Source organism: Typha angustifolia, chromosome 10 (genome assembly GCF_048772165.1).
Source record: "Typha angustifolia cultivar Huaian chromosome 10, ASM4877216v1, whole genome shotgun sequence".
Taxonomy (NCBI): domain Eukaryota; kingdom Viridiplantae; phylum Streptophyta; class Magnoliopsida; order Poales; family Typhaceae; genus Typha; species Typha angustifolia.
Window position 1 is genome coordinate 9749257 of NC_133248.1, and position 135602 is coordinate 9884858.

Below are 135602 nucleotides of genomic sequence, written 5' to 3' on the forward strand. Positions count from 1 at the left end.
CACTTAAAACTATTTTTGCTATGTCAGACATTCTTCACAAGGAAATCATGATAAAATGATATTTGCAGTTTGCTGATCTGCATGCATGTCCCATACTCCTTCACTTGCCCTGTTATTCTAATTTATTCATTCCATAATGATTATTTATACTTTTTGATTATTGAATTGCAACCAAACACTAAAGATATGAATTAAAAAAAGATTTAGTTACATTCCGCCCCCTCTTAATTATCACTTCACCATCTCATGGAAAAAGTGGGCAAAGTATATTCTCCATAAATTATCTAGTTGTATCACTAAGTCTCTTTGTTAAAAATTTAAAAAATTTAATTCATTATAAATAATATTAAAACTTTGATAAAATAATTAGATGGACAAAAATATTCTTAATGACTTTTTCTTTCCCTTTTTTTTTTTTATATCCTTTCCTTATTCTCTTTTCTCTTTTCTTGTATCATCTCTTCTCTTATAGGAAAAGACAGCGGAGCAATGAGATGCGAGATAAGGTTAGAAGTGGATTTTTGAGGGAATTAGAGAGATTATTATAGAAGTCACTAACGAAGAAGATGAAAGAAGATGGAAGGTAACTTTTTAAGATTATTCCTAACATAATCTTTAACAATATATCGATGAAAAAAGCTTAGTGATACACTTAGGTAGTTAAAGGAGTAAAAATAAAACCGAGCAATAGTTGACGAGGTCAAAATATAACTAACCCTAAAAATTAGCACTCAATTACAAATAAATAAAAAATAGTGCTATCCTCCAATTCCCTTATTCTGGGTTTCCCTTTGTACTAATATTATCTATCATTTTCTCCTTTTCATCTGGAAGCTTTGACTTTGATCATAGAAAACTTGATCACTTGGCATGAAGTAATCAATCTCGGGATTTGCCCTTCAACGGACTCGGCAGTTAGGGCACGCACATGAACATGCATGATCCAAGAAATTAACTGGTCCATGATCCGAGAAAGATTAGAATTAGTACTTATCGTAACCTGAAGACTACACGTATACACTTGAAGGCAATGCATTTGAGCCAAGCATATATAAATATATATGCGTGTGTGTGTGTGTGTATGTATTAACATTTTAAGTTTATCTAACAGTTGTATCTGAGTGGTAAGGCCATTAAATTTAGGCCAACTATGGTGAGGGGTGGCAACTGATGAATTGATTAAGGTTATATTCTACGGAATAAACTTCTAAGCAATCTTAATTATATAACTTATTGGACTGTATTCAAGTATCAACGTATACCCGTAGCATTAATATTTCTAGGTGTAGTCTCCTTGTATATAAGTTTATTTTCAGGGAAATTATGAAGAACTTTCTATAACAAATGTTTCTTTTCTCAGCTTAAAAACATTACGGTGTTAGTCTACTTAATATATGATTACTATATGATGAGTTAAATTAACTATGGATGCATAATAATGACCGTAATAACTATTTGTAAATTGATTGTATAAGGAATTAGGGATAGACAGACTTTGTTGAAAGGTGTCTTTTATTATATATGTTTTTGGAGAATATATATTATGTTAGTAGCTATTAAATTAGAAGATATACCGAGTTTGGATGATAAAGATCTGAAAAAGAATCCATTTAAATCTACCAAGAAATAAGTCTTTGCATATTGGATTATCATGAAGATAACGTATTAGAAGTGGAGTTATTTGGGACTTTATTTTTTAATTGTTTGACTTCTTTTGTCTCTTGATGTTGTTGGACTAAGACCACTGCACAGTACTAATTGACAGATCTACTGGTCAATTAGCAATAGTTTACACAAATAGATTGTATTAGTGTCACTTCTCCTACTTTAATTAAACATAGATAAACGCTCAAATCGAAACTTGTCATTAAAGTATCAGCTTCCTTGCCGGCCTTGGGAAATTTAATTTTAAATGGTGGCAAAATTCTTAGCAGATGAATGAATGAGATGGCGTTCATTTTTCTATTTTTATTTTTATTTTCTTATGCCATGTTACATCGATTAGTGTGATACGTTCTTGTACGTGGTGCTCGATGCCATAAAAAATATCATGCATGCATGCGTTTACGTTTGGTTAATTTGCTTGCTCTACAACAAAACTGCTACGTTGCTGTATACGTACTTGTTATGCACTCGTTTGAATGTTAATCGTATCATATTTAATAAGCTTTTTTTTAATGTTTGACTTAGTTCTCATACACATATATTAAAATGGGGATCTATATTTGTCGCTTTAACTAGAAGACTTTGATCTAATATTTCTCAAACAAACTAGGACAAAGTAACTATGCTGGGGCTGTATCTACTTGGGCCACCAATAAATTGGATTGGGCCTTACTGTGTTTAGTACGACTACAAACCCATTTGAGGTTTTCTAGGTATATAACTATATAAGAGCGAAGAAAGATGGTATGTATGAGAGATTTATCATAGTTGTGCTTAAGAAAACTACTTTAAATTAACCCATTTTCATATAGATTATACACATCTTTATCTGTCATGGCCTATGAAAATTATTACTATTATTGCAAAATTATTTGCTATTACTGTTTCATATTTTGCTGCTAAGTTATAACAGATGGTTGTCGTTAAGATACAAATGCTATATTTAATGTTAATAGTTACATGCCAGAGCAATAAATTATAATTAAATATCCTTATTAATTTACCAATATATAAAACAGTATACAAGTGATTCATAATAGTAGAAGAAAAATAAAGTGGAAACATTATATTGAGATATATATTGGTGAATTGTAATATGAAAAATATATTATTAATACTCATATATATAGTTATCGAAACTAGACCGGACCAACTGGACCGGTAAACTAACCACTAAATTAGTTCGATTTTATTATCACACCGGAAATATAATTGCATCGGTAATGAGCTATGCCACCCAATCAGGTTACCACGAAACGACAAAATGACTCTTTTTTAATGAAATTACAAAAGTTATCCTAATATTCAATAATTATATTATTTACCCTAAATGTAATTTAGTCCTAAAATTTAAAATAATTATATTCTAAAATCGAAACTGTAATTCAATATATGATTTTGTAAAAGTCATATGATTTAATATAACTTAAACTCAAATATTAGTTTGAAAAAAAATAGATAAACATTGGAAGAAATACAATAATATTGTTTTTATAGATATTTTTTATTTTAAATTACTATAATTTTTTAAAATAATTCTAAATAAACTAACAGTCATACAGGATGACTACTAGTTGAACCGGTAACTAAATGATCTCACCTATAAACTGGTCAATATTTGGTCATATGTATTGAAAAATATTGAAAGAAAATAGCAATAGCCAACTAAAGGCGGCTAATTGTCTTCTATCACATCTGAAAAAACCCAGTGGATCAAGATTAAATAAAATATAAAATTAATTCACTATTGGACAGATAGGACCTAAGGAGGAGAAAATAATAATAAGATAGCAGTCAAAGTGGATGGGGTTATGTTGCCTTTAATTCCTCGTCAAATTCATCCATGTGCTCCTATTTATTTTTATTCTTCTCCGCTGCTCCAACGCTGCCCTAACGCATCACGCATCCCACCTTGAAGCATTAATATCCACACCACTTATATAATAATAATAATAATAATAATAATATATATATATAGAGAGAGAGAGAGAGAGAGAGAGAGAGAGACAGCTTGCTTCAGCTCAGAGAGATAAGATATGAATTAAATTATACTAGTTTGGGACTATTAAATTTTGATCTAGTAATTCATATCATCTTTTACCCTCTTAGGATTATTCTAAGCGAGTCTTGCAATCATAATCTACTCTTATTTAATTTAAACTTAAATTAAGCTTTGTTTTAAAGCTCCACCCTCATATTCAAATTAGTTTTAAACACCGAGCTCTCGGCAACGTCCGATCCAATAACGCATAGTAGTCGTGTTCATTTCGACCAAGTATGAACACTTTGAACTGAAACAGTTTAAGTTGTATTTCGTTAATCAATGTCGGCGTTGGGCGTAGTAGGTAGACGAGTCCTTGGAGTGACGGAAATCAAAACTAGAAGGTTATTTGAATTTGGAAAGGAAATGGAAGTCAGAAGGAAGAACTCCCGTTGCAAGTTTTGTTTCACAAACTTAAATTTATATGGGAAGAAGAAGTCAAACAGTAACGGTTGCACTCCGATTGAGTTGGCTTAGAAATTTGTACAACTATGTCGGCCATGCACATGGATCCTCTCACCGCCCTCGTAAAAGTCCACCTCTTCTCTTCTACCAATACTTTAAAAAATAACGTACAACTTTTGTCATTTTTTATTCGTTTTACTATCCTATAACTAGATTTCCGTTATTTATAATAACTAACGTAGGAAAATTGCTTTTCCTTTCTCATTTACATCGACTCCGAGTTCATTATTTATGTTAAGTAGTATCAATAGAAGATGTCAAAGTGTATTAAATTAAAGGTATTTTTACTAGTATCATCTTGTAGATTTACACTTAATATGCAACAAAGAATAGCCCTTTAAAAATATCTTATTCTCATAATGTTTTTAAATAGAGTTGATTAACTATTAAAATTTAGATATAAAAAGATATAAATATATTTACTCTAGTTTTGAAGTATTTTTCTTAGATAAGGATAGTTTTTTTTTCTTTATCATTTTCTTGTAAATTATTAATTTGAAAAGTAATTAAGAGATATCATATGTTTTGAAAAGTATATATGTAATATTAATTTTTAGATGGGACGTATAAATAAATAACCTCAAACAGTTGTCATCCAACTTTCAAAACGTTGGCGGTCAAAGAGAGCACTGTCTCTGTTTGCATCTCTCAATTGAAACGAGAAGGTCAAATAAAGAATAAGTTAACGGTGTAGAGCCAGCCGTCTCGGGTTTACTATTCCATGTTCTTAATTAACTTTTGTCAACCTTCTGAGCTTCCACCCCGCTCCATCTCCGACGCGAAAAAAAAAAAAGAAAAAGAAAAACAATAATTTACGCGTGGACTTCGATAAGAGTTTTGAATCTCCCCACGTATTTATAAACATCGATCTCCATAATCTTCCCCTCTCAACTCCAACACCTATTTCTTCTCTCCAAGTTCTTGTAGTTGATCGCATCAATGGAGCAAGTAGAGATCCCAACTTACTTCCTTTGCCCCATCTCTCTCCAAATCATGAAGGATCCGGTGACCCTCTCCACTGGGATTACCTACGACCGGGAAAGCATCGAGCAGTGGCTCTTTGCCGGGAAGCACGGCACGTGCCCGGTCACGCGGCAGCCCTTGCCCGATGACGCCGAGCTCACCCCGAACCACACACTCCGCCGTCTGATCCAGGCGTGGTGCACCGTCAACGCATCGGACGGCATCGAGAGGTTCCCGACGCCGAAGCCGCCGGTCAACAAGACTCAGATCGCCCTTCTACTGGACGAGGCCAAGAAGCCATTGGCGCAGATGAGTTCTCTTCGAAAACTGCGCGTGATTATATCAGAGAGCGAGAGGAATAAGAGATGCGTCGAGTCCACTTCTGGCCTAGTTGACTTCTTAGCTTCCATCGTAGTAAAGAGCAGCTCATCAAGAGGAGATGAGATTGATGGAGAGTCTACTGCTGCATGCGACGAAGCACTCAACCTTCTCCATACTCTCCAAATATCTGAACAGGGCCTTCTAAATATTATCAGCAAACACGGCAATTTTATCGAGTCGTTGACCACTATACTGCAACAATCAAGTTACCAGTCACGAGCCAATGCGATCTCACTGCTCAAGTCCTTAACCGGAGTAGTTGAAGCTTCCAAGTTGAGTAGCTTAGAGCAAGAGCTATTCGACGAGGTTGTTCAGGTGATACGTGATCAAAACTCGTGCCATGCAACTAAGGCAGCGTTGCATGTACTAGCCGTGGTATGTCCACTGGGGAGGAATCGGATCAAGGCCATCGGCGCCGGCGCCGTGCCGGTCCTCGTCGAGATGCTTCTAGAAGAATCCGAGAGGAGGGTGTGCGAATTGGCGCTCGTGGTGCTCGACCGGCTATGCGGGTGCGCCGAGGGGCGCGCGGAGCTCGTGAGGCACCCGGCTGGGATCGCAGTGGTGTCGAAGAAGATTTTCAGGGTCTCGGAGGCGGCCAGCGAGAGGGCGGTGAGGGTTCTGGCGTCGGTGTCGCGGTACGCGGCGACGGCGGGGGTTCTGCAGGAGATGTTGCAAGTCAGGGCGGTCAGCAAGCTGTGCTTGGTGGTGAGAGGGGAGTGCGGGGAGAAGACCAAGGAGAAGGCGAGAGAAATCCTTAGGTTGCATTCGAGTGTTTGGAGGAGTTCTCCTTGTTTGTCTCCTCAGTTCTTGGCTCTGTATCCTTCTAATTAAGTGATACAAAACAAGGACTTAGATTCGGATGAAACGACTAACGAGTGATCGATCATATCATATGCTGATAGGATGTTCTGATTTAAGTTATTAGTGTACATCACACTTCTTGATTCATTGGGGGTATGAAATCATGCCCTGCTTATTTATACCAAAAGAAAACCCAGCGTTCTACTTTTATAATCTAGAATAAAGGGAAACAATTTTCTTGACTTTATTTCAATGTAACTCTATACAGGGAAGGAGAACCTTATTAGAGAGGTGCTAGGGTGAAGTGGGACGAGCAAAGATTTAGCTGGCTTAATCGAGAATTGCAAGCAACTTGTGTTATTTCCAACTAATTCGACACCTTCCCTAGCTAAATTATTTGTTAAGAATATTATGCAATGATAGTTTGTAGACCAAGCAATACGGTCAGGTACTAAACCTTAAACGAATTGTAGAAAAAGAAATAGGTCCAATTAGAACAGGACTTGGATCTTTTCAAAGCTCAGCCTCAAGACTTCGGGCCAGGTACTAATCCTTAAACGGACTCAGAGTTGGCCGAGGCCAGCCCAACCCATGGGTAAGCCAGAAGTGGCTCTGGCACGATGTTTAGGCTGAGCCCAGCCTTTGCCAGCCCATTTCTTGTGGGAAATGGAGGATGGCCTTTGTACATAATGTTATTTACAGAGTTAAATAACAACAATATTGCACAATATATCAAATTACAAATCCAGCAAGTTCATAAATACCTATTATCCCAAATCTACTACCTGCCAACATATTCTACATTCTGGAAGCCAGCCAAAGACATCCTGCTACGGGGAGACTTATCAAAAAGTCGAGAAAAAACAACAGCTGTTAACTCACAAAACCAGTAGAAGCCAGAAATAGCTTCCAAAGAACACCAAACGTTCATCAGGTAGTGTACACAATTAGGATGGACAAACTAATGTACAGTCTTCAGTTTTCCTGAAGAGCTTTCCAAGGCACGCAGCTACTTCCAAGTTCAGCCAAAAAGTTAAAACAGGTCACAGGAACGCCGGTCACGGCAGGCAAAACCCAACCCGCTCACAGCATACCAGAAGAAAAAAATTAAGTTTACCACTACCTCAGCGCAAGCAGTCAGAGTAACCAGTGGCAGGAATTGAAGATGGATGGAAGGTGTTGCTTGACAAACCCACAACTTTTGGCAGCATTGAATTTCCTAATGTTGGTTCCAGAAGATGCACCAGTGAAAGAAAGATCTCCATCCTTGTCACATCCCTGTTTGCCTGTGGCATATAGCATACGTGATTTAGAACATGTTAGGCACCATATGCTAGAAAATTCATAGCCTTCAAGACCTAGGAGGTATATGCCAATGAACTCCCAAGTGCTAATCATATATTCAATAAGGAATAAAAACATGAGCATTCTCCTGAATACTTCATGAGATAATCAAGAGATGAAGGAAATGTATATATATATATATATATATATATATGCAATCAAGTGGGAATGTGTGATACATTATAACAAAATTTTATGGTTGTAGATTACCTCCACAACAAAGCGTGCCCAGACTTTATCTTTCCGGACTTCCATCACTCCCTTTAAGATCGTCAACCCCAATCCTCTAATTTGGTCAGCTATTTCTAAGAAGAGGCCCCTCTCTTCACAGAGCATCTGAGAAAACAATAATTTACTTTGAATCACTTCTGTTGAGGAAAATTAGGATGCACATACGGAAAGGAGAAGAGAGCAATTCACTACCTCCACAAGCATTTGACGTGGAGAGTTCAGGTCCTCAACTATGATAGGACAAGCCATCGACTGAGTACCAACATCAAAGGCCCAAGTCGCACCACCCTCAAAATTATCTTTCAAGAGCAAGTTTCCCTCCTTACTAATAATCTGCACATGTATGAAGCATCAACTTCAAATCTACATTGATTTGCTGAATCAAGATTTTTTATTATTATAAAATATGTTTCCATGCAGACAGCACTTATCAAATTAATTTTGATTGCCATACACAAATTAATATGAGATAGAAGTCAGCTGATAATTTAAAAATTAATTTAATGTTTCCAAATTTATAGTTGCGCAAATCTTCAGTTAGTGGGAACATAGTAACAATTTGCTCCAGTAAAAGAATTGGCAGATACTAGGTTTGCAACTGAAAGTTGTACTTGGATATAACAGCAGATTAAGCATATATTTATATGAAACCAGTAAAGGGGGGAAATGACCAACACCAACTTGGTTGACCACAGAAGATGTGCAATATAACATTTTGTGTGCATTATCAATTTAGACTCTCTATTTCATTGGCAAAAATGATTTGCAGTGTTGCACAATGGCTCAAAGAATATACAGTGTGTGGTTCTCAGCAGGCAGCAGGGGGTTTCCCCAAATCTTTGGTTTTCTTAGAAGAAACGAGGTCTAACACAAAGACCTTCCTAACTATAACATGCATTAAAACACACTATTCAGACCCCCCCCCCCCCCACAAAAAAAAAAACTAGGGATGCACCATGTACCTTTGGCTCCCCAGCTTCCTTCAATTTGTCCGCATGTTTTGTGACACTTTGCAGGAAAAGCATATGCTTGATGGTCTTCTCCAGTAAAGCATCAATGCTACACTGTTCCTCCAATATACATTTAACAGGAAAAAGGTTAGTACTCTTTAACCAAAGAAAAAAAGAGCAATTTTTTTTGCAAGTAAGCTTAAGGTTCAAGTAACAAGGACCACCTTTGCCCCATTAGGTACAATCCCACGAAGTTCCTTGACACGGTCTTGAATCATTTGCCGATCTTTGGGCCTCGGTCTGGGATTTTCTCCAGGTCTAGATCTCTTCCTATTTAATTTACCTACTTCATCAGCCCTTTTACTATGCCCAGCTGATATACTATCTGATGCGACACTCTGACAATTTTCAACCCAAAGACTGATTTCAGATCTTTTACCTGCATATTTCTGGGAGCAACCTTCAGTTTTATCCTCACTACATACAGACTTCACAGAGCTTGAAGCAGGTGTTTCTCTTTTTATAGTTATAGGAGACGCAGCCAAAGATCTGCCAACCATCTGCTTCGATGATGGTTCCCAGACATATGCAGGCAAGTTAGCATTGTCTAATGAACTACTGGTCCTTGTTGATGATGCATCACAAGATATATTATCAAACAGGTTCTGTTTGCCAGCTGAAGTTTGCTTAGAAACTATAGCGTCCAATAGTTGGTCTGGTTTACTTTCTGAAATTAACCCGCTAAAACTAATGTCTTCGTACAGCGCACCTATAAGTTGACCAATATCCTGCTGAGTTATGCAAGTAAATATGTCTGTACTCAACTCAATAGCATTTACTTTACTTGAATGTACAAATGCATCATCAAATCTACCATCACAGCTCCTGGATTTGCCTTGAAGAGCCAATGCATCAAACAGATCATTTTCTGCCACAGCTTCTGAAGTTACTGGCAACTTCCACTCATCAACATGTAAGAGCCCATATGAATCACTAACTTCAGTACTGCTCTTATTTCCTGCAGAATTACCAGTCTCTGCAACAACAGCATGATGAGAACTATTTTGCTGAATAGTATTTGTATTATTTGAGCAGCTAGTCTGCAAAGCACCACGTAGTGATTGGAAAAACAAGCTTTGCTGATCAGGTTCAGTGAGTGGGACACCTAAAGCTTGAAACAAATCGTTATCTTGTTTCAGGTTTTCTGCAATGGACATGGTCTGAAACTTTTTGTTCACAGAGGTGGCATTGTTTGGAAAATAATCTACTGAAATTGCATTACTATTTATTGATCCATCTATTCTGTTCAGTGTATGAGGCATACTTGCACTATTGGAAACAGTACATTGATTATTGAGAATTTCCATTTTGTTGCCTGGATGTGAACGGCAACCTCCAAAATCATTTGCATTGGTTGTCAACTTACTTCTGTCCAAAAGAGAAAGAACATTAGAATCTTTGAGAGAACTAGGAAATCTGTGCCCATCAGATCCCAGCTGGACAGTTGTAGTGTCATCTAGGATAAATCCATTGTGTTTAGCAGAATCTTGTTTTCCATTGCCAGACAAAGGTAAGAGATGCTTTTTCACTAACATAGATCTACTGTGACATAAATCTGAGGTAGGAATAGAGCTTGAATCATGTGGTAGATCACCGATGGTTGAGCTCATCTCTGGATTGCAGATCCTTATTTGAGATCTCAAATGTTCACCTTCCAATTCATTATTTAGAAAATTAGGCCTATGATGCGGATGGGTCATCTGTTGAACGAATCCACTCAGAAGAATAGGAGAGCTTGAGCTAGTTTGTTGGATTAGTGGCACATCTAAGGCAATTCTGCCATATGACTGTGTGACAGCAAGACAAGATAGTTGGCTTGCAGGTGATGAATTTGGAGATTCCAAGTGCTTATTACATCCATCACTTGTTAAAGACATGGACCTGTTTATTTCAGTAATCATATTTCTTGTTTGGGAAACTATATTAGGCACTCCAAGTGAATCCTGTACTGAGACCTTCTGACTCAAATCTCTCAGAACTGTACCACGAAAAGGAACACCCACCTCACAACATAACTGTTCAAACAGACACTTTACATGGTTTATAAACCTGATATCCTCCATAACCTGCACATAGTCATCAAGAGAACTTTTATTTCTGTGTATATATGAGTCCAGTATAAGTGTAGAACCAACCAACAAAAGCAGTGGAACATAAATCTTCATATGCCAAATATTATTTATAGCATCTAAAGAACTTCATCTGATGCAGATTAGCACAATATTTAACATAAAATACATGGTATAGGACTTCAAATAGCAGAGCTTAAATATTTAATGAATACCGTTGGCAGTACATTCGAATAGACTATGTAGCTTTAATTCTCAAGACTTCATATTGGTGACATGCAGAACTTACCATCTTGGTGGAACCAAGTTGTACAACACCATGTGGAAGCACAGGAATGATTGCAATCGTCTGTTATAAAAAACGACAACAACAACAGCAGCAGCAACAAATGTACTTCAGACTAGGATAAGAATGCTGAAGAGAAGACACAACTAAAACTAGAAGGTTCTTTTTAACATAGCAAATATGACAAAACTGTCTGACCTGTATGCCCGCCCAAAACTGCTGGTTCATCTCAGCCAATTCCTACATAACGGAAAAACAAGCTGAACAATTCAGCTACCAAAGTAAAATGCACAGATGCACAAGTTATCACAGGCACCCAGCAGTAAAAGCAAAAAAAGGTAGGTTGTCAGAGTTAGTGAAAATTATTAACCAAAAAAGCAAAATCAGTTGGGCGCGTCAGAGATATTTCACATTGACAGATAAATGTCATACTAAGATTACCTGGTAAATTAGCACACCTGATGATACAAATAAAACTATGATAATGCACAAGAAATTTGAAATTTATGATGAAATAACAGTAGAGAGGATAATAAGTGAAGTAGAAGTGTAGAACAACTACATTTCCCATTTTATAATAGACCTCTCCAATAATTAAGATCTATCTCAACCTACCATTCTCTCTAATGGAAAGAAGTAGAAATTTCCATCAACAAACATAAAGAGACGACAAAACCATAATAGCATACCTTGGTTACAGATTCATGGTCATGAAGAATCCACTGATGGTTCCCCATTAGAGCAGCTCGTCCAATTATCCTGCATAGTAAAATTGATAGCTGTTTTAACAAGAAATACTATGACTAGATAAGTAGACATAAGAGCCGAATAAGGCATACCCATCTCCCACAACATGGACTTGAGGTACCATTAAGTTGTTAACCAGTGTAGTCACTCTATCCTCCGCTCGGCATCCAAGCTCACCAACATGACCTTCACGAGAACCGCGAAGAGCAATCTTTTCCTTGAGAAGCAAATCCATAGCCTCAAACCCAGAGATGACTGGATCAGCAGACATTCTTTCACAATGTCCATCTCCCCATACTAATTGCCTGCCAAGTTTGCTAGCCAAATTAGGTGCCAACCTATAACCTTTGATCCACATCTAATTTGCCCAGAAATAAGTTCCATAAATGGATAAAATGTAAAAAAGGAAAGCTAATTTTATCAATAAGAGGAAAGCAACAAAGCAATTAATGTCATTAATGGCGTGGAAACAAACAAAGCGTAACTATCACCACAAATCGAGTACTGTTTCCGGAAAATTACAAGGAATAAAGGCAGATTCCTTATGGTACCCGAACTACTAACAGTTTAATTAAAGAGAAGAAAGGATCAAACAAGAATCCTCCCATAAAAATCCCAGCCCCCCCCTTTCCTCCAACATCCAAATAAAAAATTTCAACAAAAATTCAAATCGAGAAAATTTCAAATTTTGAGCTTACACTCGATTCCCGCTACGAATCGCCTTCCAGAAGACACCATACGACCATCCGATCTCTATGCAGAGCTGGCTCAACGCTTCCCTAAGCGGCGAACCCATCGATCCACTCGTCTTCTACCTCTAAACCTCGACGATACCCTAATCTAGCAGTAAAAGATTGTTTTTCTTAGACTTCTAGAGAGAGAGAAAGAGAGAAGCACAACCCTAGCTCCCACGGCAAGACGCCCTTCCCGCTTGCTGCGTCCTCAGCCCTCCGCCCCGCTTGCTCGCCGGCACCGCTCCTTCCACCGCGGCCCTCGAGTAACCCATCGACGAAACCCTGAGAGAGAGAGAAAGAGAAGGAAAAAAGGAGAAGACTTCGATTTATTTTTTCTAGAGAGGATTTTTATCAGGAAGGAGGAGGTCCTTTATTGGGACAATCTACGCCCAGCTGCGGTCGCTCTTCCCACAGAGGACCGCCAGGCGCCATCATCACTCCCTCCAACGAGGGCCAAATTAAAATAGAAGAGTGGCAGATTTCAAATAACCCCCTGTCTTTTATTCTATTTGTCGCTCACCTCCGCATATACGCAAGGGTCGAATGACTCTTAGAACTACAAATAGAGTCGCGGCTGTCAGCGTTAACATAACTCGATTGCCACCCGCTAGATAAAAAAAAGTAATCAGACCAAGTTGATCGGGTTGAATCAGGTTAGAATAATGTCAACACAAACATGACATGTTTCAAAGTTTAAACATAATTACGATCTATTTATTAAGGAAGTTAAAATTTCTAAACATAATAAAATGTATTTATTAAACAAATTACACATCTCGTAGATAAATTATAAACAGATTATTTGTTGATAAACGAGTTATGCAAGTCATAATTAGAATATCAAGTAATAAATAAATTATTATGTCATAAAAAAAATTAGCTGAGTCAATTATAAATAGATTAAAGTGGTCAAGATAATAAATACGAATATTATCGGTTTAATAATTAGCTTAGATGGATCGAATCGCATATTATTTGAATCTCATTATATTAATTTCCCCCTCCTTCATATTCATGATCAATCTCGTCAAAAATTTCCACCCTATAGGCTACAGCACCATAAGGTTAAAAGAAGATATATATATATATATTATGAAAAGAAAAGGCTCGTCTTACAAAATATAACAACCAGGGGTTGCAGTGGCGAACATAGGAAAAAAATAAAAATATAAGGTGCTTTTTGAAATTTTCCTTCGAAACGAGCGAGCGAGAGTCGAAGGTCGAAGGTCGAAAGTCGAAAGTCGAAAGTCGAAAGAGTATCCGAGCACTCACATTGCTCAAATCAACCACCAGATTTGCGATATCTACTTTTCTACCACTATTTTTGTCGTCTTCTGCCTCTGAGGAGTAAAAGGTAAGAAAGTGATGTGCGCTTCTGAGTTGTGACACTGTTTGCGGGGTATATTTACGAGGGAGCCACTGTATTTGGGTAAAAGTCAGCTTTTTAGTAGTTTATTCAATTTTCAAGCTGTTCTTTTAATGGAGGGTTTGGAATTTTTTAGCTGGTTTACAGGTAAAGCTGACAGTGCCGAGGGCTATTCTTTTTATATTATTATTATTACTACTATTATTATTATTTTTGGAGTTACCAAAATGGATGGTGTAGATCTGCAGTTTCTTTTGTCGAAGGTTGTGTTGCTTTTAATTTGTTTCCTAACCTTTTTTTTAAGCTCCATAAACCTTTAAATTGGCTCTTCAAAATAGTATTTAATAGTTATCTATCACAGTAACTTGCTGGTCCTTTCGATATTATCACGCCTCCTTTGAGTGTTTTTTATAACTACTAAGGGCTTCTGCACCAACCGAAGGAGTACTTATTAATCTCTAAGAAAAAGTCTCTCTCTCTCTCTCTCTCTCTCTCTCTCTCTCTCTCTCTCTCTCTCTATATATATATATATATAACAAGAGAATTAGCATTCCAATTTGCAATTGTTTGCATCTTATAATGTTAAAGATGAAGTAATTAACCCACGTTTTCCAAGAGGAAAAGCCTATACTTTAATGAATATTCTCAGGCCTGGCCGTTTTTATGCCATGGAGTAGGTAGGCTTCTTTTAATGGTGGCCATCCGAAGTAACACGGTTTATCAAGTGTTTTTGGGGCCCAAGAATAGTGTTCATTTTTATGCAACAGACAGCAAAAAGAGAAGGAGAAGAAGAAAACTGTAGCTTAGTTCACTATGGATAACAACGAATGGATGTAATGGAAGAGGAAGGCAGATATGTGTCCATCACCCATAGGACCATACCACTCCCTTGAATCTAATAATGGTGGATGGACTTGGGAGTGGGCTGCCCATCATGCCTCATGATGTGATATAAGGGGAGAGAGATAGAGAGCGTGATCTTTGCCACTTCAACTATATACCTAAGTTCACACCAACCATATATTTGCCCTCTCATCAATAGAAGACAAATATAAATTGTGTGAGAATCTTGACCTTGTAAGTTGTTACGTAGAGATATTATATTCTCCCTATGCGACATAAAAGTCCGTTTATTTGATGATGATGATGATATGCCATGTCATTTTCTTATTGATCTAGCGAAAGTTGATTAGTTTAGCCTATCGAATTACGTTTATGGATTTTTAGAAACTAAATTGCTTTCACTAAGATTATTGGAGAGAGAGAGAGAGAGAGAGAGAGAGGGTTATCCTCTTCGGAAAATGGTTTTAGAAAAGAGTAAGATAAGGATGAGGATGGTATAAGAAGGACAAGCCAGCGGATAAATATCTCAAGTTCTCAACCCCTCGAAACGGATATATACTAAAGCCAAACTTGGAACTCCATAACTATAGCTCTTTATTCAAAGCCATAGAAATTCCAAATTAGCCTGCGTGGGTTTTAGCAAAGCGATGCATGGTATTTTATTAGTGTTCGTACGTACGACCCCACTGGATTATTTTTTGTCCCATTTTACTGATGACCAAGAGCTAGGAGATGAGTTTACCTATTCCCGTGGGCGAACGTTGTCTCCTCCTTTTCATTCTGTTTCTCGGTTGCACCAGCACTGCACGTGAAACATTATTAGCAATACATATCATAACGAAAATAATAATAATAATAATAATACATACAATGACCAGTCTAACGTGGAAATCTAACCTGACCACAAAATATTCCACGGAGCATTTTTCCAATATTTTTTGTGACAAATAGCCAGGAAACATATATTCTTTCACTCATTTTTAAAAAAAAATGAGGAAATTAATCGTCAATATAATAGTAATCAGGAAACCACTGTTAACCTACGTTATTATGATCGCCAATAATTAATTGAAACGCGAAACACAACCCAGCCATCCTAATTTGACAAAGTCTTTTGATTAGGTGTAAAGTGCATTGGCACACCTCGTGTCCGTACGTTCACCTCCATGTGTTAGGGAAAAACAAAAGTTAATTAATGTGGGGTTTAGTTGACACAGAATAACTAAGGGTAATATTAAAATAAAACTCTACATTATTTTTACCAACACAAGAGGCTTTTTTTTTTAATTTAATAGGTAAGCTAGGGTAGGATATGGCTTAATCTTAGAATTTTTTTCAATGATGTTTTAGTAATTTAACTAATAGAGAGATTAACGGCAGTTAATCAAAGTAGTAGAATGCTACATAAAAATTATTGGAGAAAAGAAGATTGATTACAAAATCATGAAGTGTTGATTAAAATAATATAATTATATAGAGTGTTACTTAAAATATTTCTAATAATTAATTTGGGATAGGGCATCATTTTATTGACCAGTTATGAGCAACTCTTATGGTATAAAATTTTATTTTATTTTATGGATAGTAAGTCTGAATGCTAATTATACTAGATAAAAAGTTAATACTTCCTGATATATATATATATATATATATATATATATATAATATTTTTATTCTTAGTTTTTATGGATCATAAGTCTGAAATTTTACATAAACAATAAATATAGCTCACATTAATTTTCAGTTTCAGGGATGAATCAGAACCGGGGCAATGGTTTAGCTATGTTTCTATCATCAAGCCTTAAAAACAAAGATGTATGTCATTGCGTGTGCTTCAACTTTTTTCTTTTTTTAAAGGTAGCATCAAATATATTAGAATACTAAATATGAACAAAACTCAGCTTGTTAAATAAATTAAATAGATTATATGAATTATTTGAATTATAACCAAATTAGATATCTAGATCGATCATAAGCAAATTATAAATAAATTATTCGGATAATAAATGGGTTAATGATTTAGGGTAAACACATCAGTTTACTAATGGAGTTAAATGGATTAACTATTTATGACCAGAGGTTTATTATGCTAAACTTAAACCAATTTAAAGTATTCAAATTCTTATGAAATTATTGTACCATATCAAAGATTGTCAACCTAAGTGACCCTGTCCACAATGTAGTACTTCATGTTAATTTTTTTAATTTGGTATAGATCTTGAGCCCTAGGCTAATAAAGGTTGAATAAAAGAGTCAATTCTTATATAGGTCTGACAATATTCTAAAAGAAAGAAAATGAGCCTTTTGAGCATTTCCATGCATTAAACATCAACATTAACGCTTGTAGGAAATTGAATCCATATATAAGAATTATGATGGTGCCCTAATACAGTAGTGCAACTTACGGAGTGATGACCTCCTTTAGTACTGCTAGTTTACCTTGTTTCCCCTTTGCCCACCTCACCTACCAATGCATTGGTTCAATTGGCATATCCTCGTTGGCTCATTCGACTACATACGTGCAGAGGTACAAAAAAAAGTTATTCCTTCCTATTAAATGGAGAACTAAATTATAAACAATGTTTAGAGAGAGAGAGAGAGAGAGAGAGAGAGAGAGAGAGCAATACTATAATGCATGCCCAATAACCAGCTTACGAGTTGCCTATATAAAGCCTCTTGCTGATAGGCCTTTCTGCAGCCATTCTTATATATATCTCTCTCTCTCCCCCTCCTTGGAGTACTCTAATTAAGCTCTCTGAGAGCCAAATCATCCTCATTCACCCATGGATAACAGGAACAAGAAAGATAGCCCGACGCTATCCCTTAACATTAGCATTTGCAGGTTATATAAGAAACTGAATGAGTTAGCAAAAGATGACCCAAGACGAGTGATTCACTCAATAAAAGTTGGCCTGGCATTATCTCTGGCTTCCACATTCTACTTCGTTGGTCCTTTACTCGCCTGTATGTTCCACGAGCGTGCGATGTGGTCCGTGGTCACCGTCGTCCTCGTCATGGAATTCACCGTCGGTAAGCCAATTTATGCATTATATAATATATATGTCCTTCATAACTATGAACTCTCTAAATTAATTTCTTCTTCAGGTGGGACTCTGACAAAGGGATTGAATCGAGCCTTTGCCACGTTGCTTGCATCTATACTAGGAGTGGGAGCTCATCACTTATCAGTTCAATTTGTAGATAGAGTAGAGCCACTAGCTCTTGGCTTTCTCGTCTTCTTGATAGGTTGATATATAACTACACACGTGAAAATTAATGAATGCATGTCTATACTTATACTAATGCTATACTAAGCATTATGTTACATCTTTGGAAATGTACACTAATTTTGTAGCCATTATATATACACACACACACACACGCACATATATGCAACATTTGAGTGTTGTTTAATTCCTACTTGTATAATTATTCAGCGGTTTCGGCGACTTTTGCACGGTTCATACCGGAGTTGAGAACGAGATACGATTATGGCGTCATGATCTTTATCTTGACGTTTTGCATTGTGGTGTTGTCGAGCTATCAGGGCGAGAAGCTCTTAATGTTGGCCTACCAGAGGTTCTCGACGATCGCCATAGGAGTCGTCATCGCCCTCTTCACTTCAATCTTGCTGTTTCCTTTCTGGGCTGGAGAGGATCTCCATAGGATGACGGCTTACAACTTAGAAAAGTTAGCGACGTTCATGGAAGGTACTACTTAGTAGTATATTTGAAGGAATAATACTTTCCCTACACTAGTAAGTAATATTGTATTGATGCTTTCCTAAAAGATAGGTGATATGGTGTACGTTACTCAGGTGGTGGAATCCTATTAATTATAGAGGAATAATTAAAGTGCAACAATAATAAGATGAAATAGACACGACTGAGGACAATTGAATGACATTTGATGATCGAACTTGATGACTTCTTTGTGTTGATCTCTTTTCTTTTTCCTGCTTGGTTTAATCAGGAAGAGAATATAAGGTGGACCTAGTTGACATTATTTTTTGTGACTAATTTCAATGATAAGCCCTTTATTACAACTTATTTGTTCCCCCGAGATGATAAGAAGAAAAAAAAAATTATTTAATTCGTAGGGATGGCAATCGAGTACTTTGGGGACATAGGTAGAAACTGAGACTTCTGATGGCAATAGCCAATAGCACATCCTTTGAAGGCTACAAGACTGTTCTCAACTCAAAAGCCATTGAAGACTCTCTTGTAAGTACCTCCATGCATGACCTTCTAATAATTAATTTATATTAATTACAATTTCTGGTGACAAATATTAATTGTACGTACGTAGGTAAATAACGCAAGATGGGAACCGGGTCATGGTCGATTTAAGTTTGCTCATCCATGGAAGCAGTACACCAAGATAGGAGCTTTGACTCGTCGATGTGCCTATTCCATGGAGGTCCTTCATGTTTTCGTCACCAAGGCCAACTCTCAGGTGAATTAGATTTGAATTAAATAGGCGAAGGGTTTTATACGACAGATAGATTTGATAGCTAGAATTCGAAGTCGAGAGCCTCCAACAATTTATTTAAATCCTGACACCGCAGATGCCAACGGAACTCGAACTGAGATGCAGATCCGATCATTCACCATGCACGGAGCTCTGCATAGCATCCAGCAAGGTATTAAAAGGACTGGCATCATCAATTCTATCAATGACTACATGTTCTACTGCTAACTATGAACACATGGCTGTGGCCACCTTGGCTTCTGAGCAACTAAAGACGTCTCTGTTAGATACTTGTTCTCTATCAAGAGTTGTGCATGAAGCCACTGTTATTTCTCTTCTTGTCGAGATAGTTGAATGCGTAAAGCAAATCGTGGCTTCTGTTGAAGAGCTTGCAGTACTCGCCCAGTTCAAGAACTGTGAAGTGTCTCAGAGAGCAACGGTTAGCCCAGTCGTTGATGTCGAAGCTCCTCATGTTGCTATTGCTATGGATGGTCAGTAAAAGCTACGAGGTTGTTGTTGCCCAATGATTTGGTATGTTTCATGTGCATTTATTGTTTCGTATCAACAAGGAACTTGTTTACTGTCTCTGTAAACCAAGCCAAGTTGCCAAATAATTGAATGCCAAATATCTATTTGGGAGCATTGTTGCTACTTTTATCTTTGTTCTTTAAAATATTTGACATGAAATTTTTGGCCAACTCTCTTCCATTAATATTTATATATCTCCGTTGCATAAGCGTCCCTTTAAAATTAATTTGCTGCATCGGATGTAACGTGGTAGAAAACACAACTCAGACAATGAATATTGATAAAGAAATTAAATGAGTTAGACCTTACTATATTATACACGTTGTTATTATGATTTATATAAACTATATAAATTATAAATAAATTTGTTCAGAGCTACACTGATTGCTCGAATGATAAATAAGTTATCGAATCGTAAATAAATTATCACAACATGTATGTGTTATCAAGTTATAAATGAGTTGATATGTCATACATAAATCAAAGTTAAATGGACTAATGAATAGGAAAAATAAGGTGTGATATTACAGTCAGGCAGATAAATTATTTACAAATTGAACCCAATTATACAATTCTAAAGTCTTCTTATGCGTCCATTACGGATTAAAATTTGATACTTAATATTTACCTCGACAAAATATACCAGCAACATATTAAGATAGGTTATTGTTAGATTCTGAATCCAATCGGTAATGACTAAGTATATTAGATTTTTTCAATCATTTTTCTTCAACTCAAAGCCGTTCAACACTTTAGACTAGAATTAAGTTTTTATTATAACTCAGTAGTTGATTCTTATCGGCGGCTTATGACTATAGTCACATATTCTTTTCTCCAAATATATTAAAATTAATATTTAGTAAAAATTTTATTACCAACTTGTCTAGCACGTGACTTCATCGATGAGGAAAAATAAAACTTTAGACCCGAATCCAGTCCAATTGGGATCTCGTCCAAGTCAATATTGGTTGACTTGACCCGGTTAATCACAGGAACAACAAATACTCCAACTACGACTAACTAGTATTCCGAAGTCCCGACCCTCTCCAATCTCCATGGATCCGGTATCGTCCTCTCCCCCTCCGCTTCCTCCTCCTCCACCTCGCGATGTCATCGACGTGTTCTGGCATCAGGGGGTGCTCGACCACGACGCGGGCGTCGGAGTCTTTGACAGCGGATTGGACCCGGGGTTCCTGGAAGTGCTCGATAACCATCCGGAGAACGCGGATCGGATCCGAAACATCGCCTCCATCCTCCGCAAAGGACCCATCTCCCCCTTCGTCTCCTGGCATTCCGGTCGACCCGCTAACGTCGCCGAGCTCCTCTCCTTCCACACTCGCGGTAACTACCCATTTCTAGTTGGGATTTTGGTTTATTTTTTCGAAATATTAAGAAATCAATATTTGGGTTTGATAAAATCTATGTCAAGTTTATCTAGAATCACCTTCCACTAATGCGTTTGTGCTCATTCCTATGTAGAATAAACTCACTGGCTGTTCTTTTGCTGATATATTAAAAGTTATATTTATCGATGTTAGGTTCTTCTTTTGATGAGATATTTATGGGATGTGATACAACTAATAATTGTCATACAGATAAATGTACTTGAATTCCATAGAGAATATGAAAATAATTTACTCCTCTTCAGATGTCCATTATACACATCCAAATGACTTAAGGCCCGTTTGGTTGGCTGTATTTGTAGATACCGCATATGTGGAAATAACTACAATTTTAAACAACCACTAGCAAATAGTTATCAATTTTCTCACCAAATTACAATAAAAAAAAAAGTGGTATAGCTGTCAGATGTTATTTAAATTTGAATGTGAAAGCAGAATTCTGGTGTTAGCAGGATGAAAATCATGTTTCTATTGTTCTCTTTCTTGCTGAGGAAGAGATTGCCGATCAATTTTTATTTTTAGATATAAGATGTTCATTTACTCAATTACTAACTACTGTAGGCATTTCAAAGTTATCTGCGTACAAGAATTGAGTTCATTCTGGTCACTCGATAAGCTGATACTGTGACGGGTTCATGTCTCTATATGTAAATTGTAATATCTCTGCTCTTCTGAACTTAGTTTGGTTCTTTTCATGTATCGATTACAGAGTACATAGAGGAACTTGTGCAAGCTAATGCAGGTGGAAGCAAGCAATTGTGTGCTGGCACTTTTCTGAATCCTGGCTCTTGGGGTGCTGCCCTTTTGTCAGCAGGAACCACGTTGTCTGCGATGAAGCATATATTAGATGGACATGGGAATCTCGCGTATGCATTAGTCCGTCCACCCGGTCATCATGCACAGCCTAATCGAGCTGATGGCTACTGCTTTCTGAACAATGCAGGCCTCGCAGTACAGCTTGCACTTGATTCTGGTTGCAGAAAGGTTATCGTAATTGACATCGATGTCCACTATGGAAATGGTACAGCAGAAGGATTTTATTGCTCGGACAACGTACTGACTATCTCTCTTCACATGAATCATGGTTCTTGGGGTCAGTCACATCCTCAAAGTGGTACAATCAATGAAGTCGGTGAAGGCAATGGGTTTGGCTACAACTTGAATATACCTTTACCAAGTGGAAGTGGGGATGAGGGTTATGTATACGCAATGAATGAATTGGTTGTTCCTGCTGTGGAAAAATTTCAACCTGCACTTATTGTTTTGGTTGCTGGGCAAGATTCTAGTTCGGTGAGTTGAAACCTTTTCGTTCTGTCTAATTTGTGTTTTTGTCATACAGATGTCTGACATGAAGCTGTTTTGTTCCGTTTTACATCTAGAAATACTCAAAAATAAGTAACAGAAGAAATTTGCATTTTAAAAGAATATTTTTTATGTATTTATGATGCCTTGTTGTCTTAGCAATATAAATCTAAACTTAAAACAGTAATAAATCATTAACAAAATTGCATATTACTAAAGAAAAGTTATTTTCTTAGGACACTAGATTCTTTGTTGCATTTGACATATCTGAATTTGATAACAATTAGGTACTACTGTTGCAATCCAAACCCAACCTAAGTCATTAAGATCTAGTCAGGATTTGGTATATCTGCTGTATCATCATCAGATCCTAGATTTGAATCCTATACCAAGATAATCAGGTTGGATTTTAGGACTCAAACTGAGAAACAAGATCAAATTCAGAGCTGGCTAGCAGTTCAACTGCTTAGCCTTTTTGGACATAGCATTTTTAAAATTTTGAAATTTGTTAGTATCATCCATGTCCAGGCTTAGTAGATGCCTCCGTCTCTCAGTTTCCTGCAATCTAGTAAAGGAATTCTTTTCCTGAATCATAGGAAAAGCATGCTTTTATTTCTACTTTTTCCAGTAGAGACCTTTTTAATTTAAAGAGAAATATTTGTGCTTGTATTGCACTTAAATGTGAATAACAACCATCTATGATAATATGAGCAATTATAAGCTAGTGTACATGTTTATCATATCTTTTCAGCTAAATATGTCAAATGCATATTAGCTTGAGAGAAGATCTTGTATTTCTATTATCTTGCTAATGGTGTTTACCTCTCTTCAGTTTGATCCAAATGGAAGACAGTGCTTGACCATGCAAGGGTACAGGGAGATTGGAAAAGTAGTACGGAGAATGGCTGATAAGCATGCCAATGGTCGTCTTCTTATTGTGCAGGAAGGTGGGTATCACATAACATACTCGGCGTATTGTCTCCATGCAACACTAGAAGGTGTTCTAAATCTTCCGGCTCCACTACTAGAGGACCCCATTGCTTACTATCCTGAGGATGAGGCTTACACGATCAAAGTTGTCGATGCCATCAAGCAGTACTGGAAAGAATCTATTCCTTTCTTGAAAGAACTTTAGATAGGTATATACTTCTCCCATGTTCTTACTAGTTTGTTTACTTGACTGCAGAATCTATTTCCCCTGCACAGAACTTTCTTAAAACATTAAGTAGTTTCAGTCCTGTAGATTAAATTGATAACATCGTCCCATGCATCTTTGGAAGCATTAATCACCTTTAAATGGAGCATATTACATCCTATTAATATAATTATGTAGAGCATTGAGCCTTGAATAATAAGGAGAATTCGGAAGTCCTGGGTGGGAGAGAAAGGTTCGAAAATGGCCGAATTAGCAGGTGGAGGCTGCCCCACACTGAAACAAAGGTGTTGCTTGAGAATCTACAAGACCGACCAACTTAGGAAAAAGAAATATCTCATTATTTGCATGAACTATTTTAATTTCAAGAATGACTCTTCTGATGCAATCTAAGACATTGTGTATCTATATTCAGCACTACCAATCAAAGCACCGTGCCTTCTTTTATCTAATCATTTACTTCACCTTAGTATCTAAAGAATATAATTGTATTTTCTTGGCAGGGAAACTTAATGAATCCTATAGAGTGCTGTCTTTTCCAAGGTCTTCCAAGAAACCGATGTCTTACTTCTGTTTGTTCTCTGTGCAGGAAATTCTTCGATTTATCGTGTAATGCTTCTGGTGTGGAGGGCGAAGCTTTTCTGTTATCAAAGCACTTGTTGATTTTATTCCAATTGATTAAAGACCTACACAGAAATACATGCATTTCTAGTTATCTAGATGCAGAAATTTGAATTTTGATGGCTGTATTATGTAGAGGCTGTCATGGTTTGCACTATTTATTTGGTGTCATGTAATACTGGATTTGTATATGAAAATTCGTTGCATATTATTATATCTTCCCAAGGTAAAAAAAACTTTCCAGCCCATCTATTTCGCCCAGGATAACTTTTAGCCTAAAAAAGAGTTCTTTTCCTTGTGTGATCCGATAACACGTCAGTTCCACTGGAAAAGAGCCGCAATAGGACGGATGCAAATGTGACGTGCCTCTGGATATTAGTTCCTCCTACAAGGATAGATTCATCAGCAGTTAATTAGCTGTTATGGACATCTAATATGACACTAATGAGAATAAAAACTGCCCCCTTTTTTTTTAAATTTTTTTTTGTTGAAGAAAATAGGAACAGTCTCAACAATAAGTTTTTATAGAAAATAAGAAAAGTTCGGAAATAATGCACATGATTTTGTTGTAATAAACCCTAGCGTAGAGTTTTAAGGAGTGCTACTCGCTTCTTTCTTTCTTTTCTCTATTGTCGACACTCTTCTTCCTTTCCTTTCGCTTTGATTTTTCTTCTTTTACCTACTAACTCTCTTTTCTTCTACTTACTAAGCTTTATTCGTGTCTCTTCATTAATCCAACAAGGTTCGGCATGGCATACAGTTGATGGGTGGGTCCCACATCTCAATCCGTACTCGAGCCCCTTTTCTCCTTGGTTTTGGAGGGTTAGACATGGGGGGTTTGAGGGTTAAGGTGATGATTTGTTCTTCCTCGTCAAGGGGAGATTTTTGTGCCCACTCGAGCTTTTTATTACTTCTCATTCTCGGCTTGCTTCTAAACTTATTATTTATTATGGTTTACATAGTTTACTCTTTTTTTTTTGTGTGTGCTCATTTTCTCTTAGGTCTGGTTTGGTTTGAGATTAAGATTCAAACTTGATTAGTTAATCTTATTTTTTAGTTTTAATTCTTTAAAAAATAAATTTATAAAGATAATAAAAAGATGTTTAGTTATTGAACTAGTTTAGGAGTCCCTGAATCAATTTAAAATAAACAAGAACTTAGTATTTAATAAGATTACATGTGTCCGAGTTTGTAGGCGGTCTTGACAGTCCTTTGTGCGTGCATTACTGCATGAAGGCTGTGAGTCTTGTTATTCTTATATATCAGTGTACTTCTTTGTGGTATTATAGTTGTTAACCGCACCTGATCTCTCCTTTTACTGTGTATCAGTGTCAAAAGCAGTAATGAAATTAATATGTCTAGAGACTTTCATTAGAACAAAAAGTTTTGCAGTTATATTTCCTATTAGTATTAGAACGCCCTCCGATATATCAGACGCCTACGTCACCATAATATGCCTTCAAAGGCATCACAGATTCACACGTCGCCAAACGGAAACCGATTCCGTAAATAGATTTGAAGTCGGCAATCTTTATCTATTTCCATCCCTCCCTTTCTCTTTATTCCTCCTTCCCCTCCGCTCCACCGCCACCGAGATCGAGATCGAGATCAGAGAGTGATGGGGCTTCTTTCTAACAGGTTTGCCTTCTCAGTTAATTCCTTGCACATTTGATTAGAATTCGAATGATATTTTGGAGTTAAAATTTGAGAGTTGGATTATATAATTCGATATATAGGATTAAGAAGGAGAGGTTGAAGGCGGGGGATCACATCTACTCGTGGAGGACTGCGTATGTCTACGCCCATCATGGTAATTATTTGGGCTTTTATGATCTGTTCGATTGTTTTATAGTTTGGGATTTTTCGCTATTTATTTCAAATAACATTGGGATCATATCAGAATCCGATAGCTTGAAAATGTTAAAAATTAATCCCAACAGGGATATACGTGGGTGATGGTAAGGTCATCCATTTTACTAGAGGTCGAGGCCAAGAAGTTGGAACTGGGACTGCGCTTGATCTTATCCTCTTGAGCTCTGGCCCTAATCGAAGCGGAATTCCGTGCCCTAATTGCATCACCCAGATAAACGAGTCTCACGGAGTGGTCTCCTCTTGCCTCAACTGCTTCCTTGCCGGTGGCGTCCTCTACCGCTTTGAGTACGGCGTCAGCCCCGCCCTTTTCCTCGCCAAGGCTCGAGGTGGAACGTGCACTCTTGCAACCTCTGACCCAGATGAAATTGTAGTGCGGCGGGCCAATCGTTTACTCAGCAATGGCTTTAGATGTTATAATGTGTTCAAGAACAATTGCGAAGATTTCGCGATATATTGCAAGACGGGCCTTCTTGTTGCAGAGCAAGGAGTCGTCGGGCAAAGCGGGCAGGCAATATCGATCATAGGAGGGCCTCTGGCTGCTGTTTTGTCGACGCCGTTTCGCCTTGTTACGGCGAATGTGTATGGAATGGCTGCAACGGCGGTAGGAGTTTACTGTGCCAGCCGTTACGTTGCTGACATTGGCAACCGGAGAGACGTGGTGAAAGTGGAAGTGGATGATCTGGCTGCTGGGCTTGCAACAGGGAGGCTTCAGGCCGCCGACAGTGGAAATCAGTTGGCTTTTCCTGCACAATGCTAGGGATGGAAGAGAGTTGAAGTTACAGTGGGTATTGGTTGCTCATTCTGAGTGATTCTTATCAATAACATTCACTGGTACATCATTCCTGATATGCTCAGTTATTTATACTAAGATTCTATGTACCGTTCGAGATATACTTATAAAGCTATGATGCAACTTGCGAGAAGGAATTTATCTTGACAAGGTTAATTGTGCATCTTGTTATAGTCTTCTTTTCTGTTAGAGATGCTTCTTTCAATTTCACTTCCTAGTGAATACGGAAGGTTTGGCTATCATAATTAGCCTTTCATGGTACTTTGGTGTTCAAGGCAATCTTAAAGTGTTGCCTCTAAATATGGTTTATATGTTTGTTAGTGGTTTGCTCTGCTTGTTTGTCTTTCTTTGTGCCATGGAAGTATAGAATATTATTATATGAAGTTAAAGTAACAGCAGTACAAGAGGCAATGTCAATTATAACAATTCAACGATACAAAAAGGCCATCCAAATTTCAGACTCTTTCAGCACCCCAGTCCTTTGATTTGGAATAGTTGACAAAAGAGTACGAAATAATAAGATGAACAAACCTAACCCATTTTGGATGAATCCGAGTTCCGTTTGTGGTCCGACAAGTACTTGAGAAAATCCCTCACACACTGATCATTCAACTCTTCGTTTCCGAACATCTCTCTGCATTCCTCAACCTTGGTTCTAAAAGCTTCACCTTCTTCATCTACCATGACCAACCTCAGAGTTTTCGCTATCCCATCCCCATTAAACGATCCATCCTCCTCGTCTCTTGGCACCTCCATACTAATCCTCTTCTCCACCATGTGCCTCGCATTCAGCCCTTGATCAAACACCAGGGGCAGCAGCACAAGCTTCAACCCTAAACCAAGTCCTTCTATAATCGAGCTCCAACCCGCATGGGTCAAGAACCCACCAATTGCTGGGTGTGCTAAGATCTGGCTCTGAGGCACCCAACCCGTAAGCACTTCTCCTCTCCCGTCTACCCTTTTCTTGAACTCCTTTGGCAACCCGGATGAGTCTCTCAGTGCCCAAATGAATGGCAATCCGCATGACTCCAACCCAATTGCTATCTCACGCGTTTGTGCACTCGTTAGTTTTGCCTCGCTTCCAAACGCAGCAAACACAACGGACCTTTGTGTTTGCTTCTCCAGCCAGTTCATGGTGCTCTTCCATTCTTCTTCGAAGCTTGTTTCCCGCTGCAGAGGTGGTAAAAGTCCGACCGGGATCACTGGCTTCCGATAGATCTGTTCTAGTAGGTTGAACCACTCTTGTTCGAATTCACTGCAGCTGCGGACGGCGACGATCTGGCAATCTTGTATGGTCTTGCCGAAGCGATAGGTTTCCGACACACCGGAGCCGTCCCGTAGAGCCTCCTGCTCAAAGATCTCCTGGGCCTCGTAGCCCCGGTAGGCGACGGTGGTCGGAAAGTTTACCCACTCAGGCAGTTCCGCGAATTGCTCCGGAGTAGTCCGCGAATTGCTTACACCCATCAACGATGCTGGAGGGCCGATGAAGCCGAGGACAGCAGCGTTGACCACACTGAAATATGCGCACGGCACGTCAAATTCTTCCGCGATCGCAGGAACCCAATGCGCGGCGTAGTCTACTATTATCCAGTCGGGCTTCGACGGCAACGCTGTTTTTAGGAAGAGGCGTAGTTGGTGATCGAGACTGTCGTAGGCTCTGCGGAGATACGGTCGGAGACCGTCGGACGGGAGGTCTATCGTCGCCTCTACGTCCTCCGGTAGGTGTTCGACGATTGGCAAGCGGAATTCCACTAGATTGATGAGGTCTGATAATTGTGAGGGGAGCTTGGGGAATACTCTTGCAATGTTCTTAGGAGTGGAAATGAAGGAGACTCGATGGCCATATCGAGCTAGGCGTTTGGAGAGCTCGGTGAATGGTAAAAGGTGGCCAAAGGCAAGCCATGGAAACACAACGATGTGGAGATTTACATTGTCCATGCGGAGATCTAGGCTTGAAATGGCGAAGTGGAGGTGTGGAAGTCTATCGATCTATCTATCAAGTCCCTCTTATTAAGAGAGTAGGGCTGTCAGGCTTGACGAGCAGCTCGGGCTCGGCTCGGGTGAAGCTCGAGTCCGGCTCGGCTCGATCAGAACTGAGTCGAGCCCGAGCCATTATAATAAGCTCGAAATTAATATCGAGCCGAACCTGAGCTGGAGCCGGCTCGCTCAGGCTCGGCTCGATAGGCTCGATAGCCTGAGTCCCTATGACTAAGGACACGTGGCATAAGGAAATATTGCCACGTGTCCCTCACTAACTCATTCTCACCCGTAACCTACCCCAACATTCATCATCCTCACCTCACCGACCCTCACCTACCCTCACCTACCCTCACCTACCCCACCCTCATTAATTATTTCACCTTTCCCATCACATCACCTTCCCCATCATCAATTCCCCCACCCTCACCTTCACTCTCACCCTCATCCACCCGATCACCTTCACTCTTCCGTCCCCGTCGGTCTCCATTGGCAACGACGGCAAGCCACCACCACGGCGCCACACCTTCCTCTCCGTCGGCCTCCTCCAACTCCTCCTCCGTCGTTGGCCTCCTCCTCCTCCGTCGTCGGCCTCCTCCTCCATCCGTCTCCGACTCCTTCGGCAAGCCGCTGTCCATGTCGCCACCGCCCACGTCGCCACCGCCCACGTCGCCACCGCCTCATCCTCTAATCGAGCTCAGTTAGGTTCAGCTCGAGCTCGGCTCGGGTTGAGCTGAGCCGAGCCTGAGCAACATTGTGAGGCTCGAAACTAATTTCGAGCCGAGCCTGAGCCAGAGCCGGCTCGCTCAGGCTCGGCTCGTTTACACCCCTATAAGAGAGGAGAAGAGCCGAAAGATAGACTTGACGCAACTTGCAGGTGGTGGATGAAATAGAGAATTTCTGGGAGGTGTCTCTGCCAATTGAATCATCTTGATTGGTGTAATCTTATCCGTAGCGCAAAGTTTCAAGAATGTGAAACATTATCTTAAAAAAAGTTATCCCTTGTGTGTATATCTAATGTCATAAAAAAATAATATAATAAATGCAGATGATTTAATTAGATACTCAGATGTTTATAATATAAAAAATATGGAATATAAGGTAATAAATGATCAATCTCAAGCACAAGAGATATTTACTTAAAAGAATCTCAAATCCAATAAAAAACTATGAATTCAAAATATAAATCAATTACTAAAAACTATGACAGTTATAATAAATGTATAGATTATAATCTGGTTGGTTAAATTTGGATAAGAGTTGGTAGGTTTTCCATAGTGGATTAGTTGGTTGACTTGGTTCTATGGGCAAACTGCAAACAGGTGAGCAAACGTAATATTGAAAGATGCCAAGAGAAGCGAATCTCTTCGTGGTTCCGTAGTGTACTATTGTGGACTCAAGGCGTGTAAGCCCACAAGCTTCCAAGAGTTTTTTGTTTTTGTTTTTTTGTGCTGAATAACATATCTTTCAATAATCTCATATTTACTTATATATCCCTCTAAATTTAATATTTATATATGTACTATTTAAAACTTTTTATCTTTTTTTTATATATACAGTTTAGAGTTAACTAACTATTAAATTTTATATTTTTTCTTAATTAAGAGTATTTTTAATTTTCATTAAATTATTGAAACTTAACTTGAAAAATGGAGCCTTTATCATAGATGCTTGTCTCCATTTCACTTGCTAGTGAATACTGAAGATTTGGCAGTTATAATTATCCTTTCTTTGCTATTTGATGATGTTCAAGGCAATCTTAAAGTGTTGCCTCTAAATATGGTCTATATCTTTGTTGGTGATTTGCTGTGCTTGTTTGCCTTTTTTATGCCACGGATGCAATATAGAATGTTATCATATTTATGAAGTTGAAAGCAACAGCAGCACAAAAGGAAAAGGCAATGCCAATTATAACAATTGAACAATACACAAAAAGGCTTGCTGACCTTTGGTTTGGAATAGTTGACAAAAGAGTAGGGCATAAGTAATATAAACAAACCTAACCCATTTTGAATGAACCCGAGTTCCTTTTGTGGTCTGACAAGTAGTTCACAAAATCTCTCACACATCGATCATTCAACTCTTCGTTTCCGAACATCTCTCTGTATTCCTCAACCTTGGTTCTAAAAGCTTCACCTTCTTCATCTTCCATGACCAACCTCAGAGTCTTCGCTATGCCATCTCCAGTAAACGATCCATCCTCCTCGTCTCTTGGCACCTCCATACTAATCCTCTTCTCCACCATGTGCCTCGCATTCAGTCCTTGATCGAACATCAGAGGCAGCAGCACTAGCTTCAACCCTAAACCAAGTCCTTCTACAATCGAGCCCCAACCCGCATGGGTCAAGAACCCACCAATTGCTGGGTGTGCTAAGATCTGGCTCTGAGGCACCCAACCCGTAAGTACTTCTCCTCTCCCCTCAACCCTTTTCTTGAACTCCTTTGGCAATCCGGACGAGTCTCTCAGCGCCCAAATGAATGACAATCCAGATGACTCCAACCCAAGTGCTATCTCACGCACTAGTGCACTCGTTAGCTTTGCCTCGCTTCCAAACGCAGCAAACACAACGGACCTTTGTGTTTGCTTCTCCAGCCAGTTCATGGTGCTCTTCCATTCTTCTAAAAATCTTGTTTCGCGCTGCAGAGGAGGTAAAAATCCGACCGGGATCACCGGCTTCCGATAGATCTGTTCTAGTAGGTTGAACCACTCTTGTTCGAATTCACTGCAGCTGCGGACGGCGACGATCTGGCAATCTTGTATGGTCTTGCCGAAGCGATAGGCTTCCGACACACCGGAGGCGTCTGGTAGAGCACTTGGCTCGAATATCTCCCGGGCCTCGTAGCCCCGGTAGGCGACGGTGGTCGGAAAGTTTACCCACTCAGGCACTTCAGCGAACTGCTCCGGAGTAGTCCTTGTATTGCTTATACCCATCAAAGATTGAGGAGGACCCATGAAGCCGAGGGCAGCAGCGTTGAACCCGCTGAAGTATGCGGACGGCACGTCGAATTCTGAGGCGATCGCAGGAACCCAGTGCGCGGCGTAGTCTACAATTACCCAGTCGGGCTTCGCCGGCGATGCTCTTTGCAGGAAGAGGCGTAATTGATGATCGAGACCGTCGTAGGCTCTGCGAAGATACGGTCGAAGATCGTCAGACGGGAGGTCGACTGACGCCTCTGCATCTTCCGGTAGGTGTTCGACGTTTGGCAAGCGGAATTCTACTAGATTGATGAGGTGTGATAGGTGTGAAGGGATCTTGGGGAATACTCTTGCGATGTTCTTAGGAGTGGAAATGAAGGAGACTCGATGTCCATGCTGAGCTAGGCGTTTGGAGAGCTCGGTGAATGCTAAAAGGTGGCCGAAGGCAAGCCATGGGAACACAACGATGTGGAGATTGTCTGTATCCATCTGGAGATGTAGGATTGAAATGGGGAAGGGGATGTGGAAGTAGATAGATATCTATCGACTCCTTTTTATAAGTTTCAGTAAGACTGGAGAAGAGTCGAAAGTGAGGTAGACCTGACTCAACAAGCCATGGGAACACATCGAGTGAGGTAGATCTTGATTGGTGGTGTAATATTACCCCGTTAGTGCAAAGTTTCAAGAATAAAATATTAGCCGCTGGCGTGCTCTGACCAAATATTAAACACACCATCGTGACTCTTAGAGCCGTCATTAGAATCTATCCTGATTACTGATTATTTGGTCACTCTGAACTTCGAAGCCGAGCATTAATGAAACCGTGGGCTGCGTTCTGTGTCATCGAGAGTGACTCTATTTTGGTCAATGGTTCACACTTTCAGCGGTCTTGGAAAATGACTTCCCCTGTTCTGATCAATGGTTCGCGCTTGAAGTATCCAAGCTATCCGTGTTGAATAGCTGCGAGGCTTCTGTTAGTTTTTGTGATGTACAAATTTGTGAGAAAGCAACGCTCTCACGTGGTGTGAATTTTTTTGATTAGTATAAAGATTAATAGCACAATCTTTTCCTATTTGATAATTAAAATTAAAGATGTTTCAGTTTGAAGAATAGTGCTGACAAAATTCTTATTGAAATATGTTTGAACAAGTTCCGATTTCATTCGGATAAGATAAATCTAATTTTTCCGGTGCAAATGAAATTTTTTATAGAGCAATATATTTTCAATGTGAGAAAGACATTCGTACAGGCTTTTTTATTCAGATGGGCTACACTCGGAACACTCAAGCGTTTGAACGAGATTTAGTCTGTTTGAATGGAGCACAGAAGATTTATGTTTTTCAGTACAAGTTCTCTAAATTATGATTTTTTACGAGCTTATTGACTCAAGGGTTAAAGAGACGATGATTTTTAACCCTGAGGGTCACTAAGATTGGATATTAAGCACGAAAACAGTATATTAAGTAGAATTCAAGCAAATCACTTTAAAGATAGTTATGACTAGTACTAGTGTTATGAACCGGTTTGATCCAATTTATAGCGGTTCTGCACGAGATTTGGGATCTACAGGTAGAAGCACGGATTCCTAGGTATATGATGGAGATGATGATGGAGAGGATGCTGAGTAGTTGATGAAGGTGGCTCGGCAATAAATGATGGTAGTGGTAAAAACCGTACGGGAGATAAAATGATTAAGATAAAGAGACGAAGGGGGAGAAGTAGGCCTACTCTACGGGAGTAGGGTATTGGTTACCAATAAGGGAATTGGGTGCCAATGGAAGAGAGGTGGCGCTGGTTGGTAAAGCACCAAGGCAAAAGCCAATTAATCTTTCATTTCAAGCATGCCTAAGATACAAACTATAAGGCTCTATTTATAGACATTAAATCAAAAGATCTAAAACAAATTTAACTAAATGAATTTTCTTTATCTTCTCGGATTAACTCTTCGTTTTATCGTAGATAAATTCCGAATTTTGAAAAGTGGTAAATACCAAAGTTGTAGATCTGAAGGTTGGTGATCTCATTCAACTAGTTTGATATTATTTAAATATCTGTAGGATATTCTGCGAATATTTTTTCAAAATTAGACAAAACTTAATTTAACTAATTAAATAAAATCCTAACATATTAAGACTTTAACTAAACCACATAAGAATAATAAATAAAATAACTAGACTTTCTATCAAGTCCAATATCTTTCAAGATGATATGATCTAATCTGGAATCACATCAAATAGATAGTATATAAGTATTTTATAATCGATGATTATTATAGTGTTTAGTTTAATCAAAAAAAAAAAGAGAGATGTCATTTTTTTACTCTTGTCCAATAAATAATTTTTTCACATTAAAAAAAATTATGTTAGTACGTGCTCTTACGTTTCAAATATTAACTATTATTTAATAATTTAATTAGAAAAACATCATCTAGAATGATCCAGGATTCCCGCTGTTTTTAAATCCATTAATACACGGCGAGATGGCGAGATTCGCTTCTCTTGGCTGGCCTGTTTGCCTGCCCATAGAACGAACCAAACTTATCCATTGTAGAAAACCTTCCTTACCCAAATCGCACACGCCAAAACCACAACCTTCGAGTCCCTTTCTACTGCGTTGGAATAAACGAAAGAGTTAAAACTGATTGATGTATCCATATGAAAAACTTCTAGTTGTTAGGGAATTAACTGCACATTTTTTTTAGCTTGGGATCATCTGCTAGATCCATATGATCCGGCCCAATAAGTATTCTTTATTGACAAGCAGTAGCACGTGGTAATATATTTTTTTTATGTCAAGAGAGTAAACTGCAGATGTTTTAAACTAACCCCATATAATTATGCTTTAAACCAATAAAACCTGTTGTTACAGCTCGTCCGATCATAATTATAGTTTAAAGTGATACTAATAAAATCGATACCAGTTTCAACACGTGAAAAAGGGCATATTAGTCGATGGTACCAGATGAGTAAAACCGGTAAAACCGGCTGTTACAGTCAGGTCTACCTCACTCTATCGACTCTTCTCCAGTCTTACTGAAACTTATAAAACGGAGTCGATAGATATCTTTCTACTTCTACACCTCCAATTCGCCATTTCAAGCCTAGATCTCCGCATGGACACTGTAAATCTCCACATCGTTGTGTTCCCATGGCTTGCCTTTGGCCACCTTTTACCATTCACCGAGCTCTCCAAACGCCTAGCTCGATATGGCCATCGAGTCTCCTTCATTTCCACTCCTAAGAACATTGCAAGAGTATTCCCCAAGCTCCCCTCACAATTATCAGACCTCATCAATCTAGTGGAATTCCGCTTGCCAATCGTCGAACACCTACCGGAGGACGTAGAGGCGACGACAGACCTCCCGTCCGACGGTCTCCGACCGTATCTCCGCAGAGCCTACGACAGTCTCGATCACCAACAACGCCTCTTCCTAAAAACAGCGTTGCCGTCGAAGCCCGACTGGATAATAGTAGACTACGCCGCGCATTGGGTTCCTGCGATCGCGGAAGAATTTGACGTGCCGTGCGCATATTTCAGTGTGTTCAACGCTGCTGTCCTCGGCTTCATCGGCCCTCCAGCATCGTTGATGGGTGTAAGCAATTCACGGACTACTCCGGAGCAATTCGCGGAAGTGCCTGAGTGGGTAAACTTTCCGACCACCGTCGCCTACCGGGGCTACGAGGCCCAGGAGATCTTTGAGCAGGAGTCTCTACGGGACGGCTCCGGTGTGTCGGAAACCTATCGCTTCGGCAAGACCATACAAGATTGCCAGATCGTCGCCGTCCGCAGCTGCAGTGAATTCGAACAGGAGTGGTTCAACCTACTAGAACAGATCTATCGGAAGCCAGTGATCCCGGTCGGACTTTTACCACCTCTGCAGCGGGAAACAAGCTTCGAAGAAGAATGGAAGAGCACCATGAACTGGCTGGAGAAGCAAACACAAAGGTCCGTTGTGTTTGCTGCGTTTGGAAGCGAGGCAAAACTAACGAGTGCACAAACGCGTGAGATAGCAATTGGGTTGGAGTCATGCGGATTGCCATTCATTTGGGCACTGAGACTCATCCGGGTTGCCAAAGGAGTTCAAGAAAAGGGTAGACGGGAGAGGAGAAGTGCTTACGGGTTGGGTGCCTCAGAGCCAGATCTTAGCACACCCAGCAATTGGTGGGTTCTTGACCCATGCGGGTTGGAGCTCGATTATAGAAGGACTTGGTTTAGGGTTGAAGCTTGTGCTGCTGCCCCTGGTGTTTGATCAAGGGCTGAATGCGAGGCACATGGTGGAGAAGAGGATTAGTATGGAGGTGCCAAGAGACGAGGAGGATGGATCGTTTAATGGGGATGGGATAGCGAAAACTCTGAGGTTGGTCATGGTAGATGAAGAAGGCGAAGCTTTTAGAACCAAGGTTGAGGAATGCAGAGAGATGTTCGGAAACGAAGAGTTGAATGATCAGTGTGTGAGGGATTTTCTCAAGTACTTGTCGGACCACAAACGGAACTCGGATTCATCCAAAATGGGTTAGGTTTGTTTATCTTATTATTTCGTACTCTTTTGTCCACTAGTCCAAATCAAAGGACAGGTGTGCTGAAAGAGTCTGGGATTTGGATGGCCTTTTTGTATCGTTGAATTGTTATAATTGTCATTGCCTCTTGTACTGCTGTTACTTTAACTTCATATAATAATATTCTATACATCCATGGCACAAAGAAAGACAAACAAGCAGAGCAAACCACTAACAAACATATAAACCATATTTAGAGGCAACACTTTAAGATTGCCTTGAACACCAAAGTACCATGAAAGGCTAATTATGATAGCCAAACCTTCCGTATTCACTAGGAAGTGAAATTGAAAGAAGCATCTCTAACAGAAAAGAAGACTATACCAAGATGCACAATTAACCTTGCAATGGACTGCCCTTGTCAAAGATAAATTCCTTCTCGCAAGTTGCATCATAGCGTTATAAGTATATATCGAACGGTACATAGAATCTTAGTATAAATAACTGAGCATATCAGGAATGATGTACCAGTGAATGTTATTGATAAGAATCACTCAGAATGAGCAACCAATACCCACTGTAACTTCAACTCTCTTCCATCCCTAGCATTGTGCAGGCAAAGCCAACTGATTTCCACTGTCGGCGGCCTGAAGCCTCCCTGTTGCAAGCCCAGCAGCCAGATCATCCACTTCCACTTTCACCACGTCTCTCCGGTTGCCAATGTCAGCAACGTAACGGCTGGCACAGTAAACTCCTACCGCCGTTGCAGCCATTCCATACACATTCGCCGTAACAAGGCGAAACGGCGTCGACAAAACAGCAGCCAGAGGCCCTCCTATGATCGATATTGCCTGCCCGCTTTGCCCGACGACTCCTTGCTCTGCAACAAGAAGGCCCGTCTTGCAATATATCGCGAAATCTTCGCAATTGTTCTTGAACACATTATAACATCTAAAGCCATTGCTGAGTAAACGATTGGCCCGCGGCACTACAATTTCATCTGGGTCAGAGGTTGCAAGAGTGCACGTTCCACCTCGAGCCTTGGCGAGGAAAAGGGCGGGGCTGACGCCGTACTCAAAGCGGTAGAGGACGCCACCGGCAAGGAAGCAGTTGAGGCAAGAGGAGACCACTCCGTGAGACTCGTTTATCTGGGTGATGCAATTAGGGCACGGAATTCCGCTTCGATTAGGGCCAGAGCTCAAGAGGATAAGATCAAGCGCAGTCCCAGTTCCAACTTCTTGGCCTCGACCTCTAGTAAAATGGATGACCTTACCATCACCCACGTATATCCCTGTTGGGATTAATTTTTAACATTTTCAAGCTATCGGATTCTGATATGATCCCAATGTTATTTGAAATAAATAGCGAAAAATCCCAAACTATAAAACAATCGAACAGATCATAAAAGCCCAAATAATTACCATGATGGGCGTAGACATACGCAGTCCTCCACGAGTAGATGTGATCCCCCGCCTTCAACCTCTCCTTCTTAATCCTATATATCGAATTATATAATCCAACTCTCAAATTTTAACTCCAAAAACAAGTAATAGTCCAAGATACAGGCACGAACCGAAAACGGAAATAAGTAAATATCATTCGAATTCTAATCAAATGTGCAAGGAATTAACTGAGAAGGCAAACCTGTTAGAAAGAAGCCCCATCACTCTCTGATCTCGATCGCGGTGGCGGTGGACAGCAGGGGAGGAGGAATAAAGAGAAGAGAGGAGGACTTAGAAATAGTCAAAAAGATGCCCGTCCCCGTGTGATGCCTTCGCGTATTTGCCTATAAATAATTACGGCGACGTGGCCGTGTGATATATCGGACGGCTGTCGCTTTTTCTTCTGCAACCCGTTCTAATACTAATAGGAAAAATAATTGCAACTTAATAAATTATCTGCATTCTTTACGATTTCCTTTTTCATATATAAAAATTATTGTTGAGACTATCCCTATTTTTTGCAGTTAATTAACTGCTTATGATATTGTCATTGTCCGAGGAACTTATATCCAGAGACGTGTAGCATTTGACTGCCGTCCTATCGCACCGCTAAAGTTTCTAAGAAGAATTCTTTTTAGACTAAAACTATGCATTAGGCGGATTGAGATACGCTTTCTCGCATCTCTTTATATGCTTGACGATTGTTTATTTGTATCTCAATGCGACTTAATTGTCACGGATGTTGATGCGGTTTCATGGATTATCTAGATAACTTTGCTACCCACGATTCTTTTGGACTTCTAAGGTTGACGAAGATAAGACTCATAAGATTTACAAGGTTTCCACCGATGAGATTGGAAATTTATTTTTGTAAAATAGTTAGTTACAAAATGTAAGATATTTAAAAGAAAAAAAAAATTTATAAAAAAACTATTAATCTTATCTAATAACGAGACCATTATTCTTTGTGATTTTTAACCTCGTTAATTTTTAAAATTATTATTACTATCTCAGTGATTCTTGATATGAAACCTTTCATAAATCGGTAAAGATTAAATCTTAATATCTTCCGTCATCAACTCTTTCGATTTCAGTAATCTTAATCTCTCTTAACTTTAAAGTGAAGACGCAAATAACACTAGAGTAAAAACTTAGGGATAGATCTCTAAGTCATTTATATAGATACCAAAACAATCCTAAAAATAATGTAGATTGGACTTGGAAAATCCACAAACCATGCTTTCTCCCTAGGGGTAAAATTTTCACCGTGAGTTTTGATCTAAATTCATCGAAACCTATTATCAACTCTTGATATTTATGAATTTCTTTGTCATGTTCTAACCACTTTTGAATAGTTAGAACCACATTTCTTAACCTTTGTTTTTTGAGCACTTCTTTAGTACAATTAAGATAATTGTATATCAATCGATTTGATTAAAATCTAATAGTTAAGATATTTGATAATATAATAGGAATGCAACAAATTTAAAAGATATTACCGCTTCTATCATTAATTATTATTTTTAAATATATTACTTTGCATATTATTTTTTGATAATGATATTATCTTAATAATTTATCAAGTAAAAGACATATATATTCTTAACTATGAGCAATGTATATATATATCATAATAAGTCTATTTAATTATTTTTATTATTTAAATATATCTCTCGCTAGTTTAAGATTAATTTAAATTAAATTTAATAACATATAGAGATAGAGAATCATATTTAAATTGAAATCTATCTCTAAAGAATCAAATACAAATGGTTTAATATTAAATAACATCTCGTATAATTAAGATATAATCATAATTTATCACAATCATATCTAAGAGAGAAAATTTTAATAAAAAAAAAATGTGTAATTTGGAAGTTAGCACAAATTACCAAATATTCTTGACTAATATACTCTCTTTTCTATGTAATGTGGTTTTGGAACCGGTATCAAGAAATTGATATAGGATGTGAAAACTAACTTTTAAAATTATAAGTTTTAGAATGGTATCGAAGCATTTGCCTTATTTTTTACTTCAAACTTTGTACTAGCGTTCTCTGAGACAATGCTTAACAAGAAATAAATCTATACTAGTGCTAATGATCATGAGTAGAAATGATTACGAAAACTATACTTCTGTTATTACTAGAGATTATGAGGATTTAATATAGTGGTATTGGTTTTCGGTTCTTTTTTTCTTTTATTTTCTTCGATTCGTTCCTTTTTATGGTGTTGTGATCTTCAGCCATCTGGGTTTCTGAATTCGTACTGGTGTGGAAGAAACAATTATTTCTCTCCTCACTCCAGCCTCTCCGACTCCTACTCATAGTATGTATGAGATCACGAAGACATGGCAACGGTTTAGATTGCCCAACTGAATTCGAATTTGAATAGGACACGAATTGGTAACGGTTTCGACGCGGGTTAGAAACCTATATATATACCTCGCTGCCATTGCCCTTCCGCAGTTTTCCCCTCCTCAATCAGTCACTACTCCGTTCTGTTCTGTTCTAAGTTCTCTCCTTTCTTTCTGTTGACAATTCTCGTCGAGAATTCATGGCGTTGCCAACGGAAATCCACCTTGAGGTTTTGTTCGCACAGAGCTTGCCATCTATGGCGGAGGTCAGGATGGTCGTCTCGAGAGTTCATTGCTATTGGGGAGTCGAGGAGGTCACGCACGACCTCTCCTTCCGCCGACCGCCCAGGCATCTTCGTCTCCAGGAGGTCACGAAGCGCACCATCTTCTCCATGCTCGCGGGCGTCCACCATCCGGACGCCGAGGACGTCGTGTTCTGGACGGACCACATCTCTGCCTTCGCCCACGATGCGGCTGCCGCTGCCCACGAACACGGATGCGGTTCTTTCGCCGTCGTCGCCGAGATCAAGATCTTTGACGTGGAGCCACCTAGGTGGGTCTTACAGCAAGCAGCCGCGGTGGTGCCCTGGCAGTATGTTCAAGAAACGCAGGAGGTTGACCAGGTATTGCTGCTGCCGGCGGCCGAGGAACGCAGGGTGCCTCCACGGCAATCATCTCCTGTCAGGAAGCCGGAAAGAATTAGATACAAAGTGGGAGAAGAATCGACAACGAATTGCGTAATTTGCCTGGATGATTTCGTGCCGGAATCACAACTGAGAAAGACGCCGTGTTCTCACGTCTTCCACGAGAGCTGCCTCAGCCGGTGGCTGCAGGAGAGCCGCGCGTGCCCACTTTGCCGGTTCGCTTTGCCGTTTGAGACATAATCTAAAAACCAGGGCCCCCTCTTCTCGTATTTCTGATGTTCTCGTCCAATTTTTGTAAAACGTACTGTTAGACGTCAATGACAAAGTAATAGAATGAGTCCTCAGTTTTTAAAATGAATTTTCTTCTTCTATACTCTTGTCATCTTCCACTGCCATCTGGATTTCTGTACTTCTCTCGGTGTGGTAGATATATATATATATATATACACACTTTGTTTGGTTTTAGTTTTTTGGGATAAGGAGGGGTTTATCCCAAATCTCCCAGCGACCAAACGAGCCAAAACCCTCAGATGCTTTAAGATGACTTCTACAAAGATTGCAAACCATTACAGAACAGATGAATCACTTTCCAAGATCAACGAGAACCACGAGCAGAATAGAGGAGTGTCACTTTCCAAGATCGCAGATCGCAGATCGCAGCCCACAGAATTCGCCGGTTTCAAGATACGATCGACTTTAAAGTGACCAGACGAGTCCAAATGTCAATTCTAAAAGACAAGATAATGCATTTACTATGTTTAATTATACTTACAATTTTTGAACTGTGGCTTAATATCGTAGTTAACGATAAATATAAGTTATTTTTATTAATGAAAAATGCGAATTATTCTTTGATCCTTATCCACTTGACGTGATTCCGAGTTTTTATTAGATGATGATATCAAAGAGAATAAAGATACATATTTTACCCTTGGAGTGGGATGGGACATGGGAGTGTTTGTGCCCTAATCTCTTTTTATTTATTGGATTCCACTGACAAATGTTAACACAAATTCATATTTATATTATTTCTTTTCACACATCTTCGTGTAATTAGACAAATAATCAGTTAACTCAATCGCTTAAGCCTAATAACATTAGTCATTAGAAATTTAGAGCATACAACTAAATTCCAATCTCACACCCCAATAATCAAAGCTATTTACCATTGGACGCCACCAACTACAACTAACCCTAAGAAATGCTTATGATATAAATTTTTTTCTTATAGCACAAATCTTAAATTTGTTTCATATATAGCTGTGTTCTGTTGTTAGAAAATAAGTAAAGTAAGGAGATTTAAGAAAATAGAAGTTTCTGCCGGAATTACTTTTTAACATAATTTTATCACTCTCCAATGTTAGATGAAAAGCAGGTGTGATATTGAAATTGTAAGTTTTTTTTTCAAATTTTTTTTGAATACCCTAAATCAAATTAATTATTAAAATTTCATCAATAGGCCTTAAAGAACAAAATTTCAGTCACCAATCTTATTCGTCTTTTACATTATTCTCTTTGTTTTTTTTTTCTTATGTGTAGTCTGTCGATAAACTTTAATAAGCATTTTAGACTATTGAATCATAATAAAATAACAAATTTATCGGAGACTTTTTGTATATCTGAATACACTACTATCGTGCTTCACTTTTGTAATTTATTTGTGCCGTCAAATTTGAAGTTTTATTCTAATTATAGTGTTATCTAATATAAACTAAATGTGAACCTCGCAATAAAGAGTCATCGTTTTTTTTTTTCATAAATTATATCTTACATTTTATCTATTTGTGCATTCCGTATTTGAGAATTTTATAATCTAATCTCCTCATTTTCTTTATAATTATCATTTAACACCTTACCTTAATTAAGATGGTACTAAAAAATTTATAATATATAAAATAATTTATAAATATTGAAATTGTTCTTGTCTTGTTCGGCCTTTTTTTTTCATCCAAAAGAAGAATAAGAGTAGGAGGCGACGCGGGAGGAGGAGAGAAGATAATGAAAGGTAATGGCAGGTGATGGCAATGGCAACGGCAACGATGACGATGGTGACGAGAGGAGGTAGATAGGGAAGATGGTGAAAATATATAGAAAATGAGAGGAAATTATGAACATTTTAGTAACTTAGTCTAGTCAAAATAAAATCAAGGCATTAAATACAAATTATAGGAGAAAATAAGATGTCAGATTATAAAATTATTAAAGATGAAGTATAAATTATAAAATAAATAAAATATAAGGTGTGGTTTGTAAAAATATATCTCATTCTTTTTTCTTGTAAGATTGTTTTTCAAAAGATTAATTATTCTCACATAAAGGCTTTCTCTTAAAAGAAAATAATAATAATAAAAAAAAGCCTTTAGACTAACGATGGTGGGCTTCAAGAAGGCCTTTTTCACGGTGCACCACAATCTGACTAAACTCTACCAGATTAACCTGAACCAAACTCGAACGAATTGAAATTAACTAACTGGCCTAATCATGACCCATGTAAACCTAATTAAACTTAACTAAGCTCAAGTCACCATAACACCGACTTGCTAAAACGCACAAAAGACGTATATATTTCATCTGTTTCTGGATTCAAGCGTTAGGCTCGCTCCGGGTCCGGCTCTTCATTTTCCACACTTGATTTGGAGAGCCGACCTACCTCCATTAGAATATTAACACTCCAAACTGCAATTAATTACTTCCCGGCTGTAGAGCACTCACCATATATTCTCTCTCTCTCTCTCTCTCTCTCTCTCTCTCTCTCTCTCTCTCTCTCTCTCTCTCTCTTCTGACGATTCATTAAGAAATCTTAGGGTAAATAATGTAAATATTTAAATAGAAGAGGATATATCGTGCACCGCCCCACTCCTTCCTAATGATACTAGTATACACACACATCCTTTTCTTATCTTGTTCTAACGATTGTTAATCTCCAATCAGAAACAAATCAGTTACTGATTCTCCCGTAATTTGTGGTGTAAATAGAAAAAAAATAGTAAAATAGATTAACAGTTTGTAGAATTATAGGAGCATTTTGATTAAATTAGGATTCATCAACAATTTAATTATTTAAGATATATATATATATATATATATATATTGGACACGGGAAACCGTAACTCTCACCTTATTAGATGATGAGAAATAGCAGGAGATAGTCACAGTACTTTCCCATAACCCTTTAAGACAAAGCTTGTCGTAGAGGAGCACATTAAATACACATTAAATAGCAGGCAAACTTCATGCTTACGACCTAATAATAAATTAATTTAGCTCAGGACTCAGGACTCAGGACTCTGGAGTGTCTCCTAGCTCGCCCCCCCTGCCTTATTAACTCGGACGCTGGAAAGAAACCAAAGAACTTAACCCCGCTGGGATTCCCACATCCACGCAGGTGGGTTTCGCACTCGCCTCGCTTTCCACGTCGAGCCTCTATTTTTGTCATGGAAGCCAAGTGTCTGGTGCTGTGTAATTCTTTATCGTCTTCTTCTGGGGTCCAGCTATTGATAGAGACAGCAAAAGGTGAGGAGAAAAGTTCGAGGAAGCTTCTTTCGCTATGGTAGCTTATTGTAGAGAATTTGGAATAGTTTTGGTGAATTTTAATACTTTTTAAATAACTGAAAAGATATCTATATATATATATATATATATTAAAAGAGAAAGAATGTTCAACCTTAATTGAATGAAATAATATCTCAGGAAAGTTATTTTTTTAATAAGTACTCTACCAATTACTCTCTTCTTCTTCTATTTTATTCGTGAAATTGTAGAAAATTTTATTAGAAATATTAGATGGATAGTTTCTATCCAAAGTTAATCTGGGTTAACTTAACTTTTCTACAACTAAAGTATCTAAAATATTCTTTTTCAGAGAGAGAATTCTCTGTTTTTGTGTTAATAATTATATATTCAAGGATCTTTAGATTTAACTCATCTATATATATTAGAGTATTTATACGAGATTAAATGTAAAATATAGATGTGGAATCATAAATATTAATTTGGTGATTCATAACAAAGGATAGTTTTATTTATTATTAGAGGAGTGAGCTATCAAGCTATGGTATCTACTAGTGAAACATATGTGAATAGTGGGATTGAGGGAGAACTATTGAGTAGCTTCCTGCATCAAACCAAGAACAATCTATTCCACCGAATTTAATCAACCCATTGACCAGACTCCATAGCAGTGAGAAAATCATTGTAAAGCCAGGCCTGGTGAGCTCTTTGAGGCCATGCAACAGAGCCACCACCACCTTCTAACTTCGAGCATGCAGTATTAATAAATAACCCTAAATGACTAGAACATTTAATGTTAAATCCAACTCCCCTTTATCAATTCAATCTATAAATAATCGAAAATTCCGAAGCTTTATGAATTGATTGACGTGAATAGGCGACAAATGAAACGAAAAATTAACCTACATTCGCTGTAAATTTCCAATTACAAAAGGTAGTTTTAGTGGCCCAAATGGATGAAAAATAAATAAATAAAGTAGATTGCTGAGATGGGAACAGCGCCTGATTTGCAACTTTGTCATCATGCATCATGTGTGAAGGACAATGAATACAAAGGGCAGTAGGGGACTACCAGGGAATATAAATGACCCCCAAAAAGAAATTGGTGGATTGCTTATGACTTGGTCCCACTCTCCCTCATCACTCCCCGTTCTCAGCTCTCAATTACTAAACCTTTTTGGTTATAAAATTTATTTAAGATATAAAGTTGTCCTCCTATCCAAAAGGTCCAAAATTATGTGTCGGTGGACGCTGCCGTGAGACCAAAAATAATACTGTTATATATTATGTTCTAGAATGATCAATAATATAGATATATAATCTAATTATGCTAATGCCGTTAAAATAGTTTGCTTAATATTGTTTTACACCGTAGGACATTAATCACTTGGTAACAATAAGAAAATAAATAAATCAATCAAGAATTTTCTCAAGAATCGGAACTTCCCCCGCTTTTTTTTTTTTGGTATGCCAAATTCTAAGGAGGAAAAAAAAATACCCAACTGCCGCCTTGGGAAGGTAGAAGGAATTAAACGTCACCCACGAATTCTATGGTACGAGACGTCTCCTACCTCTCTGGCTCTCTCTCTCTCTCTCTCTCTCTCTCTCTCTCTCTCTCTCTCTGGTTTCCTCTTTAATGGTCATATCGTGCCCATGGTAGGTTTATAATTTCTTGGATAATTATTAGTGCCCACACAAGCGATTGGATAAATTGGAGATCTTATCGCGGGTTTTATCCCTGCAGGTGGAAGCTTCCCATGGGAAGCTTCTCAATTACGCCACAAAGTTAGCTTCTTTACCATCTTTGGCCATCTGGGTTGTTGTGAATCCACATTCACGTAGATTTACCTTTCATCTGAAAGCAAAAGGGATTGCGAAATCCAGATGGGTTCTTCTCAATCTTCTCCAAATCTTTCAATCGAGCTTTTGCTGTGCTCCCACGGTAAATTTTAGACCTTTGTGATGCTTTCTTCTTCCTCCTTCCATTTGGGCATCTGGGTCTTCCTGAATTTGGTCTCTATTACTCAGAATCGCCATGAGAGGTGGCAAAGAGCTCCTTCCTTTCCTCCTAGTCTGCTTCATCTCGGTGGCTTTGGGCACGACAGACCCGAGTGACTTCGCCGTGCTCGACGAATTGCGCAAGGGATTGGACAACCCGGAGCTATTAGATTGGCCGTCGGACAATAAGGATCCTTGTGGCCCTCCTCTATGGCCTCATGTCTATTGCTCTGGCTCTCGTGTGACCCAGATCCAAGTCCAAGGCGTCGGCTTAAGTGGTCCCTTGCCCCAAGACTTCAACAAGCTCTCCATGCTTTACAACATAGGCCTTCAGAGGAACAATTTCAACGGAAAGCTCCCATCTTTCAATGGTTTGTCCAATTTGCAGTACGCTTTTCTTGGTAGCAATAAGTTCGACGAAATCCCCTCGGATTTCTTCGTTGGTCTCACTAGTTTGCGGGTATTGTCTCTTGATGAGAACCCCTTGAATCAGAGCAGTGGTGGTTGGGTTTTGCCACAGGAGTTGGAGAACTCGGCGCAGCTGACCAATCTTACATTGGTTAATTGCGGTCTTGTCGGTCCGTTGCCGGATTTCTTGGGGAAGATGTCTTCGCTGACAGTGCTAAAGATGTCGTATAACAATCTTAGTGGAGCGATTCCCCCTAGTTTTGCTGGTTCTGCATTGCAGATTCTGTGGCTAAACAACCAGATGGGAAGTGGGTTGTCGGGATCCATCGATATCCTCGCGTCGATGACGTTCTTGAGTGATGTCTGGCTTCATGGCAATCAGTTCTCCGGCCCGATACCGAGCGCCATCGGTGCGTGCACTTCACTTTGGCGGCTCTGGCTCAACGTCAACCAGCTAGTTGGGCTAATTCCGGCGAATTTGACAAGTCTTCCGCAGCTGCAGTCATTGCAATTGGACAACAACATATTGATGGGTCCGATTCCCTTAGTAAAGTACAACTTCTCATATGACGGCAATTCGTTTTGCTCGCCGAAGCCTGGAGAGCCCTGTGCGCCGCAAGTCACAGCACTGTTGAATTTTCTTGATGGTGTGAATTATCCTTCGAAGCTTGCAGAATCATGGTACGGTAATGACCCTTGCTCTAGTAATTGGTTAGGAATATCTTGCTCCGGTAGCAAGGTATCTGTCTTAAATCTGCCCAATTTCAAATTGAGTGGTACCATTAGCCCGTCCATTGGTAGTTTGGATTCTCTGGTTGACATTAGGCTTGGAGGAAACAATCTTACTGGAACAATTCCTGCAAATTTGACACTCTTGAAATCATTGAAAATTTTGAATGTTTCTTCAAATAATTTGAAGCCTCCCGTTCCAGAATTTGGCAACAGTGTGAAACTCCTTGTGAGTGGAAATCCAGCAATAGATGGTTCTCCGGTATCTCCAACTTCACCAAGCTCTCCCAACACTCCTGGTTCTCCAGGATCTCCATCTAGTGACGACACTCCATCTAACTCTTCAGGCAGTTCTTCATCTTCAAAAGGTTCGACACGTCTCAATGTCCTACTAATTGTTGTCCCGGTTGTAGCTGCTGCTTTCATAATGTTGCTGGCTGTTATGTTTCTGTTATGGCGCCGGAAAGAGAAAAAGAAGAGCCTTACAGCACCAAGCTCTATTGTTGTCCATCCTAAAGAGCCATCTGATCCAGACAATATGATTAAGGTCGTGGTAGCAAATAATAGCAATAACAGTGTGACGGCTAGTGATCTGCAAAGTGGGAACATGAGTAGCACAAGTGATGCATATGTTCTGGAGGCAGGGAATTTGGTAATATCTGTTCAGGTTCTTCGTAATGCCACACACAATTTTGCACAGGAGAATGTGCTTGGCCGTGGTGGATTTGGGGTGGTTTATAAGGGAGAACTGTATGATGGGACGATGATAGCAGTTAAGAGAATGGAAGCTTCTGTTTTGACTAACAAAGCATTAGACGAATTTCAAGCTGAAATTGCTGTTCTTACAAAGGTTCGACATCGTAATCTGGTATCTATTTTGGGTTACTCCATAGAAGGCAGTGAGAGGCTTCTAGTTTATGAATACATGCCTCAAGGAGCTTTAAGCATGCATCTCTTCCATTGGAAGCAACTGAATTTGGAGCCCTTGTCATGGAAGAAAAGACTAAATATTGCATTGGATGTTGCTCGAGGAGTGGAGTATCTTCATAATTTAGCCCATCAGTCCTTCATCCACAGAGATCTCAAATCTTCAAATATACTGCTTGGTGATGACTATCGTGCAAAAGTCTCAGATTTCGGACTTGTTAAACTTGCACCTGATGGAAAAAATTCCGTGGCAACAAGACTTGCTGGGACATTTGGATATCTAGCTCCTGAATATGCTGGTAAAGGCTTCTTATCAAAATCTTTTTCTAGAATTAAGTGATATTAACCAGAACCGATATATATATATTTGATTATGCATCCATCATATGATCATTCCTTTTATTTTCTGAGTTACAGTTTTGAATGGCTGTTCATGGTTTCGCAATTATGAAATATCTTTTGTATATATGTTTCTATACAATTTGGTGTAAGAATAGTTTTGAGCACTGAAACAGCCTAGCCTTTCAGGATATTCTGCTCTCACGAAATCTCTGATTTTCAAATTGTCATAGACATAAGCCACTTAACATTAGATGAATGTTTAGATTTAATAAGTTTCCTGCCATGTGCTTATATAGTATAAATTTGACAATGGAAATTCTCTAATAGATTCCCCCTCTAATAAATTTAATAAGTTTCATGCCATGAGATATTGTTCTCCCTGTACTCTAATAGGTGATCGTTTTCTTTATTCTTACTAACTATAATTGTATATGCTGATATACCTATTAGCTCTCAACATTTTCAAATTGCCAAGCTTAGTCACGTAAAAGATTACGAGAACCTTGTTATATGAAAATTAAGTTCCCAAATCGATAGCTTTATCCAAGTACTTCTTTTGAATTTTGATTTCGTTATATTGAGTCTGTGATCACTTCAACTTTTGCTGTTTGATCTAATTCAGTGACTGGGAAAATCACAACAAAAGCTGATGTCTTTAGCTTCGGCGTAGTCCTAATGGAGATAGTGACTGGCTTGACTGCACTCGACGAGGACCGGTCTGAGGAAACACGCTACCTCGCATCCTGGTTTGGATACATAAAGAACAACAAAGAGAAGCTCAAGTCCGCAATTGACCCATCTCTCGATGTAACGGATGAGACCATCGAAAGCATATCCACTGTTGCAGAACTTGCAGGCCACTGCACTGCACGAGAGCCACACCAAAGACCCGACATGGGGCATGCGGTGAATGTGCTCGCCCCACTGGTGGAGAAATGGAAGCCTATGAATGATGACCAAGAAGAATATTTGGGCATCGACCTACGCCAGCCGCTTCTTCAAATGGTAAAGGGGTGGCAGGCTGCCGATGGCACCAGCGGTGTAAGCACGGTAAGCCTTGATGACAGCAAAGGAAGCATTCCAGCTAGGCCTGCTGGATTCGCGGAATCCTTCACTTCCGCAGATGGCCGGTGAATAAACTCGAGCGTTTTTATTTGATTTTTCTGTTTCTCTTTTGCACTTATAGCAAATCTGTTTTCATATGTTCAGTCCATGTATATAGAACTCTTCTGAGAGAGCTTTCCTTTTTTCATGGATGGTTGAGGCCTGTGCACGTCTTGTATGTTTCAAAAAATATTCGTGGTAAATGGAGCTGCATCAGATTTGCCCATGTCAATTGGAAAACTAGTCCCCCTTATTCTATGCTCTATTTACAAGCTACAAGCTGAGGAAGATTTATGAATTGATAACTCATTTCATAAGTGCAGAACATTTCAATGCTATTCATAAATGCAGAACAAAATGAGTCATGAATGGTTATCTTATTGTGGTTGCACACAAATTCTCCATCCAGAGGTTTCAATTGCTTGATCTCTTATGTAGATCCAGTTAATAGGGTGTAGGAATATCATATCTTCGGATCAATTGCAATCCTCGTTCAAATGAAGCATACTTGCATTCTTTTATACTTTTTAAGAATACATTCACCCATTGTATAGTATTACTAAGCCTCTGGGCTCAATTTATATCACAAAATTAATAATAAAAATATATATATTTGCCCTTGAGAGAGGATAACACTCAAATCAATTATTACTTCACTATCATACTTTTTTCTTCCTCAAATGTGACATTAAATGTACCCTCATATCTCTCGAAAGTTATATTATATTTTTTCTTGATGTGTACTGTTCTTTCTCTCCCAAAACCTCGCTTTACTGTCTATATAAGTCAACACCGCATGGCATGATAAAAGCCCGCACTACATAGTAAAAAAGTCCCCATTACATCACAAAAAGCCCACACTTCATGCTATAAAACTCACATTTCTCATTAAAAAAAAAATACACAAATAAAGATTTATTAAAATATTATTTATGTATGTATTAGTACTTCTTTCTATCCATTAAGGGGTATTGTGGTCATTTCAAATAAAAATATTAGTAATTCTCAGTATATTTCATTATTCTTTATTATTTTAATATTAATTTTGTATTATATCAAATATAATTATTATTCTTTATAGTCATATAAAACTAAATATTAAAATAATTTATACTTCTTCTTCTTCTAATATACAAAATTAGAGTAACTTTTTTTAGAATTGAACTTATTTTATAAGTAAATTTAGAATAATTTCACGACTTCTGAAAAAACTTCATTTGGCCTGAAATTTAATAAGTTATTAAGATAAAAGACCATCTTTTAAACAGTATATACATCACCGATATTCAACTGCAACTTTTGAAACATCACCTATATATTTAATATCATATTAAAAAAATATTAATAAAATTTTAACTATTAATAAAGATAGGTTTCTCTGTTCTGCCTCACATGCCACCCCATTATTTAGCTTTGAGAAGTGTAGTCAGCGAGGCTTACACGTGGTTTGGATTCGCCAAATTGGTGAAATTTAATTAATTTTATGATTCTATATGCACCAAATCTACTGTTGACAACTATTAAGTGATGAGGGTTCAATTTATTTCAAACAGTTTTGATAAAATTTAATGTATGTAATGAAATCTATAGTTTGAGATTAAATTTAGATGAAATTCATTTGCCAATTAACTTTTCTCAATCTAAAAATCCTACGGCTTAATCTATTTCACATTCTTACTAGAAAAGGTATAATTTTCTTCACTTAAAACCACATCTACCGCCCTACCATATCACCACATGAGAGTAACCCATTGGAGTTTCGCTCCTTTGCGATACTTTTAATAAATTGAAGCAAAGAAATGTAAACTCTAAATACTCCATAGATACAGAAGTACTCCGAGTTTAAAAGCTAAGAGGTCAGCTCTTGCCCATAGTTAGTTAGTGATTATTAAAGAGAGCGAGCTTGCAAATCAAACAACTTAAGAAAATTACAGAAAAGGAGGATAATTAATCTATGGAATCTAACTCCAAACAACAAATTTAAACCTGATGATGATGGAGAAACTTGTCCGGCCTAGTAGGGTGTAACCTGTAACGTTGTCTTTTGATTTCTTCTTTATTAGAAGAAACGAAAGAACTCAAATCACATGATAGCTGCAATGGTAGTAGAGCTTTGAAAGAGATATTAGCACAGCTTCCTTTTCCCCTCATCTGCTTTATTTATCTATCACACCCTCCTAATTATTGTTGGGACATATGCTTCTCTCTTTTAAGTTGTTGGGACTAATATTGACAAGGTTGAAACTTTTCCTCTTTGATGTTACAGATTTTCTTTTATCTGATAAAAATAAATAAAATAAAGTACTTCAATATATGCAAAGAAGGCTAGTACTTTTTCTAATTTATAGTTAGACTGCAAACTTATAATCTATCAAAATAAAAGAGATGGTCTGGACCTATTAGGTGTTGTTTGTACTTATTTGGTACTCTATTTGGTTTATTAGACCCATCAGGCCATTATAATTGGAATACATAACAAATAGGATGTCGATACATCACTGGTAGTATGTCACTTTCCTCCACAAATTAATTACCCATTTAAATCTATTTAAATAAAAAATCTAACCTAATAAGGATTTCGGACCAACCGACAGATCTTATTCCGTTGGTATATTATCATCTAAATCAATTAACCCGACCCTATCCTCACTTAATCATTGCCATCCCCAAAATATTTAAGATCATGTGGATACAGTGTTCCCTAACTACTTCAAAAGAAAGTCGTTGAAGAATACAATTTTGTAGAAAAGCCCTCGTCTTTTACAACATTATTTTAAAGAGATAACTACTACACCTAGATCATGAATTATTTGTCTATTTTCATATAAATCCCTCTTCTTTTCCAAATTACTTTTTTACTCCTCCCGGATTCACGTTAATCGCAAGCCTCCAATCAATGGGCCTCACGCTCTTCGTCATGTGTCTTTCATTGAGAAGCCCAGTCCTGCGAGTCCCAGAGCAACCAGCGCCCATATCTAAGATCCACGTAGAGCGTTTCCGATCTCTTATCATGTTCCAGGGGACTATCCGAGCAGGCCAACGCTTGGTTATTCTCGACTGTGCATAAACCTAGTCTTATTCTAAGTCGCAGTCATGATAAAGTTATTCCAGCGGAGCACAGTACCGCAACCACCATTAAAGCCCCACCTAGAAATTGAGAAAGAGACGCAGAACCTTCTGACGTCCCCCCTTCTCAACCATTAAAGCGATTTCTTCGTTTCGTTTTTAACCCTTCGTCGTTAAACCCAACCCTCCCTTCCTCCAACCATGGTTAGCCGTTTATTTATATCTACTCCACTGGATTTAAAAAAAAAACATCCAAAAAGAAAAAAGGAAGAAGAAGAAAGCAAACTCCCTCTGCTCTCTCCCTCCGACGCCAGAATCGACACTGCGATCGCATTGCTATGGAGATCTCCGGCGAGAACTGGCGGTAGGTAGCCGGAGATCGGCTGTGCTGTGGCCTGGATGGTGATGAGGCGACGGGAGGAGCAATGCGGGGGCGAGAGATGGTGACAGATCGTTGTGGTTTGTATTCTTGATGGCGATCTCCATCTTGATTGATCTGAATTGATCGAGTATCGATTCTTAGGCTAATTTGTGTGGATTTTGTTTTTACGACAGCGTTGGATCTCCTTGTTTGGAGTTTGGAGTGAGAAATGTAGGCTCGAGTTCTTCATTCTTAGCTAACTCTAGATGTGATTGGGAACTGAGGGAGATGATTATTTGATGCTATATCTGCGAATAGTAGAATTAGTTTTTAGTTGCGGATCGATCGATGGAGTCACGGATGGATCAATACGAGATAATGGAACAGATTGGCCGAGGAGCCTTTGGAGCAGCAATTCTTGTGAATCATAAGCTTGAGAAGAAGAAGTAAGTCAAAATCAGTTCTCGTGATGGGATTTTTACTCTTCTGTATACTCTTTAGGATACTTTCTTTTGTTGCTCAGGACTATTTGGATTTCAGGTATGTTCTAAAGAAGATCCGTCTTGCGAGACAAACTGAACGATGCAGAAAGTCTGCTCATCAAGAGGTTAGGCAAATGGATTAATTTGTCACAGCTTATTTTGACTTCTGTGAAAGATGAATGTTTCCGAAGGTTTCTTAGAAAAAAAAAAAACATTGACTGCAGATGGCTCTCATTGCCCGGCTTCAACACCCTTTCATCGTCGAGTTCAAGGAGGCTTGGGTGGAGAAGGTATCTTCACAAATAGTTAGTTAGGTATTGTTTATCTACTGCAATTCTTGCTTATTTGATTTTATGTATTTTAACGCAGGCCTGCTATGTTTGTATTGTTACGGGATACTGTGAAGGCGGAGACATGTGAGTGCTCTTCAACATTTTATTGGGTTATGTTTCTTAGTACATCACGTTTTGCCTCAGTGAGAATTTGTGGCATCTAACAGGGCTGAGTTAATGAAGAGATCAAATGGAATATACTTTCCTGAGGAGGTAATACAACTGAACTTTTTAGATATCGTTGTGCATTGAAGGAGACCTGTGCAATGACAATGTTCCAAAAATGCTCCTCAGAAATTGTTGAAGTGGTTTACTCAACTACTGTTGGCTGTTGAATACTTGCATTCCAACTTTGTTCTGCATCGAGACCTTAAGGTCTGTCAGTATATTTGACTATTAGTAACAATTGTGCATTTCTTCTACTCTTGAAAATTTATTCATATAACTTGTTTTACACATTCTTCACAGTGTTCCAACATATTTCTCACGAAGGATCAGGATATTCGCCTTGGTTAGTTGCTCAGGGCAAGCATCATTCAGAATGGGTTATTAGTCCTTTTCTGTACTATGCCTAGATTTGAGTACTTTCACTTATGCACACTTTTTTGGATTAATTTGCAGGAGATTTTGGACTTGCTAAGACTTTAAAGGCCGATGATTTGGCTTCTTCTGTATGTGCTTTCTTTACTTGTCATTTGAATGCTTCTCGATGATATTGTGTCCCAAACTGTTTTAGTCCATTTGGAAAGTTTAGAAATTGTGGCCTTAAATGGATACTAGTCATTTTTGCATGAGATTATAAACGAAAATATTATTTCTGGAATTAGAATCTTGTGCACTGTCAAGGCAACAAGGTTACTTTTACTGCTGAACTTGAAAGGTAATACGGTATAGACTCTTCCAGATACTTGCATTACTGCGTCCACATAATGAAAAGTTGATTATATCTGGATTGCTGAGATGTCGACTTTCTATAAAGGCCCTTAATTTGTCTATAACAAGATTAAATATTCACATTAAGAGCCCTTTTTTCCTATTAAACTTTTATCTGATTCCACTTGCCATTTTAAAAAGCTATCTCTGTGAAGGTATTTGTTGGTTTACTATTTGGATAGAATCGTTATTAGATAGATAGCTTATTTCCTATTTTTTTAATAAATTAGTTACTCCACTAATTGGAGTTTTATTTTGACTTATACCTATGCAACACTATCGCTAGTATTAATCATATCAAAATTTAGAATGGCAGCCTCTATAAGAAGAGCCCAGGCCATTACATGTGATACATTTCATTTTTGTAGCTTTGGTTAGTATAATTATATACTTTATACAATGCTTGCCTTCTTTCTTTTACTTGAAATTTATGGTAAGCACCACTCTTTCTTTAGGTTGTTGGAACTCCAAATTATATGTGTCCAGAGCTGCTTGCAGACATTCCCTATGGATTCAAATCAGATATCTGGTCACTTGGTAGGATGGTCTTTTGCGTTGTTTCTTAATGATGCTTAGATAGGGGACAAATGTTGATTGTTAACTCCCTAGCTTTAATTGGGATTTGATTCAACAGGGTGCTGCATGTATGAGATGGCAGCTTATCGACCTGCTTTCAAAGCTTTTGTAAGTCTGTAATTTCTTTGTAGTCACATCATTGTGGTATAGCGACAACAAATTACTTGCTACTTTGTGGTAACAGCACCTAATATGCTGAAGGTCTATAGTATGTTGCATTCTTGCTTCCTCAGAGACTAGATTAACTGGAAAACCTGTTTCCCCTAGCTATGATCCACTATATAGCTTCATGTTATGTAATATCCATGGTGTGAATTTTGTATTCAATTGAAGAAGTATACTCTGATTACTATCAGCTTTTCCAATGTCTTTCATATGCCTATTTTCTTTATAGTAGGACACACCATTTGTTAAGGGCATATGGACTTTGTTGGTCCATTACTTTTAACAGTTTAACCTTTTAGGTCAATAAGTTATTTAGCATGGTAAGGGAGTAGGGGATCCCAAGTTCCACTCCCATGATGCCTATCTATGAATTAAAATGCAAACCTCCACCCAGCTAATTCAAATCCACGTCTTTGACCTATTGAAATATCTCTAGCCCAGATAAAATTGTTAATTCTCTAATTGCTTAAGATTTTAGAGAAGATGTCGAATTAAGATGATATTTGAGCTAAGGTCACAATAATAGACCAGGTCAACTCTCTTTTAATCCTTATTTTCATTATCGGTTGTGGTGTAATGTGGAGGAAACTTGCATCCCGTTGTTTATCTGGCCATGTCCAGTGTGTAGGGATCTCAGGAGAGGGCATGTTAAAGATACAATATATCTTGTTGGTCCATAACTAATAGCATATGCTTCAGAGTTAATTGGTTATTAACACCATTAACTGTAGAGGATTAGTAGGTTTTACTTTATCTAACTTTTCTCTTCTATACCAGGCCTTTTCATTTATGTCAAAAATCCAATTGGATATGATGCTGCACTTCCATCTTTTTACTACAAGAAAAGGCAATATCAAAAGTTCTATTTAATCTTCAATTGTCTCATGTTGGCTTTCAGGATATGGCTGGATTGATAAGTAAGATAAATCGATCGTCCATTGGTCCATTGCCTACCTGCTATTCTTCTTCCTTGTAAGTACACATGTGCCCTTATCTTCATGCTATTGTGACAAGTTGATTGACTTACGCTGTCTGATAAAATTAGTTGCTTTGCATATTGTACTTCATTCAATTACTTGTGGTAAAATCAATCCTTTGCTTCTTTTGGTATTTTGCATTTTGTGGTCAGTGTTCATGTTGTGCAACATTTATCTTCTGCATCTTTTGAATTTTTCAGTATCTCTTATCCATTGGAAAGCCCAATGTTTGTTCATTGGGATTTGATATAGTATAACCAAATATAGAGTGGTTGTGGCAAATAACATTATATGCTAGTTATCATTTGAGTATGCTGGAGTGATCCTAAGATTTGAGAACACATTTTTTATCCATTTGTTGAAGGTCTAAGATCTATGTAGTAGCTTAGACAAATAATTTGTTCAAGCATTTTCTTAGGCTCAGTGGATTGGTGCCTGTCGCTTGGACATGGCTGTGGGACTATCCATAAAGTTACTGTCTGACCTCTCTAGTTCATCATACTTGGGTGTTTTCTCAAATTTCAGTTAGAATTAAAAATTTGTTGAAGTTCATTTACTCATTGAACTGATGGATACCGTGATGATATGTTATCATGCAATACAACTAGTTTGCTTCAACAACTTCTGAAGATTTTAGATTTTTCATATCTTCCATGCTGCTTGATGTAGGAAAACACTTATCAAAAGCATGTTGAGAAAGAACCCTGAGCATCGGCCTAGCGTAAGTTGCCTCCACTTTTGCAATTTGAAACTGTCCAACTCTTGTTTCCACAACTTCCATGTTCTGTTGCCTTATAGCTTTAAGTCTTAATATGCTGTGATTCACAAAATCTACACAGGCATCTGAAATTTTAAGACATCCACATCTGCAACCTTGTGTGAATCAATACCGTCCATTTCCTGACTCTTCACATGTAATCCAGTCACAAGAGAAGCCCATCTCCACCTCATGCAGTGTTCGGAGAAGCATGTCTTTAAGTCAAAGCAGCAGCATTTCCAGCAGTGATAAGGACAGTATGTACTCAAGCGAGAGAAATGCATCAGGTTTAGCGCCAAATTCTGATCATAATGCAATTGAAACAGAAGCTATTCTAACTGATGACAGAGTTCCTGCTGATGATACATCCTCTCCCCCTGAAGATGTTAGAGTTCATAAAGACATCTGTAATTTAGAACCAGAGAGACAAGTTTCATTAAAATATACACCTGTTGATCAGCAGCCAAAAAAAGATGAGACTAAGAAACCAAAAACCGTTAAGAATATATTGATGGCACTAAAAGAGGATATCAGAGTTAGAGAAAGCAGTTCTCCTGTGAGATCTAGCCGTGCAAAGATAGCTGGTACCCTGAGCAATAAAAATAGCACAGAACCATCGCCAAAGTTGCCCAAACCTACTAGTGCCACTTCTTCTAATTCCAAGTATAATGAGGTGCTGACACATGAATCAGCGAAGATCAACAGTGATTCAGCGAATCGGGTGCATGTGTCACATCCTTTAAAGCATCTGGTATGGGTTAATTCCTGTTTTTTTCTTTTGTGTTTTCCCTCAATATTTTTGCTTGTTGGTTATTCTCCCTCTGTCACTTGGCTTGTTGCAGTTCCCTATTCTTGAGTCCTCCCCAACACCTAAAGTTAGACATGATGGAGTATCACCATCTGTTCCTGTCAAAGAGATCGCCGACATTGACATCTCTGCAAAGACGAGGCAAAGGCCTCCACCTTCTGCTATTAATACTAGAAAGTGTGCTGTTTCTGTAGAGAAATCAGCTGGGCTTCGTACTCCAAGCCCTTCCTATACTGGGACTAAAAGAATTCTTGCCAAAATTACTCCTGAGCATGAGGAAAGTCCATGTTGGCCCGCCCATAGCTCTAACCAAGTCATCAGCCAGCACCGGGAGTATGAAAAGGTTTCTTTGACTACTTCAGGAGAAGCACTGACTGGGATAGACAATTCTGAATCAGAAACCATCCCTTCTCAGGAATCTCCATTAATCATGGTAAAGGAACATCATATCACGTACTCCAACTCAATAGTAGATGGTGCTGAGGAAATTCCTGAAATTTTGGTATCCACTCCAAGATGCTCGCCTTCGACACATTTGCGTTCTGGCTCTGACTTTCCTTCTGCAGAAGATCATCATTTTGAACCTACAGTGAGTTGTGAGCTTAATGCAGAGGATTTACAGAGGAGTACTGGCAGTAATGATGAAATCAGTTCAAGTTCGTATCTAGTGCCATCCTTCCCTAGCTCTGAACAAGAGTTTGTTTGTAAAGATGATTTTCCCGTCAGTAAGTCTGAGCATAACTACATTACTATACAAAATGGAGACGAGAAGTTCAGCGTCCGAGAACTGCTCTCATCCATACCTGATTTTGCTCCATTCGTTTCAGCAGCCACAAAGAACACTTCTCTGGAGAAGGGACAAATATCGAATCAGATGTTGGAGAAGCAGGCAGCTTCTCATCTAACACCAGCTTTTGACGATATCATCCATGTGATAAGACACAGCAGCTTCCGTGTTGGTAGTGAGCAACCATTGGTAGAGAATATTGAGATGGGTGTTCAGAACATGGACATGGTGGGTAAACCATTGAATATCGTAAGAGATGAAGCGGACATAAAGAGCATTTCACCTAGTCCAAAATCTCCTGTATCTCTTGACTCTGCTACCTTGACATCAGATGTTCCACAGTGCAATATCGCCAAGGAAAAGACGAACAGCTCAGAAAGAGAAGTGAGGTCAAATTCTTCAGAGGCCAACACTGGATCAAAGGAAGAGAAAACTCCAGCTAAAGAAACCTTGGATGTCAATTCCTTTAGACAGAGAGCTGAGGCCCTTGAAGGTTTATTAGAGATTTCTGCAGAATTACTGCAGCATAATAGGTTGGAAGAACTTGCAGTTGTTCTAAAGCCATTTGGGAAGGATAAGGTCTCTCCCCGAGAAACTGCAATCTGGTTGGCGAAGAGTTTCCAAGGGATGATGAGTGAGGAAGCCAACCGCACCGTGTGAAACCTCGTCACCTTTACCTCTTATCATACTTTTTATCTTCTCTTTCCAAATCATCAATTGCAAAAGCTTGTTGTAGTTTCTTTTCTTTAGTTTTCTCTTGATAGTTTTAAAATTCTTTTCTGAGTACGTTGTAAATAATCAAATCACAAATAAAATAAGACGTGGCAAATGCATGCCAGAAGAATTAATATTTCATCTTTTGAGGTGGACCAGTATTGTTATCTATGCTTCCTCTCTTCCTCTGTTTTCCTTATTTTCTTTCCCTCCCTTCTTCCTCTTCTACCTCACTTCTCTCATTTCTTCCCTTCTTCTCTTTCTTAGGGTGGAGAGTTTGGGGAATGAAATATCTGGAGTAAGATTGTAGGTAGGTATCGAAGGAATTATGAAATGGTTAGGTTGAGATTGGAGATTGGAAATTGGAAATTTGAGATTTGAGATTGCCATAGAAGTCATTAACAGAGGAGATTGAGACACGAAAGCGCAACGTTGGAGGATGAAAGATGACAGAGAGAAGAAAAGTAGTTTAGGAATTTTTGCTTTTATTTAATTAGTGCTAACCTCTCTTATTTTATCAATTATAAATGTGAGCGAATTATAATTTTTCATTCTGCTATTAATGCCTTTTTATGACAAGTAAAATTCTAGGGTGTATTTTTTCACCATTTTTTTGTTTTTGTTTTTTGAGGGGTTATATATATATATATATATATATATATTATTTTTGAGTCAGATCAAGGTTAATTAATCTCTAACAACGGCAACCAAAATGCCAGCTAGTGCGCGTAGTTTTCTTCTTCCCCACTTCCACCCTGGAAACAAGAATAGAAAAGGTCGCCCACTGGAGTATAGAGAAAAGCAAAATCCCTAAACCAAACCCCTCCACTCCTCTGGCTCTTTCTCTAGATCCATTTATAAAGAAAATAAATAAATAAAAGAGTAATCGAGTAAGAACAAGAAGAGGCGGAGGGAGGAGAAGGGGATCTTGCCCTCGACGGCGATGGAGACCCTAACGCAGAGGGCGAACCTCCTGCGCGAGTCGCTCCATCGGAGCGAGACCATAACAGATCGCATGGTTGCCATTCTTGGCTCCTTCGACCACCGCCTCTCCGCCCTCGAGTCCGCCATGCGCCCCACCCAGGTAGGTAGTTCTCAACACCTTTGATATTTTCCTTTGGCTCTTCTAGGGTTGGTGTTACAGTAGGTTCGTTATGGCTTTGTTGTGGTGTAGTTGAGGACGCATGCAATTAGGACCGCGCACGAGAACATCGACAAGACGCTGAGGTCGGCGGACGTCATACTGGGGCAATTCGATCGCACTCGAGAGGTTTGGTTTTGGGCTAATTGAGATTCAATCTAGTGGAAATGATGTTTTCCTGATCGAATTAGTTGCAGATTTTGAGATTTTATAAAAAAAAATTCTTCTTCGTTCTTTCCCTCTTTTGGGCGTAGGCGGAGCGAGAAATACTGAAAGGGCCAAGCGAGGATCTGGAAGGTTTTCTGGAGGCAGTTGATCGGTTGAGGAGTATAGTGCGGTTTTTTAGCTCGAATAAGAGCTACAAGAGCAGTGATGGGGTTCTCAACCATGCTAATACACTGCTGGCTAAGGCCATCGCGAGGATGGAGGATGAGTTCCTGAAGCAATTATCTTCACGAAGGTTTGTTTCAGCAGATCCATTAGATGTCCTATTAATTATGTGAAAACTCTAAGTGATGGTTATGATGAGTTAAGCGTGAAGATCAAAGTGGTCGTCAAGGATAACTCTCACCGAAAATTAGGGTCATTGGTTGCTAGTCTACCCTTTCATTTCACCATATATTGACTCGCTATGTTAGTCCGCACTTCTCACTTAAGATTTTTGGAGTAACTGATCGATATGTTTGGAGTCCCTTGATTTAAATGTGTTTCAGTGACAAGGAACAAATTCCAGCACTACCACGTGTAATAATAGACAAGAGCCTCTATGGGATTGTACTACCTCAGAATAGACAAGAACTTCAATGGGATTGTACTACATCAGAATATATTCCTTAAATCCCGTAAAATGCATTCTTGTAACTTCTAAGCATGGAAGTATTTCAAGGCATCCCTCTTCAGCCCACACGGTTGAACACCACAAATGCTAGTACTGTACCATATGTTGAATGCTTTCTCCTTCAGTCCTCTCTTGTTCCATCCTTCAAGGTTGAGAGGTTGAAGCTACTTGTTCAACAACCTTAATCTTGATAATACGATGTAATTAGTTTGATCATTAGATTGCTTCAGGTGCATCTGGGTTGCTAGATACCGACTATGAGTGATATAGTAGTTGTGCTGATTGAAATGTTTGTCCTGGAAACATATCATTGGCATAAAAAGTGTTTCCTGTGATGGCTAATATTTCAACTTACTATATTCAAGGGTGCAGTGGCACGCCATTCTTGAAAACGCTCTGTCCATTGACCTAGTTCTCTCTCTTGGTTTTCAGCAAACCGGTGGAGCCTGACCACCTTTTTGATTGCCTTCCAAGTGCTCTTCGACCATCATCTGAGTCACCTGGGCAGCAGGCTGATAATGGCAGACACCCATCAGCTCCCAATCAATCGGAGCATCAAGTATACACACCTCCGACACTTATTGATCCACGTTTTTTGCCTCTTCTGTGTAAGTTAGCTCAACAGTTGGTTCAAGCTGGACACCAGCAGCAATGTCTGAAAATTTACAGGTACCACTTCATCTTTTTCCTAAAGCGAGGCTTGATCCTCTTCTTTTAATCTGTCCCATGGAAAAGTTTCCTTTCTGTCCAAGAAAGACTTGCTGTAAGATCTTACAATACGGTGTTGTCAAAACAATTGCTATTGTCAAAAAGTTCACAATGTCCTTTCATTATTGCATCTCTATGCAGAAACGTTCATATGCACTAATATAAACACAAGATGCCTTTTTTTGCCATCTTAACTTCTTTAGTGATATGGTTACTATCTGCCTCAGTTTTGGTGATCTGCACCTCTTCCTTTTTGGTAATTAAATGGCTCACCTTGGTAAATCTTCTCTTCTGATTCAGAGAAGCTCGTTCTTCAGCTTTAGAGAGGAGCCTTAAGAACCTGGGAGTTGAAAAACTGAGTAGAGAGGAGGTGCAGAAAATGCAGTGGGAGAGTATAGAGGCCAAAATAGGGAACTGGATTCACTTCATGCGAATTGCTGTAAGAATTTCTAAACAAATTGCTTTTAACTGTGTTTACTGTTTGATCCCAAGTAATTTACCATTGAAACAGGTCAAATTACTTTTTGCTGGGGAACGACAATTATGTGATAAAATGTTTGAAGGCATCAATTCTCTTAAGGATCAATGTTTTGCTGAAGTAACAGGGAACAGTATGGCAGTCCTCCTCAGTTTTGGAGAGGCTATTGCTAAAAGCAAAAGGTCACCAGAGAAGTTATTTGTGCTGCTAGACATGTATGAGATAATGCGTGAACTACAACCCGAGGTAAATCTCTGAATGCATGTCACATAACTTCTGTCCTCAAAGCACAATAATGGTTTCAGCAAGAATGGTGACATATATATCAGACCCTGATACCACAGAGCACAGTGTATATTATATTCATCAGGACTTAGATGTGGACTTGCTTACTACGGCATTCTTGTGCCTAATGGTTTGACAATTTTTTGCCAAGGACCTTGCATTGTGTGTTTTATGACTTTACAGAAGCTTTGGGTTTGCATATCTGATGGCGTGTTTTCATATAACAATTTTTACATGCTTTTAGTATCTGGTCCTTTCTGATCCTCTTGCTGTCCCAAACCATTTTCACACCTTATTACCTTTTCTATTGAAGTATGTAACTTTGAGTTTTTGAACTGTTAAAGATATAACAACTAAAGTCTTTGAATGAATTAATTACCTAACATGGTATTAGAGCTTAATTTTCTAGATGTCTAAAATTTAAACCTCATTTAGCTCCATTTATTCCACATTTTCTATTATATATTTTTGTGCGGGGTGTTCTTCCTTTGTCCACGAGTGGTGCATAGGGCCACAGATGGACATCTTAAATATATGAAATGCATTGTTGGTTTGTTACTTAACAATTTAAGCCTTTGCATTAACTGGCTGTCTAACACAGACCAAACTTTTACCTGGAGACCATGTATATTTGCATCAAGTTTGTATTGATCTGTATCTTTGTAAATCGGTTTCTTAGATTGAGGCCATTTTTGAGGGCAAAGCATGTTCTGGAATGCGAGAGTCAGCACTGAGTTTGACTAAGCAGTTGGCGCAAACTGCACAAGAGACCTTTGGAGATTTTGAGGAAGCAGTTGAAAAAGATGCAACGAAAAGTACTGTTCTTGATGGAACTGTGCACCCTTTAACAAGCTATGTTATTAATTATGTGAAGTTCCTATTTGAGTAAGTCATTTCATCTGTTTTTACTTCAAAATTTTAGTCTTCCTTGCCAAGTTATATGCATCTAATGCCGATCTTGTGGTGCTGGACCTTATATTGTCATCTGTTTGAATTTGTTATTGATCTGTGATCTGTCTTTATGCTAGTAGTTGGGCCTGGCTAATATAATTTATTTATTTGAATTTGTTATTGATTTGTAATCTGTTTATGTTACTATAATGGAGTTTACTAACTCTATATTCATGCCTCATTATATATTAGAAAGTGATTTTTTTATGAGTCTTTTTGGCATATATCACAAGTTAAAAGAAATTGAATGCAATTTTTTTAATGAAGTTGAGGTTATTCCTTCTTTGCTGATTAGTCCATCTGTAGTTTGGTTTATCCAATGTCTTCAAATACACGAAGCATCTGTCTGCATGCTATCACACTTTGTTATGTACAGGTTGCATTGTACTGGTCTGCACTTTTTGAAATCTTTTTCCATCTTTCTTGCTGTCTATCTCAGTCCGATTCTCAGTTTCTGAATTTGGAAACTTCCATTAAAAAAATTAGGGTTCTTCTTTCTTGCTTGAAAATTCTTCCCGTGACGTATTCTTTAATTCCCTTTTAGATGCTCTACATGATCTTGGGATTTCATTAGTTCACCTCGGGTCACAATACACTGTGGTTTTTTTACCTTGCCACCTTGGAAGGCTGCTCCTGCTTTCATGTGTAATCCATTTGCTTTCTGTATGCAAGTTACATAGAATATACTCATTAGTCATTACCATCTATCTCATTCTTACTTTCATCATCTGTTCACTTCAATTGGGAACAAAACATTTGTTACGTCGCACCTTTCAGTTACGTACCCAGATGTAGACAATGGTTGAAGTCATCTGATATAGCATATACTATGTTTGATCTGAGAAGTTTGAAAGCAATGTTGTTAAATTTTATGATCACAATTTAATGCTGCACTTTGTGGAATCATGTCTGACAGTCGTCTGTGAAACTTGCAGCTATCAGTCAACATTAAAGCAGCTTTTTCAAGAGTTTGGAACGGGAGATGAAACAAATTCTCAACTGGCATCTGTCACTATGCGTATTATGCAGGCCCTTCAGACTAACCTGGATGCAAAATCTAAGCAATATAAGGATCCTTCTTTAGCATACCTCTTTCTTATGAACAACATCCACTATATAGTCAAATCCGTGCGCAGGTATGTCACTTATTATGTCAGATACTATAAGCAGACATTTATGGCTAAAGTTGTGGTTCCATCTATTCTCAGATCAGAAGCAAAGGATTTGTTGGGTGATGATTGGATACAGAGACACCGGAGGGTTGTGCAACAAAATGCTAATCAATACAGAAGGGTTGCTTGGGCAAAGGTTTAGTTAGATAAATTTAAAAACCAATCGAACCTCATTATGCTCGTTTGTCTGTGTAAACACATTATATACTGTTGTCTTTTACATATCTGATTAATTTTTTAAGTTTTCACTGGATTGTTCACATAATGGTAACATGGTCTTGTTATTGAGTTATGTTTCAAATGCCTTCCATTGTAAAGATTGCGTAGTTTGTATCATGCAATATATATATGATTCTAGTTGGTCCTATTTGCAAATCACATGTCAGTTTGTTCTGGTTAAGGTCCTACTAGGGCTTGTAAACAGACTTTCATTTTCTTTTCCAATTTTCAATATATCATTCGGTACCATGATATTTTTATATTATATCAGAAGTCATACATGAAGGTTCTTTTTGCTTATGTTCTACTAAAGACTTATTTCTTGACACCCATAAAACTTGTTCAAACTATATATGTACAACTAGAAAATTTTTAATAAAGCACATATGCCAAAATTCTAATTTTTCTGCTGAGACCATTTGAAGTACTTGTTAGATGTTTCTCATTAGAAAGTTTTTGGCCAAGACAGATACAACTCATCCAAACTGACCCAGTTTAGGATATTATATATTAATATCGATATTCTACTTGTGTAATTCAAGCAACTTCTATAGAAACTACTTAGTTTCAGTACAAAATGGTAAGTTTTGGTGTTCTTTCCGTGATGGTTGGCCATCGTTTGGAATCATAATTTGAATATTACCTTTATTGAGGTTAATCTAAAATTTTGTTCAACTTGGAATAATTTGGGAAAGCAAGTAGATGAACAAGGCATTCTTCAAGAATTTTTTTAAAATTACTTTTGTCTTTCTGGATTGCAAGAATAAGTAAGAATTGTGCTTTTTTTTATTTAGGCTTCAACAAATACATCAAGTGACATGAATCAATGATTCACTCACATGAATACCGTTGACACATTCTTGAGTTCTTGTACTTTTATCAAATTTTCTGGAATTTTCTGTTTGTTTCTATTTTTTCATTGTTTTGCATATTTCCAATTTGTAGGATGTTCAGTTTTTTGTTGTCTTTTCCCCTTAATTTTCAAATTTAAGCTTTCCATTGTTTCGATACTAAAATTCTTAATTGATAGCATCAAAAGTCTAGCTTCTGATACTCAATATGCTAGAATATGCATGCTGAATTAACTTTGTTCATGTGCCATTACCAGATATTGCAAAGCCTCTCTGGACAGGGCTTGACTTCATCAGGAGGTAGTGGTGTTCCGGGGAGTGATGGAGGCAATAGCAGTGGAGCCTCAAGAACAGCTGTAAAAGAGAGGTCAGGGAGACATACTAGATCTTTTTTATTGTCACTCTGGATATGTGGCATTTCCTATGATTGAGCCAGCTTTACTTCTATCAGGTTTAGGTCTTTCAATATACAGTTTGATGAGCTTCATCAGAGGCAGTGTCAATGGACTGTGCCTGATCAAGAACTCCGTGAGTCTTTGCGGCTTGCAGTTGCCGAAATTCTACTACCTGCATACAGATCTTTCATAAAGCGTTTTGGGTATGTTTCCATGCATATAATATTCCATGCCAACATTATTTACTGGACTTGTGCTTGGATATAAATATAGAAAGACAGACTCAATCTGTTACATGAGTATGTTTGATGAGAACTCTTGCTTATTGATTTTTAATGAAAATACTTGCAGTCTATCATCTTATATACTTCTATTTATGCTTAATTTGTACCTGTCATGGAAACATGATGACCTAATCGGGCAGATAATCCTCATCTTTGAGCAAATTTATCATTAATTTTGTTTGAAAGTCGGCCCACGCGGCCACCCCGAACAAGGTGGCCACATGTATATGGAATGCAGCCTGCCTATTTATCCCAGCTGCATAGGCAGGCAGCCAAGGTAGGGATGGCTCATTTGTGGTAGTTGGCAGATTGGGCGCAACTTGATGGATTGGGTTTAGGCACTAGTTTATGTTTTTTTAAGAAAAAACTCTTCCAAATCCCTCTTCTTCTTCAACTCTCTCCAAGTCATCATCCTCTTCAACTCTCGAGCGACACATGGGTGGTAGTGGCAGTTGGCGACAGGCTCAGATGGTGGCGGTGCTGGTACTCCTCCCCTCTCTCACCCTATCTGTTCCCTTACCCAACCACCACTGATATCCTCACCACTGCTGCTGACATCCTCACCAATGGTTGGATAAGAACATTGTAGATCATTATAGGTTACTGCTAATCTGCTATGCTGATTTAATCTCTTATTTTTTGAGAAATTACTGCTGTGCTAAATTGTTAATAAGTAATTAGTTGATTACTGATTACTGTGAATCTCTGATTAGTGTGAAACAGTGAAACTGTGAAAACGTGATTTGATTACTTGAACACTTGAAACAAGTTGATTATGTTGTTTGCTAGCTGTATGCGTTCTGCTAGTTTTTCATAATAACTCTTTAAGTTTTATTGTTTTTGGATTTTAGTATATGGACTAAATTTGAAACTTGTTTACTCTTTAGTTTTTCATGATTTTCTGATTCTCGTAAGGTAATCACACAGGCCTCTTATTGAGAATGGCAAGGGCCCTCAAAAGTACATAAAGTACACTCCAGAAGATCTTGAGCGAATGCTTGGTGAGTTTTTTGAGGGGAAAGCAACAGGTGAGGGAAGACGGTAGTTGCTACTGCCATTGAAGATTGTAAGTGAATGCTGTATGCCCAGCTTTACAGTTGCAAGGCATTCTTCAAGTTGTGTGATATTTCTTGCTTTGCTTTCGGCCAACTTTGTATAACATCCTCCTTGTACTTATTTTTTTGGCATGAGTCCGTTTTACTTCAGGTTGGCATGAAGATTATCCTGCATTTTGTACAAAATCTTCCAGACTTTTTTTCCTCTGAGAATATTTTTCATAAGTTTGACAGGAGATCAGCTCATATATTGTATATGTTTTTGTCGTCATTATTCTTGTAAGATTATTTTTCATAAAGTTGTCACTGAGGACTATGATATATATATATACACTTTAAACCATGGTTATACGTTTCGATTCCGGTTAGTTTCAATTTTCCAATTTGGCCTTGACCAATAAGTTTTGGTTTAAGATTTTATCAAGATTCAGCTATTACTGTTTTGTTTGGGGTAAAATTTAAAACAATGCACAGTTTAATGTCTGTTACTAGTTTCATCTCCTGATAAGACCAGACCCTCTCACCTAAGTTGTAGACTTCAAAAGTTCTGGTTGTCCATTATGTGACCTTATCGTATTGACGGAAAAATTGTGCTTGGATACTCGTGACTAGACTTAGCTTGGCAGGCTGAGGTTGAGAATGTTTCAAAGATCTGCTTATAATAAAGAGACCAAAGGGAAAAGGGCATTTCCCATTCCCATTAGAATAGGCCACGCTATAAGTTCGAAGAATCCAACGTTGTGTTAGTTTGATGTGATGGCTCGAAATTTGCTTATAAGCTGCCCTGAAGATTATATGGTACAAGCAAGTAATACGATTAAATGTTAAATAAAAAAAAGCAGGTAGAAATTGCAATAAGAATGGTAGTAAATGACTCAATTGTTGGTTAACATAATTTTTGAATTGTCAAAGGGCCAAATATTTAGCGCGTAGGAAAAGCACAAATTATACTGAAAAATAAATTTTGTTTGCACAGATAATTAAATAATGCAAACCAACAGTTTTACACAGCACTCACTCTGTAGACATCCGGTTTCTCTTATATATATAACTTTCACATCACGGCCTTTGAAACCATTGCCGGCCGTATGAGAGGCGTTCTCAGATTGCCAATTGGATGCTTATGGGGATAATTGACTTACAGCTATTGCTTTATAATAAACATAGCCCTCTAAAGAAAATAAAAAATAGTAGTACATAAAATAAAATTTACGAACAATTCCATCATTATCTGCTCCTTATACCATGAAACATTGGCGGGCCCTTCTTATTCGAAATCCAAGTGGTCCTTTGAGATGTGAATCCATCTTTGATCGATGGATCGATCGAGCTAGCTTCTTCTTATAATTAGTTGGTAATTTAATCCATCTTATGCATGGAAAAGAAACCCATGAGACGACTTGGCTCAAACGAAAGTCTTATTATAATTGACGTGCCTTCACTTCCTATATTTCTATGTACCCAAACGATCTCAAAGACCATCATCTCTCTCTCTCTCTCTCACTTCTCTTCCTCTCTGTCTCTACATCCCTCCGCTGTAGCTCCTCAACTATGCATCGAGGTCAGGCTCCTCTCCACTATTACAACCCTCTCAAAACAAACACAGACACAAACAAAAGTCCATCTACTTGCTTCCGCTCCTTCCTCAAGATTCTATGCAAAGCCTTCATAATCTGTATCGTCTTCGCCGTCGCCGCCGCCGTAATTCTCTGGCTCATCGTTTGGCCTCTCAGGATCAAAGTCACCGTTGACGCCGCCTCCCTCACCCGCTTCGCTCTCCTTCCGACCAACCCTCCGTATCTCTACTACAACCTCTCCATCGTCGTTAGCTTCCGCAACCCTACCAAGAAGCTCGGCATCTACTACGATTGGCTCGAGGCCGACTCGTTCTACGAGTCTGCACGGTTCAGCCGGGTGGCTCTGCCTACCTTCTACCTCGACGGGAAGAACTCGACGACGACGATGAGGTCGGTCATGGAGGGGAACTTCTACACATTCCTCGATAGCTCGGGCGTCGAGGAATTCAAGAACGAGAACAAGACGGGCTTCTTCGATGTCAAGGTGTGGCTCAATGGGCGTGTGAGGTACAAGCTAGGGTCTATGATCACGAATAACTACTCTTTGAGGGTGAAATGCCCATTGAGGTTGCAGTTGGTGAGGGTAGGGGTTAAGGTGAACGAGTTCAAGAGGACTAACTGTAGAGTGGCCAACTATTGATGCGTTCTGCCAAGTTTATTAATGTCGATCGAATTACTGTTGGTATATTTGGAGATGTACTTTTTTTTCTTTTCAAAAACAAGCCCACGTACTACCACCCCACCGTAGTCAAAGTGAAGCAGAAGAACTATATACCAGTCAAAAGTTGAACATGAAGATGTATGAACTACATTTTTGATAGGTTGGGAGTTATATGGCAATCTAATTCAAAGTTGCCTATATTTGATAGTTTCAAAAGCTGGCCGCCAAAACTTCTAGCAATAAACTTTGACATGTCATGCTTTTTCTTTTTCTTTTTTCTTTTTCTTTTTCTGATAGAAAAGTTTTGACATATTTATCATGCTGATCCACACCCAAGTTTTTACTTGAATTTTTATTTTGTAATCCACTTTTATAGTTCTTAATTCTAATTAATTGGGTGTCCAGTGTCCTTGAGAAGAAGGACGTGCACCGAATAAATTCGCCAAACCGCAAAAGGTGAGCCGCTAGTGGATCGTCAGACAAACAAAAGTACTCGAATAATAATTCCTCGAAACTATGGGTTGGATTTATTAACTATGAAAAATAACCACTAACATAAATAATTAGAGCTTGATTAATTTATCAGAACAGAGCTCATAAATTAATAGTGTTATGTTATGTGCGTATTATTCGAATAAATTGTGACCAGATTATAATAGATTGGCTCAGTTATTTAACTTATATATTAAAAAAATATTCTTTTATGTAACTTATATGCTCATAATTTATCACAATACAAAAAATAATATAAAATAAATTGATACCACCCTCATCTCTTTTCTTAACCTATAAATACAAAACTAATCAACTCTAGTACAGTTAGTAAGTATCTTCCTCATAATCAAAAAGGTCTTCATATGAAGTTTATGAAATTGACTTCAATCTCAAATAATTATTATAGAGAAAATTATTTAGTGGTTGGTGATGATTTTGTTCAATAAGTTAACTCATTTAATGACTCAGCGTTACGATTAGCTTAGAGAATAAGCACAATGGCTTGGAGCAATATCTCATTTTAAAGCAATAGTTCAAAGACTTACACGGTTTGACAACTTGATGGGTGTTAGTACCTTGTATCGAACTCTTTTGAACGATTGATTGATCAAACCATTAAAAAAAAACTCTCTAAGTACATAGAATATAGTTTCCCATATTACTAATACATACACAAATATTAGCCTTAATTAGACGCGCCAATATTTTATAACTAGCTTATTAATTGCGTCATCTTCCTCACCATCCTCAAAACCTCTATATATTCCAACGCGCAAATGACCGACTTAGTTCGCACTCGAGTCTTCCAAGAATTTTCGTACACTCCCGTCTCTATATATTCCTCTCTTCTCAATCCCTCCTCAAGCCCCATCATCTCTCTCTCTCTCTCTCTCTCTAAACCCAATTAGCTCCTTAATTAATTAACCATGTATCAAACTCAACAAAACCAATTACCAGGAGGGTACTACGGGCCACCCATCCCTCCCCAAGCTTACTCCCAACCAAACAATTACTACTACCAGAACCAGGAGCGCCGCACGTGCTTCGGTTGCCTCGTCAGCACCATCCTGAAAGCCTTCATCGCCTTCTGGGTGGTAGTCGGCATCCTAATCCTCATCCTCTGGCTCGTCTACCGACCCCACGAGATCAAAGTCGCCGTCGAGTCCGCCACCCTCACCAGCTTCAATCTCACCTCCGCCAACCCTCCCAACCTCTCCTTCAACCTCTCTGCATCTGTGAGCATCCGAAACCCGAACGACAGAATCGGCATCTACTACGACTGGCTCGAGGCCGACTCCTATTACCGCGGCGAGCGGTTCGATTGGCTCGCGCTGCCGACTTTTTACCAGGGCCATAAGAACACGACCACGTTGGTTGCGGCGATCGAGGGGCAGTCGTATATCGGCCTCGGGACCAAAGAAGTTGCCGACTTCGGAAACGACAACAAGACGGGTTGGTTTGACGTGGACGTGTGGCTTTACGGCCGCGTGAGGTACAAGTTTGGGTCGACGGTGACGAGGAGGTATACTTTGAAGGCGAAGTGCCCGTTGAGGGTCCAATTAGTGGGGGCTGGGGGTGGGAATAACGGGTTTGGGAGGACTAAGTGCGATATTGTTAGTTTCTGAATAGCGGGTCAAACAAGGTTGGCGGCGTTGTAAAAGGATTAGACTTCTCTTTGTCTTCTTTTATTTTATTTTATTTTATACGTTTTGGAATATACTATTCGAAGCATCCTTGCATTTGTATATATTTTTTATCCTTATGTGTTCTAAGGTAAAATATAGACCATTAACCAAATCAAGCCGTTGAGCTAAACCACTAAACCATCAAATAATTTTTTCATAATATTATTTATAGTTGGAGTTAAACTCATGACCTTCTTGGTCATAGAAAAGTACCTACCGACTATACTAGAGTTGATTGGTCTAGCCTCTATCAATTAATGAATAATAAGACGGACTAAGTAGTAAATTTAGAGATGTAAACAAGTCAGGCTTAAGTTTGAGACGTGCTATAATAGTGGGTTTGCACTTTGTATTTTGGGATGAAAAAGAATATAAGGGAGAGAGAGAGGAAATGATAAAACAAATAAAGTAGCAAAATGTCAGTGGCAGAAAATTGAGAGAGAGGGAGAAAATCTAACTCCGGCTTAACTTAAAACTCTTTATTTCCACTCAATTTAACTCAAGTTGTGTAGAGTTGGCCTGACCCGCTAGTTTATTTAACACTCTTATAATTTATTTAGTTGTAATATACATTTTCTTCTAATAGATCTATCAAGTTACCACTGTAGTCTATTAGTTATTAGTTGAGATTTATTAGCTAATGATAGAATTCATAAAGATGTTTAAGTTAGTATGACCTGTTTTTCAGGAGAATGGATATACAAGATGGCTATTATTTTTCTAACCTGTAATTATCCTGTGGATAAAATAAGTCAAAATTTGGACGTGGTCATTTGCGATGCCGATTAGTCTCATAAACATTTCGAGCTTAGTCTTCGTCTGAGCCCGATCCATCCCATGGTGTTTGGAGTCAGGCTCGGGCTGACCAACTTCCTGCAGCCCAGCCCAAGAGCAGCCGAATAATCCTCTTCCATCTCTCTCCTCCTGCTCCTTCCCCTTACTTGGGCTCGGGTAATCGAGGCTTATAAAGCATGACCTTAGCCTTATTTATTTTGAGTTTAGAAACTCCACCTAAATTAATTCAGAGGCTCCTAAACTAGTTTAGTAACTAAATATTTTTTTTATCCTTTTCATATCTAATTAAATTTAGCCTCAAACCAAGATTAGAGATCCCGGAATTTTTGATGTATTTATGTAGCCATAATTAACAGTATAGCTATATGTAATACTAATAGCTGAAATGTTTTTGCAAATTTGTAATTATACTACAACATAATAGTCTAGAATAGATATAAAGAATATAGTTAAAATCCCATGTATTTTAGTCTTATAATATTATTTTCTTAATCATGACAATTCTGAAACTAACAATTTTACATCGGATTGTCGTTTTAAACAACTTAATATGAAATGTAAACAGGTACAATTCGATCGGTTAAAATTTCCAAGGTTGAATAATATTTAGTCAAAGTAATCCATATATGTGTAATAAATAGGTTATATTCATGTCTGCCACTCCTTAATAAAAAAAGAATTGCCCTCCCGAATTCTCTTCTTACTTTATTTTCTTCCAATTAATTCTATGACTAATTAAATGACCCTTCCTTCTGTCCACCATTAGTAACCAAACAGATTAGCCAAAACGAGCCTAATAAATGTCTGATAGGATGACTCTTACGACTTTCCTTTCACCATTAATAGCCGTGCGTTTAGTTGAATAAAGATGCATAAGGATCTGTATATTATTCTAACTCGATAAATTAAACATCTAATTAGTACGCGCTTTTAAGTTCTAAGCAACTATTCGCCCCTCTCGCGGCACCAATACAAGGAAACGTCTAAGCTCATAAGTTTGCTATTGCCCGCAATTCCACCTCCTACTCCAATCAGAATGCGTTACCATCTCCTCAACGCGTTTCAATTCCTCCCTCCTTTTTCCCATCAGAAACTTCTCCTACCCTTCTTCATCGCTATTCTTCCTCCAGGCTCCTACCCTATATAAACACACTCCTCCTCATCTCATCCTTCCATCAATCAATTATAATACACACATCACAACTCTTCGCTTTTTTTTTATTCTCTTCTCCTCTCCATCTTTAATTACTCGATCCTCTCATGGCTGATACGAAGTCAAGCCACCTAAACGGAGCCTACTACGGACCTCCAGTCCCCCCTCAGCACTCATACCGCAGCATGGGCCGTCGCTCCAGCTGCTGCGGCCCATGCTGTCTCCTCTCCGCTCTCTTCAAGCTCATCTTCACCATCGTCATCGTCGCCGGAATCATCGCCCTAGTCGTCTGGCTCGTCCTCCGCCCCAAAGAGATCAAAGCCCACGTCACCTCCGCCACCCTCACCCAATTCAACCTCTCCTCCGCGAATAACCTGCAGTACGACCTCGCCCTCGACATGGACATCCGCAACCCGAACAAGAGGATCGGTATCTACTACGACTACATCGAGACGCAGGCGTTCTACGACAGCGACCGGTTTGGGTTCGGTAATCTGTCGCCGTTCTACCAAGGGCATAAGAACACCAGCACGATACATCCGGAGTTCAACGGGACGCAGCTATTGCTTGGAGACTCGGTTACGACGACGTATAATCGAGAGAAGAGTGAAGGGTATTACTATGTGGATGTGAAGGTTTACGCAAAGCTTAGGCTTAAGATTTGGATCTTTAAGATCCACCACATTAATCCTAAGATCAAGTGCAACTTGAAATTGCCGGTGCCAGGCAACACCAACTCGACTGGGTCGTTCGAGGAGACCAAGTGCCATGTCGACTACTGATGATCATAGCATAGTACTGTGGATTAGGTGCTGTGAGATGATGAGTTATTCATTGATTTTTTTTTTTACTTATCACTTGATATTATTATACACAGATGATTACATACATGTCATGTATATACTTGTATGAATAAATTATTACCTTGTGATATATATATATATATATATATATATATATATATATATATATATATATAAGGTGGTGATGTCTGTTGAGTTGATATATCTAATGTTTGACTTTGGACGCATTTTAATTACTAGATTGCTTATGTAGCAAGGTGAGCAGCAATGCCCGGATTTGACACGTAAGCTCATTTTGACACGTGGAGGCTCGACAAAGGTAACACGTTCATGTTCAGGTAGGAAAACCCGGGGCTCGAGATTATGTTGTTTGGTCAAATTCTCTGTTTGGTTGGATAGTAATTGATTTTTGACAAGCTTTTTGCAACCGCCGTGTTGAATTGAAATCCAAAGTAACGAAAGTCTAATAGAAGGTTATTATTTAACTTTTTGTCTTTTTAATTTGCAAGCTATCTAAGTTGATGCATGCCATTGTTGCAACTTGATATGTCAATATGTCATCATGACCTAATATACATTTTAAGATAAATTAATTTAAATCACCGTATTTTGGCTTTGTGATTGTACACACCCTATTATTTATACAACTATTTTTAACCGTTAAATTTTGCTTCAAAAATATCTGACTTAAGTTTAATCCATTAATGGCCGGTAAAATTAATAATATTTTTATTACTTTTTAAGAAACAATACCCTAATTGGCTTTAAAATATGGTTCTCCTTCTAATTTTTAACTTTGAAAAAATTACTTAAAAGTAGTAAGATCTATTTGCATATATAACTAACTAATTAGAAAAGTAATGCTAGATGGGTGATAAATATTTATTTAATATAATATAATGTGAATGATAACAAAGTAAAGAAAATAGGTGTTACCAATAAATTCCTATAAATTTTTACACTTTTTTTTATAAGTAAATTTTTACACTTGATGCATCAATTTGGACTTGGAGGCCGCTGTGGCCGAGACGCCGCTTTATTTGATAATTAAAATAAAATAATTATATAGACTATCACTATTTATATATATATATATATATTGTAAACTTATTTTAAGGACATCCTAGATGAAAAGTAAAAGGATTAAAAATACTATTTATTTATAATGACAGGAGGAGAATTAAGTGAGTTGGCTAATCAAATATATATATTTTTAAATTTCTTATTGCCCTCCTTGGCGGCTCAGTCATCTTCTCTACTAGCACCATGTTCTCCTGCTCCAATGTCATGTCTTCCTCTTTGTTGACGTTCTTCTCCAACGCCAATAGCACACTCGATAAAGAAGCACCCCATCATCAATGGGTACGGCCACGAGTCGGCAGATCTATCACGAGCTCTGCTTGTCGGAGTTCATTAACAACTCCTACATTGAGTGAAACCTAAGCTTGATCATTTAGATTAAATTATAATACTGTCTATTATAGACCAAGTGTAAGACTTGTGTTAAAGAATTGTTGCTTTATCTTAATTACTCTTTATGTATCAGGTTATATCGTTGTAATCCTTGAATGTTAATAAATGACCTTAACCTATGGGCTTTTTCTTAAAAAAAAAAAGAATGTTAAAACATTTTAGTTTCCCTCATCATTATCCACAACGATCTAGCACAAATTTAATAGTTTTATACTCTTTAAACAATTTTTCAACCAGCATTCAAACTTCTTTCACCAAAGGTATTTTGATTATTTCAGATGTATGATTACTTAATTTTTTTATGATAATAATACTAGGTACGCTACGATGGTAACAATTGGGAGTTTTCTAGAAAAGAAGATTCAACAGCTCTACAAATATTCTTATTCCGGATTAACTCAAGCGGCCAGCTCCAACCATTCTCCACTTGTTTCAAACGACATTTTGGATTCTTCAACTTATTTGATAACTTAACTATTACTTGTAAGCACTTACAAAGTCGTCCTATATTGTGCGTCAGTAGGACCCACCAAACTTTATAGCAGGGGGTGTTGCAGGAAATGCCCTCCCCAATAACACCTCTACTTAATGACCCTTCTGTCCACTATGATCACTTTTCTTCAAACCCCGGAACAAAGTAGAGCTGAAAAAAAATGAACCAAATAAATGTCTCATATGATGACTCTTACGACTTTCCTTTTTGCAGTAGTCGCGCGTATAGTTGAATAAAGAAGCTATTTGGGGTCTTTAATTACTGCACAGAGATCTTATAGAAGTGCAAATATCTACGCGCTTCTAACTAACTATTCTGACTCTCGCGGCCTGCACCTATATCCAAGGAAACAACTTAGCTCACAAGTTTGCTGTTCGCCCGTAACAACGTTCTCTCGTTTCCACGCCCTACTCCAATCCAAACGCGTTACCATCTCCTTAACGCGTTTCATTTCCTCCCTACTTTTCCATCAGAAACTTCTCCTACCCTTCTCCATCCCTATCCCACCTCCACCCCTATATAAACTCTATCCTCCTCTCATCATTCCAGCAATCAATTAATACACACATCATTACTATTCTTCTTTTCTCATCTCCATCTTTACTCGATCCTCTCATGGCTGACACGAAGCCAAGCCACCTAAATGGAGCCTACTACGGCCCTCCTGTGCCCCCTCAGCACTCATACCATAGCATGGGCCGCCGCTCCAGCTGCTGTGGCCCGTGCTGTCTCGTCTCCGCTCTCTTCAAGCTCATCTTCTCCATCGTCGTCTTCTTCGTCATTGTCATCGGAATTATCGTCCTCGTCGGCTGGCTCCTCCTCCGCCCCAACGAGTTCAAAGTCCACGTCACCTCCGCCACCCTCACCCAATTCAACCTCTCCTCCGCGAATAACCTGCAGTACGATCTCGCCCTCGACATGGACATCCGCAACCCGAACAAGAGGATCGGAATCTACTACGACTACATCGAGACACAGGCGTTCTACGACGGCAATCGGTTCGGGTTCGGTACTCTGTCGCCGTTCTACCAAGGGCATAAGAACACCAGCACTATACATCCGGAGTTCAACGGGACGCAGCTATTGCTCGGAGACTCGGTTACGACGACTTATAATCGAGAGAAGAGTGAAGGGTATTACTATGTGGATGTGAAGGTTTACACGAAGCTTAGGCTTAAGATTTGGATCTTTAAGATCCATCGTAATCCTAAGGCTAAGTGCAACTTGAAGTTGCCGGTGCCAGGCAACACCAACTCGACGGCGGCTTTCGAGGTGACCAAGTGCCATATCGACTACTGGTGATCATGGCATGGCATGGCATAGATTAGTTACTGTGAGATGATGAGTTATTCATTGATTTATTTACGTTTCACTAGATATTATATATAGACGTATACATACATGGCATGTATATATACTTGTACGAATAAATTGATATCTAGCGGAGCCCTGACTCCGCCTTTGGTTTGATATATCTTTATATATATATTGTGGTGATGTTAGTTGAGTATGAGTTGTCTAGTGTTTTACTTTGGACGCGTTTTTAATTAGTGTTAGCATAGGTAGTAATGCGAGATTTGACTTTGGACGCGTTTATAATTAGTAGTTAGCATAGGTAGTAATGCGAGATACAAAGTAACAAAAGTATAACAAAAAGTTAATGTCTAGGTTTTTGGTTTTTAGTTCCGAAATTTCCAAGTTGATGCATGCCACGTTGCCACTTTATTATCCTGCACATTTTATTATGTATATATATATAATTATTTTTTAACCTTTATATTTTTTTAATATCTTAAAAATACCTTGAGTTAACTTTAAGATTTTACACATTATCATTTGACTTTAAAATATGATTCCTCTTTTATTTTGACGTTAATTAAAAAAAAAATCAACTTTGTATATGTAGTTAATTTAAGTGATCTATATGATAATTAACCATTAAGAAAAGTAACACTAGATCGCCATTAAAGGTAGAGCATAAAGTAAGAATGATAAATATATATCTGGTAGAATTTGAATGATACTAAAGATAAAATGTACAGTATTTTCAATAAAGCTATCTACATTTTAACACTTTAACCCGTTAACACGTTATTCCAGACTTAGAAACTGCTACGGCCCAAGGCCCAATTCGTTGATAATTAAAAGGTATAAGTTTGCGGAAGACCAGTAGATAAAAATAACAGTCAGACGTCATTACTTTGAACAAAATATTGAGAATATATTAGCCTATGGATAGTTGGATACTGCCATATATTTGACACATAAACTACCGTAGATTTCTAAATAATAAAATAAGCTCAATCAGGTGACTGCTAATATTCACGCAATTAATAGTCTTAGCGAAGACCTAACTTCCCATACTAAATAAATTAAACCACCAAATGGACCACCCTTGGTCTTATCCAAATTAAACTAACCAAACTATCAAATATCAATGCCCAAATCTATCATTTTCCTCTAACACTTGTACTCTTCTCGCGTTGATGTTAAGATCTACAAACTTATTGTACTATGCACACACCGGAATTGATAGGTACACTCTCATTGCTGAGAAAAAGGAAAGAAAAGGCAGCTTCATCTCTCGCTCTCTGTAAGGAGACGAGGAGTGCATCTTGTCCAATAGGAGGAGTGTTCTTAACCAAACAATGGAAAGTATTCGAAAAAAGGAAAAGAGATAATAACCATACTGGACTAACGGTAGCGAACGATCTCCGCCATCGACTCCTTCCTCGAACCACTATCCACTAGATCCTCCCCACGTCTCGTGCAGGAGACGCAGTTGGCGTGTAGAACGGCGGGGACGGAGATGGCGTCGAGAACGGCGTCTCTTCCTCCTCCTCCTCCTCCGCCTTCACCGCCTCCACCGGCACCGGCCCATCGGCCTCCCCTGCACTCCTGATCCCGTTTCGGCCGCCACCTCCGCTGTTCGATTCCATATCTTCATCGATCGTATAGAGAACCCTTGAAGGCCCTCCGCTCTTCGCGCGCCACTTCTCGAGATCTACGCCTACCTCCTCCTCCTCCTCTTCGTCTGACTCCGGGGGCGGAGGCGGCGGCGGCGGTAGAGGAGGAGATGGCTTCGACGGCGGCGCCGGGGGAGCGGAGGCAGCGGAGGTGGGTTCTACTTGGGATTGGTTCCTCAAGCAGAGGAAGTAGAGGATGAGTTCTTTGGAGGGGGCATCGCCGCCAGAGACATCCCCGGGGATGGAGGCGAGCTCGGAGTCGGCGGAGGAGGCGGCGCGACGGAAGCGGCGGCGGTAGTAGAGGACGTATATGAGCTCGAGGGAGAAGCCCAGGACGAGGAAGACGAGGACGAGGATTAGAACTACACCTAGTTTGCTCACGCCACTCATCTTTTGAGAGAGAGAGAGAGAGAGAGAGAGATGGAAATGGAAATGGTAGCTTAAGTTCGAATAGTTTCTAATTAAAAGGAGACGTTTGGTGCTGCTTAGAAATTTTAAATCCAAGAAATAGAGGTTTTCCTCTAAATTAAAAGACTATTCCTTTTACCTCAACTAAGATTTATGTTAAGAAAATCATAACAAAGGTGGGAAAGACTTTTATTTTAAGAGTAGTGGGACCTTAATATTGTTAAACTCGATAAAATTATAATTCGAATCTAAAAACACTTATACAGTATTAACCATTTAACCATCTAAATGCTATTCCATCAGTCTCATCAGATGCACGCGTCATTTATGAGCATCGATCTAACAGTTATGAAAACGCATACTCTAAATCAACCAATATATATGATCGATATATTGAAGCGCTTTAACCTTCTGCTTGGAAAAATCCTAATTGAAATTACTCATTTTACATCTTTATTTGGCCATATTAAATGCCAATACGATTATTGCAAAGATAATTAGGTCCTGTTAGGTTGTAATGACTACTTAACATATAAGCTTGGTTGGTGAATTTCGGATTAGCCACTTGTTTGTTCTTCCGGCAGCTTGTTGTATTACTTAACCCCAAGCTTGATCCTAGTAATAATAATAAATATTTCCTAATAATATATTTAACATGATTTACTACTCTAATCTTAAGTTCATTGGTTTGCTCCCTTTAAAGAATAGTTAAACAACGAATACGACTAACAAGTCAAGTCAATATGCCAAGGCATCCGAAGTTTCTTGTGTCAGTTTTCCATACATATATATATATTCTTTTTTGCATGAGGAATAGATAAAGATTACACGACTAAAATATATTAGTATCCTTTTCAAAAGACGTAGAGGCTTATAGTGCAAGGTCAAAACGAAAGTGGAAATTAGAACTTTAGCAAATAAATAATTAATGGCTCGGAGTAGTAGATGTTAGGTAATCCATTCGTCGCTACTATAGTCCTCTCTGACCTCAATCATCTAATTAAAATTAATGATTTGGTTTTCATGATTGGAAGATTAATATAGCTTACATCTGCTTTAAATTGATTCGAATAGTGAGTCAACTGTTTTCGAGCAACTTTGATTGATATGTTGTAGGTCCATTATTGTGTGAATTGTTAGTACAAACCTTATAGTTTCTTAACATATATCTGCATGATACTCTCCAAAGAAAATGGCAATTAGTTAGATGACTGCTTATCATTTCAGAGCTAAGACATTTTGATAGGACAAGTTGAGTTAATTTGAATGAATTTTATATTTAACGCTTCTCCTTTGTGCACTTATATTAGAGGTCCTAGAAGGATAATAAAAAAGGGGAGGCTCTTTACTACTAAAATCTGTTAAAATATTATAACTATTATTATAATGTTTTGACTCTTTTGGAATTATCATTGTAATTAATTTTTGAAGAAATATTTATAGAATATTTCTTATAGATGGTTGATGAAGTAACAAATACATTTAAATGAAACAAATGCCATTCTTTTTTAAAATTGTGTAATATATTTATCATTAATTTTTCTCTTGTATAGTATGATATTAAGTAACAATTAAAATCATTTTAAATAATTTGTACAAGGGTAAAATAGTCATTTGCTAATCAGAGTCCAATTTTAACATTGATTAGATAGATATAACGGATGGTATGACATTTTGAAAGAGTTTAATGATTTTGGTGTCAATTATAATATTTTAAAAAATATAAGTCATTATAATATTTTAAAAATAATAATTATGTAGAAATCACTAAAAAAAATTAATATTACAGGAGACCAATTTCCATAGATGATGTACATATTTTATCAGAAAAATATAAACTAATTGCTTATTATATGATATGATGGTCCCATCAAGATGATTTGCAAGGCAGATCTTTCGTGCTTCACTGAGATTAAGAATTTCCAGGATAATCTGATGTTAATTATCCATTAGAATAATAGCTAATTAGGGAGATAGCTTTCATCAAGTAGCATCTTCAGCCCAACCCAACCCAACCCAACCCAACCCAGAGTTTGCTTAATAGAGGCCCAAATCAATGTCTAATAGGATGATTCTATAATTACTGCATAAAGATCTGTATATTAAATGTTCCGGCTCGAGAGTAAATTAAACACCTACGCGCTTCTAGCCGACAAAGACAAAATCTCCAGACTCTCGTGGCAAATGCAAAGAAACGTCTTAGCTCACAACTTTGGCATAGCCCGGAACCTTCTCTCGTTTCCACGTCCTACTTCAATCCAAACGCGTAACCATGGAGATCTCTCTCTCAACGTGTTTCAAATATTCCTCCCTCCTTCATCCCTATCCCTCCTCCAACCCTATATAAGAACACACTCCTCCTCTCATTCTTCCATCAATCAATATACACATCACAGCTCTTCTCTTCTCTTTCTTTTCTCCATCTTTTTACCCGATCCTCTCATGGCAGACACGAAGCCAAGTCACCAAAACGGAGCTTACTACCCTCAGCAGTCGTACCACAGCATGGGACGCCGCTCGAGCTGCTGCGGCCCATGCTGTATCGTCTCCACTCTCTTCAAGCTCATCTTCGCCATCGTCTTCTTCTTCGTCATCGTCATAGGAATCATCGTCCTCGTCGGCTGGCTACTCCTCCGCCCCAAAGAGATCAAAGTCAACGTCACCTCCGCCACCCTCACTCAATTCAACCTCTCCTCTGGGAACAACCTGCAGTACGACCTCGCCCTCGACATAGACATCCGCAACCCGAACAAGAGGGTCGGAATCTACTACGACTACATCGAGACGCAGGCGTTCTACGACGGCGACCGGTTTGGGTTCGGTACTCTGTCGCCGTTCTACCAAGGGCATAAGAATACGAGCACGATACATCCGGAGTTCAACGGGACGCAGCTATTGCTCGGAGACTCGGTTACGACGACTTATGATCGAGAGAAGAGTGAAGGGTATTACTATGTGGATGTGAAGGTTTACACGAAGCTTAGGCTTAAGATTTGGATCTTTAAGATCCATCGTAATCCTAAGACCAAGTGTAACTTGAAGTTGCCGGTGCCAGGCGACACCAACTCGACGGCGTCGTTCGAGGTGACCAAGTGCAATATCGACTACTGGTGATCATCTTGGCATGGCATGGACTAGTTACTGTGAGATGATGAGTAGTTATTCGTTGATTCTTTATTACGTATCACTTGATATTTTATATAGATGTATACATACATGGCATGTATATACTTTGTATGAATTAGTTGATATCTAGTGGAGTCCTTGCTCCGCCTTTGGTATGACATATATATGTATGGTGGTGATGTCAGTTGAGTCCGGCTTGTCGAATGTTTGACTTTGGATGCCGTTTAAAATTAGTAGATAGCTTATAGGTAACGACGTGAGATACAGAGTCCGGATTTCCACGTATGATGAAAGGATTTTCTATTATCTATTTCGCATTTTATATTTATTCTTAAATTACAGTCTTTTTATTTTTATTTTTTCAATTGAAATCCTATACTTTTTCTTAAATCACAAAATGTGTCCATGGGGTGTAAATTATTTATTTCCTCCTAAATAATTTAACGAAGAAAAGATGTAGAAATCGAAATAGGTACAAAATTGCAATGAACTTGAATGCATATCATGATGAATGATAATATTCCTACAGAGAGAGTTGCAATGAGTATAAAATGCCAGACTAGCCTACTTCTATGCAGGAAATTTATCAAATGAGAGCTCGAAAGAGAGGGGAAAAAGATAAGAAAGGGCAACGATTCAAGCTTCATTTTTTCCCTTTTCCCCGAAAGAGAACTGCCAAAAGCTTGAGGTGTGGAAACTTTGTCTTCATGCCTTGGAACTCTTTTTGTAGCTTCCAATGGGCTCTTAATATTTCTTTGCTGCAAGTTGGCCCAAAAGAAGCATGTCTTGGATCAAGTTGCAATGCTCTCTTTGCCATTATCTCGTAGACTAATTACATTTTCACCTCTTAGAATCACCAAGAATAAAAACATGCATTTTATCTCTTATAATGTTTAGAAGAGTTGATTTATAGTTAGACCTTATGAACTATTTTTATTTAGGCCTCTTTAGTTGGTGCATTAGATTTTTATTGAATAATTTTATACACAATCGTTAAATATGAATTACTTTATTAATATTTTATTATTTGATTATAATATAATGATTACTTTGAATAAATTTGTGCGGGAATTTGTGGTGGTTAATAAACTATAAATAAGTATGTTAAATATAATAAAATTTTAAATATAGCTTATCACTTAACGTACCTTATACAAATTTAATTAAAAATATATATAAATAGGTGTTTGATTGCATAATATATTTTAAAAAAAACTTAGCTTATAAATAAATACCTTTTATGCAAGAACTAAATGCTACCTTTGACTCCCACATTTAATTTTTTTTATTTTTTTGGACACTTTAACTATCTCAACTATCTAATATCTATTACTGCTTGATGGCATAGATAAAAAATAATTATCTTATTATTTAACTTCTCTCCTTTTTTTATTTAAATAACAATAAAAATGTTTATCAAGAGGGGAAATTTTATCATGCGCTGGTAAACTAATATTATTTAAACTAAAAAAATCAAGCGGACAAACTAACCAAAGAAGTATCTAAGAGAGGTTTCATATGGATGAGGGCAAAATCTTACAAAAAATAAATGAATGGATTATATCTTGTGTAAGGAAAGGTGAAGATTGTTACTTCTTAAATAGATTTAGGAGCATATTATGAACTCTTATGCAATTCTATTACATGATCAACCAATCAGAGTAAACTAATTGCATTCATACAACACAATTATCTAAGACACAGAGCATGGCAGGTGGTAAACAGCAAAGATAAAGGAGAAGAGGTAGCTAACAAGCAAGGTATTAGAACAGTCAAAAAGGATGTGAGCAAGAGCAGAGATCGAAGGGCATGTTAAAAGCAACACCCAACTTTTTTACTTTATTTTTTATTTTATTTTTATCTCTCTCCCATTTTTGAGCTAGCTGCTGCATGCTTCTTTTAACAAAGATCTAATGATCCATCAAAGCATTTTGTTAAGACCCATCCCCATCTCATTGGGGTTCCCCAAAATTCCCTCAAGAATCACACCACCAAAACTTTTTCCTCAGCTTTCCATCCCCAGATGTTTGTATCTTGGTGCCTTAATACCTTTGTTAACTTCACAAGATCAATCTCAAATTATAGGATTATAAATTGCCAGGTATTGGAATCTAGTTATTAATCTTTTATGGTCTAATAGTTATAAGTATGTATGCATGGCGAGGGACATATTAAGTGAGGCTTCTTCCTTTTGTGGGTTGGAAACTTGTAACAGAAGACGTAACAAAAAGTTAAAGAGAATATATTGGTTTATGAAAGAAAGGATTTGCCCTATCTTCTAGTTCACAACTTCCATCAAATATCAAAAAGAAACTTAATCTTTATTAACCAAGCAAGAACAGGACAAATCCACTGCTTACACCAATGCTTTATTCCACGTTCCTTTTTAATTAGGATTCTAAAGCAGGTCTAAAGAAAGATTCTTATCTTTATTTTGTGTTAATCTTTTCACCTCCCACTACTTCCAAAGATGAGAATGTCGGGTCATAAAATTCTAAAAGCAGGGGAAAAGGGATCCCTTCTTTCCAAAGCGCATTACTATGCATGAAAAGTAGTGCCTTTTCCCATATTTCTTTGGGGGAGATTGCACTTTTGTCTTCCAATGTGGCTTCTCCTTTGCAAACCTCTCAAGTTTTGAATAATACTTTGGTCTATCTTTTAAGGAGAGTAATGTACACCTCATGGGTAACCACTTCTTGCATCATTACTCAAAGAGATACTTCAATGAGGTATTCATGGGAAGTACACTCTGTACATCTCCCAAGCAAGCTTATGAAAAAAATTACCTAGTTTCAGCCTGACAATTAAAGGAGGTGGTGAATTATGTGATGATAATCCTTAACAAAGCAAATGATTATGGATTAATTGGCTTCAAAATTTTCAGTCAGGAGCTAACGTAGGAAATTCTCAAGAATATGATAAGACAAAAGGTAGTAGACAAGAAACCCAAAGCATCACAAATATTCAAACTTGAAATTATAAATGGTCCTATACAAAGTTCTATTCAGGAGTCTAAGAAATCATGCAGTAGCAGACTAAGAGATAGATGCTTGAAGAATATGTCCTAGAGAACAGTATATAATTGTTTGAAAAATTCACCATTTGTTAACTATAATAACTCTTGCCATGGAAATAGAGAAGCAAGTTGATATCTATATTAGAAGATGCACTCTTCCTGCGAAACAATAATTACAAAGCTTCGCTCTGAACAAAAGTTGAAGGTTACAAGCAAAATCTGTCAGCCAATCAATACAGTCTACAAGAAGAAAAGAAAGGAAGTAGTTACTATTATACACGTGTTCCCACAAACAGAAGCTAACTACGATCAGCCTCAACTCCAAGCGTTTAAACTCTCCAAACTCTGAAAAGGTAAAATGGTCACTGTGAATTGAGCATGACTGGTGAAATAAAACCAAAAGTTTCCGCGCTAACAGCACCCATGAATCACAAATCATCTGGCTATTTGAAAAGAAATGTTCTGTCCACCATGTCTACGATATCGACATCACCAGAGGACCAACCATCCTCCATATTATCAGCAGAAAGATTTAAATCAAAATGAGCAGATGATTCAGTTTCCTTCTCGCACTCCTTTTGATTTTCTTCACCGGTCTCCAAACTTCTCTTGGTAAAGCTTTCACAACTTAAGATGATTATAGCATCACTAACACCAACCTCTTCGCCAATTGAGCTCTCTAATTTACCTTTCTCTGTTGCGTTCTTGATACCCAGTAGTGAGTTATAGTCTACTTGATCTATGTCTTCCATTAAGATGACGCGGTGCGGATTTTCATGAATTGCTTCAATAAATCTCTCAAGATAGGTATGGCTCGCTTCTGATCTTGGTCTTTTATATACTCGATCATTGTCAGAGTCGGGCCTCATTGAGGAGTAGGTGCTTAGACCAATTGAAGTGAAGTTGGTGTAAGAACTGAATACAAGGTTGGCTAGCTCCTTTGCAATCTTCTCTTTTGCTTCCACATTGCAGCCGAGAAAAAGCAACCACGTTTCTTCCTTGGTTGAAGTTAATTCCACCTTCTCTTTTCTTCTTCTCATTCCAGATCTGCATCGAAGGATAGTGCTTGCAATCTCAGGGATGATGTCCTTGTGACATGGGACCTTATCCTCCAACGCGTTGCAAAAGGTTTTTAGGTTCTCAGAATTCATCTCCTTAAACTTACTATCGTACTCCAATGCAATGGAGTCCGTCGAAGAACTCGTGCTAGAAATAGCATTAGGATTGGCAGAACAGAGTGGGGACAGTCCTTGGCCCTCATTCTTTTGTAGGATCCCAAAGTTGGATTCAGGCTCTTTCACGAAGGCTTCCGATACTGAGCAATGCTGTTCTGTCCAGAAATGCTTCATATCGACCGGGAGTGCCCGAGCTCGAGGAATTTGGTCCAAGATAGAGTGATACCAATGATTCGAAGAAATTGAGAAAGACGGAGAGAAATTTAAGGACTTCGAAGGTGGCTGATGTTTGTACTGTTGTGCTTCACTGCATGCTGAGTGCCAATTCTTGTACAGATCTTTAAATTGGAGGTCATTCTACAAAATATATATCACTATTACTTATATGTATTTAAAAAGTGATGGTACAAATGTTCAGATAGATAAGAGTGGAATATACCTGATCATTTTGCATTAGATTGTCCTCTTTATATTGCTGTAGCCATGGAGGAAACCTTGAAAGGATCGAGCCATTGCCACCATTGTTAATGTTTCCAAGGCCTCGACCGTCATTTTCAAACTTAACAGAACAATCAGCAAGGCAAATAAGTTGACCATTCCCGATTCCATCTTTTGGAGAATGCCAACAGGATCCAGCATCAAGCGTCTTACTTCTCCATTGCCGTTGTAGACCACTGAAAGAATAGAAAATAAAAGATTATGACCAAAAAAACTATATAATAGTTCAGTTTCGACATGCTATTCCAATTCAATGGGACTAATATACACACTTACACAGACGACTAATTTCACACCAAGTTTCACATTATATTTTGTTGATTTAGAGGACAAATCAACCTAATAGCATGTAAGATGAGGCCATAAAAGAGAAGAAAAGAAGTGGGGGAAAAAAGAGAGTAACTGAGTTCAAATTTATATCAGTATAAATTATCCACTTTCTTAGCCTTCTCTGGAGACGGACAGAGCCTACAGAAAAGAAAAAAAAAACTAGCTCTCAACCTTACTCCACTAGAATTAGCACGAATAAGAAATAAAGAACAGAGTAAAAGATATAAGATTAATAATGTAAGTTAGTATCTGGAATGATCATAAATAAAATATACTGTATGGTTTGCTCGTTTATTAAATTATTATGGCTCAACTTATCCATAGAAAAGCCTTTACCTGTCATGACTAAGGCTCAGTTCCAAGCTTGCAGCAGGAAGAGTTATTGGTTGAAGACCCCAAAGTGTCTCAAGTGAAGGTTGACCAACCTTACATCTCATGAAGGTCTTGTATGTTGCTATTCCCATAAGCCAAATATTCCCTTGTCCATTGTCACCCTCAGTGCCATCACAGACTAAGCTTCCAAGCTCCATGATGAAATGCTCTAAAGGGCAATACATGCTTCTTCCTTTATCCCCACAACTAGCCCTATCTTCCGCTGCTAAATTGAGATCTCCCAGGTACAGAACTGCCCCCTTTCCAATACAAGAGCTTTTAACAAGGCACCTCAGCTCCCCAATCTTAGTCTCTACTTCCTCCCTTGACAATTTTTCCAAGGATGAGAGTGAGAGACTCATGAACTGCAGGCTCCTCAATGCCACAGGGACCTCTCCCTTCTTAAATCTATCCATCAGCTCTCCAACAAAACCCTCTGAGGTAGCTAAGCATTCACCTACAACAACAAGACTCCTATTCTTCCCGCTCATCAAAGTCTCCAGAACAATCTTCACATCCTCACTCTTCACTTGGTCTGATGGCCTATTTTTGCTCTCGTGGGTAGGAACACATGTCTGAGAAGAGACTACTTGCTCCACATTGCTCTTCACTTGTGTACTAGAGAAACCAGCCTCTCTCATTACTCTACTCACACTAGGATCATCCAAGATGGATATGACGAGCTGCTCCACCTCTACTTTCACTGCAAGCAATGGTTGCTGCTGGCTTTCGATCGAACCCCGACGCTGGTGGGCTTGTGCTCGCTTAAACGCTGCAACCAGGGCGTTGGAGAGGGATGGAAAGTGGTGATAGGCATGGTGAGGTCCCATTAACGAGCCTGAGGACGAAGAGGCTGGTAGGCGGTTGAGCGCCACATTGAAGCATAGCTCAAGGGCCTTGCACTGGAGGGGATGGGACCGCGACTGGAGGCAGGCAGTGCGCAAGAGTCCAGCAGAGGAGGAGAGCATGGTGTTAGCAACATGGAGAGGTGTGACTTGGGCATGGCCTCTCTGCTTAGCAAGGGCCACTGCTTGCTTTACTACACTTGCTGCTTCTGGTGTCAAGGCTTGTTGCACCATCCAACCACCAGCTCTCATCTTATATGTATCTTTCTAGTGACGGTGAGTGATTTGAATACTTACAGAAACTAGTGGAACACTGGAGCTGGTTGGACAATAAAACTGGATAGAAATACTGAGATGACAAAGTAAGAGGAGAAGAGCTGCTATGAGGAGGCAAGGAGAAGGAGGAGTTTGTTTGGGTCAGTATTGGTAGCTCGAATCTGTTGGATGTGAGTATAGAGCTGACTATGTATATGGATGTTGTTGTCTACTTTAGTTTCTCTCACTCTTTTTCTCTTTTAGGAATTTGCTTTTCTTGCTGGAGATTTGTGAAAGTATATTGAACTGTAGAACTGTGCTTTTCTTGTGAGGGAGGTAATCTGGGTCTAAAGTCGATTTTGTGGTGGAAAGTGGATTGCATGTGCTCAACAAGCAGCTCAAAAGCAACACTACTCCAGTGCTCCTATATCTATTCTCATACACAAATTACTTGCAGGAATTTTTCAGCATCCATGGTTTCCGTAAATGCCTTACGAGATGGGTGGAAGAACATAATGCACAAACATCTGAGGGGAAAATATGACACTCTCTTCCACTCTCCACTCACTATTACCTATAACGATGGACTTCCCAAGACAAGTAAAGTAAAAAAAACATTTCAGACCAGATGAATGTTGCATTCATGATGTTGCTTGGAAAATCTTATAACAAGCATAAGATCAGATTACCACAGCAAGTTGTTATCTTATAGCTGCTAATTCAACTGCGGTAACAAAAAGATACATAAATCATAAAGCACTGAAGCTCAATAAGATTGCACACTTCTACCGCTCATAAACATGCAAAGTTTGTTCTGTTATTATCATTAGGACAACTGAAATTACTTGAAAGGAAAAAAAACATACAATTAAAATTTCGCCCATATTGCAATAATCTGAGAAACTGAACATTAGACTGCTAGATTCACTATCTGTCTATCCTCTCTTATTCCGCTTTTAATCATTCCAGATAATTCAACGATCACTTTCTTTGTTTAAACCAGACGCAGTAAATTCTCCTCTCCATTTTTTGCCTTCTAGTGTTGTCAAAATTCCTGCTCAATGAAGGGGATATATCAGAAGATTTCACCTACATTTGTTGCCTCCACATGGAAAGACAAGCATCATGTATAAAAAAGAGTTTGCTGTCTCATATGGCTTCAGAAATAATAGATAATAATTTCAGCTAATTCCAATCTGAAACGTTTCCTTCTCTTCAAGAATCTTAGTTGCAGTCAAAAGTTAACGCTAACAGATAGTCTAAAGACATACAAAGAGCAGTCATATTATCGGTAAGACAAAAGCACCTAAGCATTGCTACAAAAGAAGTGAATAAAGAAAGATCTTGAAAAATGCAAGAAAAGTTAAATATCCATCCAACACTCTGATTCCTTGCAGTTATGTACCATGAACAAGTCATATAAAACCATGCAAATATTCTTATACAAAGAAGAAAACTAGTTTTTTTAAATAAATAAATAAATAAATAAAATCAGTGGCCTACTTTGTGCCTCAATCAGTTATTCATCTACCTTAAAGTACAACAAAGGCAGCAGTAGAAACAATTTGCGGCGTTATCTGCACAAAAGTGCCCCTCATTTAACAAAAATGTCCTCAAACATCCATCATGTGGCATGTGCCCAAAAAGCAAAGGCCCAATGAAAAGAAGCTCATCTAGATAGGAAGGGAAAAAACACCATGGATGTGGTGTACAGTTTGCATTCAGAAAAGAAGATCATAAAAATGAATACTGAGGCCATGGCCTTGCAGATGTAAAAGTAAAAGAAATATTTCAAAAAAAAATCATTTTGTATAGAAAATCTAGTTAAAATAATCATTGCGGATAGCAAATTTTAGCTTCCATCTTCATGCTTTGTCTTATATAATACACCAGCCCTGTCACCCTTCTACTGTCCTAGTGAAAGCTGCTTCAAACAAACGAAAGTTGGATTCCTAAATCGTTTAACTGTGGTCGCCAACAATGAATAACATAGTTCCTCAACAACCTATAATTTTTGAGTGCTTATATTTCAAATGGTATAGATAATGCTTAAATGATTCAAGATTTTTCCATAAAAATATCTCCAATATTTGATTTTTCATTAGGAAGTATAGATATTATTAAAAATTGCCAAGAGAAAGTAACATTCTAGCAAATCAGAAAGCTTGCCTTGTTGACATTATGTTATGGGAGCTCTTCGACAACAGATTAAGAATTCTATCTATTTGCTGCTGCTCTGTTGCCCATACCCTTGCCTTCAACAACTGAAGGAACGATAGAATCGTAAAAGAGAGTTCCAACAATGCCTAAAACTTCAAAACAGTGTTCTCTTGTAGAACAAAGAATGTTCGAACTTTTTATCGACTAAACTGCAAGCAAAGTTAGACATGCATAGAAAAGGACAGATACAAGGATGAACAAGAGACCATCTCCTCGATTACAAAATTACATAAAGTAAACAATGACCCGGAAGAAAATATTTCAAGTTCGAATAATGGTTGACAAAATCAGGTCTATTATTCAATTTTCCGCCACCAATAAAGTCATACCAACTAATAGGTAGCAATTCTCTGGTGCTGGAAAACCTGGCGAAGAAGATAGACGGTGAATTGTTAACTGCGGCGGGTGCGGGAAGAGCGGCGTTCGTAATATTTACGGCGGCGAGGACGAGATCGTTTTCCACGAGATGGGCCAAATCACCTGGCCCATTTGGTGAGCTATCAAGACCTAACTGGGCCAGACTGGAATCCTGGAAAAGGCCCTTCTTGGAAACTATTGGATCCAAAACGAGCCGTGAATCCAGTCTGTCGACTTTGTATCGGAATATGTGTTCGAATCTCACCGTAGATATTGAAATTAATATTTGATAAGTTTTTATACAAAGGAAAGCAGTAGGCAATAAATTTCATTACCATAAAGAGTTTGATACGCAGATGAGAGAATAGACAAATGATAAGAAGAATGACCTTTTGATAATAATCATACACTTGGCTAAATTAAGTATAACAAATAAAAACGACATATCAAGCACTGGAGCATCATATTGATAAAATATGACCCAACATAGTAAATTCACATATAAAAGTTGCCTAGAATACTAGGATTCTATGACATTTCATGGGAGAGTTGATATATATATATATATATATATACTCATGTAACCAATTACAATACTTGTACGACAAAGTTTCTTACACTAAGCTACAACACGGCACTTTCTCAATGCAAGCCCCACAGCGCAACAAATTGAGTAATGGCGCATACGAGGTAGTCGATAGACCGTCAGATAGTTAAGAGAATCTTAACGGACGGTGGATCGTCTTCCGTAACTCAAACACTATAGATTTGTTTTGTTTTTCTTTTTTAGTTTCTAATATTCCCCACACGCCTTCCCTCCATGCCTATCCGAACTATAATTTCCCTCCCTTCCCTCGTTTTCTCCATTCCGCCCCTCACTTTCCTCTACCTTCTCGCTCCCATCTCTAAATCGAAACCCTAATCCTCCCCATCCCTCTACCCCTCCGATCTCTCTTTGGATCCACTAGATCTCCCCGAAACCGTTGCTTCCATCGAGATCCGGCTTTGAAAGCCTATTAAAACGAGGGTTTTGGATCCTGATCTCGTGATCTTCGATCTCTCTCGAGATCGATCAATTTTGAGTGGATTTATAGGGCTGTAGATGTCCGGCGGCGGACGAGCGGCCAAGAAGTGCTCGGGGCAGCGGTCTGGTCAAGTCTTCCAGCCGCTGCGGCGGCATCTGCCATTTCCCTCCGGGAAACCGCCCTTCTCGCCTCAAGAAGAGTACCATCGGTTCTACTCAGATGGAAATAGTCCGGTGATGGAGCGAGGGGCTGATGGCTTCGTCGTCAAGAGTACGGTGAGTAAGATGGAGGATTGGGGGGGTTCGTGTGCTAGTAAAGGGAATGACTGGATTTGGTGATGATCTCATTCTTATCGGCATAAATTTTTTGGTCGTTCCATGGTATGGCGGAATTAATGTTTTTTGATTCTCTAATGTTCTTAATTTATAGCGGATATTAGGGAAAGTTGAATTAACGTGCGAATGTCACATATGTAGGATCCACCCTTATTCAGAAGGGGAATAATTTTGTAGATGTTTTAACAGGCATTTAGTCAATTATGCATTTGTGAAAGAATTAATGGAAGGAGGACATGTTAATGGATTGTCGACTGTAGAAAATAAGTAGCAATAGCTATGGAAGTTAGATAGAGAGTTCGATGAACGTTCTTTATAAACCACTTATTACAGTAGAGCGGTGATATCTCAGTTTATCTACTCAGTCAATATTAATGTGCAGATTTTTTATTAACGCAATTGTGCTCCCATTTGTCCTAGGACATCCACTGTTAGTTGCTTTTGAGAAAAATTGTCTTTAAGATGTAGTATTACCTAAGAGTTCTACAACATTCGTCAGCTTATGCCCGTTAGAAGTTGGTGAATCATGACACGGTTGAATGATGGACCAATCATTTTGTAGTCTTGCACTTTTTTGTGCAACCTCCCATTATTTTTGCCTTCAGTCTGGTAAATGCTCCACCCTAGCTGGTCTTCCATATTTCACTTGTAGATATGTTACTAGAAAACATATTAATGTTAGTACTTGGTAGGTTGAACAATCTTTGATAGTCAAACTGTTGAGCCAATTTGCACAGATGTTACTGTAATTTGGTATAGTTAAAGTCTCTCTTTTCATCATCTCGTTTGTCTCAAAGATTCTAAAGTATGTATGCTAGAAATGTTAGATAATAATTTTCTGAATACCCTGTATTGCTTCTCCCATGCGTTGATAGGGTAAGTTTTTATCTTGAGGAACATTAAGGTTCCTTACATCTAATGGTTGGACGTGAATGCTTATCGTAATCTTTATAGTTGCACTTATTATTGCAGTTGAAAAGGTCAGAAAAAGAAGGTACTGAACCTGCTGAATCTAGTGAATGGAGAGCCAAAACTGAATATACTGACATTGTTAGCAGTCCCCATTGTACTCCTGTCTCAGCAAAAGGAGGTAGGATCCGTGGTAAATGCAAGGTCGCAAAGAACAATAAAGCTGGGCCTCAAACTCCTATCTCTGATGCAGGTGATAAGTCCTGTTAGTTCAGTTATTTGCATCCAAGTTCTTGAATTATTTCTTACATATAATTATTTATCCACATTTATGTATGTTATGACTGGAAGCAGGACTTCTTTCTATGTACGTGATTCAGATAACTAAGTTATTCTGGAAAGCTCTTTTGTATCTGATTAATTACTCTATGGTAAGTAAATCACCATGTCTGATCCCTTTTTAATTTTCATTTTGCAGGTTCCCCTATTAATCTCAACCCAGTTGGTAGCTGTCGTTATGACAGTTCTTTAGGTGATTGACATGATTGTTTAGTCTGAATAACAAGATAAATATCATGAGTTTAGCATATATAACTATGGAAAATCTATATGGGAATATCAACTCAAGCTGATTGCAAGTATTGGCAAATTGTATTTGTTCTCAGGTCTGCTGACTAGAAAATTTATCACTCTGCTTAAGCATGCACAAAATGGCATCCTTGATTTGAATAATGCTGCTGAAACATTGGAGGTGAGAAGATGATGTTTTTGCATATATTTATTATTAATCTGATTAATAAAGATTAATCTTCGACAGTACAGGTGCAAAAGAGACGAATATATGACATTACAAATGTTCTAGAAGGAATTGGGCTAATAGAGAAAAAACTCAAGAATAGAATTCGTTGGAAGTAACCATTTACTTTTTTTCTATTCTTTATTTTTTTTAATCTTTGTGTATAAAATTGTGTGGCAGCTCACAGGAAATTCTCTTTGGCAGGGGTTTTGACGATTCAGGGCCAGCTGATGCTAATAATGTTATTTCAGTATTACAGGTATGCGTAGGTGTTGTTACTTTGTCTGCATATGCACTTCACATCTGAAGATACTATCAAGATGTTGTCTTTTGCTAACATCTGCTAACTTAAGGTTATTTAAAGCCTAGTGTTACCCTTAAGCTTTGAGGATCTTATTTTAGGGATTTCTACGTAATTGCTACTGAAGCATTCTTTAAAATATCATTATTGCCACTAAAACAATGAGCACTTTCAAAATGTCATTCCATTGGTTAAATCTAATTAGTTATAGTTAAAACTAAACTTAGATTAAGAAAATATCATTTTGTCCTTGTATAAATTGTTTAAAATAATTTGAAAGCTATCTAATATTACTTGATATCATAGTACAAAAAAATAAAATCTTATTTCCATAAGAAAAAATAGTAATAAATATTTTATAATCTAAGCATCAAGAATAAGGGTATTTTAGTTGTTTACATGTATTGCTAACCTTAACAACATTCGTTAAGAACGTTATATGAATATTTCATTAAAACTAACCATAGTGACAATTTTGAAAGGGTCTAAAAGATTTGGTGGCTATAATGATTTTAAGGCATAGTTATCAGAATTAAGCTGGACTAATAAACTGGTAAATTAAGTTGGTTCAGTTTGATTATAGGATTGGAAAAGCAATTGATTAGTTGAAAACTGGCCAGCCAGCGATTCAACTAGTGAACCGATTGGGTTGCTCATTCTTCCATTATTACTTAGTTGTCCTTAACATTTAATTATTTTTATTTATTTTTACTTTAAGGGTAATTTAGTCTTAAAATTAAAGTAGTTCTATCCTTAAAAAATAAAAAATGTTATTTAAATATGTTCTTGTCTAAGTCATATGATTTGATGTACTTAAAATGAAAGATTACTTAAAAAATAACTAAATAATTGAAGAAATACAATTATATTGCTTTTTGTAGATATTTTGTTAGGTTTTAGAATTATTTAGAACTATAATTATATTATTCTAATATTTAAAATATTTCTAGATGAATCAGTGGTTTGACTGGATGACTCATCGTTTAAATCAATAACTAACTTGCAATTATGATGTTTAAAAAGTTTTCCATGGAAATTGTATAAAAAAACCTATTTGGTAATATGATCTGATGCATTTATTTTGTTGAATCCTCTGGATTACAATCAGTACTTTTCCCATTTGCAGGCAGAAGTTGAAAGCCTTTCAATGCAAGAACGCAGCTTAGATGATCATATAAGGTTTTCTTGTGTTATATTACCTTTAGGATCTTGATATGGTCTGAAACTGAACCTGAAACTTTTGACTTTATATTGAAGCAAAATGCAAGAGCAATTGAGGGGGCTTTGTGAGGATAAAAAAAATCAGAAGTGAGTGCCTTCATTTATATGAGTTAAAACCTTTATTTGCTTCTTCTGCATAAATGAGCATCTTTTCTTGTGTTTCCCTGTTCCATCAACCCTTTTGTATGCATGCATTAGGTGGCTTTTCGTGACTGAAGATGACATCAAGGGCTTACCCTGCTTTAAGGTATGTTTGTTTGTTCATCAGGAGAACCTATATCACTAACAAAAGTTGAGGTTGCTGAAATTTTCAAAACATCACGCTAATTATGGTTTTTCTTTTCTTTTATATTTGTTTGCAGAATGAAACTTTAATAGCAATAAAAGCACCACATGGCACTACCCTGGAAGTTCCAGATCCTGATGAGGTGGAAAATGCATGGAAAGGCTTATGAAGGAAGATACATGTAAAAGATGCACTGCATATATCGCTCAGTTTGTTTTAAAGTTTCTCTTTGCATTTCAGGCTGCTGAGTATCCTCAAAGGAGATATAGAATTGTTCTGAGAAGTACCATGGGTGCCATTGATGTTTACCTTGTTAGGTAATTAATCACCCTTTTTCCATGTGCACTACTATAGCAGAGAACCTGGTGCAGAACATAATCTGAGATTCTGAGTACTCTTTTAATTATGCCCTTCAGTCAGTTCGAGGACATGAGCAGCAAGGTGGGTCCTCCAAGCCTGCCTTCTATAACCAATTCAATATCTACTGAAGAGCCAGCATCTACAATTGCTACAGATGAGATTAGAAGAAATGAGCCTGAGGCTCAAGAAACTCACAGGATGAGCGCAGACCTAACTAATTCGCAGGAACTTGCGGGTGGGATGATGAAGATTGTTCCTTCTGATGCTGATGTAAGTTCTTTGACCTTAGAGGCATGTCTATTTTTCTGTTATATCATATATGTACACTACAGTTGTGCTAGAAGACCTCTAGAAGACCTCTACACCAATCATCAGGCTTTTGAAGAACTATTGTTTGCCCTACTTGTAGAAATATCCATTTATCAACCACAATCAGGAAGCATTTCAAAAGTTGAATTTCTTCTGTGACTGATTATTGTTTAGTCTTGGGGCTTGCATTAGCCATTATTAACAACATTCTGAAATTTTTATTGGTGTATTACCAACTATTATCAGTGGGCATCAACTGAACATAAAGTATTTGTTGGTTTCACCTTTCTTTGCTCATCGTTTAGACTTGCATTAGCCAATATTAACCAATATTCTGAAATTCTTATTGGCATTATGCTACTATCTTTGGGTGTTAACTGAATGTAAAATTGTAAAGCCTCCGGTTTCATTTGGGACCGGTCAGCATAGATGATAGCAAGGATGGTTGTGCCTGTGGCACGGCCCATACCCTGGCACAATACATGAGATGCCACGGCACTAGTCGGCCGTGTCATAAGAGGAGAGAGAAGAGACAAGGAGACAACTCGTTGTCGCTCTTTGCCACTCGTCATCAAGCTTGTTGTCACACTCATTGCTTGCATGCTCTAGCTCGAGGAAGGAGATTTGCTGCTCGCATTGTGTGCCTTAGCTCAAGGAGGAAGAAGAGTAGATTTCTTTTATAGATCGTAGTCGACCCAACCTAACTCACTCTCTTTCTTTGTCCTTGTGTTGGGGCATGTGACGCGAGTGGCGAGTCTTCTTCATCCTCAAGCTAAGGCATGGCAATTGCTTCGTTGATTTCTGCTAAGAGGGGTGTTGTGCAGCACCCCTCATGCAATGTGCCTATACACCACCGGCATAGCTATTTTTAGATGATATTACCTTGGTGTATCATTCTTCTTTCTCTTTTTGAGACCTTTTCGAGAATAGAGAATTCACTCCTCCACCCTACTAAACATTTTCAGTTTTGCACAAATGACACTATATTAAGTCTTTGGTTGAAATCCTCCATCTCAGGTCTAATTTATTATACTCTCGACTTTCAGATCTTGATGTTGCACACTGAACAAATGATATATTGTCTGCTCTTTGTTATTACAAAACCATCTTGCATAAACATTTGTAATCAGTGGTAAATAAGCTGCACTGTCTATTGGGTTCCATGTTAAATTAAAGGTTCTATTTATTTGTTCCATACTTGCTGTTTCTTTATCTAGTCACGAATAAACCTACTCTCTGATCCTTGGCTATGGATATCGAAACCAGTAATGAGATTGGCTATTGAATGGGCATTCTCTTGCAGATTGATGCAGATTACTGGCTCCTATCAGATCCTAGCGTCAGCATAACTGATATGTGGGGAACAGCACGTATCCTTTACTGATTGCTTATCATCTTATTTCCTATTTTTTCCTCCATGTTGAAATCCTTGACAATAAATATAGCTGCCATCCAATGGGACGAGGAGTGTAGATTAAATACAGATGTTATAATGGAACCAAGCAACAAGCCTTAGCCCAAGACATTGCCATCTGATATTGTTGAATTTCCTGCTTCTAATACACTGGGCGAAGATTGAAGCGGTATTGGTGAAATCAAGAAACACTGGATTGCTGACGGAAATTCTCCTCTGTAAAAGCTTGCAGTGGTGATGTTGCTCTATAACAGGACATCATTCTTCTCCTCTGGGCTGCGTACTTAACAAATCAAAAGCTTTTTTAGACGGAGACGAAGTAGAATTGCACGCTCTTTCTCAGTTTTCTTCTAGGCTGCCAGACAAGACAGTCCTTACTGTATGGAAGGAATAAAAGATATCCTGATGAAGGGTTTCACGATCGATCTCTTGGGATCCGTACGTTATCCTATTGTCCAAATACACGAGCAGAGTCACCCAGGCTTCGGTCTATGTTGTTTTCATATTTGCTGATTAGCTTCATGTATATTGAGGAAAACAAAATTATTCTCAAGGTTAATCATTCACGCTCTAGGATTCGTCAATGTAAATTTTTCTAATGGAGGCAATATAAACTGCAAGTAGCAGATGGATACTAATCTCTCTCCATCTCCGTTGTAATAATTACAATTACATATACTCTTGAGAAAAGCCAAATGGCTAACTCGGGTTGACCCCCGGTACTATCCGGAGAGCCTGATTTTAGAATTACCAGACTACGGTTCCGTCATAGATAGGGAATGATAACCTGATCCTTAACAAAAGAGTTACGCTCTAGTAGGGATTCTCCCCTATCTGTTAATTTCAAATACAAATCGGACTTTTAGAGCTTATCAGTCATCACTGCCTATATAAAATAGGAATCTTATAATTATATCAAAACGGCGACAAAATCTCCCCAAACAAATCAATCTACGAATCAAAAACAAATCCTCCTCGACCGTAAATTCCTTTCCATACCTACAGATATATATATCTCAACACTTCTATAGAAACAAATCCCGAAACTTAATCCTCTCAACCAATCTCGTCACTCCCAAGATGGTGGCCTCCTCGCGGCGGCAGAGCAAGGCGGCGACACCGCCGGGTCTACAAACCCGGCCCGCCATGTCGTGGGCCGACGCAGAACTCTACGAGGACTCGGGCTACATCGGGATCCACGACCTCGTGTACTCGCGGGAGGCGGCGGAGACGTTTCTGGGCCCGCTTGTTAACCCCGACGGCACGTGCGATATACCGATAAGGAATAAGCTGGTGAAGCACGCGGCCCTCGCCTACCTCAGGCCAATGTCGGCCTCCTCCTCGAGATTCGCGCCGAGGAAGAAGCCTCCGTCTGTGCTCCGGAGGTTGTTGGATCCGTTGTGCGACGCTGTTCGCTGTTTGATGGAGGTTGTCTGTCATTGGGATGCGGATCTGGAGGAGGAAACGGAAGGCAACGCCAGAAGGCTGAGGCTGAGGCACTAGAGCCTTACAGGAAGTATTTTAACACTCTTTAGTTGACTCAGTTATCAAGTAGGTTATAGATATTGTAGTATTCTTTTGCAGTGGCAATTTTTGCATAGTTACCATCCTTTTTACCAAAAGTAAAAGGACATGAAAAAAGGAAGATTGCGTCGCTACTTTATTTCTCTTTATATCTTTAGAGCGTGATCTTAATATATATATATTTATTTTTTTCAGAGCATTGATCTCGTTAGATCTGTGTTCCCATGAATTTGACACGTTATGACTTGTTATTTGGCAGTAAACTTTACTTTCCTACTGGGATTATTGGCGCAAATTGCACATCCTTATAAAGATTAGGAAGCCTTGGAATTCCTTATCGCAATCACTTGGTGGATAATATTTATTTCTTCTTATATTTTATATCGATCAATTATAATTAATAGCTCTATCCTCATTCTCTCTCGGAAAGAACAATTTTATATATGTAGCCTATAAAGTATCTCCCAGTAAGAAGAAGCTACTGCGTTTCTCTTCTGGCATTCGGAGTCCGCGGCCTCCTCTCCCTTATTTTGCTTCGGCCGAAATAGTCGAGGCCAGGGCTGCTGCTCTCCTTGCCAGTTGCAATCACGGCCTTTTGTCATCACTATCACCGTTTGCCGCTTTTGATGTAGGTTTGATGTGGTGGATATTTGAAATATTGGTTCGAATTCAATGTTTGCTAATTTCTTCAATTTGAGCTCGATATAATGTGTTATCTAATGTACATTGTATCTAATGTGTGTTATGTTCTCAAAGTTTGGAACTTTGAAAATTCTAAATCCTTACTAGACATAAAATACTATTAACGAGACCATTTACAAACCAAAGTTAATAAGGAGGCATGCACAAACAATACATATTTAATGTAAAAACCATTTATTAACCAAGGGTGAAAAAATACATTACATGTAATCATCGTGATAGTATTTTGTTTAACTCTCTCTTAATACGTCAAGCATAAGACGGTAACTCGAGGCAATTTCAAACACTTCTTTTAATTTTAGACTAAATAAATATGGGATGACTCTAATATCTTCAAGCTTTAAGCTTAAACTTATTTTCAAATTTCTCTTTTATTATGCCCAAAAGAAAGCCTAATCAAGATTTATAAGAGTCAACACCATTCAAAAGTCTTTCCCACGTTTGATACAAAAAAATCTAACATATTTCTCATGTTGATACAATGAGCTCTTTTAAAGATTCTTCTTCGAATATCTTTCTCATATTCGAAAGTTATTTGTCTTTCTCATATTAGATAGCTATTTATCTCTAGCGGTTGGACAGAATAACTTTCTGAAAATCAATTCGGCCTCTAAAATGTGTTTTATGTTTTTACAGTTCAATTTCACAAATTATAAATCATATAATTTTTATTTTATCACAAATTTGCAGGTTACATTTACACTTGCTAACAAACTTGTCCCAATTATCTCAGCGTTTTCTCTTCATTACGAGCCTATTAATATCTTGTTTGTAATTTTTTTAAGTAAAATAAACAATATTTTGCCTATGACTTTTACTTAATACCTGTGGCGGCTTCGAATAGATCATATAACAATTCTCTTTCTCTGAAAATATAGAAAAAAAGGAGTCTGAGCACCGATATATCCGCCATAAAAGGCCCAAGCCATAACAAATGAGAAGCTATACGGCTCAATTCTAGCATAATCACTCTGATATAACTGTCTCTGAGGTACTTGAACATTTTTTAATTGTTCTGTTGTATTTACGGTATATATATATATATATATATATTCAAATTGGAACTGACAGAGATTGAGATACCAGTTTTTATATAATCTGGGAATTGGAACTTGTTATAAAAGCCAGTATGGATATTTGATTGATTGATTGATTGATTGATCCAGTACGTATACCCATCACCACTAATTAGCTATGTGACTAATTCTGACGTAATCTCAGTAACTCAAACTAACTCGACCTGAAAGTTTTCCATTAGTTTGCATCGTAGTCAAGCTGTTTCGAATGACGAATCCTGACATTAATTAAAAAATATATTTGTCACCAGCTCAAGTACAAGATCCGTGCTGTATAATTACCAACTTCTTGGTAGCTCATTTATTTTAATTAATTCTTCTGTGCACTTAAAAGAGTAAGTTTCGTCGAAGCTACTAATTTAAGAGCATAGAAAGTTCTGTCCCTGACTCCATGTACAATTAATTGCGAGGATTCCAACAGCTGTTACTATAATGTATTTTAATCAAGTATTAAAGATAACACTATAATAACCAATCCAATAAACTAATACCACCAGTGAGTGATACTATAATCAATGAAACAGCACTGCTTAACGGATCACAAGAAGAAGATTCTATGATGGACGATCAGTAGACAAAGCTTTGATGCTCGACTTTAAAAATGGTGCTATTCCAGGATAAGCTCGTGCCCCAATTCTTTATGCAGGCTGTCAAATTATTCTGGATCCATGACCACTAATATTCCCTCGATGCTCTCGTTTCAGATCAGCTTCTTCAACCACTAATGCCCATAGATTTTAAGCTTTTATTACACCAAGTTGATTACCACTCATTAATGTATATATTACATTTGTTGATAAAATAGCACTCATTGATAAGTTAATGAGTGAATATGTAATATTCTTGCTACTTATACACGCGTTTTGGGTTAGATAATGATTGGCCATCTCTAGTTATGCACACTCTAGCTTCTTCCGGTCCTTATGGAACAATAGAAACAAATTTAGTTCGTATTATTCCTTAATTATTGTTTGCTCCTAGCTTACAACTGTTAGTTAGTACTATTGCAATAGAAATGTAATCTTATTTTGAGAACAATAATAATAGTTTAGTCATTGAACTCTTTACTTATGGCAAGAAAATATATTAGCGATAATAAATCACATAAATTTAGGAAATGTTAGCTATGGATTGAGAATCGAGTGTTAGTGTAAACTATAGAGGCTTAAGTGCTTAACTTTAAAATCAGTGGTATATAACTTAAGACAAAACCAAACCAAACCAAACCACGTAGATTAAACTATAATTTGTATTTCCTTGTATCATTTAGAATAGAAGAGTGGAAATCATAACTTTTATCTTACATTAAAGACTAACCCTATAAAAAGCTGTTATTTGGCGCCACACCATTCACCCTCACTCACATGGTCATTAATATGGATAGAGTCAACTTAAAGAGCTGACTTCTAAACTCCCTTTTCCCATCAAACATAATCCCTTCTGTCACACCCATCAGTAGCTATAATATTATCCTCCAACCTGACCCAAGATCCGAACTATCCTCTATCCCCCAACCTTACACTAAATCTTCGCTTCGATCCCTCTCTTTTATTTATTTCATCATTTAAAACTCTCCTCCCTCTCACCTCTACAGTACTCCTCTAACCTCACATGCTCCCCTTTATTACCCCTCTCAAGGCCTCAACCCAATACAACTCTCCGTCTCCTCTTTCGCTCTCTCTCTCTCTCTCTCTCTCTCTCTCTCTCTCTCTCTCTAAGCACTCCATGTCTTCCTCTAGGAATAGAAGCTTCATACTGCGCAACCCTGTTGTTGTAGACATAGGATGCAACTGCAGGAGGACAAAGCTCTTCTCTCTCTTCTCCTCCTCCTCTTCCTCCTCCTCCTCATCTCATTCAAAGTCCAAATCCGCCACCTTGTCCTCCTCCACCACTACTCCCACCGCAACCGCTTATAACTCCTCTTCTTGGGACGCCTCCTTCACCACTAACTCCCTCTACGAGGAGTACTCCTCGCCGCCGCCACCGCCACCACCACCAAGTACCGTACTTAACGAAGGGAGGCTCAGGACTAATAGAGATCAGAGAAGGAAGAAGAAGAAGAAGAAGAATGCCAACGGAGGAAGAGTGGCGAGAGAGAGCGTAGCAGTGGCGGTAGAATCCAACGAGCCTTACGAAGACTTCCGTGATTCAATGGTCCAGATGATAGTTGAGAAGGATATCTACGCTTGGGATGATCTCAACGACTTGTTACATGAATTACTCTCTCTCAACTCTCCTCGCCACCATCCTCTCATCATCCATGCCTTTGCAGATCTCTGGAACGGGCTCTTCTCGCCTCCATCTCCTTGTCTCTAAAGTTGGTCGGCTCTCGGTGAGCTTACCGGGATGTGATCGGATCTCGACGACATATATATATCTATAATCTAGGATTATATTAGCTAGCTAAGTCATGTAGTATCGTAGTAGTAGCAGAAAGAGTACGGGGGTGTGATGATGAGGATATGTCACGATATGCATGGGGTTGCGTGTGGGCACTGCTCCGAGTTAAGTGTACGTGAGGGGTGGCGGTGTAATGAAATGATATGATGCGTGTAATGCTATATATATATAAAATGAGCACTGGACTAAAATTTACTGCTTTGCTTTTTAATTAATGTTGGCATCCTTCCAGCACTACAACTTAATATTATATATAATAGAATTTTTAACTATTTCAAGTGTTTCCAACTAAATAAATTTTAAACTTATTCAAGTTAGCAATTATATTTAATATAGATGAGTTGAAAGCGATTTTTTATGTGCATGTTTACCTGTCATTCACGTCGTCGCTAGATAAGTTTAGAGCTCACTTAGGTAGATATAGTATTTGATTAGCATAACTAAAATGGTCAAAAACTATATATATTAAACAAGAGTTGTTTCCTACTATCTGTTGTTGCAGTACTGTTCATGCATATAGGAAAGACAAAAAAGATTAGATGTGACGTCTCGGATTGGGAAGTCTTCTTCTTAAGTCTTGGGGATGCAGTAAGAATAATGCAAGTACAAACGTGTGGTGAATCTTTCACCATCAAAACTATTCTAGCTAGGTGTGTAAGGGTGCACGCAACGGCTGCAGCTAGCTATATATATAGTCATTCATGTATGTGTCTATCTTCGAAGTTGATGCCATGCTTTCCAAGTCGCTAAGGCATGACTTATGAGCATGAGCAGCCAACCCGTGTGAATAGTAGTCATGGCATACAAGGGTAAAAGCAACGCCATCCGATGAACACGGAGTTGAGGTATTAATATTTAATAGAGATTAACATGACATATAACCTAAGATCTAAGATGGGCTTCAGCAAAAACTCGGAACTGATTCATCCTAAATCAATCCGAGTTTGGGCCCAAACTCCAACGAAACGAACTAATCCTGAAGAGCCCACAACTTTAAAAAAAATATATATATGTGTTATTTACGTAGTTACTTTTATAATTGAAGTTTTAATAATTTCATACCAAAAGAAACAAAAATATAGTCAACTAAGAGAAATTTATGAAAATTTAGAATTATTAGCAGGTTACTAAACGTCACGGGAGAAAAAATAATAATAAAGTTTATAAACATATACACGTGAAAAAAATACGAATATTAATTTTATAGGGGTGTGTAAGTAAATAAGAGGTTATTGAAGGGTATTGTATGCACAAAAAAAAAAAGAAAAGAAAAATCTTAGAATCGGTGAGACGTCCAATCCAATTACCCCCAAGCGTCCTGTGGGGAGAAACCTGACACGTCGGCACAGAGGTGAGGAGGAATTGGCTTCCGTTTAAGACGACGCAGCGAACCCACGGGCAGCGTAGGTCAATTATGACTGGCGTAGCCAGTCACGGGCATAACATGACGATGATGATGGCGAATTTTTCTTTTAAAAAAGTAACAGTAGTAGTAGTAGTATTGGTCACAAGGAATTTATTATTAACCATTAAAGCCTACCGAGAAGACAATCACTCCTCACTAATTATCTCCACACTCACTTCAACCTTGTGACCTTCCACTATCCTCATCCGTGACTCCAGATCGGAATTAGAGGGCCTCTCCTTTTAAAGTTACTTAATGCAGCGAAAATTAAAACAAATATATATACTAACTCTCTTTATATCATTAAAACATCCCATAACCTTAATCATTCAAGCACGATTAAAATCCTCCAATGCTACGTAAATGGAGGCTCACACTTGACAACACTAGTTGTGGATGGTAAAACAAATTGGCAGTTGAGTAGAGTAGATACATGGGAGGGGTACTGTTCGTAGTAGTAAACTGGGAGGATGCTAAATAAAACTTTGCTACAGGCTCTGCCCCAGTAGATGTTGAGATTCCCCTGCAATAAATTTGGACCACTTGCGTTGTTATCTAAATTTCACCATTTGGTCCACTACTTAGAAAGAGACAATTCTGCCATCCTTATTACTGAAAGGCCGTTAAATGGAGATATGATTTTTTAAATTGATCACAAGCCATAAGCCAAAGACCTATAACAATAAAATTTAATATCGAATTTGACCCCTCTAACAAAAAAATACCAAATAACTAATTTACGTTACTTTCTTTCACTATTTTTTCTCTTCCTTTTTGTATAAAGAAAGAGTGAAACAGTTTCTAGTTACTAAATTTATCACATATAGTCCCACAATATTATTTTAAATAGAATTTTTGTTGAAGATTTTACATTGGTAAGGAAGTCAATGTATCAGTAAAAATAAACTAGGGGTATATGAAAATAAATAATAAATCAAAAAATTTAAGTATAATTATTCTTGAATTTACATATATATATATATATATATATATATATATATATATATTGGATACGAAAATAAATAAAAAGTAGATAGTGAATTTAAATATCATATCGGTTTAGTTCCTGTATGGATTACATATTAGATATATAGATATTTATTTTTTGAATTATTATTAAATGTTTATTTCTCAAAAGGAAAAAAAAACTAAAACTCAGATATGAAACTACATGAGGGTCGAATTCTTTTCTACCCATTTGCAATCCTACACATTACTAAGGATCTAATCAAATTTCTCTACCAAATTTTGCATCCCTCTCTCTTCCTAGGAAAGGGAAGAACTGAAATACAGATATGTCATATTCCATTGCCGGATAAGAACAATGCCAATATTGGACAGAGAGAAGTTGTCTATGTTTGATAAAATTTTGATTACTTCAATAAAAGTTTACCTTCCCCCCTGAAGTAGCATTCAAAACCTATTTATAAGAGGAGTACATACACAAGAGTGGGTAATCTTTATCTCAATTTGGCCTCCTTATTAAAAACCAAATAGTGACTTGCTAATCTCAGTCAGTTGCTCTAAGAACTGCTATCTCAAAAACAAGAATATATTAAGAGTTTATGTACCTTAAAGATAAAAATAAAAAGTTTGTGTACTGATCGATGCATCTTTGAAAGGTAACCTACCTACCTACCAATATACATTATAACTCTCTCTCTTATGGATTAACTAAATTAACCCAGTTAACATTATTTCACATCTCTTCCCTCTTCCACAATCTCAAAACCAAAAGAGGACGACTCCTCTTCCTCCTCCTCCTCCTCAACCTTAGACGCAAAAGAAGAACACAAGCTATTGGAAGAGCGAGACGCAAGACCAACAAGCAAATCCACAAAGGCCCCCACGATCAACCCGTGTGTCGTCTTCCCATTGGCTCTCAAATACCACCCGAGCATCTCCTCCAGCCAATCCCAGTCCTTCACCCCGTGGGCCACCACCATCTCCTCCATGGACGCCCTGAAGTCCATGTACGGGTCGTCCGAGTCGACTGCCATGGCCACGCCGCCCTCGAACCCAATCCCGTCCGGCTCGGCCGCCGCCGCCGCCCTCTCCACGATCGAGCTCGTCTTGGCTCCCGGCTCGAAGAAGAGCCGGTCCGAGCGCAGGCCGCGTATGACCGCCTCGACCGGGTCTGCCCCCGACCCCTCGGAGACCGTGGAGAAGCTCTCCGAGTCTAGCGCGGACGAGTTGGAGAAGCACGACTCGGCCGAGTCGACGTAGGCCGAGTTCATGGTCTTGTAGAGTTTGTCCTCTCCGCTGGAGTTCTCCCTAGTACTCTTATAGAAGAGAGAGGCCAACCCAAGCTTCTTAACCATTTGGATGTCTGGAAAGTGGTACGTACCTTTGCTGGTTCTCGGATGAGAGCCGGCTTTTTAAAGGAGAGGGGAGAGGTGATTATTAGGTCTGGGTTTGTGGGGTTTCTTTTTTTTTTAAAAAAAAAGAAGAAGAAGGAAGAGGTAGGAGGGAAGAAAGGGGGAGGCAAAGGGGATCATGTAGACAGTGGGGTCACAGTTGCATGTGTGGGCAATAAATACAGGTCGGATAGGGGGGGCAAGGAGAGTATTGAATAGTTGAGGGGTTGAGTGGTTGAGGTTGGAAAAAGAAAGAAAAGGATTTTGGGAGGTGGGAGGTGGGATGTGGGAGGTGGGGGATTCATAGGATTTGGAATGCTCATCTTTGTTTGCTAACAACATGCAAGGGTGCAATTTTATGAATCTGTTTGTCTGTCATGCTTCAGAAGGAGAGGGGGGTTTCGCTTGATTAATTGCTTTCTCACTTTCATGGATATTGCATGTTAGTTTGGTCTCCTCATTTTGGTCTTATATTGGTGTAGCACTTTACTAAATGGCATCATCTTATCTCTTTTTAATAATATCATCGTACTTTCTTTTTATAATTCTAGGTGCCCTCGGGTTTAATCCGATGTCCTTGTTTATGGTTTTACTTAATGTTGTTAACTATGAGATTTGCGTTAAGAAGCTGTTGCTTCTATCTTTCATCTCTCCTGCGTATCAAACTTATATTATAATCATTTGGATGCTAATAAACTATTGCTTCGCAAGGCCAATTGTTCTTAGTACATAAGAAATTTAGACCCATATTTGCTAAGATAATTAGGTTTTATAATTGGTCCACTCTCTCATAGAAATGGATTACAATTGGCTAACTCCAATATATTCGGTTGCGATCCAGTCTTATATAATTTTTCTAACATTTTGATCTATGGTATCCAATCTTTCACTTTAGAGAATATTAAATTGCAGAAAGCCAGAATTTCTAATTAAATTTAAAACGCAAGGTAAATTGTAATTTATATGCATTTATAAATTCTCCATTAACTGTTGATTCATTTACTATTTGGTCAACACAAGTCATGAATAGTTGAAGGAAACATTCAAAAAACTTGGAGAGTGCTGTGACTTGTGAGTATGCTTATGACACTATGACATTATATAGCATTGTGGAAGACCAATTAATGCATGCGTTAAGGGGAAAAAAGAGAGATCAATTCATGCATGTTTATTCGTAGAAAGTTGATGTTCAAAATATTATAAAATTCCATCCGTTTTCGTGACCCGATTCCTTAACCCAGATTGAAGCTTGTCACTTAATTATCGGAGCATTTATACACATGTGACGGGACACGAGATAGGATTTATTGCTTCACTCCCTAAGTGTTGCTCTACTTTAATATATGTATGTATATAATATACTCTCCACCTCTCCCCTATCTCATTGATGTCATCTTCTTCATTCACTGTTATGGATTGGACGTAGCATACGCAGAGCTCCTAAATTTCAAGGAATGTGCCACATTCTTCACTCATTCGTGACCTCCATTTAAGAGACATTTATTTAGGAAGAGGTTGCCAATTACGTCTTCAGAGCAAAATACAACCACGTGAACTGGACTTGCACCTCTTCTACAGTTTGTCATGAATGAGCCTTGCCACATAATGGACTTGCACTACTCATGATAAGTTTGGGCTCATTTATGTGGATTACTACCAAATACATGATGTCTTAAGATGAAACGTGCATTTGCAAGAGCTTCTTTACAAATGAACTTAGGATAAATTACCTTTTTAATAACAAAAAGGTATGCAGCTCTGGCAAATTACTGCAGATCTCTAAAATTTAAGGGCTTAAGTTTAAAATATATAAAGAAATTTGATATCGGATAAAACCATATAATGTAGACGTTATTTTGTGCTTGAAATTATATACTGAGATACATGCCACACTTTTTTTTTATATATTTTAAAATAAGAATAAAAAAAAAAAGAAACAAAAACTGTGAAGAAACTGTTTGCACATCGAAGTAGGGTCTCAAGACACACTTTTTATCAAATGATGCTTGTTCATCAAGGCCATTTTGCTCCTCACCCACATAAGACCAACCCTGGCAAACAAAAGGTCCCAAAAGAGCAACGAGGCCACCCTTGTCTTCTACCATTATATAGATCCTATCACACAGATCCATATCGCCACAGTATCCCCCTGTGATGAATGACTCTTTCTAGGGCTCACTGTTCCTGTCCATGTAGCTCCAGGGACTGTTCATATAAGCAGCAAGGAGATTGGACATCACACCAGCTAATATATTTACTCGCCTACTACTTCTTGTGTGCTTTCAGGTTCCCGGAGTTGTTAATAGTCAAGCCAAAGAACAAGAGGGAAAAGAACAAAGAGTTACCTATTTCTCTGACCAAAAGCTTAGTATACAGTATTCCAAAGGTACGGGATCTAATAATTCAAACATGTCTCAATAGTATATCTCATTATGATCTCCTGTGGACCATGTCAACTAATTGATTGTGTAAAGGTGTCTGTCATGCCTCTCATATGCACATGCACTGTTTACAACTCATGCTTGATTCCTAACCCAGCCAGTATGAGGCAAGATACTAAAACACAAATAGATTATAGTGTGAGCTCTTTGGTTAGGGGGCATGAATTTAATTTTAAAGTTTTGATGGATTGGTAGAGGTTTCCTTTTTGTGATCAAATAACATTAATGGTAGCCAAAGCAAGTGTCAGTTTCAATCCCATGTTCCTTGAGGGAAAGCTGATCAGGTTTGTTGTCTATCATTAAGATCAATTTGATTTTGATGTGACGCCTTAACCACTGACTTGCATTGGGTTGCAAAAAGTTCCATGATTATTTGATGATCTTACTTTCGTGGGGGCCTCACCTGTTTCCTTTCTGATTTCTTATTCCTAGAATCATGAATTATTTGAATCTAAGCCTTTAGATGAAGGTCTAGTTGGAATAGTCGAAGTCACTCATTCGATCCATGTCTTTGATAAAAAAAAAGAAGAAGGTATATGCATCTATCTTGTACCATGAGTAAAAGCTAGAAAAACTCCAAACTAGGTAAGGATGAATTATTCTTTACCGCACATATTATGATGATATATAGTTGTTGCCACTCTAAAGTTAGTACGTTCAAAATTATTGGGGAAAGCAAAGATCTTAGCAATTGGCTTGATGGAGCAAAAGCAAAGATTCTCAGTTAGCATTCACCATCTCTCACACTATCTATCATCCATAGAGCAGCTGAAAAGTGATAAGACACTGGTGAGAAACCTAAAAGAAAGTGAACTTTTTAGCTAAGGGAAAATTTACTTGAGATTGTGGCAGTGATTGGTTAAAGCTTGACAAGACAATCCACAGATTATAGTAACATTGGGTGAAAGATTTGCTACGCCTCAATAGATCTTTTATCTAGCTAGTCGTATATTCAATCTGCGTGCAAACAGGGCATTGATTCCAGCAATTTTGACACGATATGCCAAATGGAAATGGAATGAGACTGTAACATAATAAGATGATAGCAAGCTGTTAGAAATTGATATCTGATTGGCAACTAAGAGGAGGATAGATTACTAGCTAGCTCTCGGCGTTTTCTCGTTGTAGGAGGGTTCGTGTGGTTAAATGCCTTTGGTTGTGCTCACAAAATGTATCAGTATGTAGGAGGGAGAAAAAGAAAGATTTGGAGCAAATTCTGCTTCTATGTATCAAGGATACAAAACGAGATAAGTTAAAAGCAGTAGAATTAGCCATCAAACAACCAAACCTTTTTTTTTTTTTTTTAATCTTCTTCTTCTTTCCATTCATTAACAAACTCTATACACAGAATTCTCCAGGATAGAATTCAATCAAAGAATTAAGAAATCTTTCTTTCTTTATTTCTTTTGCTGCATTGTTAGCAAACTTCTAATCCATAGAGAACCCCGGCATGCCTCTCCCCACCATCCTTCAGGAAGAAGATCTCCTTCATCCTCTTGAAGGCCTGCCAGGTCAGTAGGCTGTCGGATCCGGCCTGATGGCATCTCCCCGCCGCCCGATCGACCTGCAGCGTGGTCGCTACCCGTTCCAATCCCCCGTACAAACCATCGCAGTAGGCGATCATGTGCTTCATGTCGAACACCCTGTCCCCGAAGAAAACCCTCACCGAGCCTAAGAATTCCCCCAGGTTCTTGGGTAATCTGCGACAAGTTAGGATTTTTACGAGATAGGCGAAGTCGTACGCGCTGTGGAAGGTAACCCAAGTCACCGACGAGCCGTTGCATACCAATCCCGAGGATATCATCAACTCGGCGAACCGGCGAGAGTTGATCCCTCTGGCTCGGTTCCTGTCGAAGTCGATGCCGGTGGACTTGAGGAGCTCGATCGAGTCCGGGGCGTGGCGGTCGCGGCGGGGGTCGAACTCGCGGAAGTTGAACTCCCAGACGTAGCAGAGGTTGCCGTCGGCGTCAGAGAGGGTGAGGCCGACCTGGATGAGCTTGAGGGCGTCGACGTTGGACTTGAGGAGGGCATACCGATCGGAAGGGGAGAGAAGGAAGGGATGCTTCTTCGGGCGAAAGATTACGCCAGGGAACTCAGTGTCCATGGCGGCGAAGGGGAAGCGGTCGATGACGGACCGGATCAGGTCGAACTCGGACTCGATATTATCGGCCCAAACGGACCGGATCTGGACCGGACAAGGCATCCTCTTTAGATTCCGACGGGTTTTCGGTTGATGACGAGGTGGGGAGGAAAAAGAGCGGCGAGGATTTATATAGTGGGAGAAGCGGAGATGCTTCGGGGAAGGAGGAGGAGAAGACGTGGTCTCCTTCAGTTGCCACGAGGCGGCTTCCGGTTTCCTTCTCCGGCACGTGGGGGCCGACGATGGCGTTCTTTAAGATTCACGCCGAGACGATCCTGACCGCTGGTGGGGTGGGGTTAGGACCAGTAACGGAAGAGATTGGGGAGTCTGCACCCACGTGTGAAGCGTGCGAGTCTTTTTATTGTGACGTCGGCTTGCCGTGTTCGAGTTGGGAAAGAGTGGGAGCGTTGGCGATGAAGTTTGACCGGTTTCGGTCTTCTTGGTAGGCTTTAACACTTTCATGCAGTACAGTGAGTCACTGACCCGGCTTCTTAGATTTTGTTTCTGTATTTTGGATCATTACACTTACACTTGCATCCCTGAATTATTCTATTTTTTCAATATAATTATTTTTTTTATAATTTTTTTGCTTATCTTTTATAATACTTCAACTCAAGCGGTTTCTAAAATATTAAATAATTATTTTATTTTAAATATAAGTAAAACAATCATCGCAATGGCTAAACATTAGTCAAAGATGCCTCCGGCTAAGGTGAGTTACGGATAGATAGTAACTGATGGTGGTGAAGATGAAAGCATTAGCGAAGACAAGGGTAGCAATAAAGAACAGAAAAGAGTGAGATGGAAAAAGACGAAAGGTAGGTGGTAGAAGAAAAAATCTTAATATTCATTAATGCACTTGATTAGGTAAACCATTTAAAATAATTCTAATTGAATTGGCGTTATCGTGTGTTTAAACGTGTCGGAAGTTCGTTCGAACTCGAACATAGTGAAAAACGATACTCTCGGCTTGCAACGTCAATCCACTGTTCGAATCCGAGCCCAATGTCCCATTAGATGATTTGATTGAGTCGGAACCACATCAATCAATTCCATGTCATGTTAGTGTAAATAAATATTTTAAGGCTCTCTAACTCTCGTGTACGCTGACTTTTTCAAACGTATAGATGTCGTTAGGGTCACATCAAGATTCCGAGAGTCCATAATTGACTAATAATTGTCCACATTGGCTGTCTTTGTGCACTAATTGAGTTGACTGGACTTAAGGGAAAGACCAAGAAAAACCTTTGTTACCTTGTGTTTTATTATACTCTTCTAGTACTCTAATCAACCCAGGCATGGAAAGTAGGAAAGAAACTTCCAGTCAAACACGCTTCGTAAGTGTTTAATTAGATGAAGATAAACTTTAAAAAAACGTCAAGACAATTACGAAGAGCTCGGTCAACATTGTAGCTTAATAATTGAATTATATCATCATATCATACGACAAAAAAGTCATACATTTAAATTTTCTAATAAATATTAGAGTTAATATTTAGTGATTTTTATCTTCGCTTTGATTTGGATAAAATAAAAAAGTAATATATTTTGGTTTGACCAGTTTATAGATATACTCTGAACTTTTTTAAACACTGTATACATATGTAAAAATTCATAATATATATATAATCTTATTATAATTTATTTTCTTAGAAGGTTGATATAATTATTTAACCTATATATATATATGAGATAATTTAACCTATAATTAGACTACGACCTTTTGATCTATAAAAAAATCCATCAAGAGCTTGATTTAGTTTTTTTTTTAAAGTCTCCAACTAGTTAAGTTACGATCACTAATAGCTGCCTCTTTTACAATCACCCCCCAATTTGAATGAACTTCTTGATTTCATTCAGTTTTTAATGCAAAAATTTGTTTGCCTTCTCCTTCAACTGTATATGCTCTGTTTTCTATGAGGGAAGAACTAGAAATTTTATTAAGGAAGAGGTTTCCAAAAGGCCTTAATGGAGCATGTTATTAGGGATATATATCATATATCCATGCATTCAAGAGGAAAAGTGAGAGAAGAAAGTGGGTATGAATTGTTGCTCATCATCTGACATGCAGCAGCACACATAGAATTAGACAACTTTTCCCTAATTAAACATGGGATTAACATTTAGCCCCAGCATCAACAAGATTATCTTTAGCTCTTCGTACTCTTGCTTCTACTAATATTCTCACGTTGGAAATCGACGAGCACAGTGCTCTTGCACTTGGGGCACTTGGGATCCTTCTCATAGAGCATCACATACATCAAACACCTTGGGCAGCCAACCAGCAGCATCGACGTCGCCTCCGGGCTTCTCGACGACTGCTTCTGTTCGTCCTCCGACGACACGCACGAGCTGGGGGGAGACGTCGTCCCCGAAATCGACGACGGCGACACGTCATTGTCGTGGGCCACGGCCCTCGCCGAAGGTCCCTCTCTTGTTGCTCTTGGTAAGTTAAGCCTCAGCTCCAACTTTGGGCCCTTTCCATTATCTCCGCTCATCTCTGCAGTTGAATACAAAACTACGCCAAGTTTAGCAACAGAGAGGTTAACTCACTGCCATTATATAACGAGGGGAGGAGATGGTTTGCTTTAATACCAGAGCAGAGCTCTTTAATTCTGGAAGAAAAAAAGAGCCCAAAATTTTTGTTAAGCTGTGGAAGAAGTTTAAAGTAGAATGACCCGCTCCACCATAATAGGATTTAATGTCTCATTGACTCAGAAGATTTTGTATCTAAGCAAATTAATGGGAATAAATGAAGCGCTGGTCATTTGTAAATTGGACATAAATGGATGCTACTTTAATGGGACTTTACTTCCGATTCAAAGAAAGATACGAGCCAGCTAGATTTTGCAGCTCATATCTCTTCCTTCAAGTACTGCGTGACATGATATGTGCAAATTAATGCCAGTTTCTTTGAGTTATTATTGAATCGTTCCCCTGCTATATTAACTAATAGAAGATCCACAGAGATGAGCAAGTACAAGAATTGCACTTACTACCCTATTTTTGGTGCACAGATTAATGTAGTTGGATGCGCGATACTATATCGACACTCATATTCGATAGTTCTAATTGCATCCATTTAAATTATATTGCTCCATCTATTTTCTAAAATTTGAGAGATTGTGTGTGTTGGCCTACAATTTAGTTGGTATTCATTACCCAGATTATCGAGATATCCAGGTACTTGCTTCTTTAGCCTTACAATCTTACATATTAAACCACTTATCAAATAAATTCTTTAGCTTTACATATTGAATCTCCAGTAAACTATACTAACATCATCATCTCCCTCCTCATTTGTACAAAAAAAGAATCCTTTAGTTGCCCAATTAGACAGTTAAATATTAAAGTTTAATACTTACAAGGATGTCCAGTTCATGCAGAAACGTTTAATAGAGTACTCCTCGTCGACCCTTCATGATTTCGTAACTGATCGCAAAGAAATTCTTCTAATAACCATATAAATAGTGTTACTTCGCCTTGTGAGAGAACTCAAACATTAGGGAAAGTAATATATAGGTTGTGGCTAGTTAACTAGTTTATCAATAAATAACAAGTAATTAGTTTGTAATTGTGTGGATCTATGTTCTGCCCTGGTAATTGATGGAGACTAAGGAAAAGATACGCAGCTTCCATTTGGAACTAAGGATAGCTTCCAAAGGCCATTCTCCTATCTCAAGCTTGGTGAGATGAAAGTGTACGTCAAGAACTAAGAGATTCAGTTTAGGATTAATGAATTGAAAGTCTACTAATGTTACTACTTTTACAACACTCCTCTGCAAATCTAGACCCAGCTTCTCTGAGCAATTTTAATGCCCATTACTTTGTAAAGTACAAAACGCTTAAGTGGATATCAAATGCTTCATCTCCCACTTGTGCCAGAATCTAACAGATCTCCCACACTGGCAAATCTAAACCAACACAGTGAAGGAGAGATTCCAGTTGCTTATTTCATTAATTGCATTTGTTTCTGCCACTGGAAAGTATATGTGAAATGGATATTTAACAATAATGAAATGACAAGCAGCTGGCAGAGTTATTAAAGGATTCTTTCAGACATGGATAGATGCAGAGAAACAGTTTGTAAGTCTGACACCATGAACAGCTTCTACTGATTGCAACCTCTAGAGTAATTTTTTTAATCTGCCCACATGAAACAAACTATTCGTTTACTTCCCTGATCGGATCTAAACTTGATAATAATCAGTGCTTAGTACTACTTAGGCATGTTCATAATCCTCAAATTGCACAACAACATAAAATAAGTTAAATTCACTTCTACCCCACCTTTCTACTGCACCCAATCAAAGCTGAGAAGCTCGAAACCTTCGGAATTCTGACGGTACGAGCAAGCGAATACTGGTAAAATTGCAAGGTTTTTGTCATGAGGGCTGACCACTTCACCAGAGGCTGTGATATAAAATATTAACCACTTAAAAGACCACTAAACATATACTGGAGGATTTTCTCGGGAGATGCAATTGTGGGCCACTGTGTCGTAAAATAAAGCACGAGTGACTAAGTGATATAGAATTTGGATAAATACTTGCACGCCAACCTTTATAGTAATTTTCTTTTAGAGCTTGAAAGAAATTAAAAAATACGAAGAGCAGTGGAAAAAGTTAGGTTCACTGTAAATTTCAAATATAGCTAGACTTCTCTTACATAAATTTGCATATATAATAGAATAAGACGTAACTTAAATAAATAATAATAATAGTAAAACAAAGTAACAAATTAATTATATTCATGCTTAGCTTCTTATTAGGTGAGTACTCTTGATTATTAGCATTGAGATAAGATAGACACTCGTAGTAGATAAGGCCGATGTCTTTTGACCTAGATCATTGTGATCATCTATTTGAAAAACTTTCTCCATGGAAGACAATAGTGAGAGATTCTACTCGTTTGTTTTTCCTCTTCTCTTTTCAAGAGGAATGAGAAAATATGAGAGAAAGTGTTGTGAAAAAAGGAGGAAGGGAAAGGTAGCTAAGCCTTACTTTATCATTGTATTCATGGATGACAAGGTTGTTTAAGTGTTTGGACATTTGATGCAAACTATATATATATATGAACCACAACTATAGATATATAAGTGTATCACTTGGATGTCATAGAACCAACAATTTTGTTATGTTTTATTGGAAGTTATGCAAATCACAGTCAACTGATTGATTAGTTAGAAATAATTATTCTATTTTTTTAATCACTTTGTTGATTAGTAAGTTATTAGAATTTGAAATATTGGTCAATAATTTTTTCCTAACGCGAATAAATGCTAGCCAAGCAATATATATAGGTTCAATTTACAATTGTCGGCTAAAGTATTTATGCAGAGGATTAGTTATGCTAGTTAATATATTTCTTTCTCTCAGCCCTCATAAATATATGTCTTGACGTCTAATAATAAATGTTAAAAAAAAAGGTATACCGGCTACAGTAACATAAGTAAAAGTTTGTTTTTAGTGAGAAAGGAAAAAGTTATTTTATTTCTTTTTAAAAAAAATTCTCATCTAAATAAGTAAAAAGTTGTTGCTATAGTTTCTAATATTTTGCTATATAGACGAGTAAGAAACATATTTGCGTATGTAATTAACTTCACAGTCTGCAGTCTGCGAAATAAAATTCCATAATCCCTTGAAACAAACTAAATTAAACAACGGCCATTAACAACTACTCCTTTTTGAAGAGATCGAACGAGTGGTTAACAATGGAGAAGCCGCCGTCAATCACGAGGTTTTGTCCACTCACATACCTCCCCTCCTCACTCGCCAAGTAAAGCACCGCATTCCCTACGTCCTCCACCTTCAGCCTCACCCCCTTCAGGCTGGCCACCGCCTCCATCGCCGCCTCAAACTCCTCCCCGGCCAGCCCAACGTACTGCGTCGCCAGCGGCGTCACCACCATCGCCGGCGACACGCAGTTCACCCGGATCCCGAACCGCCCCAGCTCCGCCGCCGCGTTCTTTGTCAGCCCTACCACCGCGTTCTTCGCGCACGTGTACGCGTGTGACGCCGCGCCGCTCATCACCCCGGCGACGCTCGCCGTCGCTATTATGCACCCGGCGCGAGCCGGCACCATTACTCTAGCCGCGTGCTTCGTCCCCAGGAACGGGCCCACCAAGTTCACGGCGAGCACCCGCTCGAAGTCCGACTTCTCGCACTTTAATATGCTATGGATCGGCTTCCCGCCAATACCTATTACATGAATTACGTAATTAATAACATACACGTATGGGTATATATACACACACACACACGCACATACATTCCAGCGTACGAGGTAGTACCGACCCGCGTTGTTGAACATGATATCGAGTTTGCCGAACTTTTGAACAGCGTGGTCAACCGCATTGCTGACATCGGACTCGTTAGTGACATCGCAGTGAATATAAGAGGCCGCGTCTGGGCCGAGTTGGTCGCAGACGGAGTTGCCGAGATCGTCTTGGATGTCGGCGATGATGACCGTAGCGCCGTGCAGGCAGAAGAGCCTGGCGGTGTACGCGCCGATACCGCTCGCGCCGCCGGTGATTAGGGCGACCTTGCCCTCTAGCCTATGCAATTAATTTACAAGTTAATATAGAAATAGGATTAAAGATAAGTCTATGAGTTGGTAAGCAGAGGTACTGAAGCTTACTTCTTTGCAATGGCAGGTAAAGCTGGGGTGCTTCCCATGTCTATGGTTCAAAGTCTTCTTCTTCCTGCTGCTCTTGACTTTGAAGATTAGAGAGTGGGTAATATGTTAAGATGAGCACAGCAATATAGTTGAAGAAGAGAGGAGGTACCCGGAGCATCTCTAGTAGTTAGATTCCATCTTTGCTGAGTTTTAGGCTAATCGATGGGCCAAATTAGGAATTTGACCACTTTCGACGTGTTTTCGTACCATAGAGTTAATTTTTTATTAATTAATTTAATAAAAAAATCAAATGATTAAAATTTTCAAGGATATAATAGGAAAGAAAAATATTAGGTAATTATTATTTTTGATAATTATATTATCTTAATATTTTATTAAGTAAAAGATATATATATCCTTAATTGAGAGTAATATATATATATATATATATATATCAAAATAAGAGTATTGATGTCTTTTATAATTAACTTGATGAAGATTTAATTACATTTTATCTGTTTGATTATTTTTTATTATTTATATATATCTTTTATTAATTTAAGATTGATTTAAATTAAATTTTAATATATAAAATAGAGAATTATATTTAAATTGAAGTTTATTTTCAAATAACCAAATCTAAATTGTTTAATATTAAATGATATCTCATATACTTAAGTCATAATTATATTTAAGAGAGAACGGAAGAAAAATACGTGTAGAGCGATTGTTTCGTACTGTAAAGGTAATTGTTTATCAATCAGTTTAATGATGATATAATGGCTAAGATCTTCAATAGTATAATAAAAATATTAAAAAGTTAGGTACACGTAATTAAATCTTTTTAACTAATATACTTTTTTTCTTACTTAATGTGATTTTAAAATCGGTAGTAAAAAACTGGTACCGGATATCAAAACTGATTATTATAGTCGTCCGATTAAAATTATAATTTTTAAAAATGCATTAAAATATTTGCCTCTATATATATATATATATATATATATTGATATTGTAAGGACTACTTCAAAGAAACTGATTCACTTCTTGTCTGCCGACTAGAGACGTAGTTATCAGCTCGATAAGGCTAGCTTAGATTAGATTATCTTCATGCTTTGGTGACAAGATTCAGATTTCAAATGGACTGCAACGATGCAAACGGATGGGGTTGGTGGCAACTTTGGATTAATTTAATAAGGTCCGGCCTTATATACATATATATATTTCTTTTCGGTACCATTGTTGTCAGGATTCCTTGCAGGCAATGCAATTAATGTGATAATATATATTTTGATGCTTGGAAAATGAAGTCGATCAGTAGACTAGCAAATCTTGTTTGATATATAGCAAAGGAGATACGTATCATCTTTTTACCGAATGCATATTTTATAATTTTGCAACTACAATTATTATTTTTCCATCTGTTACCCATAAGCAACGTAGTGGTTGGATACGTACGGATAACTATATATGCATAGATCTGGAATTAACAAGTCGCAAGAAAGCTACTTTTCTTCAAGAGATATATAAAAGAAATCAACACCCATTAATTATTATAAAAAATTATTTAATAATTTGATAGTTTAGTTTAATGGCTGGAATCTGATTGATAGTTTAATTATTCTCAATAATGTTTAGTTCGGACTCATAAATGATCCCAAAAAAAGAGATATAGAAAATAGCGTTTAGAATAATTATTGGCGAAGGCTTAAAGCAAGCGACATTAAGTAATTGGGGGATGCAATCGTTTGCTTACCCATGATAATTGATTTGTTTGCTCTCAGATTATGTTTAAAATCTCCTGAGATAGTCTCCTCCTCCCAAAACCACCGAAGCCCAGCCGAGTCTTTGGCTTACTAGAGGTCGGGGTTGTAGACGTGGCTGTCTCCGTCCTCAGCCCAGAGGCCTTTGGGAAGGAGGCGCCATGCAAATGGCTGATGGATGGAATACAAGGATCGAGAAGGAATCGCGTAGGAAATCTCGATGAACAGTTGATGGAGTTTAAGACTTAAAGTATGATGAAAAGGAGATGCAGAGTGACTCCCACAGGTAGGGGTGAAAACAAACGGGTCGAATTAACTCCGATTCGACCCGCTATCCGACCCTACTCGGATTCGGATTCGGATACGGATAGAATTTTTGAAAAAAATTCGGATACGGATTCGAATACGGGTCGGATAAATTTTTCGGATTCGAATACGGATATCGGATATCCGTTTACCCGTATATTTTTTTAAATGATTTACAGTTTTTAGTTTGCTTATTTAAATAATAAGTATTAATATTATTACTAATAATACATTATATATTATTTATAGAGATTAATTACTCTAATTTTATATATTTGACATATAAAAAAATTATTTGTTGTAAAACTCTTAATAATTTTATATTAATTATATTTAAATAAAATATTATAATTATTTTAAATTTAATCAATATCCGTTTAAGATTCGATCTTTCATCCGAAAATTATCCGTATTCGTTTAGTTAGGATATGATTTTAAATTTTGCTATCCGTCTAATATCCGTATCGAAACTAAAAATACGGATCCGGATATGGATTGAGCACTATCCGATCCATATCCGATCCGTTTTTACCGCTACTCCCAAGCCTAATGTTGGACTACTTTATGGGATTCTGGTTCCATGCCTATTGGCATAACTTTTAATATAATTAGATAAATTTATTAAAAACACCCAATATTTTACTTTTATTATAGTTCGTTATTTATCATATAAATCTTTATTATTCAACTCCCGTAGATGCTTTAAATATACCATGGCGTTAGTGTTTGACTGTTTGTTCGGATATAAGGTAGAAATAAATAGAAAAGTAAATTTAAAATAAAAGTAGGTATTTTTTAGGGTTTTATTTAATTTTTAAAGTAACATTAAATTACATATTATTGAGGCATTAAAAGTAAAACGTAAGGTGCGACATAAATAATTATATATTAAGGTGTGATAAGTAAAAGCAAAATTACGGTAATCATATAACGAATATAGTTCTCGATTCCCAGCCCTTTCACCCTCCTCTTCCTCTTCTCCATGGCACCTTCTTCTTCTTCTTCTTCTTTCTCGTCACCAGTACCCTACGTACTCTTATTCTCCTCTCTTCTCATCTCGGCCTTCCTCCCTTCTCGTTCATGTGCCTCTCAGAACCTACCAGCCGAAACTGCAATCTCCGTTCGGGAGATCCTGGAGTCGGCTCGCGAGCCCGAGTTCTTCGATTGGATGACGAACATCCGGAGGAGAATCCACCAAAACCCAGAGCTCGCCTTTGAGGAGTATAAGACCAGCGAATTGATTCGATCCGAGCTCGATAAGTTGGGAATTGGGTACTCATGGCCGGTCGCTAAAACAGGGGTCGTGGCTACAATTGGGTCCGGTCTGGGTCCGTTCTTTGCCCTTAGGGCAGACATGGACGCACTTCCGTTGCAGGTAACTGTTATCTTTTTGTATGTTTTTTGTTTCATGAATTGCTCTTTAATCATGTGGGCGTGTAGTTACTGGGCTGGGTATACCGAAATGAACGAAAAGGAGGTGAAAGGGAGACATTTTTTATTCTAGTCTTATCAGTAAAACTACAAACGAAAAGTATTCATTGACTTGGGTGACATAATTAGTCGATAAGAAATGATTGTGATTCTATAATCACAGCTCAACTTAGTGCAAATCAAATTGTTTGTTGATAATAATTCATAGATTGCTAACATGGTAAGAGTGGAAAGTTTTGTATCAAAGAACAGAGACAAGAAGTTGGGAATGGCCAAAGACATCGATTAATCCTTATAGACTTCACTCAATCCAAGTCATTTCCATATTAATGGTGGTCAATCCAGATTTTCAATACCACACTGCTTCTAGACAAATTCAGTGTCGTCAATATTTAATTTCTTAACTCAGTACAATTTAGATATCCACTATATTGATTTTATGGAAATATTCTTCTATCATCACCTAGTAAATGAACAGTCTGTTTAGGAGGATTTAATACGCAAAATAATGATTCTTGACAGGGACAGCAATGCCTGTTAATCCTATTTGTTTTCTTGTTCCTATTCTGCAAATAATTTTGTCAACTGGAACTAATCACTTGATATACAAATCCTCTGCAAGGAAATGTTAGATTGGGAGTACAAGAGCAAGGAAAGTGGAAAAATGCATGCTTGTGGGCATGATGCTCATGTATCAATGCTCTTAGGGGCAGCTAAGTTGCTTCAGCATCGAAAGAGTGAATTGAAGGTACTCAACTGTCATTTTGTCAAGAATAATTTTGTAGTTGATTCTGCCATAATTTTGGGAATGATATAACTTTATTATAGTACAATAACGAGTTATCTAAGTTGCTTCACTCTTAATGCATGAAATGTATGAAGCTTTACAGTTAGAATCAAAATTCTAACTTCTAAGTATTGGTTTCGGGAGATCTCTTGAAAAGGCGATATATACTGGCCATATTAGCTGTATAGTCTTCCATTTTGAACAATTTGTATTGGGGTTTGACCAAATCAGCTGATCCGTTTCAGTAATATGAATTGGGATCGATCGATTTTTCAATTCATTGGTTAAAATATTGTTATACCTACAAACATTCTACAAATGCTTTTAATGTGGCATTATCTTATCTATCGATAGTGATGGTCATGAGATGGAGAAACAAATGTTCTTCAAATACTTTTGATGTGGTATCATCTTTTTTGTTGACAGTGACGATTATGAGATGGAGAAAAAAAACTATTAATGGATAAGATGATGCCACATAATCTTATTTGTAGAATGTTTGTGAAGTGTTTGTGGGTATATCATTACTCTTATGTTTATTCTGAATTCCTCTATTCAATTCCCATCATTTAGCATCATCTGGTTATTGATTTAAAATGATCTTATTTGAAGGGTACTGTGAAGCTTGTTTTCCAACCAGGAGAAGAGGGTTATGGCGGCGCCTACCATGTTTTACAAGAAGGTGTTCTGGATGATGTGCTGGCTATTTTTGCTATGCACGTTGCGCCTTATCTTCCAACTGGTGTCATTGCCTCTAGACCTGGACCTGTTCTTGCAGCATCTGGCCAATTTTTAGTGACTATTACAGGAAAAGGTGGGCATGCAGCAGCTCCTCACAAAACCATTGATCCAGTTCTCCCTGCATCCTTGGCAATCCTCAGCCTTCAACAACTTGTTTCCCGGGAATCAGATCCTCTTGAGACCAGAGTAGGTCCCTATGATACCTACACAATTTAATGTAGGAATGCATGTTTCCCTATCAAAGTCTTGATAAGTTGCTGCTTTCTAATTATGAAATGTGCTAGCATTTGCTGTTGTCTTTCACATGATTAATTTTACTTTCATAACAAATTCTTGTTATAGTCACTTGCATTAATTTCTTCCATGTCCTCCTTTTTGCCACTTGATTGCTTCTTGTTGGATAATGAAGTTCATTTGTACTTAATATTTTTGTGTCATAGTTGGACTCACTTCAACCTTTGATATATCTAATACTAAAGTGCAACTAATTTGCCTTTTGGGTGGTTAGAATAATTAACAACTTATTGATCTACTAAAAAGGTTAATACAGCTCCAAAATTGAGTCTCCTTGATGATGCCTCTAACGTGGAAATAAAATAATTTATACAGTGGTTTGAAGAACAACTAAGGACGTTGTATTTGTGAAAATAATCTTGGCTGGTGCAATATGCTGTAAACAGTACGTGCTGAAACTACGATATATAAGCAATGATGAAGAAACTTGCCATATCTTAATCTTGACCTTTGGTCAATCCAACAATGAGGTTAAGCCAGAATTAACTTGCTGACATAGCTAGTGCCAATGTTAGTGAAATAAGAGGTCTGACAACTAATGGTGACACAAAATCGTATGCATCTTTAATTTGCTTGTTTGTTGTTTGTCGTTAAGATAATAATTATAATTATGATACAACTGCTTCTCCTCTGATTATATCTCATGACAGAATTGCTCAAAAGTGACAATATTTTGCATTCTCTTACATCTTAGGTGGTATCTGTTACGTTCATAAATGCAGGAGAAGCATACAATGTTATTCCAGAGACTGCCACATTTGGTGGCACGATTAGGAGCATGACAACAGAAGGTCTATCCTACCTCTTTAAAAGGATTAAAGAGGTAATCTCTAACTGCAGCGAATCCTAAATTCTACCTTTGTGACAGTTCTCAAATGATTGTACTCTAAGCACTTCTTTTTTCCCCATTTTGAATTGCAAGTCATGGATAACATGCTTGTAGTCCATTTACTTTTAGCAGGCATTTTCTAGATAAAACTCAAACTAATGTTTGTTCACAAACCAATTTATTTCCTATAATATCTACTCGTCTTTTTTGAAGGTCATAGAGACACAGGTTGCCGTCCACCGATGCACTGCCACAGTGGATTTCTTGGAGAAGAAGCTCATGACATATCCCGCTACTGTTAATGACGACGGCATGTATGCCCTTGCAAAGTTGGTCGGTGAGAGCTTGCTCGGTAAAGACAACGTTCGAGTGAGCCCACAAATGATGGGCGCTGAGGACTTCAGCTTCTACTCTCAAAAAATGGCAAGTGTTTTTATCTCGATTGGAATTAGTAATGAATCCATGGTGCCACTCCATAATGTGCACTCTTCCTACTTTACCCTTGATGAGAAGACACTTCCTGTAGGAGCTGCTCTGCATACTGCCGTTGCAATGGAGTTCTTGCGCCAGCATTCCTCAAAGTCATAATCTTTTAAACAAATTATTATGTAAACTAACGGTTAATATCAGGGCATGTCCCTATCTATATAATGTGGGGTGTTAATTATGGGACTACTTTATGAGTAAACTGTTGAAATGCTTAGAAACTAGATTCAGGAACTTATTCTATGGTTCCTCCATGAGTTATATAAAATAAAGTTTACTTCATCCTGTTTTATCACAAATTAATAAGGAAGTCGTCATTAGTTCGGACTTCGGAAGAGAATGAATTACTTCCTTCTTTGAGTCTCTTTTTGGAGTCCAGTATCTAGCATCTTTTTTTTTTTTTTTTTCCTTTTGGTTCAATAAAAGGGCAATCATATTATTAAATAAGTTCCACGAATCATCTACCAGAAGAGAAAGCTAGCGCACAATGTGTTGTGGAGACAAAAGGAGGTGAAGCTTCTTTAAGAAGACAACACTGGCGAGCGTCGAAGGTCGGGAAAGGGAAGAAGATCGAAGAAGGTGAAGGGACAAAGTGGAATACGCGAGAAGTTCTATGAGAAATCACAATGACTTGGTGATACGTCATTTGGCATTCTCACACCACCATTGAATATAATGCACTCATAGTTTTCTTAAGATACTCGGAAATTACGAGGGTTGTCTTTTGCAGGTGATACCCAGAAGAGAGCTTTTTCAGGTTATATAGTTTCTTAGATTGTTGGGTTGTAAAAAACTCTTGTATATAATATCAAAGCACTTCTAGGATTAACCTCCATCTTTGATGCCGATCATGGAATTCGGTAGTTTTTTCTCCTCCACCACCACTATACTCTTAACCTTCAGTTCTTTCCAATCAAATTCACCTCTTCTATTCAAATTCACTTTCTTACAGAGGAAGCTTTTCAAGTTACGTATTTTTACATTCAGTTGTAAACCTCGATATAAGAAAATTAGCTTATAGACCTGTGTTTAAGAAAGAAAAAAAAAAAAAACCTCTTGTTTTGGCCAAAATTGTGAGCTGTTAGATGCTTGGACAGTAGATATTACATTGACATCAAGTAAACCTTGATTCTTGAAGATGAAAAGGATGGTGGGGGCTATGCGTAGTATGAGATACTAATATTTTTTTTCCAGTTTCAATTCTACGAGGCTGCTGAGTAAATATGTCCAGCGGAATTTTTTCTTCCTAAATCAGTCCTATATGTATTATTAAGATAAATATAAACTAATCAGGAGGCTTTTGAGAAAACATACCTATTATATTCGGATGGATAGGAGGCTTAAAAATAATTGCATTTTATTTCTTTACTAATAGATTGAAGATTCGTATCGTCCATGGATGTAGACATATCGTTAAGCTATGTAAATTTTATCTCTTTCTTTCTCTCTTTACTCTTTGAGGTTTACAGATTTTAGAATTTTTATTTATGATTAACTTGAATATTTAAAGATCTCTACATCTATCATCTTGACGGTAGATTCTCTATTTTGTATCTAATATTTGGTTTACCTAACTTTTTGTTATCCTAATAAATTTATTTACCAGTGTTTACAATAGCTTCAGCTGTCTATCACTCATTTTGGCATTTAGCGCAAGGAAAAAGTGATCAATTACTGGCCATAATATTGTTTGGTGGAACGATGCCTGGTTGGTTGGTTTTTGTCATTGTCAAATCCAATATCGGAGAGAAAAGATAATCTTATTAGACAGGTGAGCTAACAATAGTCATAAGCAAATAGGAATTGATATTCACCGAGCAAAAAATATTATTGCCCAAGGAATCATAGGTATAATTGTTACAATCATTGATTGTTACAGTGCGGAAAACGTGAAGCAATTTGGACTATTGAGATCGTCGCGATCCATTTCTTAACTTTTTGTAGTCCTACAAAAATAATTGATCGCCCTTATAGCATCTGCCAGTCCTTTCGATCTACTACTACGAAATTCTCTCCTCACTCCCATGGCAACCCCTTCCATCATCCTCTCTGCAGTTGCAAGAAGGTTTTCTTTTCTCTCTTTCTTTCTCTCTCTCCTTCCCTTATATGTAATTGGTTGTTCAAATAACTCAAATAAAATATAATTATTCACGAAATGATTTCTAGACTTGAAGGCAAGGTGGCACTAATCACCGGAGGCGCGAGCGGCATCGGCGCGTGCACTGCCAAGCTCTTCGCCAACCACGGCGCCCGTGTTGTAATCGCTGACATCCAAGACGAGAAAGGCCATGCGCTCTGCGACCAAGTTGGCAGCTCCATTGCGTCCTACGTTCACTGCGATGTGACCAACGAATCCCACATCCGCGATGCCGTCGACGCAACCGTCTCCAAACACGGCAGACTTGATATCATGTTCAACAACGCAGGCGTTATCGGATCCCCAACCATCCGGATCTTAGACTCTGACAAGTCCAACTTTGAAAAGGTTTATTTGATCCATTATCTATTAGAAAAATGCAGGATTTTTTACACCCTCTTGTTTGGATGGTGATAATAGGAAAGAAGAGAACAGAATGTCAAGAGAGAAATAATTTTCTGTCCGGAATTAAAGAAAGAGAAAGAAAAAGAAAACATGCTCTTTTTATATTTTAATATTTTAAATGTGCCCCTATTTAATTAATAAAATTCATTTAGATCTTTTAGATTCTATTAACAAAATTATAGCTTATGGATAATATAGTTCATATATGTTACTTTTGTTATTATTTTATTTCCAAATTTTTATTTATTTAAAAGAGTAATCTTATGGATCTTATTGTCTGTGCTGATTTAGTTTAATAACCAAATACTAGATGAATTATATAATAGTAAATATATTAATTTTTTTCTTTTTTAAACTTAAAAGAGTAAATTTAATTTTTTTCTCTTATCTCGATTACATCCAAATAGGAGAGGAATTTATTCTCTTATTTTATGGTTTTTTCTCTTTTATTTTTTTTTCTCGTATTCTCTTTGTCCAACGAAAGTGACTATATAAATAAAATTACAGTAAAGTAGCATGTTTTATATACTAAATTTATAATTTAATCATTTGATACTGAATAATTACACTTAGCATCCCTTTATATAATTATTTTCTGTATACACTTCATAATTTTTTTAATTTATATAAATCTTTTGAACTAATAAAAATATTCATAAAGACTCCTCAACAAACAAAAAACCTATATAGATTTTTGGAAGCAAGATTTTCTTTTTCTGGATCAACTAGTCTATGCGATAAAAGAAAATTTTAGAGAATATATGTGAAATATAATAGTTATTGAGAAGAGCTAAATATAATTATTCTCTTAAAATAATAACCATCACTTTTTTATGTATTATGTTTCTATCTCTATTGATACCTATCACTTTCTTATATATTATATTCTGACTCCTATTATATTGAATATTCTAGTATATTGTGTTTAAAAACAATATAAAGATCTACATGCATAGTTGGTTGATATGTTTCTATTAACTTAACCTTTCAACATGCATAGTTGGTTGATATGTTTCTATTAACTTAACCTTTCAACATGCATAGTTTGTTGATATGTTTCTATTAACTTAACCTTTCAACATGCATAGTTGGTTGATATGTTTCTATTAACTTAACCTTTCAACATGCATAGTTGGTTGATATGTTTCTATTAACTTAATCTTTCAGGTCAATTGGATATCTGGCAGGTTATGGCGGTCAACACCATGGGAAGCTACCTGGGCACGAAGCACGCGGCACGCGTCATGGTGCCGGCTCGCCGCGGCAGCATTATAATCACGGCGAGCGTCGCCTCCGTAGATCCCGGGATATCCCCCTTGGCGTACACGTGCTCGAAGCATGCGGTGGTGGGGATCATGAGGAGCGCCGCGGCAGAGCTGGGGAAGTTCGGGGTACGAGTGAACTGCGTCTCGCCGTACGGACTAGCGACGCCGTTGGCATCGAAGGTGTTGGAAATGGAGAAGGAGGAGCTGGAGAAGGTGATGGAGGACAAGGCGGTGCTCAAGGGAGTCACGCTCACCGTGGAGGACGTGGCCCACGCGGTCGTGTATTTGGGGAGTGATGAGTCCAAGTACGTTAGCGGGCTTAATCTCTTGGTGGACGGGGCCTTCTCCGTAACCAATCCGTCGCATGGTTTCTTATAGTATGATGTATGATGGCAATCCAGGCAGGGGTATTTAATTCCTCCAACGTAAAAAGAGTTCTTGTCTGCAGTTCTAAGAGTATTGGTGTAGATCTACTTTTCCATGACGATCAGCTCCCACATGGCGATCGTATCCTAAGGTTTGAGTATTATCACTTTATCAGCACACAGACAGGGTTCAGTTCTTGCGCATACTGTGAACTAGAACTACTTGTGGTTTAGCTTAATTATTCAAACCAATATATTAAGGAAGAGCTAAACATCTTTCTGTAACTCATGATTAGCTTAGAAAGTCATGACCTATCAAAACAAGAAATAAAAAGATCGCGTTTGACATGATTGGGCAAAATCAAATCTACAAAATTTACCAAATTAATTATTAAAATAGCAGACAGTCCTCGCTATCACAAAAATCATATGATTTTCATCTTTTATTTTTTCCCATATCATTTTCCGTTTGCCCCATTGAGGTGCTATTGTTATCTCCGCTGAGAATTTATTTCAGAAAAATGAAGAAAATTATTCTGCTCTTCATCTGAACAAAAAAATTTATGCAAGGAACTGAGGAAGTCATTTAGAAAAAATAGGCTTAACAGACCATGGAAAACAATAGCTTTTGTACAAGCCCAGATACAATTCAAACTAAATCAAAACGGTTCACTAGTCCCATTTACAGATTCCAGGAAATAAGTAAACAGGTCACATAAACACTGCTACGAGTTTTGAAAGATATACAAAGAGAAGGCAGCTTGAACCGCACAGAACATCAGCTTGAGGCAATCCCCTCTTATCATGAATTATGTGCATTCAGAATCTCTCGATATACCATATCAGTGAAATGATCATTCTGCCAGAGACATGGAAGAAAATAATGGATTAATGTTCCTGCTTATACATTCATCTGGTTATTGATCTAAAATGATCTTATTTGAAGGGTACTGTGAAGCTTGTTTTCCAACCACTAGGAGAAGAGGGTCATGATGGCGCCTACTATGTTTTACAAGAAGGTGCGCGGGATGATGCGGCTGTTGTGCAAATACCCAAACGGGTGAGCGAAGTGGAAGTAAAATTTTCATCCTCAAACAAATCCAAACGAAATAGCAATAATTTGGAGCACACTATATATTAGCAAAGTTAATATTAATATCAATATGAGAATTTTAAATATAAGATATTAGTTGTAGAGAACTTTAAATAACCAAGATAATCACAAATAAGAATACCAACTATATGCAAACCATAAAGAGAAAAGAGGGAGAGATAAGATTTATGTGGTTCGGCGATGTGTTTACGTCCACGGGCAGAGCGGTCTTCAATCTACCATGCAAATATCTAAATACAAAGAGTTTACAACTTTAATCTCACTTTAAACATGGTGGCTCTCCCCTACAAGTTTTCTCTCTTGTAAAATACCCACACTAAGCCTTAAAACCCAACATTTCTATTTATAGAGCTAATTCAAGTTGGGGATTTCCGTGGGGCGTCCGAATGCCCGCGGGGTGCGTTCAAACGCGCCTAGTGTAAATACTAACTGACGTTTGAACGTCAAGGCCCCGTTCGAACGCCTACACCAAGTTCATGTTTGGGTTCAGATTCGCATTCGAACGTGACTAGGCCGTTTGAACACCTACATCAATAGCCTCTGTTTGGAAACTATATTCAAACGTCCTTCGGGTCCGTTCGAACGCACTGGCACAGCAAACATGCAAAATACTGAAATTTGAATTTGAGATAAATTTTTAACATCGGCTATTATTGCTATGCATGTCGCGCCTTGTAACACCCACCTCCAAATACATGTGCTCCTCACGTGGGTAGAACCCACGTGATCTCCACGTGACCTGATGATCAATGTTTGTACATAATATATAGAATAAATCCAATATTTTCACAAATAAAAACAAGCTAAATGGAGTTTTAAATTACCACAGGCTGCAACAAGCCCCAAAATATATATCCATATATCTCATCAAGATAATACCCATGCAGAGGTTACAATTCATATAACTAATTTTACAATACTAAAACAAATAAAAAAAATATAATCAAATCTTCACCAGCTCCTTCATAAACTTGGGGGGTCATCTATTGATTTGAATTTCACCAAAAGGTGGTGAGCATAAAGTCTAGCAAGTATACATCTCTACAGTCTAAAAATAGGATAACGAAGGATGTCACATGATACATATGTATGCCAATATGATCATAGTAATGCATCCATGCAACATATTCATATCAATAGCTCACATGTATTAAATAAAGAAATATATGATATGTATCATTTAAACAATCAAATTATTTATATCAAGCTCAAAGAGTATATAACGATGATTAACGATGATTTAACTTTGAGTTAAATTTTAAATATGGTCAACATATTATTAATGATGATTTAATGAAAATCTGATGGTTGGGGTTGTTCAAATTCTGCTAACAGGAGAGGATATAAAAAATCCTTCAAGCAGGCTGTAGAGAAAGAAAGATGACCGAAATTTTTTTCAGAAAATAATGTGCCCTCGGCTTCCCTCTGTGAAGGGGAAGCTTCTCAAATGGCCAAGAGGCCGCCGGCCGGCCGGATCTCTGGTGGAAGAGGACGTTGTGATACAATAATCTACAGGGTTGGCGTCCTCGAGCGCGCGCGCGCGCGCGAGAGAGAGAGAGAGAGAGAGAGAGAGAGAGAAAAGAGGGTATGAGAGTGATTTTTTTTTCTCGGGTAGAGAAAAGGGAACAGAGAGAGAGAGAAGAAGAGAGTCAAGTGGAGAACATTGGTCAGTGGCGCCTTAGGATTTTTATTTTTATTTTTATTACTTTTTTTGTGTACGGAATGTTACTCGCCAGTTGACCTGGACCCACTCTTGCAGCATCTGGCTGTTTTTTAGTGACTATTGCAGGAAAAAGTGGGCATGCAGCAGCCCCTCACAAATTCACTGATCCAGCTCCCTGCATCCTTGTCAGTCCTCAGCCTTCAACAGCTTGTTTGCCGGGAATCTGATCCTCTTGAGAGCAGAGTAGGGCCTCAGAACACCTACACAATTTATTGGAGGAATGTTTGTTTCCCTGTCATATCAAAGTCTTGACAAGTTGCTGCTTTCTAATTATGAAATGTGCTGGCATTTGCTGTTGTCTTTCACATCATTAATTTTACTTTCGAACAAAGTCTCGTTATAGTCACTTGGATTAATCTCTTCCATATCCTCTTTTTTGCCACTTGATTGCTTCTTGTTGGATAATCAAGTTCATTTGTACTTAATATTTTTGTGCCATAGTTGAACTCACTTCAACCTTTGATATATCTAATTCTAAAGTGCAACTAATCTGCCTTTTGAGTGATTAGAATCGTTAACAACTTATTGATTTACCAAAAAGGTTAATAGTGCTTCAAAATTGAGATGCCTTAGACTTGAAAATTATTGAAAATTTTATATATTTGATATAAATTTTTATTAATTTTGAGTTAAATTTTAAATGTGGTCCACATATTATTAATGATGATTCAACGGTGAAACTAATTAAGTTCAAAGAGTATTTTATTGTCATATATTTACTTAGTTAAATTTATAAAGAGAAAAAATAAAAAGTAATTATAAAATAAATAATATAATAATAAAAAATAAATAGGAGTGAGTTTAGTATCATCCTGATGTTGCGAAGCATGATTCGCTTTGTCCGTCATCACATCTTGCCCCTTTCGTGCAGAAGTTGTCCGGTGGGCGGTTCATCCATTCAATCATGCATCCCTTTATATATAGTTAGGTGCATCGAATAATCTCCGGAAAGAGTCTGAACTGATTTCTTACTTAAATCAAACTGAGCTATTAGATGTTTGGACAGTGGATATGGCATTGACATCAAGTAAACCTTGACTCTTATAAGTGAAAAGAATGGTGGGGACTATGCGTGCAATGCGTACTATAAGATCTTTTTTTCTTTTATTTTTCTAAGTATGCCTCTGGGAGTTTTTCCTTCCTAAGTTAGCCCTATAAATATCATTAAGATGAGTTTATGACAAATTAATCAAGGGGCTTTTGAGAAAACATAACTATTATATTCTAAGGGATTGGAGGCTTAAAAATAATTATATTTTATTTCTCTAATAATAAATTGAAGATTCACATCGTCCGTGGATGTAAACATATCGTCAAACTTCGTAAATCTTGTTTTTTTTTTTCTCTTTACTTTTTATGGTTTA

The 135602-nt window shown here is 38.0% G+C and overlaps 28 protein-coding genes across 34 annotated transcripts; 18 read left to right on the forward strand and 10 right to left on the reverse strand.

Moving 5' to 3' along the window:
- Window positions 1-5054: 5054 nt before the first annotated feature.
- Window positions 5055-6463, forward strand: LOC140768146 (E3 ubiquitin-protein ligase PUB23-like). Its single transcript, XM_073108282.1, has one exon. The coding sequence runs from the start codon at window positions 5111-5113 to the stop codon at window positions 6344-6346; it is 1236 nt and encodes a 411-aa protein (XP_072964383.1). The 5' UTR covers window positions 5055-5110; the 3' UTR covers window positions 6347-6463.
- Window positions 6464-7025: 562 nt separating this feature from the next.
- Window positions 7026-13236, reverse strand: LOC140768144 (transcription factor LHW-like). 2 transcript variants are annotated; one of them, XM_073108281.1, is made up of 10 exons: window positions 12904-13236; window positions 12096-12308; window positions 11946-12015; window positions 11455-11496; window positions 11260-11319; window positions 9066-10967; window positions 8854-8955; window positions 8084-8224; window positions 7871-7996; window positions 7026-7602 (listed from the first exon to the last, which is right to left on the reverse strand). In XM_073108281.1, the coding sequence occupies exons 2-10, from the start codon at window positions 12272-12274 to the stop codon at window positions 7441-7443; spliced, it is 2784 nt and encodes a 927-aa protein (XP_072964382.1). In that variant the 5' UTR covers window positions 12275-12308; window positions 12904-13236; the 3' UTR covers window positions 7026-7440. The 2 variants fall into 2 exon arrangements, with proteins under 2 accessions (XP_072964382.1, XP_072964381.1); XM_073108280.1 differs by having other exon boundaries at window positions 12702-13236.
- A 4493-nt stretch (window positions 13237-17729) lies between these two features.
- Window positions 17730-19915, forward strand: LOC140769257 (aluminum-activated malate transporter 1-like). The gene is made up of 6 exons (XM_073109919.1): window positions 17730-17976; window positions 18052-18192; window positions 18384-18656; window positions 19105-19169; window positions 19255-19401; window positions 19514-19915. Exons 1-6 carry the CDS (start codon window positions 17730-17732, stop codon window positions 19913-19915), a joined length of 1275 nt encoding a protein of 424 aa, XP_072966020.1.
- Window positions 19916-20961: 1046 nt separating this feature from the next.
- LOC140769388 (histone deacetylase 8) lies at window positions 20962-24665 on the forward strand. Its single transcript, XM_073110086.1, has 4 exons — window positions 20962-21285; window positions 22057-22637; window positions 23482-23788; window positions 24392-24665. The coding sequence occupies exons 1-3, from the start codon at window positions 21000-21002 to the stop codon at window positions 23782-23784; spliced, it is 1170 nt and encodes a 389-aa protein (XP_072966187.1). The 5' UTR covers window positions 20962-20999; the 3' UTR covers window positions 23785-23788; window positions 24392-24665.
- A 1241-nt stretch (window positions 24666-25906) lies between these two features.
- On the forward strand, window positions 25907-27218 carry LOC140768799 (protein LEAD-SENSITIVE 1-like). Its single transcript, XM_073109218.1, has 3 exons — window positions 25907-26061; window positions 26160-26233; window positions 26364-27218. The coding sequence occupies exons 1-3, from the start codon at window positions 26042-26044 to the stop codon at window positions 27050-27052; spliced, it is 783 nt and encodes a 260-aa protein (XP_072965319.1). The 5' UTR covers window positions 25907-26041; the 3' UTR covers window positions 27053-27218.
- Window positions 27219-27616: 398 nt separating this feature from the next.
- Window positions 27617-29023, reverse strand: LOC140769258 (UDP-glycosyltransferase 91C1-like). Its single transcript, XM_073109920.1, has one exon. It carries the CDS (start codon window positions 29021-29023, stop codon window positions 27617-27619), a length of 1407 nt encoding a protein of 468 aa, XP_072966021.1.
- Window positions 29024-31061: 2038 nt separating this feature from the next.
- Window positions 31062-32468, reverse strand: LOC140769259 (UDP-glycosyltransferase 91C1-like). Its single transcript, XM_073109921.1, has one exon. It carries the CDS (start codon window positions 32466-32468, stop codon window positions 31062-31064), a length of 1407 nt encoding a protein of 468 aa, XP_072966022.1.
- Window positions 32469-35091: 2623 nt separating this feature from the next.
- Window positions 35092-36228, forward strand: LOC140769260 (UDP-glycosyltransferase 91A1-like). Its single transcript, XM_073109922.1, has one exon. It carries the CDS (start codon window positions 35092-35094, stop codon window positions 36226-36228), a length of 1137 nt encoding a protein of 378 aa, XP_072966023.1.
- Window positions 36229-36893: 665 nt separating this feature from the next.
- Window positions 36894-38271, reverse strand: LOC140769312 (protein LEAD-SENSITIVE 1-like). The gene is made up of 3 exons (XM_073109976.1): window positions 38120-38271; window positions 37897-37970; window positions 36894-37766 (listed from the first exon to the last, which is right to left on the reverse strand). The coding sequence occupies exons 1-3, from the start codon at window positions 38137-38139 to the stop codon at window positions 37078-37080; spliced, it is 783 nt and encodes a 260-aa protein (XP_072966077.1). The 5' UTR covers window positions 38140-38271; the 3' UTR covers window positions 36894-37077.
- Window positions 38272-40212: 1941 nt separating this feature from the next.
- LOC140769137 (uncharacterized) lies at window positions 40213-41193 on the forward strand. The gene has a single exon (XM_073109723.1). It carries the CDS (start codon window positions 40474-40476, stop codon window positions 41155-41157), a length of 684 nt encoding a protein of 227 aa, XP_072965824.1. The 5' UTR covers window positions 40213-40473; the 3' UTR covers window positions 41158-41193.
- A 4775-nt stretch (window positions 41194-45968) lies between these two features.
- LOC140768267 (receptor protein kinase TMK1-like) lies at window positions 45969-50167 on the forward strand. Of its 3 annotated transcripts, XM_073108488.1 has the most exons (4): window positions 45969-46083; window positions 46172-46369; window positions 46456-48788; window positions 49454-50167. In XM_073108488.1, the coding sequence occupies exons 3-4, from the start codon at window positions 46463-46465 to the stop codon at window positions 49963-49965; spliced, it is 2838 nt and encodes a 945-aa protein (XP_072964589.1). In that variant the 5' UTR covers window positions 45969-46083; window positions 46172-46369; window positions 46456-46462; the 3' UTR covers window positions 49966-50167. The 3 variants fall into 3 exon arrangements, with proteins under 3 accessions (XP_072964589.1, XP_072964591.1, XP_072964590.1); XM_073108490.1 differs by having other exon boundaries at window positions 46172-48788; XM_073108489.1 differs by lacking the exon at window positions 45969-46083 and having other exon boundaries at window positions 46107-46369.
- Window positions 50168-53147: 2980 nt separating this feature from the next.
- LOC140768631 (serine/threonine-protein kinase Nek5-like) lies at window positions 53148-60043 on the forward strand. Of its 2 annotated transcripts, none has more exons than XM_073108974.1 (15): window positions 53148-53460; window positions 53557-53808; window positions 53886-53969; window positions 54069-54134; window positions 54214-54260; window positions 54344-54389; window positions 54471-54551; window positions 54645-54687; window positions 54798-54847; window positions 55565-55646; window positions 55744-55793; window positions 56749-56822; window positions 57497-57548; window positions 57667-58335; window positions 58427-60043. In XM_073108974.1, the coding sequence occupies exons 4-15, from the start codon at window positions 54069-54071 to the stop codon at window positions 59837-59839; spliced, it is 2673 nt and encodes an 890-aa protein (XP_072965075.1). In that variant the 5' UTR covers window positions 53148-53460; window positions 53557-53808; window positions 53886-53969; the 3' UTR covers window positions 59840-60043. The 2 variants fall into 2 exon arrangements, with proteins under 2 accessions (XP_072965075.1, XP_072965074.1); XM_073108973.1 differs by having other exon boundaries at window positions 53903-53969.
- Window positions 60044-60642: 599 nt separating this feature from the next.
- Window positions 60643-68541, forward strand: LOC140768393 (exocyst complex component EXO70A1-like). Its single transcript, XM_073108654.1, has 12 exons — window positions 60643-60977; window positions 61068-61163; window positions 61289-61494; window positions 62305-62541; window positions 62881-63019; window positions 63092-63304; window positions 64023-64228; window positions 65230-65430; window positions 65503-65602; window positions 66794-66903; window positions 66988-67134; window positions 68143-68541. Exons 1-12 carry the CDS (start codon window positions 60837-60839, stop codon window positions 68258-68260), a joined length of 1914 nt encoding a protein of 637 aa, XP_072964755.1. The 5' UTR covers window positions 60643-60836; the 3' UTR covers window positions 68261-68541.
- A 1222-nt stretch (window positions 68542-69763) lies between these two features.
- Window positions 69764-70723, forward strand: LOC140769115 (NDR1/HIN1-like protein 10). The gene has a single exon (XM_073109679.1). It carries the CDS (start codon window positions 69822-69824, stop codon window positions 70485-70487), a length of 666 nt encoding a protein of 221 aa, XP_072965780.1. The 5' UTR covers window positions 69764-69821; the 3' UTR covers window positions 70488-70723.
- Window positions 70724-71846: 1123 nt separating this feature from the next.
- Window positions 71847-72737, forward strand: LOC140768758 (NDR1/HIN1-like protein 10). Its single transcript, XM_073109152.1, has one exon. The coding sequence runs from the start codon at window positions 71930-71932 to the stop codon at window positions 72626-72628; it is 699 nt and encodes a 232-aa protein (XP_072965253.1). The 5' UTR covers window positions 71847-71929; the 3' UTR covers window positions 72629-72737.
- Window positions 72738-74633: 1896 nt separating this feature from the next.
- LOC140768630 (NDR1/HIN1-like protein 3) lies at window positions 74634-75588 on the forward strand. The gene has a single exon (XM_073108972.1). It carries the CDS (start codon window positions 74744-74746, stop codon window positions 75416-75418), a length of 675 nt encoding a protein of 224 aa, XP_072965073.1. The 5' UTR covers window positions 74634-74743; the 3' UTR covers window positions 75419-75588.
- A 2359-nt stretch (window positions 75589-77947) lies between these two features.
- On the forward strand, window positions 77948-78877 carry LOC140768581 (NDR1/HIN1-like protein 3). The gene has a single exon (XM_073108910.1). It carries the CDS (start codon window positions 78021-78023, stop codon window positions 78705-78707), a length of 687 nt encoding a protein of 228 aa, XP_072965011.1. The 5' UTR covers window positions 77948-78020; the 3' UTR covers window positions 78708-78877.
- A 1089-nt stretch (window positions 78878-79966) lies between these two features.
- On the reverse strand, window positions 79967-80833 carry LOC140768815 (uncharacterized). Its single transcript, XM_073109238.1, has one exon. It carries the CDS (start codon window positions 80759-80761, stop codon window positions 80153-80155), a length of 609 nt encoding a protein of 202 aa, XP_072965339.1. The 5' UTR covers window positions 80762-80833; the 3' UTR covers window positions 79967-80152.
- Window positions 80834-83139: 2306 nt separating this feature from the next.
- Window positions 83140-84097, forward strand: LOC140768731 (NDR1/HIN1-like protein 3). The gene has a single exon (XM_073109118.1). It carries the CDS (start codon window positions 83222-83224, stop codon window positions 83891-83893), a length of 672 nt encoding a protein of 223 aa, XP_072965219.1. The 5' UTR covers window positions 83140-83221; the 3' UTR covers window positions 83894-84097.
- A 2941-nt stretch (window positions 84098-87038) lies between these two features.
- On the reverse strand, window positions 87039-90590 carry LOC140768384 (protein SMAX1-LIKE 3-like). The gene is made up of 3 exons (XM_073108641.1): window positions 89261-90590; window positions 88536-88770; window positions 87039-88453 (listed from the first exon to the last, which is right to left on the reverse strand). Exons 1-3 carry the CDS (start codon window positions 90391-90393, stop codon window positions 87365-87367), a joined length of 2457 nt encoding a protein of 818 aa, XP_072964742.1. The 5' UTR covers window positions 90394-90590; the 3' UTR covers window positions 87039-87364.
- A 3200-nt stretch (window positions 90591-93790) lies between these two features.
- LOC140768385 (transcription factor E2FA-like) lies at window positions 93791-100488 on the forward strand. Of its 2 annotated transcripts, none has more exons than XM_073108642.1 (14): window positions 93791-94273; window positions 95306-95495; window positions 95721-95774; window positions 95908-95993; window positions 96065-96153; window positions 96243-96297; window positions 97466-97518; window positions 97597-97647; window positions 97759-97807; window positions 97923-97988; window positions 98087-98163; window positions 98263-98476; window positions 99819-99885; window positions 99961-100488. In XM_073108642.1, exons 1-14 carry the CDS (start codon window positions 94076-94078, stop codon window positions 100029-100031), a joined length of 1320 nt encoding a protein of 439 aa, XP_072964743.1. In that variant the 5' UTR covers window positions 93791-94075; the 3' UTR covers window positions 100032-100488. The 2 variants fall into 2 exon arrangements, with proteins under 2 accessions (XP_072964743.1, XP_072964744.1); XM_073108643.1 differs by having other exon boundaries at window positions 94247-94378.
- A 4468-nt stretch (window positions 100489-104956) lies between these two features.
- Window positions 104957-105547, forward strand: LOC140769261 (transcription repressor OFP8-like). The gene has a single exon (XM_073109923.1). It carries the CDS (start codon window positions 104957-104959, stop codon window positions 105545-105547), a length of 591 nt encoding a protein of 196 aa, XP_072966024.1.
- A 3027-nt stretch (window positions 105548-108574) lies between these two features.
- Window positions 108575-109887, reverse strand: LOC140768768 (transcription repressor OFP13-like). The gene has a single exon (XM_073109164.1). The coding sequence runs from the start codon at window positions 109355-109357 to the stop codon at window positions 108731-108733; it is 627 nt and encodes a 208-aa protein (XP_072965265.1). The 5' UTR covers window positions 109358-109887; the 3' UTR covers window positions 108575-108730.
- Window positions 109888-113040: 3153 nt separating this feature from the next.
- LOC140768417 (probable CCR4-associated factor 1 homolog 11) lies at window positions 113041-114109 on the reverse strand. Its single transcript, XM_073108681.1, has one exon. It carries the CDS (start codon window positions 114035-114037, stop codon window positions 113252-113254), a length of 786 nt encoding a protein of 261 aa, XP_072964782.1. The 5' UTR covers window positions 114038-114109; the 3' UTR covers window positions 113041-113251.
- A 2015-nt stretch (window positions 114110-116124) lies between these two features.
- LOC140769262 (protein GL2-INTERACTING REPRESSOR 2-like) lies at window positions 116125-116472 on the reverse strand. The gene has a single exon (XM_073109925.1). The coding sequence runs from the start codon at window positions 116470-116472 to the stop codon at window positions 116125-116127; it is 348 nt and encodes a 115-aa protein (XP_072966026.1).
- Window positions 116473-119547: 3075 nt separating this feature from the next.
- Window positions 119548-122367, reverse strand: LOC140768933 (momilactone A synthase-like). The gene is made up of 4 exons (XM_073109416.1): window positions 122349-122367; window positions 120614-120680; window positions 120271-120530; window positions 119548-120174 (listed from the first exon to the last, which is right to left on the reverse strand). Exons 2-4 carry the CDS (start codon window positions 120649-120651, stop codon window positions 119651-119653), a joined length of 822 nt encoding a protein of 273 aa, XP_072965517.1. The 5' UTR covers window positions 120652-120680; window positions 122349-122367; the 3' UTR covers window positions 119548-119650.
- Window positions 122368-123579: 1212 nt separating this feature from the next.
- LOC140769200 (IAA-amino acid hydrolase ILR1-like 3) lies at window positions 123580-127511 on the forward strand. Of its 2 annotated transcripts, none has more exons than XM_073109820.1 (5): window positions 123580-124036; window positions 124715-124840; window positions 125504-125806; window positions 126609-126737; window positions 126957-127511. In XM_073109820.1, exons 1-5 carry the CDS (start codon window positions 123644-123646, stop codon window positions 127329-127331), a joined length of 1326 nt encoding a protein of 441 aa, XP_072965921.1. In that variant the 5' UTR covers window positions 123580-123643; the 3' UTR covers window positions 127332-127511. The 2 variants fall into 2 exon arrangements, with proteins under 2 accessions (XP_072965921.1, XP_072965920.1); XM_073109819.1 differs by having other exon boundaries at window positions 123581-124036; window positions 125492-125806.
- Window positions 127512-129142: 1631 nt separating this feature from the next.
- LOC140768535 (momilactone A synthase-like) lies at window positions 129143-131535 on the forward strand. The gene is made up of 3 exons (XM_073108845.1): window positions 129143-129294; window positions 129396-129714; window positions 130959-131535. The coding sequence occupies exons 1-3, from the start codon at window positions 129254-129256 to the stop codon at window positions 131412-131414; spliced, it is 816 nt and encodes a 271-aa protein (XP_072964946.1). The 5' UTR covers window positions 129143-129253; the 3' UTR covers window positions 131415-131535.
- The last annotated feature ends 4067 nt before the right edge of the window (window positions 131536-135602 follow it).

Excerpts from the sequence above, each read along its gene's own strand:
- LOC140769257 (XM_073109919.1), top strand. The coding sequence starts at position 17,730 with ATGGATAACAGGAACAAGAAAGATAGCCCGACGCTATCCCTTAACATT. Across the intron at positions 18,193-18,383 it reads CTTTCTCGTCTTCTTGATAG|CGGTTTCGGCGACTTTTGCA; the intron begins GTTGATATATAA and ends ATAATTATTCAG. Across the intron at positions 19,402-19,513 it reads TCACCAAGGCCAACTCTCAG|ATGCCAACGGAACTCGAACT; the intron begins GTGAATTAGATT and ends CTGACACCGCAG.
- LOC140769115 (XM_073109679.1), top strand. The coding sequence starts at position 69,822 with ATGCATCGAGGTCAGGCTCCTCTCCACTATTACAACCCTCTCAAAACA.
- LOC140769137 (XM_073109723.1), top strand. The coding sequence starts at position 40,474 with ATGGCGTTGCCAACGGAAATCCACCTTGAGGTTTTGTTCGCACAGAGC.
- LOC140769258 (XM_073109920.1), bottom strand. The coding sequence starts at position 29,023 with ATGGACAATGTAAATCTCCACATCGTTGTGTTTCCATGGCTTGCCTTT.
- LOC140768799 (XM_073109218.1), top strand. The coding sequence starts at position 26,042 with ATGGGGCTTCTTTCTAACAG. Across the intron at positions 26,062-26,159 it reads ATGGGGCTTCTTTCTAACAG|GATTAAGAAGGAGAGGTTGA; the intron begins GTTTGCCTTCTC and ends TTCGATATATAG. Across the intron at positions 26,234-26,363 it reads GTATGTCTACGCCCATCATG|GGATATACGTGGGTGATGGT; the intron begins GTAATTATTTGG and ends TAATCCCAACAG.
- LOC140769200 (XM_073109819.1), top strand. The coding sequence starts at position 123,644 with ATGGCACCTTCTTCTTCTTCTTCTTCTTTCTCGTCACCAGTACCCTAC. Across the intron at positions 124,037-124,714 it reads TGGACGCACTTCCGTTGCAG|GAAATGTTAGATTGGGAGTA; the intron begins GTAACTGTTATC and ends ATCCTCTGCAAG. Across the intron at positions 125,807-126,608 it reads CAGATCCTCTTGAGACCAGA|GTGGTATCTGTTACGTTCAT; the intron begins GTAGGTCCCTAT and ends CTTACATCTTAG.
- LOC140768385 (XM_073108642.1), top strand. The coding sequence starts at position 94,076 with ATGTCCGGCGGCGGACGAGCGGCCAAGAAGTGCTCGGGGCAGCGGTCT. Across the intron at positions 94,274-95,305 it reads GCTTCGTCGTCAAGAGTACG|TTGAAAAGGTCAGAAAAAGA; the intron begins GTGAGTAAGATG and ends TTATTATTGCAG. Across the intron at positions 95,775-95,907 it reads TCGTTATGACAGTTCTTTAG|GTCTGCTGACTAGAAAATTT; the intron begins GTGATTGACATG and ends ATTTGTTCTCAG.
- LOC140769260 (XM_073109922.1), top strand. The coding sequence starts at position 35,092 with ATGGACACTGTAAATCTCCACATCGTTGTGTTCCCATGGCTTGCCTTT.
- LOC140769388 (XM_073110086.1), top strand. The coding sequence starts at position 21,000 with ATGGATCCGGTATCGTCCTCTCCCCCTCCGCTTCCTCCTCCTCCACCT. Across the intron at positions 21,286-22,056 it reads CCTCTCCTTCCACACTCGCG|AGTACATAGAGGAACTTGTG; the intron begins GTAACTACCCAT and ends TATCGATTACAG. Across the intron at positions 22,638-23,481 it reads CTGGGCAAGATTCTAGTTCG|TTTGATCCAAATGGAAGACA; the intron begins GTGAGTTGAAAC and ends ACCTCTCTTCAG.
- LOC140769259 (XM_073109921.1), bottom strand. The coding sequence starts at position 32,468 with ATGGATACAGACAATCTCCACATCGTTGTGTTCCCATGGCTTGCCTTC.
- LOC140768815 (XM_073109238.1), bottom strand. The coding sequence starts at position 80,761 with ATGAGTGGCGTGAGCAAACTAGGTGTAGTTCTAATCCTCGTCCTCGTC.
- LOC140769312 (XM_073109976.1), bottom strand. The coding sequence starts at position 38,139 with ATGGGGCTTCTTTCTAACAG. Across the intron at positions 37,971-38,119 it reads ATGGGGCTTCTTTCTAACAG|GATTAAGAAGGAGAGGTTGA; the intron begins GTTTGCCTTCTC and ends TTCGATATATAG. Across the intron at positions 37,767-37,896 it reads GTATGTCTACGCCCATCATG|GGATATACGTGGGTGATGGT; the intron begins GTAATTATTTGG and ends TAATCCCAACAG.
- LOC140768535 (XM_073108845.1), top strand. The coding sequence starts at position 129,254 with ATGGCAACCCCTTCCATCATCCTCTCTGCAGTTGCAAGAAG. Across the intron at positions 129,295-129,395 it reads CTCTCTGCAGTTGCAAGAAG|ACTTGAAGGCAAGGTGGCAC; the intron begins GTTTTCTTTTCT and ends AATGATTTCTAG. Across the intron at positions 129,715-130,958 it reads ACAAGTCCAACTTTGAAAAG|GTTATGGCGGTCAACACCAT; the intron begins GTTTATTTGATC and ends GATATCTGGCAG.
- LOC140769262 (XM_073109925.1), bottom strand. The coding sequence starts at position 116,472 with ATGAGCGGAGATAATGGAAAGGGCCCAAAGTTGGAGCTGAGGCTTAAC.
- LOC140768630 (XM_073108972.1), top strand. The coding sequence starts at position 74,744 with ATGGCTGATACGAAGTCAAGCCACCTAAACGGAGCCTACTACGGACCT.
- LOC140768393 (XM_073108654.1), top strand. The coding sequence starts at position 60,837 with ATGGAGACCCTAACGCAGAGGGCGAACCTCCTGCGCGAGTCGCTCCAT. Across the intron at positions 63,305-64,022 it reads TGCGTGAACTACAACCCGAG|ATTGAGGCCATTTTTGAGGG; the intron begins GTAAATCTCTGA and ends TCGGTTTCTTAG. Across the intron at positions 64,229-65,229 it reads TATGTGAAGTTCCTATTTGA|CTATCAGTCAACATTAAAGC; the intron begins GTAAGTCATTTC and ends TGAAACTTGCAG.
- LOC140768417 (XM_073108681.1), bottom strand. The coding sequence starts at position 114,037 with ATGCCTTGTCCGGTCCAGATCCGGTCCGTTTGGGCCGATAATATCGAG.
- LOC140768267 (XM_073108490.1), top strand. The coding sequence starts at position 46,463 with ATGAGAGGTGGCAAAGAGCTCCTTCCTTTCCTCCTAGTCTGCTTCATC. Across the intron at positions 48,789-49,453 it reads TCTAGCTCCTGAATATGCTG|TGACTGGGAAAATCACAACA; the intron begins GTAAAGGCTTCT and ends GATCTAATTCAG.
- LOC140768581 (XM_073108910.1), top strand. The coding sequence starts at position 78,021 with ATGGCTGACACGAAGCCAAGCCACCTAAATGGAGCCTACTACGGCCCT.
- LOC140768758 (XM_073109152.1), top strand. The coding sequence starts at position 71,930 with ATGTATCAAACTCAACAAAACCAATTACCAGGAGGGTACTACGGGCCA.
- LOC140768384 (XM_073108641.1), bottom strand. The coding sequence starts at position 90,393 with ATGAGAGCTGGTGGTTGGATGGTGCAACAAGCCTTGACACCAGAAGCA. Across the intron at positions 88,771-89,260 it reads CTGAGCCTTAGTCATGACAG|TGGTCTACAACGGCAATGGA; the intron begins GTAAAGGCTTTT and ends CTATTCTTTCAG. Across the intron at positions 88,454-88,535 it reads ATCTAATGCAAAATGATCAG|AATGACCTCCAATTTAAAGA; the intron begins GTATATTCCACT and ends TATATTTTGTAG.
- LOC140768731 (XM_073109118.1), top strand. The coding sequence starts at position 83,222 with ATGGCAGACACGAAGCCAAGTCACCAAAACGGAGCTTACTACCCTCAG.
- LOC140768631 (XM_073108973.1), top strand. The coding sequence starts at position 53,711 with ATGGAGTCACGGATGGATCAATACGAGATAATGGAACAGATTGGCCGA. Across the intron at positions 54,552-54,644 it reads TTCTGCATCGAGACCTTAAG|TGTTCCAACATATTTCTCAC; the intron begins GTCTGTCAGTAT and ends CATTCTTCACAG. Across the intron at positions 57,549-57,666 it reads ACCCTGAGCATCGGCCTAGC|GCATCTGAAATTTTAAGACA; the intron begins GTAAGTTGCCTC and ends AAATCTACACAG.
- LOC140769261 (XM_073109923.1), top strand. The coding sequence starts at position 104,957 with ATGTCTTCCTCTAGGAATAGAAGCTTCATACTGCGCAACCCTGTTGTT.
- LOC140768768 (XM_073109164.1), bottom strand. The coding sequence starts at position 109,357 with ATGGTTAAGAAGCTTGGGTTGGCCTCTCTCTTCTATAAGAGTACTAGG.
- LOC140768144 (XM_073108280.1), bottom strand. The coding sequence starts at position 12,799 with ATGGGTTCGCCGCTTAGGGAAGCGTTGAGCCAGCTCTGCATAGAGATC. Across the intron at positions 8,956-9,065 it reads TTGTACCTAATGGGGCAAAG|TGTAGCATTGATGCTTTACT; the intron begins GTGGTCCTTGTT and ends TTGGAGGAACAG. Across the intron at positions 7,603-7,870 it reads GGGCACGCTTTGTTGTGGAG|GCAAACAGGGATGTGACAAG; the intron begins GTAATCTACAAC and ends TATATGCCACAG.
- LOC140768933 (XM_073109416.1), bottom strand. The coding sequence starts at position 120,651 with ATGGGAAGCACCCCAGCTTTACCTGCCATTGCAAAGAA. Across the intron at positions 120,531-120,613 it reads TTACCTGCCATTGCAAAGAA|GCTAGAGGGCAAGGTCGCCC; the intron begins GTAAGCTTCAGT and ends TTAATTGCATAG. Across the intron at positions 120,175-120,270 it reads TATCATGTTCAACAACGCGG|GTATTGGCGGGAAGCCGATC; the intron begins GTCGGTACTACC and ends TTCATGTAATAG.
- LOC140768146 (XM_073108282.1), top strand. The coding sequence starts at position 5,111 with ATGGAGCAAGTAGAGATCCCAACTTACTTCCTTTGCCCCATCTCTCTC.